Source organism: Diadema antillarum, unplaced genomic scaffold (assembly GCF_040938485.1).
Source record: "Diadema antillarum isolate AM-2024a unplaced genomic scaffold, OU_Dant_1.0 seq00000764_RagTag, whole genome shotgun sequence".
NCBI lineage: Eukaryota > Metazoa > Echinodermata > Echinoidea > Diadematoida > Diadematidae > Diadema > Diadema antillarum.
In genome coordinates, this window is record NW_027271654.1 from 601596 (window position 1) to 745774 (window position 144179).

At 38.4% G+C, this 144179-nt stretch overlaps 6 protein-coding genes across 6 annotated transcripts in view; 4 read left to right on the forward strand and 2 right to left on the reverse strand.

The window, feature by feature from the left end:
- The first annotated feature begins 19857 nt into the window (after positions 1–19857).
- LOC139738661 (long-chain-fatty-acid--CoA ligase 5-like) lies at positions 19858–41124 on the forward strand. The gene is made up of 19 exons (XM_071649276.1): positions 19858–20061; positions 22318–22432; positions 23116–23183; positions 23715–23816; positions 24257–24356; positions 25622–25836; positions 26914–26965; positions 30816–30889; positions 31776–31853; positions 32638–32772; positions 33540–33625; positions 34020–34074; positions 34838–34933; positions 36929–37090; positions 37761–37877; positions 38671–38814; positions 39989–40090; positions 40584–40655; positions 40987–41124. Exons 1-19 carry the CDS (start codon positions 19858–19860, stop codon positions 41122–41124), a joined length of 2115 nt encoding a protein of 704 aa, XP_071505377.1.
- Positions 41125–46114: 4990 nt separating this feature from the next.
- On the reverse strand, positions 46115–56202 carry LOC139738686 (COP9 signalosome complex subunit 4-like). The gene is made up of 10 exons (XM_071649317.1): positions 56129–56202; positions 54561–54640; positions 53849–54000; positions 53120–53223; positions 52022–52175; positions 51251–51401; positions 50158–50328; positions 48960–49075; positions 47484–47568; positions 46115–46701 (listed from the first exon to the last, which is right to left on the reverse strand). The coding sequence occupies exons 1-10, from the start codon at positions 56200–56202 to the stop codon at positions 46571–46573; spliced, it is 1218 nt and encodes a 405-aa protein (XP_071505418.1). The 3' UTR covers positions 46115–46570.
- Positions 56203–56438: 236 nt separating this feature from the next.
- Positions 56439–83642, forward strand: LOC139738688 (protein lin-54 homolog). Its single transcript, XM_071649319.1, has 11 exons — positions 56439–56486; positions 67831–68684; positions 69113–69326; positions 69960–70081; positions 70999–71178; positions 71560–71678; positions 74671–74745; positions 77717–77957; positions 80819–81018; positions 82389–82564; positions 83493–83642. The coding sequence occupies exons 2-11, from the start codon at positions 67929–67931 to the stop codon at positions 83507–83509; spliced, it is 2100 nt and encodes a 699-aa protein (XP_071505420.1). The 5' UTR covers positions 56439–56486; positions 67831–67928; the 3' UTR covers positions 83510–83642.
- A 27234-nt stretch (positions 83643–110876) lies between these two features.
- On the forward strand, positions 110877–119524 carry LOC139738689 (CDGSH iron-sulfur domain-containing protein 1-like). Its single transcript, XM_071649320.1, has 3 exons — positions 110877–110992; positions 114595–114797; positions 118422–119524. The coding sequence occupies exons 1-3, from the start codon at positions 110986–110988 to the stop codon at positions 118518–118520; spliced, it is 309 nt and encodes a 102-aa protein (XP_071505421.1). The 5' UTR covers positions 110877–110985; the 3' UTR covers positions 118521–119524.
- A 4414-nt stretch (positions 119525–123938) lies between these two features.
- Positions 123939–125630, forward strand: LOC139738663 (carbohydrate sulfotransferase 1-like). The gene has a single exon (XM_071649277.1). The coding sequence runs from the start codon at positions 123939–123941 to the stop codon at positions 125628–125630; it is 1692 nt and encodes a 563-aa protein (XP_071505378.1).
- A 17264-nt stretch (positions 125631–142894) lies between these two features.
- Positions 142895–144179, reverse strand: part of LOC139738664 (sodium/hydrogen exchanger 9B2-like) — an 8341-nt gene continuing 7056 nt past the window's right edge. Inside the window, exons 8-9 of the mRNA XM_071649278.1 lie at positions 144090–144167; positions 142895–143170 (exon numbers count right to left, since the gene is read on the reverse strand). Coding sequence (XP_071505379.1) covers positions 142895–143170; positions 144090–144167 — 354 coding nt within the window. The remainder of the gene's footprint in view (positions 143171–144089; positions 144168–144179) is intronic.

Genomic DNA, 144179 nt, shown 5'->3' on the forward strand with positions numbered 1-144179 from the left:
CATTTAAAACAGCAATGACATGCTACCCCGTGACTTATAGATCACACTTGAAAAAATTCCAGTCATTTCATTGCCTTGTTTTGATTGATGTATTTATACAAATTACTTCTGCTCTGTCTGAAAACATTCTGTCAAGCAGAAAATGATAAGAGATGGACTTTCGTGTCCTGATCACTTTTCCGAAGATATAGACCATCGTCCAAGGAACAAAAGAACAAAAAGACGTACCTCGTGCCTTCCATCATTCAATGCAGCAATGGGAGGATGTCACCTGCTTAGTATGGCTTTCAGCACGATACCCTTTTTTGATCCCGACATGAAATGTTTATTACGACAACGCTTAGAAAGATGATCATGATAAAAAGAATATTGTAGCGACAACGATGACAGTGCATGTCATCATGAAAATAATAATTGTAGTAATGATAAGTGAATGATTACAATAATCATATATGATAACCACAGACACACAAGTTTATGGAATCAAACTTCGCTGGTATATCAAATCCTTTTAGTTTGCAACTCAAATTTTCAACTGGTTTTCCATCCGGGTCATTAATTATGAAGAAAACGTGACTGGAGATAAGGTTCTTTCAGACGCTTCAAAATATATCACTAAGCCGTTCATAAGTATGTTGACCCATCCTCTACCTCTCGTCGCGGCTATAACCTCCGGTTGCAAAGTTCAAGCACGAGGTATAAATGTGGCCGTTTGATTTGGGACGACGCGACGGTGAACAAACTTTATAGCTGATTTTGCGCGCCACGAGTAATTTTGATGCAAAAAGACTAAGATAATGCGAAGTGTTTAATGATGCATGGGTGTAGCTTCAAGAAATGGGTGTTTAGACACAGCCTTTATCTCGAACTGACTGTCTGAGATTCATCACGTGTACACAGTGATTGATGCAGACATTGTATGTTTTTGTACACATTTTGGTAGCGTTGGATGATAGTGACCACGAGGATTAAGGTACAGTTTAGCCAGTGACAGGCTTTCAACTTGACCGCGCTAGAAGGTATGAACCATTCCTTGCCTGGTAAGAACAATTTCTTCTCATATCTACATCTATAATGTCTTCGCGATTCAAAGAACCAAATCGACCTCATGCATTTCATTCCATGAATCGAAGATGTTTGATACTTTACTGCCCTATTTTATGATAATACATCAACTTTCGACTTCTATTGTACAAACAACAACATCAAGACTACTGGTATTTTTAAGTGTGTACCTGAGCTTGTGGTATTTGTAGAGAAATTAAGGCATGCAATGCTATTTCTTCCACTTTCTGTTTCATGCAAACACATCGATTTATTACTTTAAAGGATCGTGGGTGTTTTAGGAATGCCTGCGTTTAAGTACTTGCAAATTATCGCAAAAACCAAACATCTATATCAACAATTTTCAAGAGCAGCTTGAAGACATCTAATATTCAAAAGGTAAAATATAATGGTGAAGAAATAACAGATGGTAAAATTATAGCAAATGTGTTTAATAATCATTATGCTGATGCTGTAAGATGTAGAAAAGCATCGATTGATTTCCAGGCAAATCCTGAGCAATTTCTCAAACCAATGTCACGTGATATTTTATTTTACTTCGCTCCCGTTACTGAGAAGGATGTGTCGAAGATAGTAAAGGAAATACCCAGAAATAAAGCAACAGGACTTGGTTATATTCCTTGCAGTGTAATTAAGGACTCAATTGAATGCATTGGTAAATCGTTGACACACATAATAAATCTCTCATTAATGGAAGGACATGTTCCTGATGAATGGAAATTAGCTCGAATAACTCCAGTGTTTAAAAATGGAGATGTTTGCGATCCTCGCAACTACAGGCCGATTTCTGTGTTACCCGTCCTATCGAAGGTAATTGAAAAAGTTGTTTTTAAGCAGACTTACACATATCTCACGGAGAACGATATCTTGTGCCCGAATCAATTTGGTTTTAGGCCAAACCGCTCGACAAGCCTTGCACTCTTACAACTCACTGAAAATATAAGCACCGCCATAGACAATGGTTATGTCGTGGGTTTGGTAACCTTGGACTTAGAAAAAGCATTTGATATGATTTCCCATGATGAGTCTTGCTCAGGAAACTGAAATTGTACGGTTTCAGTGATATGTTATTTTTCTCTTCGTAAGCAAGTAACTATTATAAATGGACATACGTCGACCACATCATTTGTCTCATCTGGGGTGCCCCAAGGCAGTATACTAGGGCCATTGTTATTTATTCTGTACATGAACGATTTACCTCGTGTTGTCCATCATTGTACTGTATCTCTGTACGCAGACGATACTTGTCTATACGTAGCAACTAAAGACCCCTATGAGCTTGAAAGAAAGGTGAATGATGACTTAACCTCAGTAGTGAACTGGCTGAGCCATAACGAGTTACTATTGAATGTAAAAGAGTGCAAAGCTATGCTGATGGGATCACAAAGGAGATTATCCCGTTTTCGTAACGTGTCCTTCTTTATTGAAAATAGCAAGCTGGAGTTCGTCTCGGAATGTAAATACCTTGGCGTTATTCTCGATAGTCATTTGTCTTGGACTCCACAAATAAGTCATGTAAAGTCAAAGGCATTGAGTAGTTTACACGTGTTAAGACGCACACGCGCATTCATTGACCTAGATACCGCGATCTTATTGTACAAAAGCATGATACAACCCCATTTTGACTACTGTAATACAATTTGGATGCATTCAAATTCTACCGCCATACGGAAACTCCAGGTCGTTCAGAATAGGGCACTGAGAATAATCCTACAAGTAAATGGTATGTATAGTCGAAAGCTACTGTATGAAACCTTACATATAGACTGTCTGAATGTGAAGTTAGAAAAAGATCTGGCTATATTGGTTTTCAAACTACTACACAAACTTGTTCCTAGGGAGATTTCTGCTAAATTAACAACAAAATTGTCACATTACCAACTGAGAAATAACGTATCCATGTATTTTTGTCTTGTCAATGTTTCTTGTCGTGTTTGTGAATGCAATTTTTGTTTTGTATTTTACTTTTGTTGTTTTATACCATGTATGTTGATATATACGGACTCACTGAAAAACAGCCCTGAGGCTGATAGTGGGTTTTTTAAACCGTATTGAAATAAATAAAACAAACAAACAAACAAACAAACAATCGCAAGAAACCATGATAGAGTGAAATCGCGATTGAACAATGTTTCCGTTCTTACAATTCTTTTTCGATTTTACGCCATTAATGTCTTCGCGAAATCAAAATATTTCGTACATCAAAAGTATCAACGTGATATTGCGTGAATCTTGTTGTAGTTCTCGAGTATACACTTCCCTCAGGTTTGCGTAGGTCTAATAACGATTCTTTCTTTCTGTCCTGGATGGGGAAAAAATAAAGAAAAACTTTATGCTGGAAGAATATTTCACGTAGAAAATGCAATACCAAATCTAAGTCCTTGTAAATCTGTAATATTGTTTATAGATTCAAGATATTGTAAATATATTGTAAATCGTGTGTTTTTGTTTTGATTTATGTCAGTTAGGGCAACTTTACATTCATGTTCGACTAATCGGGTCCAAAAAATTTTCTCACGTCCTCATTATCATCGATAGACCTTAAACAGAAAAGTACATATATCGGCCCTACTTGGGTCATAATCGTCACTGGTAGCAGATTCGTATACACATCATACTCAAAAAACTGGCCGAATATTGATAACGCAGCTGAGGCAACAGCTACCTTATAATTACATACATTATGCTTTAATGATTGACAGGGCAACATCAGCTATTATACATAGCAACGCATGTGTATTTCAGAATGTAATTAAAATTTGTACTTTGAACGTGGTACATTTTCATACGCCGCTGTGAGTGGAGCTGCACCTCTTGACTTGATAGTGTTATCAAAGAGAACTATGAATTTTGATTCAAGCTCTTCTCTCAGATGGATTTTTCCCCTTCCGGTTATCAACAAGTTGTACACAGACGTGATTCTTTTTCTTTTCAAATAATCTTATAAAAGAACTAATGGTGTGAGGGAGTTAGGAGGAAGAAACAAAGAAGCTCAGTATCCCTGCTGATGGAAAGAACATAGTGTCCCACAGTGTGAAACATATTGTTAACACTGTTTGATATCTCTCCACCCTGTTAAATTCGAGCGTTTTAACATAATTATGAACAAATTGTGAATCATCAATGCACAGTGTGAAACAGAACATTATGATGTGAACACTCTGTGAAAAACCACACCACAGTGTGAAATTATCTTCACACTGTTATTCGAGCTTTTTCACATAGTCGACTATGTGAACACATTGTGAACATACTGTGAGACATTGTGTACTGTGTACACTTTTTAGTGTACATCTCGTAATGTGAAAGATCACTTTCTACAATGTGCAGACAGAATGTATCATGCAAGCAATGTATAATACTACGTTTTATATCCTGTCAAATGACGTGAATGAATATCAAGTAAAGACACCAATGCAACGCACCCATCTGTGGCATAGTGAATACGACTCCCGACTCCCGATCGGAGGACCCGAGTTCGAATACCCTTACGTCCTTGGACAAGATGTTTTTACCCACTATGTCCCTCTCGACCCAGGTGTATGAATGGGTACCTGGCAATGGTAGGGTAATAATGATAACAGGGCCCTCTGGTAGAGCAGTGGCAACACTGAAGAGGCTACCCTGGATAAATAAGCCTTATCATCATTATCATCATCTTTTGCAAATTGTACATTGTGCTGCGTGAGTGATGAAAGTTTTGATGCAAAATGACGGTGCTAGTATGAAAGCAACAATTGATTCTAGAAAGTCTACGAAGTTTCTGGCAAATTAAACAGATACACGTGGTAGTTTACCATACCTGTTCTGCTGGAAGTGATTATGAATTAAGAGGACTATGTGCTATATATATATATATATATATATATATATATATATATATACATTTACATATAATGTATGTACACTTAATTATATACTGTACATAAATATAAACTTCAATACATTATGCATCCATTTATGTGTCCTTTCACAAAGACGTTCTATCATTGACGAAAGGAACGCTTGACCTATTTATCTGAGTAACGCGCAAGTCTATCCTCTTCAAGTATCGAAAACTATAAGACCACATTGATTTATGCCTACAAGGACTTCAGCCAATATTTGCACACCTAAATAATGAATGTCGAACGGAGGCAAAGTTTGTCAATCAGATGGGGTGGGGGTGGGGTGGTGGTCCTAAGTGTACGAGTCAGGTTTGAGGTCCCCGATTTGAATAGGTGGGTTTAGGTTAAGCAGAGTCTGTGGGTCTGGTGCGATCATACGCTGGTTTTCAGAGAGGTTCAGCGATCAGGTGCAAACCAGTGCATGAATCTGATTACGAAGGACTTTATGTATTTTTCGATGCTGAGCAACTAGTTAATGACAATATTGATTTCTCAACACGGGTTCAGAAAGATTGTCCTGAAAACAAATCTAAGCTTTTGGAGGGAATTGAGATGTGTGTCAGTTCTTATTGGTGTTGTTGTTGCACAGCCATTAATAAAGGGTTTCTGATTTTGGCTACATGCTTAGCACTCGGCAAAAATTATGCTGGAGGGGTCGGGGTTCATTAGCGACTTCTCGGTTACTTCATGTCACGCTCTTCTTGTTAGAACTGATGTGATGTAGTGCAAAATCCCAAATGCAATCTGACGAAAGCAAATTTGAGAGAAAAACCTTGTAGTTCAACGAAATTGAAACTGTACGGCATATGCACGCACTTTCCTTCATACCTCTTTTTTTTTTTTTAGTTGATAAAATCTGCTTTCGTCTCATTTTAAACGGCAACCGTGTTTCTAATATCTATTCTGCAAAATTTGTATCGTACAGTCATTACGGCTTGCAAGTTTGTTTTGATGAGGTAGCTCTGTAGTTGGTAGTTGGTTTAAACGAAGGGAACCTTGACAGTTACATCGCCGTGTGTGTAGTGCTTTCGCTCTCAGGGCGAGAGTGAATCTGGAGTGCCTGGTAGATTTTAGGAGCATCTGATAAAGGGCGCCATCTCAGCCCACAGCACAATATGCCACCGAAGGAACAACTACGAACGGTAATGATCTGGCCTTCCTTCCAGTAAGTAGGGACATGCAGCTGCCGTTTAGAGGACTCTTAAGGAGTCTCACCTCTGCCTTTACCGGTGATGGAATGACTGTTTTCAAGAGCAGACAGTGTAGATCTTTTTGTGAGTTTGAATATGAGTCGGAGAATATCCAACGGACACACACTGTGAGTGACCGAATTCCATCTTATAAAAATGATGGAGCATGACTTGTGATGTTGGATCTGTAAAACTGTGCTTGCACGGGCAAACAAAAATCATTCTCAACACAGGCAATTTTTATAACTGGAGAATGTTTGCTTGTATACTGTTATTCTAATGTAAATTTGAGACGGTGGTTTTATGGTTTGATGTGAACTGAGCAACGTTGATCACGAATGGATGTCCATTTCCATGAATATTTCAAATCCATGATAGCGTATAGTCGTGCCTCCTGGGTATTTTTCGTCCCCTCTCTGCCCGGACAGGGGAAGGGGGGGGGGGGGGGGGGGAGGAGGTATCACATTTCCATTTTAATGTACATGTATAGAATAATGTGACACACAGAGTACCAAATAATGACCGATAGGAAGGGAAGATAATCATGATTGTACAGTATAATTACGATGTTTATGCTTATTATTTCCATCTATTCACACAAAGTGTTTTGTAATGGCTCGACCTGATTTATATCTCTTTAAGAGTTTTTGTCGAAGCTCAGTTTTCAACGTTTTTGGACATTGTTTTTGTTACTACCATAATGACTGTATCATTACTGCTTGGGACACTGTCGCTTGTTCTGTTGTATTTGACGGCGCACACATTTAGTCGTAGTGGTATATTACATACATGAAGGATTGGTGACCCTAATGAAACGACTTCGTGATGTGGGGAGCTCTTCTTACATGAAAATCTCCACAATAGAATTCATCCAAGAATTACTCTTCCATACGTATAGTCATTTATACTCTGTTTGCCTAATATGAAGTACTTTGGTAAAAAAAAAAAACACCAACAACAAATAAACAAGTCTATCGAAAGTGATAATTCGACATGAAAAAGAATGCAGAATACACGCAAACAATATTTTGATGGCACAAAAGCACACTGTATATGTAATTCAGGAAAGTATGGGTGTTTATTAAACAAAACTAATAGGAAGCTTAAAACTTGTATACAATGACAATTAAAGCAAGTGTAAAAGAGTCATCAACTACTGACTTGATTACGTTATTCGAAAAGATTATCAATCGTCTTATCATGGCGGTTTTTTGTTTTGTTTTGTTTTGTATTGGTTAGTATTGTACTCAGCACACATCGTTGCCCTCATGAATAACAACATATTGGCCAAAGTGGCCTTGACTGCCATGACTGATGATGCTCAGAATAACCGCGAACAAAATTACGAGTAAAACAAAAGCATGATCACACTGTGTTTGGTGCAGTATAGCGCCTTCATCGTGCGCACTGGTTATACTGCTTTTTTTTTTTTTTTTTTTGGACGCATACTGGTTAATGGCAGCTCAGTACAGCGACAAAAACACTCCAACTCAGTCGTATGCTACAGTATCTAGTATAGTGATATGCATACAATTTGTAAGTGTGTTTTGACAGTTCGTAGTTAATGACAGGCAAATGTAACGAATTTCACGCTCTATCTTGACAGGGTTTTCTTCTTAATTTTACGCACCAGTATAGAACCCCTATCAGAGATTGTCAACACAGTTCTCATTTCGTCATCGTGTTTGGAACTAGTAACCTCATCTTCGATATGAATGAAAGAAAATGTAAAACAACAGACAGACACCAAACGTCTTTACCCCTTGCTCCATCCTCCCTCAAGAATAACAATGAAATACTGTTCTAATTACTGAAGAATCTGGAAGCGGATGCTGTAAAAACGTAACTACGGATTAAAAACTTCTTGGTGTGGTTTTACAAGATGGAAATTGTTATGCTGTATTGGACGTCACTGGAATACCCGTTCGTATTGTGTCTGTTACAAGAGCGCTGGCGTCATCTGCGTTATTTCTAAATTACATTGATATACAATTGTATTAAATACTATTGTATCTTCCACTAAGTAACTTCATAAGCATTCTGGAAACATTTGCTATCTGCTACTACTGTCCAATTATTGCCACTCATCGCATCTGTGAAATGATTATGTCCGTTTGATGTCGTTAAGGACGTCTTTCCGCATTAAAGTCTTCCTGTGACCTGTGACCTCAAAAGCGATGAGTGCAATGCCTGTACTGTAATTGAAATTCCAAATTCGAAAGTTGTATGATCTTAATAAACTGACCTGTACTGTCTAATCACTTGCGTTACACAAACTGAAATCACTTTTCTGTATCACAAATACCATGGCAGCGACAGCATTTAACGACGGCAGTATTTCTGTTTAGACAAACTTTTCTTAGAAGGTGAGCACGTGCTCTCCTTAAATCATCCATACAACCATCGTCTGCCCGGAAAGATACTATATATTCGGGTTCACAAACATGAATTCTTCTTCCGTAACATTCAGTTTGACGAGCATATCCTTTGCCGCAGGAGATAGGTCTTTGTAGTCGTGTTTTCTGAGAGCGGACTTTCCCGACCGGGAACCTGATCTGGATATCATCTCCCCGAGACCCGCATCAGCGAGAGCAGTGAGAAAAGCCCGAGCCACTGGGGTGGGAAACCTGTTCGGTTTCTTTCCCGGAGTCACGACGATGCCAACTGCTAACGGCGGAGCAAGTTTCCTTTGAGCAACGTATGACGCCTCAAGCTGCTTCTTGCCGTTGGTTAGGACTCGCATGGCGTTCCGGGGATACCTCTCGACGAAGTTCTCGAAATCCATGCTGGTTGGGTACTTGTGGATGGAGGTCACTGTTTGATATGCACCTTTTCTCCGTGCGCGCCGTGCTACACTCCTGGCCAAAGCCTGACTTGACCGTGACAATGGTCTGGGAGGCATGGAGAAGTTGCCGACCCGTTGGCGGGGCAAGAGCTTTGGCAGAGGACGAGACATATTTGTTCGCTGGAGAATTATACCTTGTCTATTATCCCTGGAAACCGATTCTGATGTCGCAACAGCCCGGGAATGGACAGAGACCGGTATGCTGGACCCTGGGGGAGTGTATGACACCTGAACTATTTGAGGATCCCCTGGTGCCATGCTCATTTGAACCGGTACGCTGAGTGGTTGGCGGACAAGGGTTTGAGCCGTTGATGGCCTTGTCGGTAGGGTCTCCACTGGTACCTGTTGCTGCAGAGGAAGTCTCTGTTGTCGCACAGACTGAGTGTGAGGTCCAACACCTGCGACCACGCGATTAGTACCATCCCTCCGAGAAACAAGCCTATTTGATATCGCTGGAGAAATTACTGGCGCTGTGGGGCCCTGGTTGGTCGCTGAAACGTACGTTTGAGGTCTAACAACGTCCACAAGCCGGCGATTGTGCTCCATATTATTTCTGGTCTCAGCCGTGGCAGGTGATGGTTTCTGGACAGAGGCTGACTTTGGAACGTATGTGCTCTTACCACTGGCAACACCCTTACAGATGGCAACAGAGGGTGTGAGTAATGCTACCTTGTGGCGAATACACAGCCGAATGAGACTGACAGCATTATTCACGATGCTTGCTGAAATTTTAGTCTGGACAAATTCGGGCGTCTCATTTTTAAGAACCATTTGTCCCTGCTGGGTGAAGATGGTTCCAGCACTCTGGTTCAGGCAGTGCATGACTAGAGCGAGCCTAGCAACTTGACCCTGGCTCTTGGACAGAATGCGTCGTAACGGGCGATCATCACTGGCCATCTGCGTAGAAGAACAGAAAGATGACTGGGAATTTATCTCTGTCTCATTAAACTACAGGGAACAACAAAGGTTATCATAATCACAACGCGTACGGTTAATATCTATCATGTTGGATTCAATCCCTTACGCACAATCTCTTACTAACCCACCTGGTCAAGCTTCTCTTCAACTTCGTTGTAATAGGATGCAAACGCCGCATCAGCACCCGAGTCGAGAGTGTAGACCCGCAAGTTGTCGTGGTCCTGTCGAAGTTTGAGGAAGATTGGAGCGAGAAGAGGGCCATTGGCACCGACGAGTTGGTTGTGGAAGACTCTACGATTCACTGGGCAGGCAATCGCCACGGTGGTCTCTAGAAACCCAGAGAATGCGGCAGACTCGTTGATACGCGGAAGGATATCCTTTTGATTGAGAAATCCTGAATGAATGATGAGACAAAGAAGAGAGATATTCTGATAGAGCAATACGGTAATCGGACATTGTATAGTTGCAACGGCATTGCAACAATACTGGTCATTACATCTACATGTATGAAAGTTACATCGAGTTTGGCACATTCTTCAAACATTTATAGGTGGCGGCATCGAACATGGATCAGAGGGAATTAATAAGACCTATCTTGGTATGACCAATTCATAGATGTCCAGATGGGGGTGTGCAAATCATCCGAATGTCTCCTCCGGATGTTAGCCCGGTGCTCTACCGCCTGAGCTAATGGAAAGCCCTAGTTCTGTGTTCGTCCCAGAAACCCTAAATTCTCAATGCTCGAAAGGTCAGAAGGTAGCAGTGTGTTTGTGTGTGACACACACATACACACTTGAACCTGGCATAAACGAGAAGGATAACTCAACTTGGGGATAAATGCGAGGGATGAACGGGTTCGAATCCCGATGGAATTCATTTTCTTTGCTCAGTTTTCCACTAATACAATGTAAATAATATTCATTTCTGGTCAGTTTTTCTGTTTGCGTTTGTTACATTCTCAAAAAGCTGCATCATTTCGGTGATCCCTAGCATTCATCCCCAAGTTGAATTATCCTTCGGTTTTATGCCAGGTTCAAGTGTGTACGTGTGTGTCTCACACAAACACACTGCTATATCTAGCTTCTGACCTTTCGAGCATTGAGAATTTAGGGTTTCTGGGACGCACACTGAACTAGGGCCTTCTATAGCTCAGTCGGTAGAGCACCAGGCTAGCATCCGAGCACCGGGCTAGCATCCAGAGGTCTCTCTCAATTTTTTTTTCTTAGCTCAATTTTCCACAGTTAATATTTCGTCATAATCGGACATAAAAAGAGGTTCGTGGAATCTTTAACATTGAGATTTCGAATGCCACTGGTCTCGATCAAAATGCAAACTACAAAAGGTGCTGAAATGTGAAATTGATAGATCCCAACTATTGGTTAATACTCCAAATTGTATCTGTGTTGTGATCATGTTTTTAAGTCAATGATTTACCAACTACAACATTTTTTATCAAAGTTATTTCAGTCCACCAATACAATTAGATGTAAATTTGTTTGTTTGTTTGTTTGTTTGTTTTTGTTAAATTTCATGTCAAAAAGTGATGTACCTTGGTCAAATGTATGTGCATTGTAGAGACTTTGGGGGCAATGAAGTCATCACCGCATCTAATTTGCATAAATTGATCGCAATTTACAAAGTGTATATCATTTCTACAAATTTGAAACTTGCAGTGTCAATTTCATTCCCGAGTTTTATGAAACTTCAACAATTATCTTCATTCGATTTTACTCTTGTTGGAGCCAAATTAAACATGGAATGCCTTGTTATGACGTAGTATGTCAAATACGTGACAAAACAAGCAAAATAACAACGATATTTATATGGCATAGCTGACAAAACTCTAATATTGGTCTGTCGTCCGTTGAGGAACAAAAGACTGTGAAATACCAACAATTATGCTAAATAGGACTGCGGGAATCAAAGGAAATTAATTTCTAAAGCAAATACAATTTTGACGTGTGATCCTCGACCATTCACCTCTCAAACTTGCTTTAAGCTGCATGCAGGTAACACTCCTATAGCACTATTGATTCTTAAAGGAGACTTGAGGATGATTTTCAGATTTTTACATTGGAACAAACGTACTATATATAAGTCAGTTATACTGAGGGGACTGAGGACAGACTTAAATAATTGGGATGAAGAATAAGAATATTTTTAAAATCTATAACAAACTGAAATGAACGGATGATGACATGGCGTCACCATAAGAATGCATGAGTTAGGGCTCAAGGAAACAACAAAAGAAGAAGGCATGCATAGATTATACACAGGTGAACTTGCAAGCAAGCGGTACTGTAATGGTATTACACTGCTACATTTCTGAAATATGCGATCCTCCTGTGTCATCTCCTTATTCAGTGTAATTTGTTTAAGGTTTTTCAAAGTATTGTTTCTCTCAAGAACTACAATAAATTCCACAAATCTATACAAGGAGCTGTTGATCTATGTACTATGTGATGCGAAATTATGAAAATCGTCTGGAAAGTCCCTTTAACGCTCGATCTCTTCAGAAGAGCATTCAAAGCTTATATCTCGGTACGTTATATTCAATTTTCATTTTTATTCTTTCATTTTCATTTTACGAAAGAAGCTTTGCGTTATATGCAGGGATTACCTCTTGAAGACTCTTCCTACATTCAAGTTGCTATATCATGCTATCAATAAAGACTGAAATCAGACTCAAGAGCAAAATAAATGAACGTTTCATACCAACCAGTCCAATGAACATACAGAATTTAAGCAATTTGTGAAGCTTAATTTTCATTTATGTATTTTCCTAACACTTTTTAAATAGATATCTGCGAACGATTTGAAGAGGTACCCCAAAAATATTGAAAATTCTTCCAACTCCAATGTTTTAATTTCTACAAATCAATAAGTCCCCTCGTGGGTTGGAAAGGGGTCATACCTCGATCCCACAGTCCCCCCCCCCCCCACCTCCACACAAACTTATTATTATGGTATCCACAATGAAGACACACACGTGGATCAGTAGGTGACAGATATCATTCACACTGTCCTGAACATTTTTTTCTTCTTTATTCTTTGTTGATTGAACAACTTGCAAATATTCCAACAAGTGTTCGCCAGATCAATGCATTTCAGATGAACTATACATGTATAGAAATGCAAAATGTTCGTTTTTCCGAAATGTCACACGTACAGACGTTCGTTAATCCGAAGATAGGGTTCGTTAATCCCAACATTTTCGCCTTTATTTCGAATTCACGTGTTCCGAAGGCTATCCAAGAATAGAAATACATGTACAAACTTGTACATGCAATGTTTGTTTTTCCGAAGGTTCGTTAATCTGAAAAGAAAAGAAAAAACAAATGCGTACTAACGAACCTTCGGAATAAGCAGCTAGAACCCCCCTCCCCCTTTTTTTTCGGATTTGCGAACCTTCGGAATTACTAACCTTATTTCATTTTCGGATTAACAAGCCTTCAGAATAACGAACTGTAACCTTGGCATTCCACTGAGCGGTTCATTCGTTCCCCCACTCGTTACATGAAATTACTGCTACGTTCAGTCTTAAATTAATTTCGGAGCTAAAAGTAAAGACCTACATCGATAAGTAACTGAAATTATTTGAAGTGGCTACATTCATACACAATGTTAATCACTTTCACATGACAACAGCTCTGATTTGCACTTTTGCACAAATTTCTGGACGGGATTGACTTTTGTGTTATATGCTTCATCATTAAGTAAGATTTCATTTCATTTAATAAATAAACAAGCAAAATATAGCCAGCATTATGTTAACGTTCAAAATGAATCTTCAGATTAGTTCAGCAAGACGGCGGCATCGAACATCGATCATCAAAGGCACAAATACACCCTGTGCAATTCTATTGTACATCAATAGAAAACTGACAACTCGGTTGAAGTGTTTGAATAATTACAGTTAGTTGGAACTCCTTGGTTGAAGAAAGGTAGTTTTATGGAGTAACAACAGTCCACTACTCCTTTTGATCCAATGTTAAATGCCGCCACTCAGAAATATTTTGAGTATAACGTATGTGCTAAACTGGAGCTGCCCCACAGATAGATAAACAATTGGTTCATAATGTGTCTTTGCATCATGACTAGCACTCTTGTAGGAAGATATGCGTTTATGATGGTCATTACTTTTTGTCATCCCTTTTTATAAAACATGAGCGATACAAAAAAATTGTGCATGTGCAGGAACAGTGTACAATATGTACAGACACAGCAGGATTGTGCGAATAAAATTTGTGCAAAAAAATTATGAAATAAAAAAAATCCAAATTACTGGACTGTACATGTCTCTTTACAATAATCTGACATAACATTATCATTCTATACAGAACTTGTACTTGAAGATAGTACCATTTTAGTTTCATTTAACTGAAATAATCGGAAAAGTCATAAAATCGGCTTTTCAGGAGGATGAAAGTTCAAACACTTTCACAACATACAGCTCAGATTACACTTTTGCACATGCAATTTTGGTCAGAAATGACTTTTGTTTCATACCCTTTATGCAGAAAGTGAAATCTAATTTCATTTAACATATAAACAAGCCAAATACAGCCGACATTATGCTACAGCTCAAAATGAATCTTCAACTGTAGCTCAGAAAGACGGCGGTAACGAATCCTGATCATCAAAGGCACAACATGCACCTGTGGAATTCTATTGTGCATCAATAGAAAACCGACACCTGTTTGGACAATAGCGTTACAACCAGTTTGAATTCCATCTCTTGAAACTTCTTGGTTGAAGGTTATGCGCCATAAAAGGTACACGTAAGGCTGCGTTCACATAGAAGTATACTATTCGGGTATTCGGGCTCGTTTTTCGAGGGCACGCGAATAGCTTGAATCGAACGATAGGATTTCCTCACACCGGTTCACCATAGGAGGGCACTATTCGAAAGTACCGAATAGCTGCGAAAAGTATAGCAAAGTGGGAACTCGAACTTGTTCGATTTTCTTGCCAGCGTATATAACCGTCTCTCGTTTATGAAATGTGACACTTTTGGTCTGGAATTGCCCTTTAGCAAAAATAAGCATGTAGACTTACATTCTGATGCAGTTTAGATGAAATGTTAACAAGATTTGCTAGGGATGTAGGAGGAAGAAATCCTCTACTGCATGGGATGGTGAGTTGACGGTGCGGGTGATGGTGTACTCGGTGCCCGAATAGCGAATACCGAATTACCCAATACTCTTCTATGTGAACGCAGCCTAAGAGGACAACCATACAACCACAAACCGGTGCAGTCGTGCAGGCTGATCCCAGGCTTGCCTGTTTATCTAACCCACTTTCATCGACAGATCCCATGCATATCGACAGATATCATAGGCAGTTAATGCTGCTCAGTCATCAGCATGACAATTGTCAATTCACACAGATTATACAAAACAATATGTAGGCTGCTAATGGAAATAACTCCGGAATTCTCCTTTAATTCTCACAACCAATAAACTTCCACTCCATAGTTGACAATATTATGACATCTTATCCCTCTGATATCAGATTACTTTTTTTTGGGGGGGGGGGGATCATACACCCGCCCTTGGCTTTGCAAGTTGTGAAGCGTACATTTCGTTTTGTGGTGCTATGCTTTTAATTGTTCGATCTTGTTTTATTCTCGACGTATTTTCAATATGATAGCAAGGATAAACACATCCAATTATTGTCAGACATAGGCGTATGTAAGAAGGAAATTACAAGAATCAAGCACATACCTGTGATGTTGAACCTTGCGTCGCTGTAGTAGTTATCCGAGTCGTCTGTCCAGGGGCTCTGACCCGAGTGGAGATCGAAGAAGGCGTCGCGATCTTTTATCTTCTTCAGAGCGTCCTGCTCCTTGCTGTCACGGCTTACATCAAGCTCGTGATGCACTTTGTGAAGGTCTTTAGAAAAGAGAAAGCACTCCTTGTTTTCCCTTACTCGCTCAGCCAGTCTGGCTAGGCTGAACTCAAGGTCTGATATCAACATTGTTGCAGACGATTGTCGCAGGATGTTGTCTGGCGCGTTGTCAAAAAGTTGCGGTGTTGGGTGATAGCTTGCTAACTGTTCCTCGACTTCTCTAATAGCACCAACTATGTATCTCTGCACAGCCGACTTCTTGCGACAAGTGTCATCGACTATAAGGGCGGTCCAGATGATGGGTGGCTCAGGCCAGAAATCGTTCAGCGCGATACAGGCGTTTTTGCCCAACATGGCCGCAGCTGCACTGATGAGTGGGTAGAAGAACGCTTCCCTCGTTGTCCCGAGACCATTCGAGCACATATCGACAAGTTTTGCGATGGCAGGTGGAACAATTGTGTTCCAGTCGGTTTCTAGACCAATGTCTTGAGCAGCTGTCACCCGTTCAGACATCTCTGCCGTATCCACTGGGTTGTTCGGAAAAGAGGTGCTTTTTAGCGCCATTTGAAACACGCGGGATATAATACGGATTTGCCCTTGCTAATTAGAAAGCTGTGTTTCGATTTCTAATCGATGACGGACTTTATAAACAACATAATCTCAGCCTTTAGCAATTGCTCGAAAATATATAACAAGACATTTATACGGCAGGTGCATGCAAGGATAAAAACTCAGCAGGAACGCTAAGGGTCTTGCTATAACGCGATGATGCATGTGTATACACACTGCCCCCCGTAAACCACACGTACCGATAGAGGATACTCTATAGAAGCTACAGTTCCCGAGCGCTTGAAATGTCCGCATCGCGATCGTGAGGTATCGAGAGGGCATGGCTGTGTGTTTAGCTAGCAGTTCCATTAGAGCGACTCGACTCTTTAGACATTATAGCTGCCGAGCCATGTGTGTATGTGTGTGTGTGTTTGGACGACTTTGTGTGTGTGTGTGTGTGTGTGTGTGTGTGCGTGTGTGTGTGTATGTATACATCTATTCAATGCATTCGCTTCGCAATATGGTGTGTGTCGAGTACCGCCTGTATCTACGTGGTGTGTATATTGCCCCAGCGGATCTGCTCCTTTTCCTTATAATAATCTACTTCCCATTCAGACAGGGCAATTATCAAGCTCTAATTTATGCCGCGCGGTGCGGACTTATTTAGCCACACAGGTCATGGCATAAAAGGTTCTGTCGGCCTATTATAACGTGCACTCTGTAATACAAAGTACTCGTATTATCTCTAATTCAATACACTTTCTGAGCGACTTCGAAGACTCGGTGCGGGTTGCGCGTTAGGGGTTATAGTTTGTATAGCATTATGTTTAGAGGCGTCTGCGGATGGTAAACTTGTGTATGAGCGTGGGCATGCCATTGTCGTTCGATGAAGTGGACACGCCACCAATAAACGTTTATACGACATGCTTCAAATGTTCAGCGGGGCATATGAATCCAAGCAGGAAATTGTAGATGTTTTAAGTGCAACTCGATGTGTGCATGCATGAAAACGAAAGAGTTCAATTGCCCTCCGTCGGATCAGTATTTCATAAACGCAGTCTTTGATTACTAGGGCCTATACATGTATTTCGTGTATTCGCGCTGTTATAACGATAACATATTTCCGTCTTTCTTTTTATGCCTTCTTTGTCTCTCTTTCTCTTTCTCTCTCTCCCTCCTTTCTCTAGCTCTCTCCCTCCATGCACTCTCCTCTATCCTCTCTCCCTCTCTTTCTCTTTCATCTAAAATTCCCTAAAAGAGAGCTTATATTCACGCAGTTCGCGTTATTAGCTATTTAGAATTATCTAAATGTACAATAATACATGCGTAGGCCTTATACGTACAAAATATGAAATTCATACTCATTAATATGGATCTACGTTTGTTTATCAATCAATGGTTACACTGATTAAAGTAATTGACTATGTATAATTGACTATAGCACATGTACATCTATATCCCCATGTCGGGCCTAATATCGTCGGGCCTATAGCTATCGATCTCATTATATTGACTTTTGACGTTCGTATAAATAATCTACGAGTGAATCTTCAAATAATTTCCTGCCGCCTTTTAGTTACGATGGGATGCAGGAAGGTCACAACTGACTTCCAATGAAATCCAGTCCAAACGTAACATAGTACTTTTCTACAGATCATCAATGCCCAGCAAAGAACTATCACACTTGGTTGAACTCGATTTTTCGAGAATATCACTTTTCTGCCATATCGGTTGGGATTGTGGTGACTATACTGTATAGAACCTATTATTTTCTAATGGTGGCTAGCGCATAATGCTTGCCTCACAATCATATCAATTGTGTGGGCGAGGAACTCAGAACATTACTGAGAGAAAAGATGCCATCCTTTCGTCTGTTTCGTGGTAAACACGAGAACATTTGACCGTATTATACTTCACGCTTTGAAAAAAAGAAGTAAAACGATGTGTATAGAATACCAGTTGTATAGGAATAGTTGCTGTGCAGGAATGGTGGTGACACTATAGCATTCATTCACTGTAAAAACATCGGTGTTAGATTTAACACCACGGGTGTTAAATCTAACACCGATCAAACTTCAATAAAGGACCACACCCACAGGTGTTAAAAATGCACTGTGATGGTGTTGAAAAGTGTTCACCTGACACTTCGTGGTGTTAATTTGACACTGTACCTGGTGTTATTTTGACACTGTACTGGTGTTAATTCAAAAATGACACCACATGGTGTTGATTTGATATTTGTTGGTGTTAATATCAATGGTTTAACACCCGTCCAGCTTCAATAAGAGACCACACCAGCTGGTGTTACTTTGGTGTAAATTTATTTTCACATTTTTTCAAAAATCTAGTATTTCAATGTAAAATTCTTGATCGTCTTGTTTAAATTAAAAATCAACAAGAAGTGCAGTTACTAAGAAACTCTTCAAAAAACAGTTTAAAATTTGGAAATGACACCCGGAGGTGTTAATTTAACACCATAAATGAGCACCGAAAATTTGACACCAGCTCGGTGTTCACTATTTAACACCGGACTTACATTCATTTTATTACATTCTTCAGGTTAAAAGCAAAATGACAAGTATTCACAAATATGTATGGATATGACAATGTTGAAAAAAAACCACCAAATACAACAGAACAACAGTGTGCATTACTTGTAATAAAGAAGAATGAAGTAGGATGTCTCAGTAAAAGCTAGCTATGTGGCTTGACAGGTAGATACACCCATATATAGCATAAAAATGATTTACAGCACAAAAATTACTGTGTTTGTGCGTGCGTGTGTGTGTGTGTGTATAAAGGACATCTAACAGAGAGCTGAGTTAAACATGAAGAGACAAAGGATAAAAGTTATAACGGAATATTGCGTGACGAGTAGGGAATTCCACATAATTGGCCCGATACACCGAATCGATTTATGAAGGGTGTGGGAAGTTACTCTAGATTCGTGGAAAAGTTGTCTACTTCTGGTATCATGATTATGTACAGGTTTAAAGAAAACATTTCCATCAAATAAATGAATATCGTAAAGATAACAATGCCAATGGCATGATTACCCACTGTTACTGATAGGTATTGATATTATGTTTGAATTTGTGTTGTTATCAGAACATATTCATGATCATCTTTTTCAGTTTGTTGATAATGCTGCAATGGTTATAGACGATGCTCTTGTGATTAGGTTACAGGGTAGCCAAAAACAAACAAACAAACAAACAAACAAACAAACAAACCGTACAACTGCTGAAATCTGGTTATCCAACAGTGGCCAGTCAATGGATTAAAAATCATAAAGTGGAGTGATTGAGCTTTCGACAGTTCATGTCCCTTCTGACTCAATAATTCTCCTGACACAGGGTATATAGTATGAAGCATTCGTATTGTCATCTATAGTAAAGTTTTGAATCTTGATTTCCCTTCATCCAGGAGGTAAGAAGTCATTGCCTCGTACGGTACATGACACATCGCAGACTTATCAAGGCAAGCTTATCAGAGTTACGCCAGTATATTAACGGTACGTAGCAACTCCTTTCGCCTTCAGAGCTGAGCAGGCATGGCGTACAACGCTAGTCGCTACTTTGCGTGGCGCACATCAGCTGTGCGAGTCTTGTTTCCATCCCACGATGGCATCAGGAGAACAGCGGGACCAATGATGCATCGTCTACGTCAAGCTCACACGTCATCGAAGCACCCCATCGGAAGTGAAGAGTACCTAAAGGAACTCTTTCCACTGGATAGACAGACGTATATACTGCCAGTATGATTTTGTCTTCTTTCTCTCCTAGCCTTTTCCCATCCCCTCCCTCTCTTATTCAAACTTAATTCATTTCATTTGATGGCGCTGAAGGAATGGGAGTGTGTGTGGGGGGGGGGGGGTGGGACAAGGAAAATGTCTTGATGATTGATTAACGAAATAAGATGGAAAAAGAGAGAATTATGCACCCAATTAAAACCTGCGATGTAATAGACAGATATTCATCAATATCCTTTCTCATGCATGTATTCTTTTATCAAACCAAACAAACACGCACTCAGACACACATGCATGTCACAAAGTTATATTCTTTTGAGTACTTTGTACATGAATCTTATCATATCATAATAATCATATCGGAATTCTGCGTAAATCAAACATGGGATAACCATTAGACATTATTCATTTATATTGGTTCCCACAATCATGCGCGCCGGAACACTTTTGGTGTTTTGTTTTGTTTTGTTTTGTTTTTGTTTTTTGTTTTTGTTTTTGTTTTTGTTTTGTTTTTGTTTTGTTTGTTTTTTTTTTGGGGGGGGGGCAAAATCTCGACAGGGGTACATTATGTGACGGTGTGAAATCATCGACGAGGGAGCTAAGCGACTGAGCGGAAGTACCACGGTAGGGACTTTTTGTAAAAATAGAGTATAAAAGTCGCGTTTATAGAACATTTAAAAGCAAATTTCTATTATAGGAAATTACACATAGTGGAAAAAAAAATGTAGTGCGAAGGACTATAATTATAACATACGGGGGTACATTGTGACGGTGTAAGATCCTAGGCGAGGGAGCGAAGCAACCGAGGGAGGGGGGTGGGAGGGTGTAATCCCCCTCCCACGGTAGGGACTTTTTGTAAAAAACAGAGTACAAAAGTCGCTTTTATGGAGCATTTAAAAGCAAATTTCTAGGAAAATTAAACATAGTGAAAAAAAATTAGTGCGAAAGACTATGATTATAACATACGGGGGTACATTAGTGACGGTGTGAGATCCTCGGCGAGGGAGCGAAGCGACCGAGCAGGGGGAGGGTGTGGGAGGGGGATACCCCCTCCCACGGTAGGGACTTTTGTGAAAACAGAGTACAAAAGTCGCGTTTATAGAGCATTTAAAAGCAAATTTCTAGGGAATTAAACATGGTGAAAAAAATAGTGTGAAGGACTACGATTATAACATACGGGGGTTACATTATGTGACGGTGTGGTAAGAGATCCTCGGCGAGGGTGTAGAAGGGGGGTATCACGGTAGGCAGGATTTGTAAAAACAGAGTGTAAAAGTCGCGTTTACAGAACATTTCAATTCAAATTTCTAGGGAATTAAACGTAGTCGAACAAAAAATCACTGCGAAGGACTATCATCATAACTTATAAAAACTGTTCAGTGTACTATGTACGGACAGAGCCATTCTGCCATTCGTCTGAAATGTATTCATTAAAAGCTTAAACGTGATCGCATTGTTCGAGCACTAGCAATTATTCTTATATTGCTAAAAAGCATAGAAGAAAGGGAAAATGTAAGGTTTACTAAAGGTTTGTTTCAGGGGGCACACTAGAGGACGCGAGGCTACCTTCTATACATTAAATTTACTCACAAGTAAATATTAGTGTATAGATATTATAATGTATATTGATAATGAATTATAAGTTTCGCCCCGTTAGGGAGAAAATTTTGCATTTTCAGTTATGAAATTGACAATTTTTAGACAAGAAAAGTGCCTTTATTGTTCATTTTGGTCTTTAAATAATTGAGACTCGAGGACGCAAGGCTACCTTCTATACATTAAATTTACTTACAAGTAAATATTAGTGTATAGATATTATAATGTACATTGATAATGAATTATAAGTTTCGTTTAGACAAGAAAAGTGCCTTTATTGTTCATTTTGGTCTTTAAATAATTGATTAATCATTGTTACAGGGGGCACTTTGGGGGCAAAAACTCGTTTTGCCCTCCCCCATAATCTTTTTTTTTTTTTGGGGGGGGGGGGGGGGACAAGTACCCCCCCCCCCCGCCTCTGCCTCTTTCCCCCCCCCCCCCCCCCCCCCCCGCTTCCGGCGCCCTTGCCCACTATCAGTATCAGGGATTCTTAATCGTCCACGAAAAGCATTATTTCAAACGACATTATTCTGTTTGAAATTGCAGTCGTTAAAATCCCATGATTGCAGTTTTTGTCAAAACGTAATTACGCCTGTCGTTCTAAGGCACGAATTAACAATGGAACCTATTATCGTTTTGTGCCGTCTCTTTCCTGCTGTGCTACAGGGAGAAGAACGGATACGTATGAGTCGCTTTAATGAGTTAGCTCACAGTAAGGACCAGTACTACAGTGATGTCACTACTATGTACGAGGGATTCCTTCGGGGAAAACGAATATCCAGTAAGCAGTGTATTTGTCAAATGCTTAGTTGCTCGTGTCTTAGGTATCTTTACCTTTGTATAAAAATAAAGGAGTCATCAACCCTTATCACAACTTATCGCTATCATCATTACCTTACTACTGCTGATGTTTATGAATGATACTAAATTAATTACTTTAGAAGAAGAACAGTAGACGCTACTAAAGTATCTCTAGGTAAATACAGAAACAGAAGCAGAAGTGCTATTTCTAGAAGTAAGAGTTACTGCATTAGAAGCTCTCGACCCAGCTGTATAAATGGGTACATGGGAGTGCTATAGGGTAATAATAATGGCAGGGTCTTCTGGTAGAGCAGTGGCAACATCCACTGAAGAGGCTACGCTGGATGAATAATACATTGTTATCATAATATCATTATCGTTGTTGTTGTAACTATATTATTATTGTTATTAGTATTCATTGTTTTTATTATTATTATTATCAAAATTATCATCGCTGTTATTGATATTATTATTATCATTATCATTATTATCTTCATTATTGATATTATTATTATTATTATTATCATTGTTGTTGTTGTTATTATTATTATTATCATTATTATCATCATTATCATTATTATTATCATAATCATCATCATCATCATCATTCTCACCATTATCATATCATTGTAAATATTATTCAATGTGATTCCATCCTTGCAGACGATGGCAACTTTTTAGGGTATCGACCCAACGACGACAAACAATATAAATGGCTGACATTTTCACAGGTTTGTTACCAGACTGTCTTCTCGCGGTATAAGTAGACCAAGACAATGCTTATCATGTACATCGCATACCTCATACCTCAGGCAGATGATAATTCTCTTGAGAATGAGAATCTTGGTTCTCATGAAGTTTAAAAAAACTTACATATACTTGAGGCGAATATACAATATGCTGCGTAGCTGATAATACAACATACTAATATGTCGCATATATTATACCATTCATTTCCTTACAATGATGACGACAAAATGCACCCAAATCGAGAGGTTTTGTGATTGTAGTGAAATTACAATTAAATGATGCCACCATACAGTAATGAAGAAGATGATGTGATGTTGAATGTTTTTATCAAAATGGGATCAATAGTGACAACAACAAAGACCAATAACTTTTATTCTATATACTGTCGACCTCTGCTGACTTCAACATTAAAGCTAACGCTGTATTGTTATTTTGATTATGTATATTGGTTTTGGGTATAGAACAAAATGGTTCTAAATTAATATAGAGTACTGCTTATTTTTTCCTTTCAGGTTGAAGAGAAGGCGACTCTTTTTGGTTCGGGACTTGTTGCTCTTGGAAACCAGCCTGGAGGTGATTCTTTCGTGGGCATTTTCGCTCAAAATAGGCCAGAGGTATAAAAAATGTCTCCATTCATTTGTTTCTTTGTGTTACTAGATTTGGCACGAGCGACCTAGAAAACAGCAGCCAAAACAACAACAACAACAACAACAAAAACAAAAACAACAGATGAAACCCTGCTTGAAATCACTGTAGAGCAGAGTTATGTACACACACACACACACACACACACACGCACACGCGCGCGCATACACACCATCACACACAGAGGACACATGCACATAATTATTGTGTAAGTTTATGAGAGCTTTTTTTTGTGCTAAAAATAAGCAGCCATGACGTCGTTTTTATACAATCCTTAATCGTGTCGCACAGTTTACTTCTTATAGATCATAATAATTATGTTCAAGAATGTTGACGTCTTTGTTTACTACAAGAGAAATGCTATTCAAATTCCAACAATCTCCCGCCATTATGGTTCTCTCTCCTCCAGTGGGTCATAGCCGATGTAGCCTGCATGCAGTATTCCCTCGTCTCGGTCCCATTCTTTAACACTATCAGCAGTCAATCTGGAGACGTCATTATTACCCAAAGTAAGTCGTTCTGTTGAAATCGAGTTTCCCTGATACATTATTTCACTCCCGTCTCTTACTGCCTGGCTCTCTGTTACCGACCTTCTCTTCTCGACTTTTTCCATCCATGTTTTTCTTTTTTTCTTTTTGTAAATCTGTAACATTACATTTCATTTTGATTTTACTCACTTCACTAATTTATGGTTGTTTGTTCATCCCATAGAAGGATAGTAAAAATAATGAAGATCTGAATACAGAATATCACTTGTAACATTCATGAAGGAACGAAATAGCTAAAAACTTCGATAGTGAAGGAATAACACAAAAATAGATTATTACTACCCTTATACTCGTTGAAAACCATTCATGTAATTAATAATCATATAAAATTGCTTCTTGTATAAACTTACTTCTGGAGATTCAGGTTATTTACTCTATAGTATACCTCGCACGCATATAGACAGTGTATTTTGAAGCATAATTTTATTCTTCGTATGGCACGATTTTACAATGTCTTGTAAGGAACTACAAAGCTAATGGAGCTTGCATCTTAAGCACATATTATTCACAAAGTGTCTCCATTAGTTTGTAGAAATCCTCACCTATAGATTGCCAGGTGTAACGAGAGTATACGAAGTCTAGCTTTTAAGAATTACATTTCAGAGCTTCAGTTGTCTTTCATGCTGTTGGAATTCCATAAACCCAGGAGCATTAAATTTCGAGGAGTTATAATTCTCTTCGTTCCTATGGTGATCATGAAGTGGGAGTGTCATGCAGGAAAAGTATCTTCTGTTTCATTATTTTCTATAATATGACAATCTAAATTAAAAAGGGATACGGAATAGCCGGTTACAGTTCGTTATAAGGTTTATTTTCCAAAGGTTCGTTCATCCGAAAAAGAAACAAGGTGCGTTATCCCGTGGGTTCGTCAATGAAAAAATTGAATAAGGTTCGTTATTCCGAAGGCTCGTTAATACGAAAACGAAAAAAAAATAAAGGTTTGCATTTTCAAAGGTTCGCTATAGTGAATTGAATTGAATTGAATTGAACTGAACTGAATTGAATTGAATTGAATTGAATTGAAGTGAAATGAATTGAATTGAATTGAATGAAAATAGTACGCACCTTGAACCTTCGGAATAACAGACCTTCCGAATAACGCCACAGATATTGGGATTAACGAAACTTGTTTTTATTTTCTGAATAACGAACCTTCGTAATAACGAACATCACCCGAATAGCATTCTGACTTTTAATTTTTCTTCTCTCTAATACTAACTGCAAAGCTTCTATGTCAACGATTATCTGTGATACGATGGAGAAAGCGGACCGCCTCCGTCGGGACCACGCCTCCCATGAGTGCCTGACGACGGTGGTTGTTATGGACCTGCCACGAGAAGGCATCGAAGAGCACAGAGCGCAGTTTGAGCGTGACGGGCTGAAGCTGGTCTCCTTTGATGAGGTCATTGCCCTCGGTGGGAAGAATGTGGTCGACAAAGTGGTAATGAATGATACTGATTGCTTGTAACAAACATACTTTGTTTTGAAGATATTCTTTGATATGCTTCCTCTACTATGCTTGGGGATAATTTGGATGGTTTCCGTCCTAAGATATTGGGGAGCTTTAGATTTGCGACGCAGACGTCCCTTTAAGACGACGATTGCGTCAGCCGTTCTCCTTTCTGCCTCCGTCGTGTTGCAAAGTAGCTTTAGATTACCCGAGGACGCAGCCTATATTATACAAAGTTTAATGACGCCTCATAGGATCATTGCATCGCTCTCTGCGGTGTGAATTTGAGCGGACGCAAAAAATATAAATCTCTTTGCCAAGAACCGACCGTGCAAACTTAGACGCAAATTTGCGCATCGCAGAACAGTTTTTTCCCCTCTGAACGTCCGCGTCGCGAAAATCTAAAGCTCCCTAATCTCTTCACTAGCCAACTCAAAGACTACTTCATCGATTGGGGGCGCTGTGGCATAGTGGATCAGAAGGGACTCTAGTGGATAATGGAATCCCTTGTAGTTAAGGGACTCTATAGTGGATAAGACTCCCGACTCCTTATTGGAGGACCCGAGTTCGATTCCCGTCCAGTGCTTACGTCCTTGGACAAGATGTTTTTACCCACCATGTCCCTCTCTACCCAGTGTATAAATGGGTACCTGGCAACGCTCAGGTAAAAATAATGGCAGGGCCCTCTGGTAGAGCAGTGGCAACATGAAGATATACTACCCTGAACAAATAAGACCTTATGGTGATGACGATGATAATAATGTTCTTGTTGTTGATGATGATGATGATGATAGTAATTTTGTTGATGATGATGATGATGATGATAATGATGATGTAGGACCGTTATTTTGATGGTGATAATGATTATCATATCACACAAAGCCCTCAAATTTGTGCCCAAAATGCTAAACATATGCTATGCTATGTATGAATGTAAACATGATACATTTTTGTATGTGTGTCATGGTGTGGACACGTGCATGTGTGAACAATAATAATGTCATGTATACTGCAGCAAATTGATAAAGGAGAATGCTCATGGCTCTTGGTACAATTTTACTGTTTCAGCTGCCAAAGCCGGAGACGATCAATACTCTGGTCTATACCAGTGGAACCACAGGTAAGTACAACAAACAAAAAGAATGATGTAAGCGACCATATGCCTATATTTGGATTGACTTCTTTGATAATGCCGGAAAGAATGCATGTTAATAAAAATATACGGATAATTAATGATGAAAATATTTATTCTTTTTGTATGGAATTACAACAGGTAGATTGGAGTGATATTTTGAACTCTGATTCCTGTGATGCAAATGGTTTATATGATACATTTTTTGAAAAATTTGTGAAAATATACAATTTTCATTTTCCTTGTAAAAATATTAAATTTGCAAAGAAAAGGAATGATCGACCATGGTTTAATAATGATTTGAAAAGATTATGTGCAAAAAAGAATTGTCTCTGTAGAAAATTTGTCAAAAACCCTACCCCATATCGTGAAAAAGTATATAAGGAATGTCGTAATAATGTTATTAATGTATTACGGAAGGCAAAAAGAAGTTATTACGAAACCAAATTTTCTTCTGTGAAAGAAAATTTGAAGGGTACTTGGAAAGTGATTAATGATATATTGAAGAGGAATATTAAAGATGATAGAATAAGTTCATTTGAAGTAAATGGAAATATAATTGATGATTCTTGTCAAATAGCTGAAAATTTTAATGAATACTTTGTTTCAATTGGACAAAATTTAGCAGACAATATGCCTCATGTTAATCATAATCCAAGTGAATTTTTACACGGAAACTTTGTAAGTTCCATGTTCTTTAGTGCTGTAACACCTGCCGAAATTATCACTATTGCTTTAAATTTAAAAGATGGTAAAAGTCCTGGATTTGATGAAGTCGATGCTAAAGTTTTGAAACATTGTATTCATTATATTGCACCCCCCTTGTGTCACATTTTTAATATTTCACTTCAGTATGGTGTTTTCCCTGAAAAATTAAAAATCGCTAAAGTACTCCCTAATATATAAAAATGGAGATAAGTCTCAATGTTCAAATTATAGGCCAATATCAGTTCTTCCTGCATTTTCAAAGATATTTGAGAGATTGGTATATAATAGAATGATGTCTTTTATTGAAAGAAATGATATTCTTTATAATAAACAATTTGGTTTTCGTTCTGGACATTCAACTTATATGGCTATATTTGAGTTTATAAATAAAATTAGCAATACTTTTGAAAATGGTGATATCGCACTTGGCATTTTTTTAGATTTATCAAAAGCTTTCGATAGCTTAGATCATACTATTCTCCTTCAAAAACTTCATTTTTATGGATTCAGAGGTTCAGTTTTGAGATGGTTTCATAGTTACTTAAGGAATAGGAAACAATTTGTTTATATCAATAACTCATATTCTTCAATGCTTGATATTTCTATTGGTGTTCCCCAAGGCTCTATCTTGGGACCCCTTTTATTTTTGTTATACATTAATGATGTGCAATATGCTAGTCAACAAATATGTCCTGTAGTATTTGCTGATGACACAAATCTGTTTTTGTCGGGAAAAAATATGAATGATATATCACATACATTGACTTCTGAACTTCCTAAGGTTAGTTTGTGGTTTACTACCAATAGATTATTGATTAATATCAAGAAAACAAATTATATTATTTTCACAAAACAAAAAAGAAGAATTGATCCTAATGTGCTTAGAATATGTATAAATGATATGCAAATACATCAGGTGCAACAGACAAAGTTTTTAGGAGTGGTCATTGATAACACTTTGTCTTGGTCTGCTCATGTAAATTACATTGTTTGTCGAGTTTCTCAAATTATAGGTGTTCTTAGTAAACTGAGACATTTTGTTTCTTTAAGAATTCTGACAAATCTTTATAATACTATGATATTACCATATTTTACATACTGTAACTTGATATGGGGCACCTGCGCCAAATTTTTTTTTCAGATAAATTAGTGGTTTTACAGAAAAGAGTCATTCGCATTATTACTCACTCCCATCCAAGAACTCCAAGTGCACCTTTATTTCAAAAGCTTAATATACTCACGCTTGAACAACTTTATAAATTGCAAACTGGATCTTTTATGTATATGTTCTATCATGATCTTTTACCACCTGTATTTAATCAAATCTTTTTGTATAATGCATCATTTCATAATTATGATACTAGATTCTCTCAAAATATTCATTTACCGTTATTGAAATGTGCTGTCTCTCGTAAAACTATAAAATATACCGGACCCAAATTGTGGAATGAAATGCCTTTAGAAATACGACAATCACCTACCTTAAAGTCTTTTAAACGTAGATATAGGGATTATTTATCAAAAGCCTGATAAATGTATAGAATGAATAATTCAAGTGGTAGGTTTGGCAGTGTGTGTGGGATGCTCGTTCTTTGATGATGATGTTTTATGCAAGATATATATGTAGTTTTACTTTTATATTATTGGAAATAAATGTTTCAATCTCATTCTGATGAGCTCCCCATCACTGCTAGCCATCCACTTGAAATTACTACACTCTACATTGTCTTTTTGAATTTTGTACTTGTTTATTGTTATTTGTATATTGTGATAACTGATAACTTTGTTTGATTGGGAGAGCTACCTCGAAAGGCCAATGGCCTATGTAGCCTCCTCCACACTCATTACTTTGTTATTTTTATGTCTTTTATGTAATAATGTGCATTTTTTATATATTTTATATTTCCTATGTGTCTCATGTTTGTCATTTGTCAACATGTGATTCTTTTATTGAGATGTGGAAATAAAAAAATGAACTGAATAGAGGACATAAAAAATGTCTATAGTAAAATGCCAATTCGATGTATTGGACAGTATGCATTTCAAACATCATAATGAATGTCTTAGTAGTAAGTAGGCTGATGCAGTATAAAGGCATTTTTATTCTAATGGAGACTTAAAAGTTAGGAGGTACACTTACTGCTTAGCAATTTACAAGATTTATAAAATACTTCGTGTTGGTTTACTTTATTTCATGTTGCAACGTACGTTACCTGGCACCATCTTCCCGGTCAGACTTTGCTTGTGGATGTGGTTCCCTGCAGTCCGATTATTTTCTTAAAAACTTTGATTTAGATATTTCCTTTCTTTAGTGTACATGCAATACTAAACTGCTTTGTAGTCGTAAATAGTAAATGTTATATTAGTTGTGCATTATGTCGACAATTTGTCAAAGTTTTCACATTATGTAGAAAATGGAACGCAGAAATAACTGAACTGATCTGAAAAGCGGGGATGTTATAACTACGATCGCAACATCCTATAATAGTAGTTATTTAATACCCAGCTTAAGAACCAGAAAAAAAAAACTTGATACACTAAAATTAAGTTCAATTCAGAGATAGTAAAGAATATTCAGAATGGAGTTGGTTTCATATTGGATGAAAGTTTATCCAGATACATAAACCAAGAACACAATAACACTGCCGCTACATGCATCAGAACGTAGATTGTCATTGCCTTGTTCACGACTTCACAGGCACTAGTGGTAAAACCACATGAAAAATGGTATTTTGGTTGTGTTTAGAAAATAAATTGCGTTTGTGTTTATTATGTTTGTCATAAAATATTCCTAGTTTTTTTTTTCTTTCTGTGGGCCTTCTGCGTATCCGGTGAGGTTTGCGTGTACAATATTGGCTTTGGAATGATAATGTTCATGCAGGAACATCGCAAAACATAATTGTTGATATTTTGTTTCATTCTATTATATTTCTGCATTCATTTTACACAAAAATCCTACTCAAAGTCAATTGAAAAGAGTTATTGAGTGATATTGGAATCTAACAGCTGTCGAAATACTTGGAACGAGGTAAATGATTGATTCACAATTAATGTATATCTTTGTTGTCCTCGATAATACGAAATGCTATATGCAGATGTAAAGATACAACTTTTATTATTCGCGTTTCAGGAATCCCGAAAGGTGTTATCCAGACACACAAAAACCACATAGCTGCTCACGCAAATGCATGGATGCTCTGCTCGGTAAGAATCAATTTAGTGGCCCACTCCACCCCACAGGTATAAGTTCTAAATTATCACTGCAAAGGTCAGATTGTAAGTTGCGCATGACCATTGCGATATATAGTAATCGCGTGGTCTTCACTAATCACAGAATTTGTAGCTTTTCAGCTCGTCCTCGCGATGTTCCCCCCCCCCCCTTTAAAAAAAAGGTCAAATTCAGCTAGTATCTTTTTCTTTTAATACATTAAAAAGCGCTCTCTTGCACCACGTTTTATCTCACATGTATACATTTCGAAAGTGAATTGTCATTTTGACATAGTCCCACCCTTTGTTTGTATCTTCCGACTTGATTTTCAGTGTTTATGCCACTCCTTAGAGGTTTACACGATGAAGACCCTGCCGGTGAATTAGAGCCATGTATTTTTCTCTTGACCGCAAAACATCCTTCTACCTTTATTCTTTTCTCTCGAATTTGTGCACTGTTATGATGCCTATGACACGCGTTAACAGAGCACGGTTTCACAAAAGTTGTCAGCCATGACGAGTTGTCAGTCTCTGACAAGTTTAGTAAAATTCTTGGTTTTTATTGGCTGAGAAGCTCTGGTCACTGACTGTTACTGTAGTAATTGTCAGAGACTGACAACTAGTCAGGGCTGACAACTTTCATGAAACGGTGCCCTGAAGTATGAGGGAAAATTCCTTTGTTTTGTGATACATGTTTGCGGGCATGACTGTAAGAATTGCCTACAAAAATGTCATTACATGTAATGGCTATCCTTCTCCGTAATAACCAATCAAAATCACTAGTATAATTCAAAACGGAATGCAGACCACTGCCCGCCTCAGCCCTGCATGCGCATGCCTTGGCTAACCTTTCACAATTAAATCTCTTCCATTTGTGATGCAGCTAAACGTGCTACCCAGGCTAGATGACGTCCACATATCGTATCTTCCTTTGCCTCACGTCTACGAGCGAGGAAATTTGGTATGTATTGCACTTGGAAGAGGGTATAAAAGGGCTTAATTTCTATGTTAGTTGTTGGTGAATTTACTCGGATACGGCACGTGCAGGTTTTATATAGGCAGGTGTGTGTAGCATAACAATGTCCGGGAATGAACAACTCTAATTGCTACTTACGCATGGTAAGATATGAACGACATTTTGCACTAATCGTCGTTCCTCCAGAAACATAACAATCTGTCTTACTACGTCGTGTCTAGGTGGTTTTAGACTTTAGAAAGTGTTTTCTTGTTTGCGTGATCACCAGAGTGTGCGATATATAAAAAAGAATGAAGGATGGTAGAGTTTACATTAGTTGAAATCATCTGTCTATGAATCACCAGTGGGGTGGTATGACATCAGCAAAATCCTCAACAAGGCACAACACATCACGGCTCGACATTAGCGGTGGCCGTGTGGCCCGGGCCATTAATGATGTTGAGCCATCGAACTTTCAAAAAGCATTAATACAGTACTTTGATGGCCCGATCGGGCAACTGAGATGCAAAATAGATTGCTATTCTGTGATTTGTAACGCCACTACACTCCTTTTTCGGGCCACAAACATTTCAAAATCAATGTTTGTTTTTTTTTTTTTTGTAACACGAACGGGCCACCAGGATAAAAAGTTGATGTTGTGCCCTAGGCATGTACTTAATTGATAAATAATGTCAATGATCAAAAGTGGTTCGAGTGTTACAACCCTAATACTGTAGGTACAGCATGACTAATGCGATAATGTGTACCCCATAATCTTGCCACTGGATAGCACACGCTCATGATCGGAGGAGCTCCCTTGGGCTTTTTCAGGGGGGATCCCCTGAAGCTAGTCGATGATATTCAGACCCTCAGACCGACTCTCATGGGCGGCGTTCCACGTGTCTTCAACAGGATCTATGACAGGGTGAGTTATGTGACAAGATGATTTGAATCATGATTTCGTCCAACAGAGGCATATCATACCAGCGTTCATTTTGTACAAAATTAGACTTCGCTGTCATGTTATCGGACAGAGTGACGAAGTCTTATTTCTCTGCAGGCGCTTTAACATGCATGCATTGATCCTTACACCTGCCTTACCATCGCCCCATTTTCTGAACTTTGAACTGGAGAAAGAAGAGCTAATTTTAAGCCTCATCTGATTTTTCGTTCTCTCCGAAGGCATTTTACTATATGCATGAAATAATGAAGTTCAATTCAATTTTTAGGAGTTTTGTATGCCTCTTTATTTCTGTCACTGTCATGATAGATTGAAATACTTTTTGCTATTAGATAAACGGCGCAACTGTAGGCCTTGTGCGTTGATCATTTGCGTAATCAATAACATCATAATAATATACAGTCTTGCACAGATATGTTTTCCAGTCTGCCATTATAGCAGGATGCTTGCATTTCAAAAATCGTCCAACATGATGTATTTTGCAAGATGAATTATTTGTACACTGTAGTCTTAACTGCAGTTCTTTCCTTATCATGTTTACTCGCCATTTGGATGAATAAACAATTTTTGAAGCGCATTGGAAGAGGACAATTTTTTGCATTGAAAATTGTATTGGCTTGTTGGTACATAATCAGGGTGTCATAAAATGACAGCTGCACACTCTCCCTCATGTGGATATCAAAGATCAACTATAGATGCTGCTGTGTGCATGATTTTTGCCCTCTGCACAGGTCATGTCGACGGTGAATGCGAGCAATGTAGTGAGGAGGAATATATTCAAGCTCGCGTACAGTCAGAAGTTGAAGGCTCTCGACAGGTGAGTAATATGTAGAATAGAATACCTTACTTTTGTATGATTTGAGTGCGTGATTTTATAGAGTTATGTATCTTAACGATGCAGAAGATAAACGTTACCGAATTCTCGGGGGAGGGGGAGGAGGTGGGTGGGGGCAGGGGCTAAAAAGTTCTCACTCATTCTCCGAATGCCCTGAATCATCGAAAAAGCATACTCTTTATCTGTTTGGCCCATGCAGGGAGGGAGGGGGTTGTTCCATGCTTCGCCCTACCTGTGTCACGGCCCTGGCGTTCACCTATATCGAAGTCACTTCACTTCTTCTTCTGGCTATTGTAATGCCGAAGTCGTGCACATTCAAATCAAAATAATGTCACTTGGGTTCTATTTCTTTTCTTCTTCTTTTTTTGCTATCTAGAGGAATTTCTGGCAAAGATACCATTTGGGACAAACTGGTGTTCAGCAGGATGCAGGTAAGTTACAATATTTCATCAGGAGTGTGAATGGTATAGCTTGTAGTGTTACAAGAAGACGAGGCGAATTGCACGGCAGAAAAAAGAACAAATCCATAATTGCGATGGTTACTGTTTTTTCTTCAAAATGTCTTACTCACATTTAGTTTCAATCACACAAGAGCCATGAACATAAATAAATCACAGTACCTATCAGATAGAGTATATAGAGGTTATATACGATACTCTTCAATTCAGTGTCTTGCTCTTTGTTAATGCAAATCGAGATTTTTTTTGTCTTCTATTTTATTTGTCTGACCATTGTTCATGGTGTATAAAATATGCAGTCTGCCTTCATGAACGAAATCGAAATCGAAAGCACAAAATCAGATTTTTTTTTGAAGTGTAATCAAAACTGGCAAACATCGTGAAATAATACGAGCGATTGAATGCACGAATGAAAAACAGTAAGAAACATGTTGCAGCTGCACCTCTATTATAGTTTCAGTTTCCTTTCATTTTTTAATCTCTAAGGTGTTGCTCATCTATAAAGGCAATATTTAGATGGGGACAGGACACCTGGGAATTCTCTCAATGGTGTACTCTAACAAAATCAAAAGAGAACGAAAATAGATCTGAGATTTATGTTCGAGTAAGTATAGTACTATCAGTGGTAAAGGGACTGGACTTCATTTCTCAGTCACATGCATGGAGTTAACCTTTTATCTATATAGATCAGTGAAGTGTCTTCATTTTTCTATTTATTACATTTTTTTTTTGTCAGAACATGCTCGGAGGACGGATGCGTCTAATTGCTTCTGGCGCTGCTCCTCTGGCCCCAGAAATCGCAGCTTTCCTCAGGGTGTCCATGGGGTGTCACGTGAGTTAAAATTTATCAAAGTTAATAAATGAACAGATAACTATATAAGCAAATGGATGAATGATTAAACGAATAGATAAATGTATAAATGTATGAATGTTGATAACCTTGCCAAAAGGAACTCCGCTCTTCATCCTCGGTTTTGATATTCAAAAACATTTTGAAAAAGTTCCTTTATTTTTTTTTTTTGTCATTGGGACGGATTTGAATGTAATGATCAGTTTATTGATCAGTTTATGCGCATAGTGGCATAGTAGATAAGACTCCCGACTTCCGATCGGAGGACGCAAGTTCGAATCCCGCCCAGTGCTTACGCCCTTGGACAAGATGTTTTACCCACCACGTCCCGCTCGACCCAGGTGCATACACTGGCAACGTTAGGGTAATAATAATGGCAGGACCCGGCCTCTGGTAGACCAGTGGCCACACTGAAGAGTAAATTAGACTTTCTTCTTCTTCTTGTTCTTCTTGTTCTTCTACTTCTTCTTCTTCTTCTTCTTCTTCTTCTTCTTCTTCTTATTATTATTATTATTATTATTATTATCATTATTATCATTGCAAATGAGCTATAAAAAGACTATTCATTAATACTATTATTATTAGAATTCTCTACCCCGAGCCACTGACCGTTCTGTGTGTGTGGGTTGTTTTATTTATTTGTTTGTTTGTTTTTAGTTTGCTGTGGAACGGCGGACCGTGGGGGGGGGGGGGGGGTGGAGTCTGGGAGAAACGCCCCCGGTAGGAGAAAATTTCGCTACATGTTTTTGTTGATTTAGATGATAAAAGTAAATTCCAACGATTAGAACAGAAGAAGTTCCATAAATCAAACTAAAAAACCAAGAAAGCTTTGAAATTGTATAGTTTCTCACGTCCCCCCCCCATATATAGGCCCTTATATATGTGTATATATATATATATGCATATATATATATATATATATATATATGTATATATATACATGTATATATATATATATATATGTATATATATAAGACACATACTCTAAACAGAAGGTCAAATAATATGGTAAACATGTTCTTAAGCGTATCATCAAAGTTGTATAATACATTTTAATATTCATATTTATGCGAGAAGAATGTGAACATTTCACTGTGACTGGATTTAGACTGCATCTCAGTTTTATCAAAAATTATAGCAAGCACAAGTCCTAGATACAAATCATAATGGAACGAATTCATATTAGGTGTAGACTTGTAATATATGGATGGTAGTATACGTTGTAGATACAAGGGTGTACTTGAGAGCAGTCATATAAATCGTGTGTTTCTATTTTTAAGGTACTTTTGTTATTAAAGGTAATGATAACATAATTATGAATTGAATAAAGATGGGAGGGAGAAAGGGAGTGAAAAACCAAGCACGTAACAGCCTTTTCATATGCAGCTGTAGACCTGCGACGCTTAAGCCATGAATGTGGTTGTACAACTTGAGTTCTAAGTGGGAACAGCTGTTTCGCACATGCACAGAACTTTTCTTTTTCTTCCAACCTAATCAGCTAATAGGTGCGTCGGAGGATTAGCGTCGCGGATCTGAAGCAGCCTAACAAAGAAAGCACACACAAAAAAGGGAAAAGACCATAAACGATGTGGAGGAAAATGAATGAAATATAATCAAGAAAAGAAGAAAGCACTTTCAACCACTCAACCATTCAACAATCAACCTGATATATTTAGGCACAATATTGTTGATAATATAAATTTTCTGCGGAATTAGGAATTAATGAACGTGCTGGCGTGAAATACACTTTGCTGGAAAAGAAGGAAATCTGAAAGAAAACAAGAAGCCATTTGAGAATTTTCGTTTTCTCTCTCTGGCATCTCCCTCTTCTTCACTTGAACGTTTATTACATGAACATGCATCTCAGATAGTATTTTTGTTACATCTATTTCTATACGCCTCTTCACGTGAAGGGTCATAACTCACATCACTTGTTTAATACCATTATTCCTATAACCTTTTCATCCAAATCAACAGTTTGTCGAGGCCTACGGACAGACAGAAAGCACATTCAGTCTCACTCACAATGTGGAACACGACCTCACCTGCGGTCACGTGGGTATCCCCGGAGGCGACTGTCAGCTGAAACTCATCGACGTTCCCGAATTGAACTACTACGCAAAGAATGATCAGGGAGAGGTGAATGTTTCGCTGGTGAAAGACCAGCGATGATGATGCACAATATGTGGTGATTATGGCGGTGGCGAAGTTGACGGACATGAGTATGTGTGTGTGTGAATGTGTAGTCTTCATACGAAAGCGTGATAACAACGTTGACATAAGTGCATCTGCGTGGACTTGTATCCCAAAGGCTAATTTGTTCAGAAATGGTTATGTTTAGAGGTGGAGCATCTATTCCTTCACGTTCTCTCATGCACCATCCATCATAGTATTTTACCTGGCGGTGAAATAATTGATATTCATGCAATGGCAAATCTTAAAACGCGAACTGGTTTAGAGGTGAGAGATAGTATTGCTTGTCGATCTTGTTGGTTTGTTTGTTTGTTTGTTAATTTGAAGGCATAAGACGTCTTTCTGTTCCTTCTATAATCTGGTTATACTTTGATAAAAATGTGTTATAAACATTGATCTTGACAATGAGACCGATACTCACATTTATCACTGTGAGAGTGGTGGATACTTATTTTCCGGGGAAAGAAAGTGCAAAGAAAGTGAAAGAGTCCTGAATGGTATAAAAATATTGACAGAGGAAGTGGTTCTGGCACAAAGTGACAATTACGACGACAAAGTTTATCCTGGACGTAATACTTCGAAATAATGCAAATGATTTCGTTGGTAATGTATAAAGGTGTGTGCGCGGGGAAGCAGCATATTCAGCGGATACTTCAAAGATCCCGAAAGGACGAAGGAAGTCCTAGACAGTGATGGCTGGTTGCACACTGGAGATATCGGACAATGGAACAAGGTCAGGTTTACATGGCGAACTACGTTAGAGGAGCTGTTTTAATCTTTAGAATTTGTCTAGACCTTGCGAGAATATAGCAGTATAATATCTATGTCAATAATGGTTTTCAGACTTGGTATTGGAAAAAAATATTACGTTGACAGTTGTTAAGAATTAAGATCATTGGGAATGTATCACAAACAGGGAAGTATTTTTCAAGAGTTTCGGGACAGGATACTTGGAAACAAGCGTCTGCGCAAAAGTGTACAGATGCGTCCTTTGGGTATTAGCATATATATATACATATATATATATTATATATATATATATATATATATATATATATATATATATGTATATTCTCCTACAAGCTTATTCATACATGGCACTGTATATATATATAAGGTATAGTCGAACAATGCTTTGGTAATGAAAGTCAGTAAAGGAAGCCACAATGTAGACCCCAGATGCCTTGTCGATTCATTTTCCTCGGGGAATTTTCACTTGTCTTGTTTTACTTCTAGTCTTGTGATCTTGGGCCTGTTTCATAAAGATTGAGTGTAAAAGTTGCGATCAATCGCAAATTGCGTTTCATAAACAACTGTGCGATTGATTGCAAGTAACGCTCAATTTATTGAAAGTTACGCTTGATTTTTTCTTGAAATCAAGCGTATCTTTATGAAACAGGACTTACGCTCAGTAATGAACTTACGTTCGTTTCACATGGAGTTACGCTTAATAGATCGAGCGTAAGATCAATCACAACTCTTTATGAAACATGCCCCTTGTCTCATTTTATTATTTTTTTCCCCAGAATGGCACCCTGTCGGTAATAGACAGAAAGAGGAACATTTTCAAGCTCTCACAGGGAGTGTTCGTCGCTCCGGAGAAAGTGGAGAATGTCTATCTGAGGGAGCCCCTCTTGGCCCAGGTTTTCGTCACCGGAAACGGTCTTTGGGTATTACAATAACGTCATCTTGTTACAGGCAGTGCAGGGTCGGGTATACAGGGAATAGGCGTCACAATTACCATGGTCATATTCGAACATTTCCTCTCTTCTTTGAATTTGCCAGCTTAGATGAATCTGTCTTTAACATAATGCTACTCCGAGTGGAGTGTAGTACCTTCCAAATTATTAATATACTGAGTCCCATACATCGATTCTCGTCGTGTCATTTTGAGCTGAAATTCCCACAACGCATTACGACGACAACAGGTAATTTGGCAGGTACACGTATGGACCGGAAATTAAATCCACATATACATCGATCTCCCCACGATACGAGGGCTTTGAGGAGTTTGCACATTATTGTGCATATCAAAATGAACATGGGTGTAACAAAAGGCATCAACACCCAAGAAAGAGTAAGTTAAGGAGGCTAAGGTGTGTCCTCTACGATGCCTTTGAATCTTTAAGGCCGTTCTATTCATGCATTTCAAAATCAAATATAAACACTTTTTTCTGGAAGATTACAAACATAGTTAATTCAAGGCGTATTTTTGTTGTTGCTGTTTTCTGTGTTGTTATCGTCCATATCTCCGTAGTTTTCTTTTGTAATGATTGCATTGTTTTGACTTGTTATGTTTTGTCAACTTAACCGACATTTTTTTTTTCTTAAATCTGTCAAAGGTATGTATGTTAATGGGTCAGCTGCTCACAAGGGCTTTTCCTTTCTTGCTGCTTCCCCCACCGATGGCATTGTCTTTGTATGTAGTCATACCGCCACATTATTTTTACTTTTTATGTCGTATGTCTTATGAATTTTTCTCTTTTGTATCTCATTTTGTACATTCATGTTTTATTGTTTGCTGTGTATATTTTTAATGCTTGGTGCAAACTAAACTAAACTAAACTAAACTATTTAAAAATATATGCTGTTGTTGATTGTTTTTTGGGCCGACACCCCGTTTAGAGCAACAATTCATTCAAACCTCACATAATTTTGATATTCATTGGTTCCATCCCTGTTTCCTCTAGCTAAAACATTATCACGGGTTGTATAAATATTATTTTAAAAAGTGTTGTCTTCACTGTTACCTGCAGATGATAAAGAAAAGCAGATGACCCACGGATGAAGTTGTTAAAGATATTATGTTGTTATCATTTAAGTCGATTATCATCACCTGTTTAGGATTCCATCGTTGGTATTGCAATACCCGACAAAGAGGAACTGGAGAAGTTTGCCAAGCAGAATAACATTCCTGGAACTTTCGAGGATTTGTGCCAGAATAAGGTAAGACTTTCTATAATTCCACTCTTCACTTATCTTATATCGGTCGTAATTATAATATATCTTGGGGGGATAAAAGGGGTTTTACAAATAAAATACTTCAGGCCAATTGGTCAATATATAAGATTCTCACTCCAATCTATGTCATCCTGTTGTGTAGTATGTCAAAAATGGTGATCATGCTAACTAACAAAATCATATTTATGGCCTTGGAATTGGAGTGAAACGGAAAAAGACTACGTCACTCGAGACAAATAGTCAAAGTAAAGATTTTACTGACCTTTGCCATTCACCTTTAAGCATGCTCTTTTAGTGGTTACAACTTACATGCTTTTCACAATTATCCAATACTTTAGTTGTTGACATTGAACTGACAAGCCGAAATAGGCAACATTATTAGACAGCTAAACTACAAAAGTGAAGGACAATCCCGCTGAATGGGAATCCAACTCTTCATTTCCTTTCTTCCTTATCTTCTATAAAATATTCTGTGCAGATCGTGAAGGAAGCCATCCTAACTCGCATGCAGAAGCAGGCGAAGTCTAGTGGTCTGGCATCCTTTGAACAGGTATGTTGTTAAGATGATCGCATCGGGAATCGTTACAGCAGAAAACATATTATAAGAAATGTTGGCGAATACTAGTAGGTGGTGGTTGTGCATTAATTTCATACGTTTTAACTGTTTAAGCATATGAATGATGTCTCTTTGAGAACGAGTGAAGTGCCTAACTAACTGAGCAAAGAGAAAAGTAATTTGTACCAAGCTAATTACGAACTGGCTTATTCAATACACTGTATTCAACTATTCATGGGTTGAAAGTACCTTATGAAAACAATTAAAGCCCCGAGCAAGAAGGTCGCGATTAATAAGAGATATATGACTTCATATTCCCCTGCAGGTCAAAAACATCCACTTGCACTCGGAACTATTCAGCGAGAGCAACGGACTACAGACACCAACAATGAAGAACAAGCGAAACGTAATCGAGAAAATTTTCGCCGAGGAGATAGCACAAATATATGAAGAGAGTAAGTAATGCGATAAAATGACCTCGAAAGGCTATATAACAATGCATGATGGGAACGGTCACTGCATGGCAACCAGGTCACGGGTTGTGCCATCCGGGTCATTCCGGTGAGAAGATGTATAAGTTCTTGAAGGAAGTCCACAGGTGTTGAGCTTCATTAGCAGTGCAGAGAGACAGAGAGTTGGGTAGAGGGAAGTTATTGTCTGAGCGAATACGGGTTGTAATTTTACCTGCCAAGTTTGGACGAAGTCACGTGAGATGACGGTCTGTTGAGAAGCTGTGACTGAGGTCAGAGGTAATGTGTGATCGATGACAACTTATTCAGGCTTCGATGATGGCAACCTCCCTTACATTACATGGGAATAATCCATGTATATACATCTCTTTAAATACTAGGAGATGACTTGTAAATGTTTTCTTTATATCTAAGTAGCTTTAATGAAATACATGTACGGTAGTTTCTATGCGAGCGATCAGCTGTGATATGTTGATAGAAGTATTGTCAGAATAAAGTCTTTCTTATGAGAGCGCCTGTGTAATGAATCATAACTTTTGTATGAAATTGTTGTTGTTGTTTTATTTCATGCGTTGTGCGAATCAAAGTGCTTTTTTACGTGATGTTTAGACATTTGCAATATAACGGAGGAAGATGTGTGTATTTGTCTGGTACAGGTATTACTGAAATACAATGCAATATCACTTAGATCTGAAATATCTGCAATGCTTTCATGATCACCGGCGATGGTTATGGAATGCCTGTGTTTCTTCTGAGTTAATGTTAATGAATCACCAGGGAAGTGGGCTTTCCACCTCCCTGGAATCACAGAGACAAATATTGTGATATTTTAACCATGCAGCGTGTTTTGAGTACTAAGTAATAAATACTGTATTTTTTTGGACAAATTTTGACATGAGAATATGTTTCCTTCACATCTTTGATATTGTACTGTACAATTATATTCAGGGCGCGTCTTCAGGAAAATGTCTTGTAAAAAAAAAATAGTTGTATTTTCATACTCAGGCCCACTCAAGAATTTCAACTATCAAACAGGTACTATAATAGACCTACTGAGTATACTACATCTACATCGTCAGTAGTCTGGAAGAATGTCAAATTAAAAAAAAAAGGAAAGAAAAATGACTGTTGATTACGTCATGACACCTTGGTAATATGATTAATTACTTTGACATTTAGCCATCATTATTTTGTTTAGAGCTGAAATTATAAAAGTACTGTCTATTTTTCTATGAATTTCATGGCGATCAAACTCTGGAGGTGGGGAAAAAAAACATGTTCATGCACGTGTACCATAAGTATAATGAAGCAAAAATAAAAGACAAAACAAAGTAACAGAGTCTGGTCAAATATTGAAAACAATGTATGCTCTTAGCATGCTGTCATGCAAGGAAAGAATTTTTTGAAAATTGAATTCAGTTTCATATTTTGAAGGCAAAGAGAAGCATGTTAACTATGGTATAGACAAACTAGGTGGAGTTTTTATTTGTACATTTATTTTGTGCTATAACAAGGTTGTGATGACTGCTACAAAGGGAAAACCTAGTTTGTCACTGTCGAGTCTCAGTTAGACAGAGTATTCAGACATTGGAAATTGGCATCATTTCTCAACCCACTGCCATATGTCATGAAGCAAAGTTTGAGGATTACAAAATGTCGGAAACAACATAAATCATACTGTCAATGCAAGACAAGTGAAAGTTCCTAGATACTGTATACATGCTATTTTTATGCCAGTCATATGTATTAAAAGACTGGTAGTCTTTTTTCTTTTCTTTTTTTTTTTTGTTCAAATACAAAATTTTCTAGCCTTCATGTATATACACTGTAGTTAAACATTGTATTTGTGTGTGCAGTACTGTCACACGTTTTCAAAAGTTTGTCTTTTACAAAAGTTGCTTTTGCTGCTAAATGTTTGACTTTATTTCTATATAGTTATGTTGGGTTGGTATGTACACAACATGGTAAACTATGTGTTCATTTTGGTTCTTTTATATCTCCCACATACAGTAGGACCTATCAACCATGACTGTACATAGCAAGTTGTTTGTCTTCTGTCACATTGCGTAAAGTTTCTATAGATCAAAAATACCTAATTAGGATGCTTGTTTATATGCATTAATGTAAATTCACTAATTTCATATGTTTTCCTTTGTTTAGCATAGTGTTGATCTTGTTTCAGTGGGGTTAGGCATGTCAGGTGTCCACTTACCCTACAAGCCAATTGTATCATACCAGTTGTGCCTCATGGAATTGCAAAATTGCTGTTTGAACATGTTCAATAGCATAACGAATTATTAGTCTTAGCATGACCATATCAATTGAACTTGCAATGAAAGCTTTTCCAAACTAATTTGTTTATTAAAAGTTGGATGGACTGGGGTTCCACAATTATCATGTTTTACTTTATTGACATATGCATTTGAATTGTCTACTTCATATTCAAATCTTGCAGTCTTCCCTTTTTCTTCCTTCTCCATGATACACATATTCACATCATTCAAAATGATTGTGTGAGTGCGAGTGTGTCTGAGGGCATGTGTGCCTTTGTTAGTTTGTGTGTCTGGATAGAACCTGATAATACATGTACAATCAACCTTACTTAACCATGCGTGAGTTGACGGTTTCTTTAAAGTCCCCTTCTCTTTGTATTTTATAGATTTTAATCTCTCATAAGTTGAAATTGAAGCTATTTCTTCAGTCCCAATACAGCCAACTTTGCGTAAGTCAAATTCATTTTGACTGAAGAAATAGCTTCGACTTAGAGAAAATTCAACTTATGAGGGATTAAGATTAATAGATTAGAGAGAAGAGGACTTCAAAACGACTATTATTCGACTTAAGTGAGGTCGACTTAAGCAAGGTTGACTGTATTTAAAGATTGACTTAAAAAGGTTGTGAAATGAAGTTTCATTGGAAATTTGTTACCAGTAATGTACAGGTGATGGAATGAATGGCAAGATATATTTTTGTTGGTTTTTGCCTCCTTTTTTTTTGTTGTTAATGGTACTCCTGTGCACCTATGATTGCTTTATGACAATCTGTAGTCCTACCCAGCGAGATTTCACTATCTATATACTGTACCCTTATGTGCTCAAGTAAAGTACTACAGACTGCAAATTGCATTTATCTGAAAGAAACTTTACTCATCAATTTACACATATATAATACATACATCACAAGTAGACAACAATTACTTTTTTCAGCTCGTACACTGTATAAAATGAGACAGCATCTTTAACAAAGCCACAGACTTCATAGCCTAGTGCACGCTAGTTAGTCTAACAACCATTTCCGTAACAAGTGCTGAAGAGTCCAACATCTTTAATCACAGAAACGGTTACAAATTGCATCTTGGTATATCCTCTTGTTCTGACCAAACCATCTGTTTTGCGATGTCAATTTACTGTTTGATTTCCTATTTACCTAGTTCAGCATCTGCTTGAAGACGATGAACTTTTGAAATAAATGGTACAAACAACCATGACAAAAAAGGGAAAATCGTTACACAATGTATTTTGGGTGGGAACTCAAATGCATATAGTAAACTGATTATACAGACAGTCTCTTCTCATCTCATGTCAACAGAAATGATCTGACAGATTGACCACAAATTTCAGTGAACGTACTCCATATCATCCTACAGGACATTTCTGTAAAATCATTTAGAACTTTCTTCATGTCACATGTAGATGGACAATCATAAATGAAATTGTGCTTTGAAAATGCTTTGCTATCTTTATCAAGAAAGAGAAAAGATTTACAACTTTAGTTGAATGTGACACAGATGATTCTAACTTGGACTATGGTTTAGCGTTTCTACTTTATAAATATTGATATCTGATAAAATTTGAAATCTCTTTCAGAAATAACCATTTGAGTGTGTACCATTCACTTCACAATGCAAGTGATATCTGTTTGGACTAAAATTAAGCAAACATGCATAATGTGTCAATGTGAATAGGGACAACTAGACTGCTTGGTAGTCTTCAGCAAGGAAAACAGTTTTTCTTCTCTCTCTCTTTTTTTTGTCAAAGGGTTCATAATTTCCATTGATCAATGCCATGGCACAGAAATTGAAACATGAATCAATGGCAATAACTTTAGAGGGTGAGAAAGCTGTTTCTAGTTTGCATCTGGTTATTGAAAATGCATAAATAACTAGAAGCTTTAAAATGCTTCAGGTCAATAAATGAAATATTCCTCTACATGATAACAATACAAGTGTAATATGTCTACAGCAGCTATGTTTGTGGATGGCCTTTAATCATGAGATCTCATCCATACCTGGTCACCATTGTAGATCAATGTCTAGTTATACCACTTTTGCAAATCCAGCATTGCATCAGGTTGCACTAAAAACAACTTGAATTTGTACACCATCAACAATAGTCAGATTCAGATTACCGTAAAAGTGGACATTTTTGAGGAGTGGTATTTTTCGAGCATTAAAGGACAAGTTCACCTTCATAAACATAAGGATTGAGAAAATGCAACAATATTAGTAGAACACATCAGTGAAAGTTTGAGGAAAATTGGACAGTCGATGCAAAAGTTATGAATTTTTTAAATTTTTGTGTTGGAACCGCTGGATGCGGAGACTACTACAGCTTGTGAGTCATATGCGTACAACAGTATAAAGAAAATATAAAAGAAAATTCAACATACTTTCACTTTTTTCGCATAATGAAAGAGCAATTGACTTGCCTCTTTCTAAAGGCAGGGGGAATAATATTACCCATAACATTTATCGGTAACGAGTCAGGGGAATGTGTACTTTTTTCAAAAGATGGAATTTTGTGAAATTCTCTTTATATTTCCCTTATATTGTTGTACGCATGTGACATCTAAGTTATTCATACACTGCAGTAGTCTTCTCATCCAGCGGGTACTGCACAAAAACTTCAAAAATTCATAACTTTTGAACGGATTGTCTGATTTTCCTCAAACTTTCAATGATGTGTTCTACTAATATTGCTACATTCTCTCAATCCTTATGTTTATGAAGGTGAACTTGTCCTTTAATAACCACAAGCAAAAACTACCATGAAAATAACGGCAGGCAAATATCTTTGCTCACCATATATGTTCTAGTACAGTGGTCTCCCGTTATAATGAAGTACTCAGGACCGGCAGTTTTCTTTCGTTATATCAAAATTTCGTTATAACCGAAGAAAGAAACAATAAACAAAAATTTCGTTATAACCGTGTTCGTTATAGCGGGAGTACACTGTATTTAACATCTTGATTTGAGAGAGTTAAAAACGTGAAATTCATCTTACGTGGCCGAGGGCAAAAAAAAAAAAAATAAATAAATAAAATACAATACTCACACAAAAATATCAACTTTTACAGTACACATCATTTCTGTGCTGACGGATTTCTCACATGAAGATTAAAGGTGGAAATATCTCTCCTGCTCTGTAAGCACCTCGCAGTTCACTGCATCTGGTTCTCAGACATGGATGTGGTCCACTCTGGAGCAGTCTGGACGATCTTCTCAATGATGTTGTTGACCTGAAAACACAGACTCTGGATCTGCTTGTCCCATTGGGGCAAGACATCCGTTGCTGGTAGGAAAAGTACAATATGAGTCTGTTTACTAATACATAACTTACAATATCAATAGAAAAAAAAAAGAATCATCCAGAGCAAAACATTACATGAAAGAGATTGTAATATGCACCCACGGTGTTTTAACTATCATTGGAAAGTCTATTCTGGCAAGTAAGAGAAAAGACGATAAGTTAATGAGCAAGTTTTGACAACATGACATAACGGGCAGTGACTGGTGGAAATCTGGGGGTAAATTCATTAAAAAGCTCATTGTTCCAGCTGACACAAAGAAACACATAAACAGATTCTGACTACTCAAATTCTCCCATATTATCTAAAATGTTCATGAAAGACCTGAGAAAGCTATGGAAAACAGTACAATTGATGTTACATCTATGCCTATTTTTTTTTTCTTTTTTGGTGAGCTGAATACAGGCAAACTTGGCAAATGGACATCTATCACAAAGCAGAAATATATTTGATAAAGATGAGTATAAACTTAATTCAACCAGTGATGCTCAAACAGTGAGATATGTGTCTGAAACAATAGTGCATCGAATAAGGTGTCTGAAGACCTCAGTCAAGTGTAGTTATGACAAACTGTTTGGGATTAAGAAATTTGTTTGCTCTGTTGAAATTTCGTTGCATGAGGATGGAAAAAAAAACACACAACAAAAACATCCTAATGAAATACACACATATTTCAAACTTTGAAACTAATGAAATACTTTGGTATAATGAGATTTTGTTCCATCAGTATTCATTACAATGAGTATACTATAGAAAGCAGACTTACATTCAAAGTGAACAATGCCATCAATCTGATCAATATAGCCATTCATCCTGCCTTCTGAGATCATCTGGGAGGCAATTTTCTCAGCCTGACAAATAAAAGAACAGAAAAAAAAGAACATCCAGCAAATTACTAAGAAATGTCAGCTCTGAATGTACCTCATTAGAAAACCAGGACTGCAGAGATCAAATGTTATTTTCACATTCACCACAGTGTTGATTAACCCTAGCAAAAAAATATTTTACAGCAAGTTATTCCAAAAAGCTTGTTAAAGGTGTCGGCAATCATAGAAATTTTCACAACTAACCCATTGATCCTGGTATTTAAGGCTTGACAAAAAGTAATCAAATACTGTACTTTACTGTCTGAACAATACAATGTAATACACAGAAAATACAGTGCATATTCTGTGTCATCTTCTGAAAGCATCACCAACACTGGATCACTTCAAACAAAATTTGAAGACTTTTCATATTTTGAAATCCCTATGTATGCAATGGACTCATACCGTCACTGCCTAGTAATTTGAATATATGTGACCCTGCATCACAAAACCAACAAAAAGTCGCCAGACAGGGATTTTTAGTTAAGAGCAAATTCTGAAAGAGCAGACCTTATGCTTTAAAATGATTAAAATGGACTCTCCTAACCTATCCTAATACTGGAAAGAAAGCACACACTCTGGAAAGTGTAAACTGAGAATAAAAGGCTCTGAAGTACAGGGTCTATTCAAGTGCTTAATCTTTATCCAGCAGTGCTAGCTGTGCAATGAATGGAATAAAAAACAGGACATTAACCACGGTAGCAACAACAATGAAGGGATTATAAGATTAAGCTGAAATTAAAGATGCTTTATTAATACATTCTGTAGATGATTAACGCCAACTTTCAAAGCAGTAGCGTCATTCCTTCCAAAGTTATTGGAGTTGAAAGTGAAGAGTTTGGACAGGGTTTATAAGAAACGAAAAGAGGATTCAATGAGAAACACCTAATCACACTATTATACCAAAAAGTGTTCGAGAAAAACTGCTAAAAATACAATTTCCTGTTTGTTTTACAATCCCAAACTTTAGTATAATGTAGAAAATGACTCGCACTTTCAAAAAATATGAAAAACTCAAGATTGGCTGAGTTGACCCATTTCACCTATTTACAGTTCTAACACAAAATCAGTGCATGTGACTTTTTGTTGGTTTTGTGATGCACAGTCACATACATTTTATCTCCTATGGTGACCAGGGATGACATCTTATAGCGCTTTATATCCAGTGGAAAAGGCCCTACATAAATATCAACTATTATTATAATCATTATACACTTTGAGGTCATTAAAAGAGTGACAAAACGGGGCTTGTTATCAAGTTTTTTCATTCTCTTGCATTAAAAAAAAACAAACAAACATGAAGTGGGTGTAAAACAATATACATTATCAGAGCATTCTACCTACTTGAAAAAGAAAAGAAAATAAGGAATGTATACCTTTGGAGGAGGAATCTCAAGCAAAGAGCCAAGCTCTGCAAATGTGATGTTGTTGTATAACTTGCTAGCTGAGAGGAGGTTGTGTTCAATCACAGCCCTGTCAAGTATACTTGAGCCTGATGAGAAAAAAAAATATGTCAAAGAGAAATAATTACTGAAAATTGCTGCACATTCATAGTCTCTATGCTTGTTCTGGGCATTAGATAATGGTGGATACACTTGTAAGAATTACATGATATTCCAATCATGGAACTCCGCACCTACATGACTGAGAAAGTAAGGCAATTTGTAAAGAAAACAAAACCCATATGGATTTCATCAGATATACAGCAGAAGGGATTTAGCTCCATGGGTTGGATACAATTCTTACCATTCCACTGATTTTACTGGTCATAGATTGAAGAAATACTCTCTCACAAAACTGACTATCTCCCCATGACATCACTTTCCATCCATTGTTACATAATATTCTATTAACATTACATCACTTCACTAGTGCAATGCAGCCTGAACGTGCGTGAAATCGTCATCAAATCAAATCACATCATCTCATATCATTCCTACATGGCATCACCACATATCATTATAGTAATATAACATGTACTCAGACAATGAATAGAAAACACTTATTATTAAATCTTGCAGCAAGTATCAAATCACATCAATTTCATCTAAAGAATGTTCCACATCATCAAAACATCTCATCCTTCCAGTGTTTACACTAATCATATCACATGAAATGACATTCAAACAACAGACCAGTGAAAAAAAAAATAAGAAAGTTACATAAACAATAAGAAAATTTCGACATCTATATTTTAAAACAACATCTATCAATGCAATGAACATCTCTACTGGACTTGGTCATGAGACCAACCTCATTCAAAATATTTTTTGTGTTTCAGGCTTACTCTCTTCACTTTTCTTTTGCATTATCCTATTTCTGTTAAACACTTTCATTATACACTGTCATCTTGCATATAATCACTACATTTCCTCCTCATAACCATTAGGACCACAAATCCACAGAGTACCAAAGTGTGATGTCATAGCCATTCATCGCCATGGAAATTGGTTCTAAAACAACCTCATCTGGCCTGAGTGTTAATGCCCTCACCTGGTTTCCAACCCACGCTGTAACAAAAGACTGTGACATCATCACTTAGGTACTCTATCATATTTTTTGAATGTAGCATACCGTCAGCTGTAGTAGCCTTCTGGTGCTCCTGCAAGACAGAGGCAAACTCCTGGAGTTGGTTGCCCCTGATGATGCGGTCCAGGTACATCTTCTCCAGAATCCCATAGGATGGGAGCTGCTGGCATCTCTCATCCTTGAACAATGTGGCAAGCATCCTTGACCTCTGCTGACCTGCGTCACAAAGTTTTACACCAAAGTCATTTTGTGTTGCATTTCTTTAATTTTGTTTTTTCTACAGTATGAGTTTCCCATCACCTATATATTACTTCAGAATTTACCCAGGAAAAACATCAGTGCATTTTAATTCTGGTCAAATATTTCATGAAAGATAGTAGTGATTTTCAAATTAGAGATTGCATACATGGACATGTTGGTGATGATGTAATCACAAGAATTTTTCACATAATTTGCAGTATTCTCGATGCAGAGTATGAGCTAATGATTCCAATCCCAAAGGCATAGTTTACCAAGGTCTCAGGGCAGGAACATCTCAATCCGATGACATGTTGAGATACGCGAACCACTGTTTACCTGGTAATCAATCAGGGAATTGATTTTACAAAATTTGACACCATTTGAATTTTTGCATAAATCTCTAGTCTGTGACACAAATTTTATGATGCTATTTGGTAACTTTAATTTCTTTCTCCTTGTCAGGCAGACATCATAGTGCCCCTTGCCAACCCCCCCCCCCCCAAAAAAAAAAGAGAGAAAAGAAATAAGAGGAAAATAGGTTTGCTTGAGTAATAGTTATATGAGAATGGGAGTGTTTGAAATAAATGAATGGAAGAAAGGACTCTTGCTTGCTTGTAAATGTCACCTGTAATTATTAAGATTTCTATGTCATGTTGCTATCTGTCATATATTGTCACAAGAGGAAGGAAATTTGTTCCCTCCCTTTAAAAAAAATGTAAACATACAAAATGGATGAAAACGGGATATATAGCAGGATGTCGTTCAGATGCATTAATGAATCATACCAAGGAAAAAGAGGAGAAAGGAAAGAGGTAAATAATGAATATATGATTATCACTGATGATAAATATAATTATCATTGTAAGAAGGTAAAGGGGCAGCACTGCTGCTGACTTACCAGCTGAAGCCAAGATGGTGCAGTGCAGGGCGTGTCTTAGGGATTCCATCCTCTCCTCCCCAGCTATGATGGTTCGGTAAGAGAGCTCGTTATAACGCTGGGCTGCCTCTATGAACTTTCTTTTGTAGTCCAGCATACGTGCATAGCACACCTTCAGTTCCAAAGGAAAATTAACAGTCAAGATGGCAACATTTAACACACACAAACATACACAATTAAACACTATACAAAATGCACTCATTCCACATGTAAATCAATAACTCAACTTCGGTGCAAAGTCTTATGTGCAAAAAAAAAAATAAAATAAAATAAAATTGCCTTTAGGCAAGGTATTAATCTGAGGAGTCATCATTTCTTCTTGAGTCAAATGGCATTTTATTATTCAATCTGGATTATCATGCTTGCTCATCAGTTATTCTATTCATTTAGATATGTATTAAAAGCTCACAGTAAACTGTGAAGCTATTTGCATCAAATTTGGATATCACATGCATATATTAAATGATTTCTAAGTAAAAAAAACATGAAATTTAACTATCAAAACAAATCTAAGCAAGTGTAAAAACATTATACAAATGGTTAAACTAATGTGAACTCACTGCTCAAAGTCATATAATTATCTAATGAGAATAATACATGCACTTATAAATGTAGCAATATTGGGAAGGCAAGTGTACAAATTCTGTGATCAATAAAGCATTCATTTTACCTCAAGATGACATATAAAGTATCACTAAGATTCAGATTCAATACAGTGATGGTTAGACTGACCTTATAGAGTATGTGAAGCTGCTCATTCTTGGACTCTGCTTGCAGCATGGAGGCTCTCTTGATGTAGACCTCTGCTTCAACTGGGTCATCATCCTCAAGGTACAGTCTTGCTATCTTGAGGTACGTCTCGAGTTTGTAGTCGACAGGGTACTGCCTGGATAAACATGTGAGTAAGCATGGATGTTGCAAAACAGGAATATTGAAATATGTGACTAGTCTTCAGAATGGATATATAAGAAAACACGCAAACATAGTATATACAGTAAACCTCATCTAAGGTGATATGTTTGTCACGATATGTAAGTCATCATCATCACAGATGAACGAGGAAGACTTTTCTTCTTCTTTTAATTTTCCCCCACACTCTAATTTGACAGAAGGTTTCAGAAGAGTCAGAAATGGCTAATCTCAGCGCAAGTCAAGAAGCATTACGCACAGACCATATATATGTATTTGACACTATCACACAAAATTCCTGTGAGTATCTGCATGCAACATGTTCCTGTGCCTTCTATTACTAGTTACAGAAGCTCCCAAGCAACAATACCTCTTAACTTACATGGGGCAATTAACACCTCCACTTGGGACAAAGAAATTATGTTAACACCAGTGATTTGTTGACTTGTCAATATCAATTTTCCTAACACAAAGAATCTCATGAGAAGTCCTTGTAAAAACTAAACACTAACCGATTCTTAATTTACCATGAATTATGATTTCTTAGAGATTGTTGTAGTTACCCCTCTCTCTCCCTCTCATTCTCTGTACAAACCATCTATCAAAATAATACCTAGCTACCTGCTTAATATTTACATATTTTTATATATGTACATTATATCTATTCATTTATCTACCAATTTGCATCTCTTTAATTCTTGATCTATCCATCAATCTATTTTTCTATCTATCTGTCTATCTATCTATCTATCTATCTATCTATCTATCTATTTATCTATCTATTTATCTATGTACTTGTCAATCTATCTACATGTATGTGTGCGTGTGCATGAGTATATAGATATACATGTATCTACAAGAATGCCAAATAACCATTGAATGATTTGAAAACAAAAAAAAACAAAAAAAAAAACAACTTACTTCTGGCCTGTCTCAAGAGGAATTCCCACAAGAATTCTGGCAGCCTCCCTCCAATTCTGTTCCTTTTCATAAATTGAAGATAAGTGTTGTCGTACTGTTCCCATCTGACATGAAGGAAATGGCATAGATCCAAACATATCTTAAAACACATGAGCAAAGAAGGAAACAACACACTGACATGGCATTTCATGAGAATTGGCATACTAAAAGTTCCTGTAATCAGATTTAATCCAAATATCCTGTAAATGGAGAGCCAAAATTATTTGATTCAAGGCTTGAAATATAGGGTGACATATCTATTGATAATCTATTGATACCCCTACAAATACAAGTTAGTTCACTACTGGTGCACTCTTTCACAGCTGACTATCTTGTCTGAGCATGTCTGCATGTAATCCTCTCCCTGTGAAAGGAAGGTACATGTAGTTGAAAGAGACCTCTGCATATGCATATATGCTGAAACTCTATCTCATGGGATGTGTATCTTATAGTAGTCAAGAACTGGTATCCAAACAGAACACAATTCGCCAATTTTTATACAATGCTTTCAATCCCTTAAAGTATCTTCTTCATGTACATGCCTCGTCTGCAAAATGCAAACTAATACACTGACTCCGCCTCTGTAATTAGTAAGAGTGGATGATAGAAAGAGTAATGTCAGAAAAGTGACCTAATTAAACTGTTATGCCCTCTGGAAAAAAAAAAAGAAGTTTAGTAACATAAAGTCACCTGTTCTTCAAAAGACACTGCCCTTGGATGAACCTTCTCCAAGAGGAAGTGTGACACTCTCTGTGACACTGGATCAGGGAGCTCAGGAAGCTGGTTGCATACCTCCAGCAGGAGTTGTCTGGAAATCACCAAACTCACACTCTCCTTCACCACTGGTCAACAGAAAACAAAATGCATACTAATACACTGTGACTCCGTCACTGAAATTAATTAAGAGTGAATGATAGAAGAGGAGTCATGACAGAAAAGTGACTTAAACTGTAATGCCCTCTGACAAAAATATGTTACACAGAGAAGACATGATTTTATCATGCACTAAACATACAAGGAAAATGAAAACTTACAAAAGAAGAGAGATAACAAAATAAGTACCAGTAGCAGTGACTGCACCCCTCCCCTGATAAGAATCAGTAATCTCAATAATTGATGATATAAACATAAAAAAGAATATTCCATAAATGTCATTTCTAAATGGATTTACACATAGACGGCCTGTTTGAATTCCTAAGAGGTAGTTCAGAGAAAAGAAACACCATCAACTTTCGTTTATTAATCCTGTGTTGTTCATTCTAATCTATACTAAGCTTACATGAGCACAGAAAAAACAAATTACATAAATTCAATGCAAATTCATTTTTGTACGAATGATAAACCCTACTGCCTTTATTAGAAAAAAAAAAGAAAAAAAAAGGGGGGGGGGGAGCTGCCTCACTTGTTTCAATGAAAAACTGCAATCCATTAACCAGGTCATCTTCTGCCAGCTGTAGAATATCATGCAAAATTTTTCTGTACCTGCAAAAGTGAACAGTCATACAAAGTCAAAAGTCATCATTATACAAATGATGCACAGGACAGAGTGGATTGGTGAGAATTGGATGCATGAGTTTAACTTTGGAACTGTTTAAACCCACGAGCGCAGCGAGTGGGTTTTAGACTGTTCCAAGTTAAACGGGAGCATCCAATTCTCACTGATCCACGAAATAGGCCTGTGCATCATTTGTGTTATAAAATGGGCCCGTAAATTCATGAAATACAACCGTTTTCCACATCATGCATGCGGTACACCTACAACACTATATAAGACTTGAGCCATGTGTTCGGATTTTACCGGATGCATGGCCATGCGTTCAGATTTTACCTGATGCATGGCTCAGTGTGGATCAGCAAAAATCAATGCATGACAATTGACCAATCAGTTTGCAGGGATTCTAAGCCCATTTTATAAGACTACATTACAGTCAATTACATCCTATAGATCCTAGGTAATAATACTGATTAGCAAGGTTGTTTCTCTTCTATCGAGATATCTACTCTTCTCTTCTGAGGCAGAGTGAATTAATTTATTTACTATAATTTTACTTTGTGTGAAAGTGGGAAACTGTACAATTTAAAGGACAAGTTCACCTTCATAGACATGTGGGTTGAGTGAATGCAGCAATACTAGTAGAATACATCAGTGAGAGTTTGAGCAAAATCGGACAATCCGTTAAAAAGTTATGAATTTTTGAAGTTTCTGTTCAGTCACGGCTGGATGAAAAGGCTACTATAGCTTGTGATGTCACATGAGTACAACGATATAAAGAAAGAATAAAGAAAATTCAACATATTTCCATTTTTCTCGCATAACAAAAGAACACTCGACTTCTCTCTTTCAGAAGGCAGGGTGAATAATATTACCCTTAACATACGTCAGTAGCAAGTCGAAGAAATGTGCACTTTATTCAAAAAGTAAAGTTTTGTGAAATTCTCTTTTTATTTTCCTTATATAGTTGTACGCATGTGACATCATGCACTATAGTAGTCTTCTCTTCCAGCAGTGACTGCGCAGATACTTGAAATATTCGCAACTTTTGAACGGATTATCCAATTTTCCTCAAACTTTCACTGATGTGTTCTACTAATATTGCTGCATTCTCTCAATCCTTATGTATATGAAGGTGGACATGTCCTTTAAGTTCTGGTATAAAAAAGAGACACAGATAGTAACTTTACAGGGAGGAAACCAAGCACATGCAGTCATTCTCTTCCTACTAAAACCGTGAACATCTTGTCATTGATTTATAATGTAAAAAGATGCAATGTGTGTGTGTATCATGCAATATCATATAAGATTACAACAAATATTTACATTGATGGGACTAGCTAAAAGGCCTTCATAGACGTGATATATCAAATACAATCTCGCAGTATCACTAAACAAGAGGACAAAATGTCTGAAAATATTCAAAATCCTTAGCTTTAAACACTCTGGCTTACAAAACATTTTATATCATGACGTACTTATCAGTCAGATCTTTAGGAGCACCACCGGCAGTAAGAAGAGCTGATAATTGTTGCTTCATGGAAGCTGCCATCTTGAACGAGTCTGTAATTCTGCGAAAAATTGGTCAGATACAAAATCATTTTTTCCTAGGTACCGAAAAAAATCAAATAAAATTAATATTTTGAAGTATTTTATATTATATAATGTAAGAATTTTGTTTGAAACTTAATTCTAACGTACAAAAAAATAACTATTTTCCATTTCTTTCGAGGCTACACTTTCTGATCCGTACCCTCAACATTATTACAATGGGATATGTTCAATAGGCGGCGCGTGATTTTGAACAAATGTTGACCGATGATGCCCATAAATTCCGTAAGATTTTCTCCTTGTCTTCATATTATTTATTTTTTACCGTGTTATTTTTTGGTTGATCATAGATATGATTACCACTTTCACCTGCTAAAATACTAATCAGTAATATATGAAAGCAAATATTCATGAAATAATAACTGGCTTGCTCGTTTTTATGGTGCCTTATGCGCCACGTAAAAGGAAGTTGGAGTGCACCGAGTGTATTGTATTGTGTATGCCCAAGGCAAGGGAGCGAACTGACCGCAGTCATGTTGGTGCACTGCACCGGTCGTACCCGGCAGTGACACAGCAGGTCGTGTGTATAGACCGTCGGTAGGTAACGTACTGATCAGTGCAGTGTGGTGTGCAAGAAGACACCGAGGCCGAGGGTAATTCTCCCCACTGCTAATATAATGTGTATCATTTCAAAGTGTTGCTGTGGTCCCTTGTGGTTGTGCCATATAAGTCGGCATTCTTAATTCAATTCAATTTCAATTTATTTTCACAAACCATTTTCACATGTATAGGGCCTACTAGAAATAGTAGGACAGTACGTAGTAGGGTTGGGGGTACCACGTATCGTCACCCCAAGGATCTGTAGCTTGTTTATTCTAAAAATATAACACAAATCCGCCTAATTCTTACCTCAAATATGCCATAAATACTGCAGTTTTGAATGTCGTGACCGTCTCGTTGATTATGAATCTCCGTTTTAAAATAGCGCAATTTTAGTGCGTGCGTTCCGTTTTCTTCGCGCAGCATAGGTAATACACGTGAATTTCACAGGCCATAGGTAATACACGTGAATTTCACAGACATGCGTCGTTACTGAGCGGATGTGTAATTTTTAGCTTGGTTTGTTTGAGTTTGATTTTTGTTTCTTCGTTTTTATTGTCTTTATAGCTAATGACACTTAATCCCGCGCGTACCTTTTCGTTCTATACGCAAACAGCCACGATACGCAGGGTGCCGATGGGAAGGTGCCCTGCCGATAGGTGGTGCCCCAACCATACTATTTGGCAGGAATACAAACCCTGTCTGTGGGGACACGTAACAATACATGTTACATTGTTTTGAATGTATTACTTTAGATGTAATTAGAATTACAAAAATTGAACCAGGTTGATGTTTACATATTAGATTCATTGGAATGTTCTGGCAAGAGGTCTTCCCATGCCCCATCTAGAATTGAATATCCAGGTTCTACTTTCTACACGAGATCTGTACATTATTCGAAGAAAACCCCTACAATACAAGCCTTGCCTAGTGACTGTAGTGTTCTAACGTTGGGACCGTGCTTCTCAACCATCAGGCCAGGGCCCTGTTGCATAAAAGTTATGATCAAACGCAAGTCAAGAAAATCATACGCTACTTGATTTTCAACCAATCAGAATGGAGCATTTGGGACTTGCGTTTGATCTTCTTGACTTGCGTTTGATCGTAACTTTTGTGTAACGGGGCCCAGGGCACGTTCAGGCAGTGGGCCACTGCCACGAAGATCTCGCAGATTGGCTGCGGTGTCTTTCCAAATTCAAATAGAATTTTAAAAAAGGAATCATATTCAATGTAACTGGGCCTATAAAAACTTTGTAAATGTAAGAGCCTAAGCTAACGCGGTAAGTGGATCTCAGACTAAAAAAAAAAAAAAAAAATGGTGATAAGTTAATGTTCTGAATCATTTGGACAACCCAGATATAGATCTATAGATATCTAGGGTTGCCTACGTAGATAATCTAGATAGAGTTAGGGTTGGGGTGATGGAAAGCCTTAAAAAAAAGGGGGGGGTGAATAGTATTAAAGTCCTGAGGAGAGAGGGTACAAATATAACTCTTTCCTATCCATCTTCAGTGGCTCAGATGGCAGAAGTATGCCAGTACCTTTTCCTTCCCCATAAAGTGAAATACTATTAATGTACATGTGTATATACACATACCCACACCCACACACATACACACACACAAAGCTAGGAAGTAACATATCCAATCCTGTATATTGCTTACATTTGTATTAAGCTAAGAAAGTTGAAAGAAGAATGTGGTCTGTGCTGGATTCCAGATCCCTTAGTATTTGGACTTGGGTTTGAGTTGATATCTCTAGTAATGTTTCACCTAAATATATCAAGCCCCATTTTTACTCAACCTCCATCAAAAGCGTTGCCTTTTTTCCCCCATAATTTTGGATTAGAATTTTTAAAAAAGAAAAGAAAAGAAACCACACTATTTCATGGGGTACAAAATAAAATCTTTCGGATTTTAATTGCATTTTTTATTTTGTTTGTCCAACTAACATTTTCTGATGTTTGTAACATACACCAGGTACACTGCTGAAACAAGCAGGGATAAATAAGATGTTAAGACTGCTGTCTGAGTACAGATGTAGGAGCATTCTCATGTACCAATGCCATGAAAAGAGTCCAAGGTGCCCAATCCCCTGTCCAGATTTCTTGTTACATACTGAGGATTTGGACTCATTTTATTCTGCATCTATGCAGCATGCACATGCAGAGAATCCAACACTGATTTTGTATTTGCTGCTTGTAATATAAGATGTCATTGATCTGAAGTTTCTCTGGTGACTATGGTGATGCCTATATGCGGTTATTAACAGGTTTTCCCATTTGTTTGAAAAATATTGATGCTAAATTTTCACCCCTCTGAATGATGTCTTGCTTTCATTTAATATTGAGACCATTAAATGTTGAAAAGAAAATATCCAGTCCAGCTGAACTGCCACATACTTGGTTATTTCAGTGATAGATGACCATTTACTTATACACATAAATCTATCCTTGTAGAACCAGTTCACATAACACAGGTAATATACCCCTTTGTAAAGATCTTGATATTTCGAAGGTTCGAAGAAACAAAAGAAGGATGTTGTTTGTACCATGTTCAATTTAGTATGCAGCAACAAATATTGGTGCAATGCATGCACTCTTCACAACGGTACAAAGGTAAACATCACAACCTCCATGTACGAAAGAGAAACAAAGCAAACCCCCCCCCCCCAAAAAAAAAAAAAAAAAAAAAAAAAAAAATCAAAAATCAAAAATCAAAAATCTTGGCCAATTTGTGACTCATAAAACATAAAACAAAGCAATATCATTCAAAAGTCAGAAATGGCAACCAATACAATTTTATTGCATTTAATATGATAAACAGATTGAAATATGATAATCCAATTGCCTCTTAAAAGTATGACTTTTCATCTTTTAAATGAAAAAAAAATGAAGGCAATGTGAACCAAAGAAAGCTGCAGGAAACTGTATCATCATATATATAGAAAGATGTACTACTAAATTCCTGCAACCCCTCCAAAAATGTTGAACTACAAGCCTACTTTATATGGGCGTGAAATATGCCAGTGCTTTACAATTTTCTCATTGTTGATAAAGTAGCAACATTTCACTTGCCCATTCTTACAAGGGAAACATTTTTTTTCTCTCACTGGCCCAGGGCCAACAGGCTAGTGGTTGTGTCAAGATTTCATGAAAATCTGATTTTCCTCTCTAAATTCTGAGTTTTGATGATATTCCATCTGTTTTTTATGTCAGGAAGTTGGCATCTCTGAAAAGCTGTGATAATTGTATCAGCATAAGTAATGAGTGTTGTACCTGTGAGCATTGTGTCTTCAAGTGCACAATTCTCACTGTTTTAGTGCATGTGATATTCACACTATTGTATGTATGTTTTTAATTCAGGAAATACAGTCCTGTAGTAATTATTTCAATTCTTATAATAATATTTCAGTTTATCTCCCCTAAGATTCTAATGTAGTACATATGGTTACCTCCCCTTTGTCTTTCCAGGTATATTGTAATGCAAGTGGGTTTCTGTTTGTTGGCACTCTCGAATTGCAATGTAAATCTTCCTCAATATTATTCAATATTATTATTATTATTATTAGTATTATTATTATTATTATTATTATTATTATTATTATTATTATTATTATTATTATTATTATTATTATTATTATTATTATTATTATTATTTATTATTATTATCATTACTATTATGATTATGATTATGATTATTATTATCATTATCATTATTACTCAAAATTTCATGTTAATTCTGGGAAGTTCTTAATTCTTGTTGGCATCAGCAGTGTCAATCATCACTCATGAGAGGAAGTCACTGTCCAGATAAACACAAAGAAATCACTTCCTCACAGTACAATATTGTCGCTACATACTCATGTACATGTACAAATGTATTTGCTCGCTTTGAAGCTTCAGTGCAGACTATGAATGCATGAAGTTACATCCTGGGTACATGTTTGTGTCATACGAATATTCTATACTCTGCCTTGCACTCCTGACTTCGTTTAATTTCACCTCCGAGCCTACATTGTAGATCACAACTTTCCTCTTGTCCATTGGGGAACAAATGATGTCAAAGGTCCAAATTTTACTGTATGTGCAATCGCTCAAGAAGTATTTTATACCATGCAATCAGACTCATACTTGGGATATGCACATGGTGTAACAAGCCATTTAACCCCTGGGCATTGCACAAGCTATGGCAAGAGCAAGGGTGATACGATTGTATACTGGTACCTGGTACAGCTATTGAGAGCAAATCCTGTAATTTCCGTTGATGATACAGTGTGTACATCAGTGCAGTGATGAGACAGTCTTTGATGTTATCATAGTTTAATGCATGTGGCTATGAACATGTTAATAGGCCATTGACACTCAGAATTTGGACGATATTTTTGTATTATATAATCAGGCAAGCAAGGATATAAAAAAAAAAAATAGATCACATTCTTCCATGTCATTTGTTGGGTGGCAAAATAGATCAATAGATATCTTGTGTATCATAGAAAGCATTTCACATTACAATTTAACATTTATATAGATGTACAGTACAGACATGTATATTGAAGTCTCACAGTGCGTGCTACAACTGTATGTAGCAACAGTATTACAGAACAAACTAGAGAAGCACTCTTAGAGCGCAGACCTCCGGCAAGCAGCTCATTTCCACCTCTGATCTTGTTCTTCCATTTACACGTGTAGATAGTTATTTCCACCCATATGTGTGCATGCTGAAAATCGGCTGATTTCCCAGTATGGAAGCCTTTTGTTATGTCATCAACTTCTAGCTGCATGGCACGCCTCGCCCTATGGCCCGCCTCGCCCTAGCAGAAACTACACAAAGTAGAGCACGCACTTTAGTGCAAGTTGCAAACCTCAAAAAATGCGCAGCTTGAACTCTCAAGTTCATTAACCCTACCTGCCAAAATATCGAAAATCCTTCATGAAATCCATAACATTTCCAGGATCACTACCCAAATTTAATAATCTGTTCCTTCTTTCTTGTGTAATTCTCAACCTTGCCTGTAAGTTCCATTCAAATCCGTTCACAACTTTTTTGAGTCATTTTGCACACAGACAAGCGAACCAAAGCGAACCAACTAATGCCAATGAAAACATGACCTCCTCTCTTTTTGGAGGAAATTAATGAACCCAATTTTGCAAAGGTTGTGATCTGAGGTCAAGGTGGAATATTTGAATCACCCAGTATACTCAGTAATCCAAATTAGATGCATTATTGCAAGATTTCTGTTTTCTATCATTTTGGAAAAGTGGCATTGCAGTGAGATGCATTGCATGTACATGTACATGTACATACCATAGAGATGGGACACTCTATAATTTTACACATGCAGTGTACTGCATTGTACATACAAATTAAGTTGTACATACAGAAAACTGAGCTACTAGTATTGTTTCCCTATCACTTTAATGGCTGAGACTACATTTTATAGCACAGTACATTATCACATCGTAGTCTGAGATACTTGATAGCATAGTAAAGACACATTTAGAGCTACCAAGTCTCACGCACTCTGCGTGAGACTCAAGCATTTAGGGGCAATCTCACGATCTCACGCATGACACCCATTTTTCTCACGAATCGGGCCAAGTCTGCAACTTGGGCCTGTAATAATGAGTATAGCTCAAAAGATTGAATTGATAGTTGCAAATGAAGATATATTTCCCTTTTGTCTTTCAAAATAAGTAAAAAATAGTCACTTAATTAAGTATGCACCTGATCGCACCATTCAGAGCTAAAAATTGAAAAAGCTCCCTACTGTGGGATGCCACAGGGGGGAAAAACCCCTCCCACACCCTTGCTTGCGCGCACATCCGCATGTCGAGATGCCAAGTCATGAAAATCTCACTCATAAAATTTTTTTGAACTTGGCATCCCTGCACATTATGGTGGCATTCACATACAATATACTGGAAACTATCCAGTGCATTCACAGTTTGGTACATGCCTCTGGTGCAAAGTTTAGAAATGTAATTTGTGCTCTACTGCATGGTACATTTGTACTTTATGGTAATAACTGCATGACATTGTTTGCAGCCTGCTTTACTGATAAATGTATTTTGTGAATATCTTCATGTGATTTGAAAGTGGTAGCTGAGTAGTCATACAGTCCTTGCAGTGAAATATTTGGGTCTTAGTTGTCTGTCCTAAGCCAAGCTGTTGCAATCATTCATAGTCTGGTGTTTGGTATGTGTTGTGCATTGATTGTGCCTCATGCATTGATGACTGTAGTTCCAAGTTTCTTCATGGCAGATCTTTGGGTGCCTCCCTTGGGGGTGGAGGGAGGGGACTAAATTGGGGCCCAGTTTTCACATTTCCAACTTCTTCTTGAAAACTCCTTGGTGTCCCAGAACCCCCAAAGTAGAGAAGATTTAAAAATTGTTTTCTTTAAAACCAGAAATGCTCTGAGGAAATAAAATGTACATTAACAGAGTGTACTTTGGAGCTTGTTTGATGGATCCAGGGGTGACCCCCTTGCAGCTGGCACCAAAGTGGGGACCAGTTTTCACACTTGGTCTTCTTTTTGAATGCATGGTGAAATTTTTACAAACTTATCAGGTATCGCCAGTATGGTACAAGATGTGAATGAACGCCATGTCCCCTGGAGCCCCCCCCCCCCAAAAAAAAACACCAAAAAAACAAACAAACAAACAAACAAACAAACAAACAAACAAAAAAACAGCTTCAAGTTCTTTTTTAGGGTATCAGTCTGCAAGAATGGTTGGAATGTGAACTGGCAATACTCCAAGGTGAGCACTATACTCACTTGATCTCCCCCTTTTTATGCCTCTGCCCAAAGGGTGCCTGAGGCATGTTTTCGGGTTGTTCATCCGTCTGTACATCCGTCCCCATTGGTTATGCGATAACTTGAATAATATTGAGTGGAAATTTACCAAACTTGGTCCAAGTATAAAATATAATTGGGCAATTACTTGATTAGATTTTGGGTGAAATCAGCCAGAGGTCAAAGGTCAAAGTCAACTCATCTGCACCGCAAAGTGGCACTTGAGGCGCTAGATTAGTATGTTTTCAGGTTGTCCGTCCATCCATCTGTCCGTAATTGATTTTGTGGATGATGTACTACTGTACATGTGATTTATGAACTGCTAGAGGAATCCAAATGAAACTTGCGTACATGTTTGTACAGAGTACATGTACATGTATGAGCGGATGAAGTTGTGTCTAATGACTTTTGGGCACACACACTCAAGGTCAATGATCAAGGTCCAATGCTAAATTTTCTTATTTCCCACATCTGCAGTGCCTAAACATATTTTTCATGAAACGTACTGTATCCATGTATTGCCAGATCAAGATTCTTTGGGGAAAGTTTAGGGTAATAGGGTCAAAGGTCAAGGTCAAATGGTAAAATTTCAGCATTTCCTCTTATGCATAGCAATATCTCTACAGTGCTTCAATGCAATTTTATGAAACTTAGTGTGTAAATTATTACCAGATTGGGATTCTCTAGGGAAAGCTCTTGGTCATAAAGTCAAACTTGACAGGTCAAAGGTCAAGTTAAAATGCTAAATTTCACTATATTCCTCAATATCTTCGAAATGGCTAAAGGTACCTTCATAACACTTGGTGCTTATACATGTACATTGCACATGTATTTACCTGACATTCCTGACATTGATTCTCCTTGAACGTTTGGATGAGAGGTCAATGATCAAGGGTCAAAAGTCAGACTGAAATAATAAATTACATTGTTTGATGCTGAAATTGTACTAGTTTCCCCATGCTGTGGAAATGATTGTTTGTATACAATAAGCAGCGTAATTGTATCCCCCGAACAGAGTTCGGAGGATACTGTGGATTTGGCCTCGTCGCGCTGCGTCCGCATCAGCGTCCGCCGCCGCCACCGCCGCAGAGATTTCGTTGTGAGCGCTCTACCAGCTGCATTTCTTTTCCGATCATCTTCAAAGTTGGCATGAAGGTGTATTATGGTTAGACGAAGACACCTATTGTTTTTGGTGATGGCGCCCTCGCTGGTTCCGTCTTTATACATGAAAAGGTAAATCCAATAGGGTCTGCTTGTGAGCGCTCTACTGGCTGCAGTTCTTCTTCGATCATCTTCAAACTTGGCATGAAGGTGTATTATGGTTAGACGAAGACGCCTATTGTTTTTGGTGATGGCGCCCTCGCTTGTTCCGTCTTTATACATGAAAAGGTAAATCCAATAGCGTCTGCTTGTGAGCGCTCTACTGGCTTCAGTTCTCCTTCGATCATCTTCAAACTTGCCATGAAGGTGTATTATGGTTAGACAAAGATGCCTATTGTTTTTGGTGATGGCGCCCTCGCTTGTTCCGTCTTTATACATGAAAAGGTAAATTCAATAGGGTCTGCTTGTGAGCGCTCTACTGGCTGCAGTTCTTCTTCGATCATCTTCAAACTTGGCATGAAGGTGTATTATGATAAGACGAAGAGGCCTATTGTTTTTGGTGATGGCGCCCTCGCTTGTTCCGTCTTTATACATGAAAAGGTAAATTCAATAGGGTCTGCTTGTGAGCGCTCTACTGGCTGCAGATCTTCGATCATCTTCAAAGTTGGCATGAAGGTGTATTATGATAAGGCAAAGATGCCTATGGTTTTTGGTGATGGTGCCCTCGCTTGTTCCGTCTTTATACATGAAAAGGTAAATCCAATAGGGTGTGCTTGTGGACGCTCTACTGGCTGCAGTTCTTCTTCGATCATCTTCAAATTTGGCATGAAGGTGTATTATGATAAGACAAAGATGCCTATGGTTTTTGGTGATGGCGCCCTCGCTTGTTCCGTCTTTATACATGAAAAGGTAAATCCACTAGGGTATGCTTCTTGATGCTGTGGGTTCGGGGGATACATGTGCTCGGCTGCGCGACCCGCCGAGCACGAAATTTCTAGTTAAATTTGGTAACGGTGTATTTAACAATTTTGTGCGTGCATTACCGCACAAACAGTGATGATGTATGGAAAATTTCTTGGCCATTCACGTGGGATCAGAGGTCTTGTGAACATGCTGAAATTTTACCTGTTTTCCAGTGGCTCAAAGTGTTGTAATGAAAATTGGTGTATGATTACCAGACAGTGATTATTTGCCAATCGTGTGAAATTGTTGTCTCACATGATTGGCAATATATTGTACTGTACACCTATTAGGAGAAGATTGCAATATGTTGGAGGCATACAAGTAGCCATAGCAACATACATGCTTCTTGTTCATGTCCAAGATATAAAATGAAATATTCATATGGAATGGAATGTACTTGTAAGAATTGTGCAAGTGACAGTGATCGTTCTTTTCAAAGAAATTCGATCGGCTAATCTAATTGAAATGAATCATGGCTTATTTTATCTCCTTCTGTGGCAAACAGAAAAACGACCAAGAAAACTAGAAAAGCACTCAGACAGCGCAGACCTCCACTGAGCCAGCAATTCATTTCCGCCCATATACACGCATGCAATTTCCCAATATAGAAGCCTTTTGTTTTAATTGTATGCAGCGCCTTGCCTGAGCAGAGCACACGCTTTAGTAAGCATACGTAAACTTCTAGTATACTCAGCTAGAACTTTCAAGTTCACTGACCTTACATATATGCCAAAAGATTAAAAATTTATACAAATTTTTGAATCACTACCAAAGTTTAATCATCTGTTCCTTTTTGTCGAGCCCACCGGAGGTGAGGGGAGACTATGGGATCACCTGCAGCGTGTCCGTCTGCCGTCCGTCCGTCCGTCATCTGTCCATAACGCTACAAAAACTTAAATAACTCTCTACTGAGGTCTTCAATTTCAATCAAACTTGGAGGGAAGAGTGGTTATACAAAGTTACACATTTTACCAAACATGAAGGTCATGTCACGGTCAAAGGTCACAGACAGGGGTCAATGAACTCTTAGGGCCCAATGTTCAGTTTTTACAGCGCGTTTTGATTATGGCTCATAACTTTTGATCCCTATGTCCGTTTGTGACCAAACGTGGTTGGTAGATGTTTCTTGGGGAGCTGAAGTTCATCACAAGGTCAAAGGTCACAGACAGGGGTCAACAATTTTTCAGGGCCCAATGTTAAGTTTTTACGGCGCATTTTGATTATGGCTCAAAACTTTTGATCCCTATGTCCATTTGTGACCACACTTGGATAGAAGATGTCCCTTGGGGAGTTGAAGGTCACCACAAGGTCAGAGGTCATAGGCAGGGTCAATGAATTTCCGGGAGTTAGAAAAACATTAATTTCTTCTACACGAATGGGCGAGACACATTTTGGCACTTGCCTTGTTTCATTATTGACTTTTCCTTCAAATTTCATTCAAATCCGTTCAGAACTTTTTGAGTTATTTTGCAAACAGACCAACCAACGCCGACAATCGCTTAACCTCCTTCCTTGGCGATGGTAAAAATCATAATTTATTAAGCTCCTAATGAGATATTACATGCATACAATATTTCATTATAGACCCCACTTCATGTCACATTACAAGAGTCTGAATATAATGCCATTGAGAATACAGAATCTTGTGCTCTGCATTCATATCTAACCTGTCTTTCACTCCTTGTGGCATTATTTACTTATACCTGTACATGTACAATAGTGTCTTTTTAATCAACAGGACTTACTGTATACGCCATATATTTCGCGAGTCTAAATTTTTGCGAATCGGGACTTCCCGACAATATTGCGAGTGGTTAAATTCGCGATCATGGAGTCATGTACTGAACGGAGAAATGTATACGCATACATCACATTCAAATCGGTATTAGAGTCAATATTTTCGCGTGTTTTTAATTTCGCAAATAGCAGCTGACTCGCGAAATTCACGAAAATTAAAACCTCGCGAAATATTCAGCGTATACAGTATATAAATAGACTTCTTTGTGGTGGCCGTATTAATTTTGCATCTGGATGCATTTCCACTGTACTATATGTACAACTGTGAAAATGGTCAATGCTTAGTAGAATAACAGAAAACTGGGCCAGGGATGAATACAGATGATGATTAATGACATAAAATGTGTTGTCATTTCCATCTTACATTCTACAGGTAACTATATGAGATAGTTGTGGTGAAGAATGACCAGATGACATCTGTCAAGTCCGCACCAGTCCCAGTCTACTTCGTTTTTCCGTAACGCGTTCAGCATGTCATCGGCGGATGAGAACATGACGGGAGAGACGAACGGTGGCACCGAAGCGCCCGAGAATATCATCATAAAGACAGAGGATGAGGGTCCTAACAAGGCAGCGGTGGAGAACAGCTCTACAGTCACAGTGAATGCAACAGCAGCAGTGCCAATATCACAGCCGACACCAGTCCAAGTTTTGACGCCCCAGATGTTAGCAAATCTGTCTGGCCAGCGGATGATCATTCAGAGCGATGGTGACCAGAAGGCCCTTTTGCAGGCAGTTAAGCGAGCTCTTCCTGCTTCTGCCTCCTCAGGATCGGAACAAAATATAACCAAAGTGGTTATCACACGGACACCTGGGACCAAAGCGCCCTCAGCATCTTCTGCGGCTGCGTCGGGACCAAGTACGGGGACAAAGATCCAAATTTTGCAAACTGCAGATGGAAAACAAATAATTCCCAGTGGGTCACCCATCAAGGTCATAACTGTGTCACAAGGGAGCTCCATTCCAAAGAACATTGTTTTGTCTTCGTCACCAGGTAAACAAACTGGCACCCTCGCTAATAAGATCGCACTACCTCCTGCCAAAAGCCCTGGCAAGACAATCACGCTGGCGAGTCCGACGACGCCAAAGAAGATTGCGCCGGCGTCTGCTCCAGTGGGGCAGACCATTCTTGTGAAAGGTACTACCGGTAATCCAGGGACAATCACTTTAAGTTCTGGAGCCGTGGCCAAGGTTGTCAATGTAATAAGTACAGCAGGTGCCTCTTCTGTAAGTACAATAAAGTTCTCATTACTTTCATCACTGATTATTCTTATCCTAAAGGCATCCTTATGCATAAGATTACCAACCAGTGGTTTTCTTGTAATGCTCCTGGCTTTTGTGCACAATGTTTGTAGCATGAAGTTACAAGATGTCATCATTTTTTCTTGTTGTAGTAAATGTTGCATTGGTAGTGCCCCATAGCAGCCGTGGAAAAAAGTGTGAAGTAATACTTTTAAGTATAGGATTTCGTTGTTGTTGTTGTTGTTGTATGTTTGACGAGGATAATTAAAAGATGTCCTGTGTAGAAAAGCATAATATTATGCAACCATATATTCAATATCCTCCTTCCCCCCCCCCCAAAAAAAAAAAAATAATAAAAAAATACCATAAGAAAACTTTTACACATTTTTAAATGGGAATGCTGTCCTTTTCAGGTACCTGGCATTGCCGCAGCATCACCGGTACCAGTTCAAATCCACCCTAGTGGTCAAGCGCAGCAGCAGCTGGCTCCTGGTGTGACAGCAATTAGGCCAGCAGGAAACTTGACCACTCCAGCCAATGTCCAAGCAGTCAACATGTCAGGGACAAAGTTCCCATATGTCAGACTTGTGACGGTTTCTACAAATGCTACCACTACAACTACACAAGGTACAAGTTCATTCCTTGAGTAGATGACATGAAGCAGTTTATGGGTACCAACTTGTACTTTTAATCAAGACAGCAATATGTGTGTACAATTGACTCTAAGTACAAAGTAATCTACATATGTACTCATTATTCTGTTGTTTGTCTTGTCTTAGACATGAACATGGATAGTGCAGTGACATTATCCAGATGAAAAAGGTGCTTCACATTGATGGAAATCTGAATTCAAAGTAAACTTTTTCGTGGCTCTTTTCAGTGAACAGCTGTTTAAATCTAGAAGGAGATTATGAAGTTATAGCTACAGTGAAGTAAATACTTGAAGTAAATACTACAAATTTGAGGATCTTATGTTTAATATGTTATTGCCATCTAAGAATCTGTGATTATATTCGCATGGTTTGGGGTAGGTTGTCAGTACTTGTAGCATTTTGTCCTTCCTGTTCCACTTGTCATGTCTACATTGCTTCATATTCCTTTCATTTAAATTAGTGTGTTATCTAGGAAAGATTTTTTTTTCGATGTCATTTTGGGAATAAAGAATCAAATTTATTACACTGTATGTGTATTGTTGTACTGTCAACAATTTATACGCTAAATCCTCTGTGTTTATTGTTTGCATTTTACTTTAACACAAAGCGAAATCAATGATACAACTGGCCAATGCTAAGCCAATAGCTCCAGCCCCTGCTGTCACAACGGTATCATCAGCCGGCAGCTCTTCACAGAGAACAGTCAACGTCCCTATTGCGCCTGCCCAGGTATGGCTGTCTATTCCTTTCCTATGGCGAAGCTGCTACCGCCATCAAACACTTGTGATTATTGCATTCAAAAAAAGCCAACAACAGACATCAGGAGGGTCACATTAAATCCACTGTCAATATCGTAAAGACAGAATTCCTTTAGTTGAAAACAAGGGAGAATTACAAAGAATATAAGATACCCTATCGCCCAGAGGCTTTATCCCAGTCAAGAGAACTTCTTATCAATTGTGGTCTCCTCCACCTTTATATCTTGAGATAGGATGAAATTAGTATGTTGATATACGTGGTTGTTATACATGTAATCATATCCATGTCATTTCAAGTACTCTTGTTTGCAATATTGATATGATGTGAACATCATTGATTTTGTTAGAATGATTTCATCCGTACAATTGGATAGATAAAGCAGACAAACTGAATTCCGAACTTAAACAGCAGTTTGCATCTATGGGGCTACGCAGACCTTTTATTTAATTAATATGTTATTTGTGTATCAAGTAGTCAGAATTCAATATGTTGTAATACCCCGTCCTTATCTTCATTGCAGTTAGATTAATCTGTCACAGATCAGACATGCATTTGTACTTTGTAATGGCATTTATGATTATTTCAATACCAAATGTGTACTACAAGTGTAGGCTAAGATGCGGCCTCAGGTGGTGGCCTCAGGTGCCATCTTACAGGATGGACAAAGGGTTTGGATAGAGAGGGGTTTTATGTGTGTGTGTGTGTGTGTGTGTGTGTGTGTGTGTGTGTGTGTGTGTGTGTGTGTGTGTATGTTTTCTATGTAATCATCTCTATACTCTCACTCTAGAGTTCATCTAATGTGAACATTATTGATGTTCATATTTTTGTGTGTTTCTTTTTTAAAGTGATTATGACCAATGTTTTTTTTCTTTCTTTCCATACCCCAGAGTTCAGCCAAGAGCACAGCACCAGCTCAGTCTGGTAACCAGCCGAGATTCATCATGCCTGCCAATGCTCAAGTGAAGATCATCAATCCGGGGAAGCTCCTGCAAGGCACCACTCTCATGTCAGCAGGTGGCAATCTACTCCAGGGCTACGCTGTAATACCCACACAATATCTCGCCCAGGTGAGTAGTTAGGAATTGATGTTGCATCTAATCCAGCATCACAGAGAGGCTTCGAGACATGATGTTTATGGGATTTCTATACCTCCTTCTAGTGATGTTGCCATGAGATGTTGTAAAACCTAGTAGAGTTTGGGCGCTTTGTGTGATGTTTTGTTCTGGTGTGTTTTATCTATACTAGTTGTGTTTTATTTTGTTTTATTTTTTCTTTCCAAATACGAACCTGTCTTTCTGTGCATACATGTATATGTATAGTCTGAATGAAGATTTGACTGGACAGCATAGTGAAACCAATGTCTACTCTCAGCCGTTGCTGCCAGCAATGTACATGTGTATGTTGTTTTATTTACGTGATGACTTGTGGTTTTTTTTATCGTAACCCAGCAACAAGTTGGCAATCAATCCTCCCAGGCAGTCATCCCTGCTGCGTCCTCCAAGTCAAGTGGAGCACCCAGCCAGCCCCCAGCCCCACCACCGCCAGCTAAGCACACCACAAGCAATGGGTGAGTTTCCTTATCACAATATATTCCCTCTCTGGGCATCACTGTGTATACATGTACATTGTACATCGTAGCTTTTGCTCATTCGGATCATATTGTTTCTTGTGCATGAATGGGTGTGGTGTTCATTTTTTGCGGGGGAAATTATGTTTCTGTGTTATCTATAGAATTTCGTGTAATGACGGACGTTACAGATGTTGTGTATTACATATCGTTTGGCCATTTGTCTGAATGTGTTTGTTTTGTTCCCATTAAGATGCGTCTGAATTTCAATCAATTCGATAAAAGGATGTAAGGTTATTTCACAAGGAGATAGTTATGCTTGGCCCAAGAACAATTGTATTCTACATGAGTGGATTAGACTTTTGACAAAAATCCCTCAAGGTCAAAGGTCAAGGGTCACTGACTTTGCTCACAAATTTCATAAGTTCAGCAATAACTTAATCCAGGAATATCCAGTGATCATATGATTTAGTAGAACAAGTAGGAGTGAATAGACAAGTGTATTTGTGAAATAATGTTGGTAAAAAGTCAAGGTCAAAATGATGGTACTTTTTAGCTCACCTGAGCCAAAGGCTCAAGTGAGCTATTGCGATCGCCCTTCGTCCGGCGTCCGTCGTGCGTCGTGCGTCGTGCGTCGTGCGTCGTCCGTCGTCCGTCGTCCGTCGTCCGTCGTGCGTCGTGCGTCGTCCGTCGTGCGTCGTGCGTAAACTTTTTACATTTTCATCTTCTTCTTGAAAACCCCAAGACCGATTTTCATCAAACTTGGCAGGTAGCATCCCTAGGGGGTTAGGAACTCAATTTGTTAAAATGGGCACCATGCCCCACCCAGGGGGCCCCCAGGGGGGCCCAAACCCCCCAAAATTAAGGAATCTGTAAAAATCTTCTTCTCTAGAACCAGAAGTGATAGAGCTAAGTTAATACTATGAGTTAGTACATTGATGACTGTAGTTTCAAGTTTGTTCATGGCAGAATCAGGGGTGCCCCCCTTGGGACCCAGGGGAGGGGGGTGGGGAGGGGTTCTAATGGGGCCTAAATTGTACATTTTCATCTTCTTCTTAAGAATCCCATGACCCATTTTCACCAAACTTGGCAGGTAGCATCCCTAGGGGGTTAGGAACTCAATTTGTTAAAATGGGCACCATGCCCCACCCAGGGGGCCCCCAGGGGGGCCCAAACCCCCCAAAATTAAGGAATCTGTAAAAATCTTCTTCTCTAGAACCAGAAGTGATAGAGCTAAGTTAATACTATGAGTTAGTACATTGATGACTGTAGTTTCAAGTTTGTTCATGGCAGAATCAGGGGTGCCCCCCTTGGGACCCAGGGGAGGGGGGTGGGGAGGGGTTCTAATGGGGCCTAAATTGTACATTTTCATCTTCTTCTTAAGAATCCCATGACCCATTTTCACCAAACTTGGCAGGTAGCATCCCTAGGGGGTTAGGAACTCAATTTGTTAAAATGGGCACCATGCCCCACCCAGGGGGTCCCCAGGGGGGCCCAAACCCCCCAAAATTAAGGAATCTGTAAAAATCTTCTTCTCTAGAACCAGAAGTGATAGAGCTAAGTTAATACTATGAGTTAGTACATTGATGACTGTAGTTTCAAGTTTGTTCATGGCAGAATCAGGGGTGCCCCCCTTGGGACCCAGGGGAGGGGGGTGGGGAGGGGTTCTAATGGGGCCTAAATTGTACATTTTCATCTTCTTCTTAAGAATCCCATGACCCATTTTCACCAAACTTGGCAGGTAGCATCCCTAAGGGGTTAGGATCTCAATTTGTTAAAATGGGCACCATGCCCCACCCAGGGGGCCCCCGGGGGGCCCACACCCCCAAAATGAAGGAATCTTTTAAAATCTTCTCTAGTATCAGAAGTTATAGAGCTAAGATAATACTATGAGTGAGTACATTAATGACTGTAGTTTCAAGTTTGTTCATAGGAGATCCAGGGGTGCCCCTCGGGGAGGGGGGGGGGTGGGGTGGTTGGGAAGGTCCAAATGGGGGCCTAAATTGTACATTTTCATCTTCTTCCTGAAAACCTCATGATGGATTTTCGTCAAACTTGGCAAGTAGCATCCCAAGGGGATCAGGATCACAATTTATCAAAATGAGCACCATGCCCCTCCCAGAGGGCCCCAGGGGGCCCCAATCCCCCCAAATTAAGGAATCTTTAAAAAAATGGGACCTTATTGTACATTTTCATCTTCTACTTGAGAGTGCCTGGTCAAATTTTGGTAGAGCTGTGAATAATTTAGATTAGTGACTGCGTGAAAGGTGAACTTGCGATACTCAGGTGAGCGCTAGACCTGCGGGTCTCTTGTTTTTTGTTTTTTTGGGGGGGGTATTCTCAGTTATTACTTCGTAAAAAAATGCTCCGTGATGTGGTAAGAAATGTCCAGCAATGATGTATGGTGGTAGGCAGGGTAGAAATAAACAGACAATCATTTGTGTGAACATGAGAATGGTGATTATAGGTCAGCAGCCAAGGTCAAAGGTCACAGCACTTTCATTATGAATGTAATTATCTTTTTTTTAGCTGTAACTTCACCCAAGAATTTTTAAAAAGGGAGTGTTTGGCTATCATTTGAGCACTTTTAAACACAACAGACATCACAAGGTCAATTTCACAACTATTCCGTCATTAATGTCTCTATGTTACATATACAGGATGTATGTTCAGTGGTTTTCACTGTGTGAGTGAATGTCTTCTAAACCAAAAGACGGATTGTGCCACTTCTTGAACAGTAAATTATATGAGTTCTGATTTCTATCCAACCAAAACATGACTCTTCCACCACAAGCAGCCAAGACTGCATCTTGTATTTTGAGTATTACACGCTTTTACACTCTAGGAGATGCCAATAAATGTAACTATTCTTGTGTGTCAGTAATAATCACTTAGACCTTTACAATACTGCTGTGAAAACTTGACAACAGGCCACTTTTTTTTATCATTGTCTTTTCGTTATTACATTTTGGTTGGTTGTAATTCTCCACAGGCTTCTTGCAACTGATGCATCAGGAAACCGGCCCCGGAAACCATGCAACTGCACAAAGTCAGCTTGTCTCAAATTGTAAGTTTCATGTCTCAACAAATCTCTTTATTATTATACATTTATTGTCATGTTATGACCAAAATCACACTGAGAATAATCCCACAAAAGAACCAATAAACTGATGTTCAGGCGGTTTATTTAATAGTAATATTTTATATACAGACAGCGATCAATAAAACAGTTATATATCAGTACAATGATAATGTAATCACTTTACATGCATTACAGTGAAGCGTTATCTCCACAAATATTGCAGGTCAGCAGGTAACACAGGACTGACTATAACAAGTCACTTCAGACTCAGAAGTGACATAACTCTCAAAGCAGAGGTGTTGGGTACTCTGCCTACTTTAGAATTTCTGTGGCTTGAAATATGTAGGTACCTTCACATTTTCTTGAAGGTTCAGTAATTCTCTCCAACCTGGGGCTACGTACTTGTGATTTCAAGAGCCTTCTAGAAACCCTAGTTGACTCACTGTCTAGTTATGTGCATAATATTGTACCTAAAAATAACTACCAATCACATTGGGCTACAAGGACAGTGTATGTATTGCATCACTTAGCCAAATATGTAGGCACTTCCTAGAACATTCTAGAGTGGGTGAGTTCTCTCCCCTCACACGTGTGTACTGTAGCTATACCAAAATAGAAACTTCTCCACTAATCTGGTCAACCTGTGTACATAGCACTCATTTAAGCAACCATACAATACATTTTATATCTACCAAAACATACATTCATGACAGTCACCTGTGTGATGACTATATGATATTGATGAATTCGATTGATTAATTTCAACGAATCATATTGCAGAACGTATTCCACTCACCTTGATCAAAATTGAATATATTCAGTGTGGGTATAATTCAGTCAACAGAGTTCACATGTGATTTTTTATTTCATCTTTCTCTCATGTGTCTCTGTAGTAATATGCCAAGATGGTGTTTTTCTGTTACTGCAGAAGTGTTTTAAATTGTCATGCTACTCAATATTGTCATATCTTTATACCCCCGCCAAACGAAGTTTGAAGGGGGTATATAGGAATCAGCGGGCGGTCGGTCGGGCGGTCGGTCCGTTGCAAATCTTGCGTCGCGAACTACTTCCTCAGTTTTCAACCGATTCCCATAAAACTTGGCACAGATGTGTGCCTTGGGTTGTAGATGTGCAAGACATATTTTTTGACAGTACCCAAAAGTACGTTGCCATGGTAACGGCATATTATGGGCAAATATGGGTACAAATCTTGCGTCGCGAACTACTTCCTCAGTTTTCAACCGATTCCCATAAAACTTGGCACAGATGTGTGCCTTGGGTTGTAGATGTGCAAGACGTATTTTTTGACAGTACCCAAAAGTACGTTGCCATGGTAACGGCATATTATGGGCAAAAATGGGTACAAATCTTGCGTCGCGAACTACTTCCTCAGTTTTCAACCGATTCCCATAAAACTTGGCACAGATGTGTGCCTTGGGTTGTAGATGTGCAAGACGTATTTTTTGACAGTACCCAAAAGTACGTTGCCATGGTAACGGCATATTATGGGCAAAAATGGGTACAAATCTTGCGTCGCGAACTCCTCCCACAGTTTTTGATCAATTTTTATGAAATTAGGTACAGATGTTCATCTGAATATGTTAATGTGCAAGACACATATTTCCGCAGTGGCAAAAAGTGCGTTGCCATGGTAACGTCATGTTATTGGTAAAATATAGGGCAAAATGCTTCATGGCAAAACTGCTTCATCAGTGTTCTTCCAATTCTCATGGAATTCATATTGAATGTTTGTCTTAGGATATAGGTCAGCATGACACATTTCTTGACAGTGACAAAAAGTATGTTGCCATGGTAACAGCTCACATATTATGAGCCAAAATGATGGAAAATTTTGTGTTGCAAACTACTTCCTCAGTTTTTGCCCAATTTCCATGAAACTTGGTACAGATGTGTGCCTTTGGTTGTAGATGTGCAAGACGCATTTTTCGACAGTACCCGAAAGTACGTTGCCATGGTAACGGCATATTAATGGCAGAAGATCAAGGAAAGATCTTGTGGATTTAACTACTTCCTCAGTTTTTTGACCAAAGCTTATGAAATGTTGTTTGGCGGGGATATAACCAGTCGCTGTAGCGACATTTCTAGTTTAGTTTTATTCCTGCAGACTGTTTTATCAGCTTGTCAGTTGGCATCTGTACAGATATCCAGGTTTTGAATTATGCATGAAAGTAATAGTCTTCCTTCTCTTTTCTTGTGAGACAAGTACAGAAGGAACAAATTTGCTAAGAAACCCCTTCAAAATACTTCAGTCTCCGACCAATTTACCCTAAATGAGAATGTTCTTGACCATACCTTGATGCTGCATAGGTGTAGACCAGATGTTTTGTAGTTTAATTTATGGACTTATTCTTATTTCTAGCTGACTATGATAATGACAAATCAGTAGTAGTGAGAGGAATAACAGAGGTCCCAAACAGCAACAGGTTTGGTGATGCAGAATACTCTCTCACTCTGTGGTTTTAATATAGATCTAGATAGCTTGCAGAATCTATAAACTTTTTGAAAGTGTTGCTCTTGCAGTCCCTGGTGATATTTATGGTGTATCGATGCTACTGGGGCAGCCAAGGCTCTGCATACTGTAACAGTGGAAATTTTTGTGATGTGGAAATTTTTGCGATGTGGAAATTTTTGTGTACTCTCCCTACCAGAAACTAGTGCAAAAATAGAAACTTACAAATATTTTGGTTTGTGAAATTAACACTATCTAATGTTTTGAAGGCACGGAATTTAAAACAAATGGAAATCAATAAACCTGCTGAGGGCGAAAAAATTACTCACGCAAAAATTACCAGTTTTGCAGTATGAGCCTTAATTCAGGCAAACAGCTCCATCTAATGCCACCAGCCGTGCATATACCCAGATGAGCAAATCTGGCTTTATAATGATGTAGAACGTTGTGAGAATGATATCCTCATACTGTGCTACCAAAACACAGGTACTGTGACTGCTTTGCCAATGGCGAGTTCTGCCGCAACTGCAACTGCCACAACTGCCTGAACAATCTGGAACACGAAGAGGAGCGGACCAAGGCTGTCAAGGCCTGCCTGGATCGCAACCCGCTGGCCTTCCATCCCAAGATAGGCAAGGGCCAAAACGGGGAGAGCAACAGGCGGCACAACAAGGGCTGCAACTGCAAGCGCTCGGGCTGCCTCAAGAACTACTGTGAATGCTACGAGGTAAAGGAGTGGAGAGGAGTAAATTGATTTCTCTGATTTTTTTTTTTTTCCTGTATCAGTTTGAAGATCTGTTTCATTTCATCTGACAGTTTAGAATAAGAACAGGTGCGTATTTGGTGAAACCAGTCAGAAAATATTTGATAAACGTAGCATAACATTTTTTGTCATTACAAAAATGAGAGATGATTCATATCTTGCATAATGTATTTGAATGAGGTTAAGACTTGAACACATTGACAACTGGTTTTTGTCAAGCCCACCGGAGGTGAGGGGAGACTAAGGGATCGCCTGCGGCGTCTGTCCGTCGTTGGTCCATCCGTAATGCTACAAAAACTTAAATTACTTCATACTGAGTGCTTCAATGTCAATCAAACTTTGAGTGAAGAGTGTTTACGTGAAGTTACACGTGTTACCAAACAGGAAGTTCACCTCAAGGTCAAAGTCATAAGCAGGGGTCAACGAACTTTAAAGGGCCAATGTTCAGTTTTTACGGCGCGTTTTGATTATGGCTCATAACTTTTGATTGGTATGTCTGTTTGTGACCAAACTTAAATGGTAGGTGTCCCATGGGGAGTTGAAGGTCACCACAAGGTCAAAGGTCACAAACAGGAGTCAATGAACTTTTAGAGGTCAATGTTAAGTTTTTACGGCGCATTTCGATTATGGCTCATAACTTTTGATTGGTATATCCGTTTGTGATCAAACTTAAATGGTAAGTATCCCTTGGGGAGTTGAAGGTCACCACAAGGTCAAAGGTCACAAACATGGGTCAACGAACTTTTAGGGGCCAATGTTAAGTTTTTATGGAGCGTTTCGATTGTGGCTTATAATTTTTGCTCGGTAGGATTGTTTGCGGCCAATCTTTGGTGGTAGATGTCTCTTGGGGAGTTGAAGATCACCACTAGGTCAAAGGTCACAGACAGGAGTCAACAAACTTTCAGGGGCCAATGTATGGCTTATAACTTTTGCTTGGTAAGACTGTTTGTGACCAAACTTTGGTGGTAGATGTCTCTTGGGAAGTTGAAGATCACCACAAGGTCAAAAGTCACAGACAGGGGTCAACAAACTTTCAGGGGCCAATGTTAACTTTGACTTTGTTTATATCTTACAGAGTATTTTTTTCTCTTTTTTTTTTCCGATCATGTTCTTTCTCACAATCAAATTGTATGTTCACCATTTTTTGTCAACCATATGACATTTTCACAATTATTGAAATATACTGTTCCATGTTCTTTTTCAGGCCATTTTCTTTGCAAATAATTCTTGTTTTACAAAGCTCTTGTACTAACACTTTGCCTCGATTCCACTTTATAACAATCAAGTTTAGATTTTTACAAATGTGTTGTGGTACATTTGTGGGCAAGACATATTTCGGCACTTGCCTTGTTTAACAAGCAATGATGATTATAATCCCACTTTTTTTGTGTGTGAATAAATGTGTTGCCATGGCAACAGCAGTTTTCATACCAATCAGACATAGAAATGTGGAATGTCGATTGACCTAACTCCTTGGCCCGAATTCACAAAGGTGGTACAATCTTTGTCTATGGTTTAAACCATGGACAAAGACCGTAATTTGTATGGGGCGCCAAGTGTCCCATGGCCTATTTTGTTACGACATCAGTCATTTCGTTGAAGAAATGATCATTTTGTCAATGAAATGTTAACAGTTTCTAAGGAAATGAACATTTCATTGCCGAAATGACTGATTTTGTAACGAAATAGGCCATGCAACACTTGGTGCTCCATACAAAACTATGGTCTTTGTCCATGATTTAAACCATGGACAAAGAGTGTACCACCTGCGTGAATTCGGGCCCATGAGTTTTTTAGTATTTGACTTGAAGTTTCGCACATGTGACCACTACAGTATGTAGATGTGTAGAACACATCTTCTGTCAATGTTGAACAATGCGTTGCCATGTTAGCAGCATTTTTTCACTAATCATACAAAAATATTATGGATTTAGCAAACTCCCTCAGTCTTTAAGCATTTAGCTTGAAATTCGTCACATGTGACTGCTAGTAAGCAGATGTGCGAACTTAATCTTTCGTCATTGTTTACAATGCGTTGCCACGTGAACAGCATTTTTTCTGTAACAAGCATACAAAAATATTGTGGATTCAGCTTACTCCCTCAGTCTCTAAGCATTTGACTTCAAATTTGGCACATGTTATCACTGCATTACCTAAACATGCAAAATTTATCTTATGACATTGTTTAAAAATGTATTGCCGTGGTAACAGCATATTTCAAATGAAAATCATACAATAATATGAATTCAGCTAACTCCGTCAGCTTCTGAGCATTTAAGTTGAAATTTAGCACATGTGACGGTTGTGATATATAGTTGTGCAAACATAATTTTTTGTTAATGTCTAACATTGTGTTGCCATGGTTACAATATTTTTTAATGAAAATTATAGCAATTGCAAGTTTATTCATCTTACTCAGTTTTTGAGTACTTGACTGGAGATATGGCACGTGTGACTATCAGTGAGCAAAATGCATTTATTCTATGTTGAACAATGCACTGCCATTGAAATAATTTTTTTGTGTGTGGATAAAAAGCATACAAAATAGTTGCTGATTGAGCGAACTCCCTCAGTTTTAGGTGGGGGTATTAATCACATTGAGTGATAATTCTAGTTATTCCAGCTTTGCTAGCCTGTCTTATAAGTGTATGATGTTGTCATATTCAGAACAATAGATGCCTTCATCTTTTTCTTCTGAGTTGGACCTCTGTTACCGATTCTATACTGAGACTTCATAGCTTGCAAAGGGCTGATGTGAGTAGATAAATGTAAATCCAGACGTGAAGCTAACATGAAGGCTTCATGACCAATTCTACTCTGAACAGGCAAAAATCCTGTGCTCGTCGATTTGCAAGTGTGTCGGCTGCAAGAACTTTGAAGAGAGCCCCGAGCGCAAGACCCTCATGCACCTGGCCGATGCAGCAGAGGTGAGGGTCCAGCAACAGACGGCCGCCCGCACAAAGCTCTCCTCACAGCTGCAGGATTACCCAACCAAGACCAAGGAGTTCAGTGATGCAGGGGAGAGGTGAGCACTGGTAGATGTGATAAGTGGTGATACAAATTTTTTTGTACTCTCTGAGGATGTCATCACAGTCTTCTGTCATTAAGTACCAGTCAATGCACAGTTTGACATTGTTACACCTCATACAGTAGATATTATTTTTAAAAAAAGAAACTAATGTAAACGCTGATATTTTTGCCCGATTAATATTTTGCGATGAGCAACTCAAGAACAGAATCTCGAATTTGTGCTGTGCAATTGCGTTATACTCGAATATTTTCATCCATTCACAGAAAAGTTGTGCTGCCTGATCTATTTGAATGTACAGCCTGCATAGAATCTACGAGTACTGCACACACACACGCGCTCAAATGAAGTCTACTAGGGCACATGCATGCACACACACACACACACACACACACACATGTACCATAGAGGCACCACTGACGAAACCCATATTTAAACCAATTCAAAATGTGCAGAGAAAAATGTGAAGATATCTTTTGCGCGTTCTAGAATATTGCACTAGCCAGAAGTAGCACGACATATGGGGCCTTAATTGTACATTTTCATCGTCTTGAGAATGCATGGTCAAATTTTCACCAGACTTTGCAGATATTGTTGCTTGGGTAATAGAATATGTATAGGCACAATTCTCCACCTGGGATAGGTAGGGGGGAACTGGAATAGCCCGAAAGGGGGTTGGGGGGAGAGACAGACAAAACCCTCAAATTAAGGAATCTTTTCAAGTCTTCTTTTCTCAAATTGTAAGCAATATGCTATGGTAGTGCTATGTGTAATTTAGATTAGAGACTGCATGGAAGGTGAATTTCCGATACTCGGGTGTGTGAAAGACCCCCCAGGTATTTTTTTAACTTGTGCAAATTTGCTAAAAATAACCAATTCCATCTGAAATTTCTCAAACATAGGAAAATGGAGAAAAAAATTAAGAGTTACCAATTGAATGAGGACAAGGCGATAATTTCTACAGCAAAAATATCACAGGACTTGATTGGTGATTGGTAGTTGACCTTTGCCCTCATAGGTATACAGCTATGGCCGGTGCCACGTTTTCAAAAGCGTGTGTGTGTGTGGGGGGGGGGGGGGGGGGGGGGGGGGTGGGTGGGAGGGGGCCCACTTCCTGGTTTCGTCAGCTGACAAGCCAAAAAAAATGGTCCTCAGGGCAAACTCGAAGGCCTTACCATGCTCACACTTCAAAGTATAATTTTTTCTAGTTCCACTTCCGGCGTAAAACAAGTGGGGTGGGGGATGGAGCAAAGTTGTGACACCCTATGTATTCCTATGTATGGTGAAAAAAAAAGTGGGGGGGGGGAGGAGGGCCGAAATCATTGGCAGTACTGACAGAGTGAGATTTTCTCCCATCTTCTCCTCAGATTGCCTTTCTCCTTCATCACCAAGGAGGTTGCCGAGGCAACGCTGCAGTGTCTGATGGCCCAGGCCGATGAGAGCGAGAGGAGCAGTCACCCTTCAAATCTGGCCGAGTCCCTCATCCTGGAAGAATTCGGCCGATGTATCCTACAAGTGATCCACTCAGCAAGTAAAACTAAAGGTGGGCTATTATTACATGAAGAAGTTAGTCTCGATGGGTAATATTGCTTGATCAGAATCTGACATGTCCACATCCACTCAGCAAGTAAAACTTAAGGTGGGATATTATTACAGGAAGAAGTTAGTGGGGATGGGTATTATTGCTTGATCAGAGTTTACATGTCCACATCCAACACAGGAATTTAACCTCCGTGGTACATTTGAGAAAGATTCTGAGCATCATTCAAAGTGGATTGATTGTTGAGGTGTCTTTTCTTCAGGTGATCCAGTATGAAGGGATCACACCAGTCCCCAGTAATAGACTGAATGATTGTAGGAACATATATGGAGACTTTGTCACAAAAGTGCCAGTGTGACTCGTAGAATAATTACAGTGGAGGAGAAATAAAAAGACTCAACAAATTATTAACAAATTTAAACAAGTGTAGGGTAATAAGTGCAATGTTTACTTTCTTACCACTTTGTATTGAGAATTAGGTATACACTTGTATATGTGGAGACATCATTTGGCAGTATGCATAGTCTTGTCCTATTTTCACTATGTGTGTTTGGGAACCAATCCAAAAGTTTGGTTTACAAATTAGTTATATTGATCAGACTTGAAAGAAATAGTCATGCCAGTTTCTGCCACACATTGAAAATATCAGACATAAAGATCTTGCTTACCTAACAGAATTCAGGGAACAGTAAGATTGTTTGCTGTACACAGCAAGTAGGCCATGGTACATCTGATTTGTGCTTGCCTTGGTATCAGGCAGTGCAAGTGACTTTCCATATTAAAACAAATCATAAACCAGTATACAAGAAAACATAGGAAAGTATAGTGTTACACAATACCATGCAATGTGTCACATGATTTGCAAAATCTAGTAAAAAACTGTATATTACCAGTTGCACTGATTTCCTCTTATATTTGCTTGTCTTTGCAGGAATGAATCCAGAGTAAATCCATGCATTTTAGCAAATGCAGCATCAAACAATTTTCTCTCAGAGATGGCAGCATGATTGGAAATGGAGGCAAATGATACAGAATTGTTATCTGTAACTACCAGGAACCTCGTCAACATTACGAGGACAGGAGTACATATCACTGGACATGATTTTCTCAGTATCCCTGTGCCTGATTAGGATTAGAGTTCATGCATCCGTGTGCTGTTGACAAGTTTATGTAGGAAAATGTGTAAATGTGGAATATTTCTTGCAGCGGAAATACCGAGAGAAATTTGCACATTTTTTTACAAAGTTAACATCAAGACACTAATATGAAGCTCCTGTGCACTATGATAATTGTCTCTGCAATTTCAAATACAAGTCATGCCATACCCATTGGCTGAGCTCAAAGGAAAAACCAATCGAGGAGCCCTGACTACAAATTGAAGAAACTTAAATGCACTGAAATTTCTTTGTGTACAGTACTCTATGAGGAGGTCGTCTGTTATAGCACTGGTCTCGTACACACTAATGCTGGGTTCCCACTGCCGTGCGATCTGCTATGCACGTCACACTTGGCCATAAGTAGCTGATAGTGGAATTTTTGTTTATGTCTATCACAATTGTGCCACGATTGAAATCATGGTCTGAATTGTGGAGAAATTACGGTGATTGTATCAGATCTTATCAGATCTTGAGGTCAGTCTCAGCAGTTGCCTTGATCGAAGGCAATTTTTGAACTCTCCAATACAGTTGAACCTCTCGTATCCGGACAAGTCGGGACCGGGGCTCATCCGGATAAGGGATTTGGCCGGATACGGGAGACTCAATGCTTTATACACGTACATATACATACACATGTATTGATGTAGCCCATTGTAGTACCACATGTAGTAATGTGTATACTGCAACCTTTTCATTGTTACACTTAGTAACAGACCCCAAAATAGAGGTTCATGTTTGCAAGAATGAAATCATCTTCTTTTATGAATTCTTGGGATGATTTACCTGTATAATTATGAAGAAATGTATCAAGTAGATCTTGAAAATAAACAGTACGAGTCGACGAAACTACACTTCAAAATTTGATCATCACGGCTCGGCAAAGTCGACTGTAGGTCGCCATTGTTAGATTGAGTTGGGGAAAAAAATCATGGCGAGATTGCGTCCGTATAATAGAGAGATCCGGATAAAGGGAGGCCAGATAAGAGAGGTTCAACTGTACAATCATTGCAATTGCTATGACTGATTTCAAGATCTGAAACCACGATTTCAATTGTGACGCAAATTGTGATAGAGACTTAAACAAAACTCCATGATTGGCTACTAATGGTCAATTGTGGCATGCATAGCTTATTGCATGACAGTGGGAAACCAGCATTAGGAATGTTGCTTGATCGCTGGAGATAAACAGGGAAATAGTGAGATTGTACTCCTACTGTATGTACATGATATGAAAATGGAAAGAATCTTTCCACGGGGCTTCGTATGTCATGTTCTCATGATCTTCTAGCATGTGAAACATATGATGAGAATAAGCTTCTCCAGTGAGTATATTTGAGGGCCCACACATGAAGATGGGAATGAATTGTTTATATGGCTTGTTACAAGAACAAATATGTTATTACAGTGTCTTTGTGCAGGTGTAATGCAGAGCTGCCAAGGTCTTCCTGATTGTGCAGGAGGCTCTCAGATAGTCTGAATGTTTATCTTGTCATGTCCTAGCAAGAGCATGTTAAAGGGATGGTGTAGTTTTGGTTGAGATGGGGGATTCAGCTTTCAACTTTTTGCGAGATGATTAGGAAGCACTTATGAAATTTGAAAGAGCATACAATCCCAGGAGGAATCTGAAGTTCATTTGATGAAAAATTTATTTTGAAATAAATTAGATATTCAGAAATAAAGAGATCCTAATAAAAGGTGGGACCCACCTTTTTATTAGGACCATTTTGTTTTACTTTGTGTTTGGATATCTGAGTCATTTCAAAATCAATTTTCATCAAACAAATTTTGAATACCTCTTAGAATTGTATGCTCTTTCATATTTCATAAGTGGCTTCTAATAATCTCACAAGAAGTTAATATCTGATTCCCCCATCTCAACTGAAACTGTACCATCCCTTTAAAGTCTCCCTGAGTTCAGATCATCTTAGCCCATTGATATGCATGTGATACACAAGTATCTCCCTGATTGCTCTTTGAGATCTCCCTTATTGTATTGAGTAAATGTTGGCAGCCCTAGTAATGTTCATAGCTTGGGATTCATAAATCGTATGCAGAAAAACTTCCCTTCTGACAATACCAATCTGACATTGTGACCTTTCAATTACCCACAGTGTGACCAGATAAAATCTTGGCCTTTGTTATTATAATTATCTATGGTGAAGAGAGGATGAGATCATTCACCAGAAGTTTAATTCCTGAAAGACAAGCAATATCATTTCAATAGCAAAGCTTATTGACTCTTTGTGTACCGCTTTTGCACACTTGACTCAGTTGGCGCTTGCCAACTTCGCATATTTTGCTTAAACACACATCAGTGCACAAACCAATCGATAAATCACAACGTACCACACTACATTGAAAGCGTCACACACACTTCCATTTCTCGTGAATATTTACATCACGGCAAAGTGTCAAATTTTTCTCTTTACAACTTTTCTGATAGAAGCATGAATGCTTCTATGAAAATGTACATGGCTTTGTAGGACACAGAGTGTTTTTCAAAAGAACTCATGCATTGTGGCCTCAGAAAAATGCGGCACGCTGTGGGTTTATACCGTAGCATACAAAGAATTTAACCCTATCATAAAAGTGTAGTTGTCTATATTTCTATAAACCCTACTATAAATTGCGTGATTTTGTTAAATTCGGTGTATAAGATTGCATTATTGTATTATCATTGTTTGTTTGTGAAAGTTTAGGAATAAGGCATTCAGAATGCAATTCATGGACAGTGATGTCTAATTGATAAACAAGGTAAAACAGAAGATGTTGAGTGTTTCTTGAATGTAATAAATATACTTGGAAGAAGTGTCTTTTAGTTGTCATCAGGAGACTCAGAGAAGATAGCAAAACTCTTTCTGTTCCTACAACGTGATACACTTTGCACTTGGCAATTTTCCCAATTCCCACCAGATCTGTCTCTCAGGTTGGGTTTGATACCTCAATAAGAAGATGCATGTCAGCTCAATTTTCTTGTGCATTTTGTAGGGATAAAAGAGAATGACTTTCATAGTGAAATCTGTGAATGCTTTAACGAGTGTTTTTAATGACCTTCTGATAGCTGTTGTACTATGGCAGTTAGCTTCTGTGCACCAACACAGTCAATCATGTAACATTATAATGCATTTACTACCATATATGCTTTCATGTTGTAGAGGCCTTTTCTTATCAAAGTCCTTAGCAATTGTTTACACATTAAGGTTACTACCTTAGATATTTTGACTCTACCTACCCCACAAAACAAGACAAAACAAAACAAAATATCTGATTGCACACAATGTCAGTGGCATTAAAAAAAGAATAGTGCACTAGATGACTTTGTCAGACTTTCCAGATGTTTGGTTCATAAATGAGAAATTAAAAGCATTCCTCTCGAGTTCTGATAGCAGTTTCATGTACCTGCATTGTTAAAATGATTGAGATTAACCGTATTATTTAGTCCATGCCGTCAATCCCTCGTTTGAGGCGAGACCCCACTTCCACGAAGCTGATGGGGTGCTATACCTCACTAAAGATTGTTCGTTTGGGAGTTGGGAGTCGAAGTATTTGTCCATTGCAAATTAACTTTCTGCTCAGGCGTGACAAACCTGGAGGCCAAGCCAGGGTTTAATGACTCAAGCAGCTGTCATATTATGTAAGAGCATGATAAGGATATCTGCCTGTGGCAGACCATTCAAAGTGAACTCAATTTTCTCTATCCTTTCTAAAGTTTTCAATTTTATATATTCTATTGAGAAATTCTATGGTCATCCATTTTACATTTCGAACGAAAAAAATTGACCCGTAAATAACGAAAATACAGGAATAAGAAGGAGAGCATTCCCAGTTTGCCGGTGCTGACAATGTGTAATGCACACGTACACACACGTACACACACACACGCACCATGGAGCTACATAGCCCATGCCAAAACGAAAACAATCTCCTCCTCTCGCGGTGCCCCCCCCCCCCCCCCCCCCCCCTGTGGCGCTGTGGTGATGACTGATGCTTAGATTAGGCCAGGGTCAAGAAACAGGTGTTTTATATCTTTGGTATTTAAGTCATTGATTGCCAAGATATACACTGGCATGATTTACGGGGGTGTAGCCTCTTCAAACGAGAGATTTGCGTCATGCCATATTTGAAGCTGCCATTAATTTAATTTTCTTTCTAGTGAAGTGTGTTTAACAACACCATGTGATGGAATGTAGAAAGGCACTGTAACGAAGACAACTACTTTTTTGACCTAATACATGTAGTGCTGATAATGATAATGATAACAAATGATATGGACTAGCCTTGAGGGGGATACTGTTTTTACTGTAAAACCAGAACCATTTATAGCATGAAACATGTGCAAATTGCCACTTGGATTCAGTGCATTGCATTAAAAAAAAAAAAAAAGCAGTGCATTTCACTTTTGCAAATCTTGGCTTCTCACAAAATTATCAGTAGTGTCCTGCACACAAAAATCTGTGGTTTTACAGTATTGCCTGGAGTAGAATCACTTCTATTGGTTGCACTTGTAGCAAAGAGTATGTGTGCTTGTAACCAGAGTTTGTGTAAGAACAAGCATTCACGCAACATACAAGACGAAAAAACTCCAGTTTATTGCCATCTATTTTACATGCTAAATTTCATTGACTTTCGTCAGTAAGAAGAGACTCTTGCTTTTGGCATGACTTCCATTTTCTTTACAGAACTCTTTGCATCAAATCCGATACCCTTGATCTAGAGATGTATGGCTTTGTTAGTCTTTTGTATGATCACACTATGATGTTGTACTCGTGATAAAGACTTTTTCCAGTGGCATTTCACATACTTGGAATATTTACCATCTAGAAGTGTATATTTCTGTGACTTGTCTATGAAGTGTAATGTTGCTTTGGTAACAAAGGGCTTGTACAATAATATGCAAGCCCAGTTTGTACAGCTGAAAAATAATGTAAATAACTACCAGATGTAAATAGTTATGAGAATCTAACTTTATTATGTGAATGGAAATGTACATGTACTCTTATCGGGGCAATTTTTGTAGATCCTATATATATGAGGAAAGGAGAATAGGCAAATCAAGTGTCTGGTAAATTTTTGAGAAGATTTGAGAGCAGGCATACAGATATTTTCAGGCATTGACCATCTTGGTAGAGAATTTTTGTCCTTCGCATTCAGATATGTCCTGTTGTGTTATCAGAATTGTGTGTACCATTCCCCTGTTCACTCGGCTAATATTCAGAGCATCCTAAACCCATCTTCGAGTCCAACAAGTTGTTGAAGTGAGTCTCGTCCACGCCAGTTTTGCTTCGCTACTTGGCTATAATCGGATGTGCAATGTTGCAGGAACTTGTTTTGGAACCATCCATTTACTCTATGCATGTCCTCATATAAATTCTGTAACAGTAGTTATTGGGTAATCTTAAATGAATTTACCCTCACCAGACATGAGACATCAGAGCAGTTCAATGTATGAGACTTTTGATATGTAAATAAACCTGTTGTGTTTACTCTGCCTCACATTTTTAACTTGTACATTTACTCAATGAATAGACGTAAATTACTAGTCCTCATGGTATGTGTGTGCTGTTGCCTGTATCACTCAGTGTATTCTCCATAGACTGTTGTTTGTATGGCTCTAGATATGGCATAGGCTTGGGAGGCAAAGCATATCTATGGCAGGATTCCTTCTCTCAAGTTCATTTGTTTTTTTGTTATTTTGTCATTATGATGCTCAAATATTGGATTGCAGAAAGAAAGTGGGCATGTGGTCAGCTCAGTGAGAGACGACACTGCATGGAATTTAAGTACGTGGCACACTTTCATAGATCCCAAGTTCTGGGAAGCATACCGATTTTCAACAACAGCTGTCAATTACAGCGTAGGTATCAAATATAGAGGAGATAAATGTGCTGCATTGTTGTGCAAATCTCTATGATCACACTCATGCTGCATGTGTACATGGGACTGATGTAGAGATAGTACAGTTTCCGAATGTTTGTTGTGGCCTATCCTCTTTTCAAGACAAGGCGACCAATGTCAACAAAGAGATTCTTATATCGGGCAAGCCATTGACACTTAGCCCAATGCCCACTGTGCGACCTGAGCCTGCAAGCTGGTGCGAGCTGTATGGGGCGCCAAGTGTCGCATGGCCTATTTCGTTACAAAATGACTGATTTCGTAACGAAATAGGCTATGCAACGCTTAGCACCCCATACACATTTCGTTACGAAATGACTGATTTCGTTACAGAATAGGCCATGCGACACTTGGCGCCCCATACAGCTCTCGCCAGCTCGCAGGCTCAGGTCGCACAGTGGGCATTCGGCTTAACAAAATGGTTGTCTAGTTTCCAGCTGCACCTAATATGAATGATGCGATCTGGCTTCTTGGTGTTTTTACAGGCTCCAAATTCAAATTGACTGCAATGCTGAGAGTAAGTTGAGTTCATTAGGTGTCACAAAATTAAGATAACTGTTCCCATAAATTCAATCAATGGGGTTGTTAAACCTGAACAATTTCAAAGAAATTTGTGTGATGAGGTGATAGGAACTAAAGTTTATTTCAGAGTAGCATATGTCAACTTTCATGTCAACACAACCATGTATTTCCTGTTTAAGACTACTTTCCCATGCTTCTCTGTACTACATCAGATTTCAGAGCATCAAGGTGCTCATCTCTTAATGTCAAGTTTGAAATTATGCAAAAGATGAAAGAGTGCGTGAGCCGTTGTTTACACCAACTCAGTTGAGAAAAAAAGGTGCATGTAATAAACAGTGGGGTCATTCACAAGTATTCAGGAATTCACACAATGCCATAGGAATTACTAACTGATGATGATGAACATGGGAAATGTGAAACACAGGCTGGTGTTTCAATTCAAGGCAAAAAAGGCTATGCTATCGGCTAGAACTTACGCACACTTGAAAATGCTTACGGCATTCTTCGGGTTCATTTTGGGGGATACGAAATGAATATGCCACATAATTTAGCATTACCATAATGATATGATTTCAATTTTGATTGCATTTTCAATTTCAGTAATCTATTACCATGCCTTCCTGGCATACAGAGCATGACCTTTCCATTGCGGGTGAAAAAAAAAAAAAAAGAATTGGAGAATTTCATTACAGAAAATCGTTTTCGCCAGTACTCATTCCCATTGTTCATGAGTGCGTTTTAAATGTACACATAGGAAATCATCCAATATATTGGACGCTCTATATATAGCTGGTGGATGAGAACTGTTACAAATTCTTGATGACATCATTGCTTGCAGAGTTGTAGCACAAATGGTGGTATTACTCTTGCTCTACTGAACATATGCAGTGATTCAGGAATATGAGCTTTTTTTTTCTTTCCCTTTCAAAGTTCTTTTTTTTTTCTTTATACGATAATATTGTGTTGCACATAGAGCAACTAGTGTACTTGCAAGACCAAAGCTGAGTAAACAATGTAGCTTCTGTCTGTGCAACCACTAATGATATGACATAAAACTTTCAACCAAAGACTTTTTTTCTGAGGTTGAAATGTCTAAGACGATACAGGTGCTGGTTCACGTTGAAAACTCACAAGTGAGAATAAATGTCGACACACATGCTGTACTTCATATATTAACTCCCAGCCATAAAGGGTAATGGTTGCCAGTGATGGGGGTAGAGATAATGACCCCTGTGCTCAGGAAGGCAATGAAACAGGACATGATTAAATTTGATTTGATGTGTGATGAATTTATGTGATACAAGTCTGATGAGGTTCATGAGCCTGCAGTCTATATGAAAAAAAAAAAAGTGAATATGAAAAAGTATGAAAAATCGATATGAATCCTTTTTTGGACTTGACAATGGTGTAAATTCATGCAATGTCTCATGTACCATCATCACTTCGGAATCCCCAATATAAATGCCCTAGATAAAGATGATGTAGTCAGCAAATGTAATTGAGACTTGGATAACAAGCTCTTTGTAACTTTTTTGATATTGATATATCCTGTGATTTCAAAAGTTTTGCCATTATAGTGACATTTTTTTTTTTTTTTTAGTCATTGGACTTCATTTCTTTGTAACCCCACATTCCTTATAAGTAAAGCTTTCCAATTTGTCTGCACAAGGCAATCCTCATATCAGTCCCACCCATTTTTTTTTTTTTTTTGACAAGCTGTTTTCAGCTGCGTAAGTTTGGAGCATTTTAACACTGCAAGGTCCAAGGACTTACCTGCAGTTCACTTGTGGTTCCTAGCTGACAATTTGTAACCCAGATGAAAAAAAAAAAGAGAATAAAGTTGTCCTTATCTTCTTTTTACATATTTAGCAGTCCTTCAGTTTGATCTTTTCAGAGCTTTTTTCCCCTCCTTTTTGATGAACTTGAGAAAAAAATGTGAATGAGCCTCGTTTAAGATATATGATCTATATAAAGCTCTGTTGTCACAAGGTTGAAAATGCTTGTACTGTATCTCACACGCATCCTGTCATTCAATAGATCCAATTGTGAAGAAATTAATGCTACCAGTAGCATCCTTTGTCTTTGCTATGTGATTACATGTAGTTAGATCATATGATTAAGGAAGTTATAGTTGTAGACTTCATGTATTGGTGAGAAGTGTGGACCACATGGTAAAATAGATTCATGTGTATGAATGTTATACATTGTATACAGACCCAAATGCCTTATGATATCCTGAAATGTTATGTAAAATGCATATATGGTTATGCTATAAACTATTTATCATACATTTACAGAAGATGCTTACAAACTCCCACCCCAAATAAGCCTTAGGTGCTTTCACAAGACCTTGCCAGAGACAAAAAGGTGTAATTTTGGATATTGTTATTTCAGGCAAGGTTCTCTCTGGGGAAGCTTTGCTAATACAGCTGTAACATGCACCAGCTAACCAATACACCCCACTGCTAATGTTAAAGGTTGCCTATGTCAATAAGTTTCTCATCTGTGTGAATTGTGTTCTATCATTATCAGTCTGAATCATTGTCATTGTCATTTTATCCCATCTGTACAGCATGTAACTTCCTGCAGTTCTCATAGTATTTTTTTCTTTTTGTATCATTGAATGAGAAGCTTGTTGGTTCCTTGAAGCAACTAGTGCCACTATACCAAGCTTAGATTTTTGAGCTGTATCATACAGTGCATATTTGGGCACCCTTTCTACTGTGTTGAATTTGATTGAAAATATATTAAAAAAAGACATTTTTCTGACTTGGAATTTGTGTGACGAGTTTGGTGTTGTGATGGTACAGTTGTCAAATTCTGTGTCGGACGGGATATGTATTTGTTCAGGGTAAACATTGCTATAACAATGACTTAAAGGGATGGTACAGTATTGTTGGAGATGAGAATTGGGCTCTTTAACTTTTTTTGTGAGATACCAAGAAAACAGTTGTGAATAATAGTACAGAATATACCATTTTAAGAGGAATTCAAAGTTGATTTGATGAAAATCGTGTTTGAAATGGCTGAAACATCCAAAAACAAAGTAAAACAAAGCGATTGTAATAAAAGGTGGGTCCCACATTTTATTAATATTAGGATTGCACTGTTTTGGATATCTCAGCTATTTCAAAACCAATTTTCATCAAATAAAAGAATTCCTCAGGGAATTACATGCTCTTTCATACTACATTTCATAAGAGGTTTCTCATCTCACCAAAAAAACAAAAACAAAAAAAAAACATGTTAGAAACCTGAAGTTAGGTCTCAATCAAAATTATACGATCCCTTTAAAGACCTTTGTATACAATTAACTTTTAATTAGAATCAGGTATTTCTGTACTCAGTATGTCAGTCCTCCCGCCCCCCAACTGACAATCGGAGGCTTAGGGTGGGATTTCACGGAGCACGCGAACGATTTGCGAAGGACGCGAATGACAAAATCCAACATTCGGAAAAGTTTTTCTCCGAATGTTTTCCGACAATGAAGCCGAAAACTATTCTTGCGCAATTTGTGCGAAGTTCCCACGACGTATGTGCGATTGTCGTGTGTATCATTGCTAAAGTACAGCATGTTACGTACACGAAGAACACGCGACGGAAATGCGAACAACGAAACATTTTCAATAATCATGGGAGAAAATGTAGCAAGGAGAGGTGGAAGCAAGAAAAAAATCAACTCAAAAAGCTTTCTTGAGTTGATTTTTTTTCCCCTGTATTTCTCCTTTCTTTTTCTCTCATTTCTCTATCGTGTGTTTGCCTACATTTTTCCCCCTAGGACGTATCTCCACTAGTAAAGCATTTGTTCCTTTTTTTTTTTGCAGTTCCTCCAACACATAATCTCTATAGTTCAAATGAAATTTACATACTTAAGATTGATTTTAAGTGTATTCTGCAATTTTTTTTTGTATATCAAATATTCTTTCTCTTTGCTAGTCTTTAATTTCTTTTGTTACTATAGTTGTTAATATTTAATTGTTTGATGTTTAGATGTATACTACGATTTTTATTTGTAGAAAACGTACAGGGCATACATCCCTCAAACGTGCGCTAAACGTTCGCGAGAATGTCTCAAAAGGTACGCGAACAGTTCGCGATTACGTCGTAAAATGATCGGAAAAACTTCGCAGATTTCGCGTAACATACGCGAGACATTCTGCGAAGTTTCGGAGTCTGTTTGGGGTTTCACGAACATTTTGCGAACATCGCGCGTGTCTTGCGAAGGTCTTGCGCATATGACGAAGCTTTAAAGACACTTTCGAGAACAATTCACGAGCAAATCCCGACTAAGTGTGCGGAAAAGGTTCGCAAAAAATTTCAAACTTTTTTGAAATTATCGCCGAAGTAAAAACGACATTCGCGAACAATTGACGACGCTTCCGAACCCTCACGTTTGTTTGGCGATCTTTTGCAGACTAAAATGCGAATGCTGGATTTTGCCATTCGCGTCATTCGCAAATCGTTCGCGTGCTCCGTGAAATCCCACCCTTACTAGTATCTGAACGATCCCCAAAATGCAAACATTTCAGCGTTCCACGAGTTGTGATGAGTTTCGAGGAAATCTGAGCAGACAAGCTCCAGAGACTCGCACCAAGACCCACCAAAGGCGATGCCAATGCCAGAAAAGCCCAGAACCCTGTACTCACGCTAACCCCGTCCGATGACTGTTAAAACATCGGACACTCGACAGACTGTCATAAGACGTCGACTGGACACGCCCGACCACACAAATCTGATGTACGTCAGACTGACTCGACTTGCGACCGGAGATGGCAACCGATAACGAACAAAGGAGATTCAAGAGATGGAGTTCCATCTGGCTAACATTATAATCAACCAGCTGTCAGTTTTCTGTTGATGCACCAAAGAATTTCTGAGGTGCATTCGTGCCTTGGATGATCGGGGTTCGATGCCGCCGTCTCTCTCAGCAATCTGAAGATTCTTTTTGGACTCTAACGTAATGTCGTGTATATTTTGCTCGTTCACTCATTAAACGAAGTGAAACTTCACCTAATGATTGTGATTAAAGCATATGAAACAAAATTCAACCCCGTCCTGAAATATGTGCGAAAGTTTAAATCTGAACTGCATGTGGTGAAAGTATTTGAAACTGTACTCTCCTGGAAATCATTTTTCCGATTTATTTCTACGAATGAAACTTATATGGTATAATCTTCCATGATAGTGCTTTCTAAATTGATATGTCCGATTAGTGTCCAGACATGTCCAGTCTAGTGATTCTGATATTGACGCTGTAGTTATTTTGGCAATGTTTGCACAATTTCTTTCGCTCATCCCCGTGCCCAGTATATATATATATATATATATATATATATATATATATATATATATATTTCTTAGTAGCTATGACAAAAAATAATTCCCATCACTAAGATACAGTTTCTTTGATAGAGAGTGGCTTGTCATTAAAGGGCGTATCTCACTGGAGGAGACGTCGTCGCGTCGTGCAACTCAAGAGACAAAACAAAAACAAAAAAAAAGAGAGAGAAGAAGAAAAGAAAATCGGCTTGCACGCGCTCTCATCAAAGAGACCCCACAGCGACTTGCAAGATGTCTCCAAACAAGATGATTATTCGTCCAGAAGTCACGGAGACGTCTCCTCGACGACCGGGCCGGGAAGTCGCCAAAGATTCTTCCGCAAAGTCGGAAACGTCTCGGAGACCTTGTGAATAATTAGTTTCCGCGACTTGGCCGCGACCGAGACGTCGCGCAGATGTCGCGGACGCGTCTCCGCGACGAGCTGGAGACTGGAAAGAGTCTCTGAAGAAATCTAAAATGTTCGATTTTCTCGCGACTCTCTGAGACTCGGCTACATTCCAGGAGACGTTGCGGATACGTCTCGTGACTATCATAGGGAGATTCAATCACCAACAGGTCACCAATTAGTCTCTAGCATAATGAGATAGCCCAAGGAGGTTCGAGAGATGGAGTTACAACTGACTATAATTATTCAATCAGCTGTCAGTTTTCTATGGACGGACAAAAGAATTCCACAGGTGCATTTGTGCCTTTGATGTTCCATGCTTGAAGCCGCCATCTTTCTGAGCAATCTGAACATAATATAAAGTGTTTGAAATTTTACCCTCATGGAAAGCCGGTTTTATCACTTTTCTCCTTATTTCCGCCAAATGAAACTAATATGGTATCAATTTCAAGTATAGTTCTTTATAAATTAATACGTCAGATTAGCGTACAGACACGTACATTCGAGTAATTTTGATATCTATTTTAGTAATATTTGAACAATTTCTACTCGCGCACCCCGGTGCCTTTACCATTGTCTACCGCCCATTGTTTGTAAGTAGGGATAGCGAAAAGTAATTGAACCATCACAAAGACATATCCTCCTTGGAAAGTGGCCGGTGATTACAGTATGTAATGAGACACGAGTCAATTGTCTTCGCATCTGAGCGGCAGATCCAGTTTGACACATACTTCAAATATTTTTGAGTGGCGGCTTCGAGCATGGGATCAACGCGAATAAGACTGTTGTGACTCCATTTCTCGAACCTCCTTGGATAGCCTATACATGTATCATTCATAAAGACATACCCTCCAGGCAGGGTACGGGTATGACTTGACGGCATCCTTGCCTATAAGTTGTGCTTATTCAGTTTCAAAAATCTGCTTTCTAATAACGACCACGTGAGGAGTAGCTCTGCGTTTAAGAGCAGATGCTTGTCTGTACACTTCATTAATCCTTGTACGCATTTCCTGGTAATAGTCAATACATGTAGGCCTTCTATATACCTTCGCGCAACTGAAATTCGATTTCTGAACACGAAATTTTATAACCAGGGCATTAGAAAAACCTACTTATATGCACACTGTCTAAAACATATTCATTATCATGATGTTCATATATAGCCTAATTCGTTATTATTAACTACTTCTGGTACAAACAAACAAAGCAAACAATAATGTACATGCGTGGATCACTAAAATATTAATCCAAACTCATAAGAGTAATCGGTACTGTCTGACGCCGATTGCAGCTTTAGAAAGTGATTCTCAAATAACAAATATCAATATTCAACAATCATAGCATTACCCGAAAACCAAGTGAATCAAAAACAAAACAAAAATAAAAAACAAGGAAAATTAGTATCTCATTTCATGCAGAACTTATTAAGCCGGGCTATTTAGGTATTTAGAGCCGGAGGGGAGCGGGACCTCCCAGTCCCCATTTAGATCTCGACCGTCGACTGCGCGATCACTATTGAAAATTGAAACATACGTTGCCTGTGACATAATCTAAAGAAATTAAAAGTTTATTTTCAAGAAATTATCATTTTTGCTAGATTATGTTATTTATGCATAAACTCAGACTATTTGCTATAAATCCCTAAACTAAGCTCAAACAGGTACATTTGTGTGTGTGTGTGTGTGTATATATATATACATGTAGATGTTCGTTCTATAAGTGTTCTTATAGCAAATGTGAGTACTACACTAAAAACATTGTGCCGTAAAAAGAAAAAAAAAGAATCTTGAGTACTTTATTGGTTTTCAGAATTTTTATGTATTTCTTTATTTTTCGATGAAATTTGTCAGCGGCATTGTTGCAAGCATGAATATAATATAATTATATTAATTGATTTAAATCAATGAAACCAAAATAATCATGCTTTTATGAAATTTTGACCGTATAAGCACAGTATGCATTGAACTATACAAGAATTCACTTTTTGAGCATTTTTTTTTTTTGTGTGTGTGTGTGTAACGTGCATGGTCATATCTATGTATAACCTTAATTCGGAACCGCAAATTTGGTGTCAAAAGATTTGAAAGACTTGAAAGAAAAAATTCATAAAACATCGCGGTGATGGCTTTTTGCAATGGCGACACACCGCGCGGAAGGTCGGGGGACCTAGTTAGGGTCAACATAATATTATCATACACCCATTAAAGATAACCAACCCCTAAGAAAATTGTGGATTGAGTGAAAGCAGCGACATTAGTAGAACACATCAGTGGAAAGTTTGAGGAAAATCGGACAATCGATGTAAAAGTTATGAATTTTTAAAGTTTTGGTGTTGGAACCGCTGGATGAGGAGACTGCTTGAGGTTTTGACTACGTTTTTGAGCTGCTTGCATTGGTAGTTGAGGTCGTCTTAAATTTTCGAATTAAACGTTTAGTGATCTGCCTCATTGACGTATAGACCCTACTAATGAATTGAATTTAAAATGACAGTATATAATGATAACGGCCTGTATAGTATTGTAAATAAAAAGGGAAAAAGAGAACTTGAGCATAAACCTGAAAACTGCACTATACTTGACATCTGCGTGAGCAGAGTTTGGGAAAAAGATGGCAATTTTGAAGGGTGTTAATTCATTCACGCCCGGCGCCACGTTTTTAAAAGTGTATGGGGGAACGGTTTTTCTGTGAACGACATTACTGTATAAAGAAAATACAAATAAAGAAAATTCAAGATTCTTTAGTTTTCTAGCACGATTAGCACTTGACTAACCATTTTCAGAAAGCAGAGGAAATAATTATATCAGTTTCAATTTGATGGAATGCGTAATTTTCATGGTTTTTTTTGTGTGGAATTCCCTTTATATTTTCTTGAAGGCAGAGGTATACTTCTAACTTTGTGGGACTCTACCAGTAGATTGAGCTGCTTGCATTGGTAGTTGAGGTCGTCTTAAATTTTCGAATTAAACGTTTAGTGATCTGCCTCATTGACGTATTGGCCCTTATACTAATGAATTGAATTTAAAATGACAGTATAGGCAGAGCTACCAGGTCTCACGCATTATGAGTGAGACTCAAGCATTTAGGGTCTGTCTCACGCATGACACCCATTTTTCTCACGCATTGTGAGCATAGCTTAACAAAGGATAAAGCTAGTGAGAGTTGCAATTGAATTGGCATACACTGTATTTCCCTTTTGTTTTTCAAAATAAGTAAAAAATAGTCACTTAAGTATGCACCAGCTTGCACCATTTAGAGCTAAAAATTGAAAAAGCTCCCAACCGTGGGAGGGTGGACACCCTCCTCCCACACCCTCCCCTCACTCACTCGCTCACGCACATGCGCCAAGATGCTGATCGAGTCATGAAAATCTCACTCATAAAAATTTTTTGAACTTGGCATCTATGGTATAGGCCCTATAGGGCCTATGACCTATGCCATGAAATAAAATGTTTAATATTCGACACAAAACTTCTTGTGGGTGTTTCTTTTTCTTTTAAAGCGAATGCAGGCCAACATCAAATTTATATTGCTTTGGACTAAAAACACACGTTCACATGACTATAAAGATTCACTTTGAAATCTGCAGTTATTTCAACATTTACAGAGCATAAAGTTAGAGACACTTGACAAAATGTTCGTATGTGTAGTAGAAATCAACAATGAAGATCGCCTTTTTGTATCTCGCCAGGGAGGGGAGAGATTGGGTCTTATTTATTGTAATGTGATTCAAACCACAAAATCACCAGAATATCGAATAGATTGTAAGACAAAAATGAGATGAACGTATAGATGAATAAAACATCGATACTGTATGGTCGTGAGCGAGAATGTCGGGCAGTTGAATTTGAGACATTATTGCGCTGGCAGTGCGAAACCCGATAACAGATAGTAAATACAGTACATTGTAAATTCGGTTTGTTTACGAGCTGTCACCAGCAGCACACAGTTCAACCACCTGACCTAAGCAACGATCCACTATGGAGGCAGTATCATTATTCTTCAAAGTTACTCTTCCTGAATACCTCAAGGCTCTACCCATTCCAGAGACAATTGCCGGACTTTTACAACTCACAGGTAAAGATAACATGTCTGGCCTACAGTCAGATTCGACACCTGCAGTTGGTGGTCGCCAACCAAAGCCAAGGAGGTACTGTAAGCTACTGTACTAGGCGAGCCTATATACCTCCTTGCCAAAGCGCACCGCCACCGGCACCAGGGACGCGAAGCCACCTCCCTGCTTTGTATCACCCAGCGAAGAGGGGTGGGCGGAGAAGGCAGGAGCCCCTCGCTCTGTGCCCCGTACTCCTCCGGTGATCCGTTGAAAAGACTGAAATTGATTATTGTGTTGGCCACTTGTGGGTTCAGTGAGCTAAATATAGTGCACACCTACTATACATTTCTATTTTCTAAGTGCAGTTGCCACCACCACACAAATGTTTTTATAATCAACGATCAGGAAGTACGTACTGAGTACGTACACGTTCGTTGATGTATAATGTCTATTTTGCATAATGCACAAGCGTACATTTTGCCAGCATTGTTTTCACCGTTTTCGCGGGCATGTGTCCATTCAGGTTGAGAGAGAATGTAGTAGGGAATTTACTACCTTCTTTCACATGTTGGTGTTTAAGAACCCCTTTGTCCGTTCCAAAGAGATTATACACTGGTCTGTTTGATTCTTCCCTTGTTGCAGCTCTCATCGTTCGCAATAGGACATCTTGCGTAAGGAATAATTCTGGTTGGCTGAATAACTCGACCTGCGGGTAACCCGACATTTATTACAAGCCGAACCCTGGACAGCTCGAGCCAATCCAGTTAGTCCATGGGCCAAGACCCGAAAAATGGGTTGTCGGTACCATCTGAGGTGGCACAACCTTTTTGGTGTCAGTTTGTTTGTCGGGCATAGATATGCTTATCAAGCTATGATAGCATTTCCAAATGAGTAGCTTAGTCATAATAAATGAATTTTTAACCAATTTGGTCTCGTTTTTATATCCCTGTACTTCTGAATCGAAACTAAACCGCTATACAAAGAAGAGCACTGCCTTCTGTATGTCCACAGGTGTTCTGTTGTAAACGCGGTGCGCTTAGTCTTTATTCAAGGCAGCGAAGGGAATATCAAAAGGGTTATGATGTCCGCAGCTGTCACGCGGTGCGCTTAGTCTTTATCTAGACCAATGTACCGTTATCATATCTGAAGTTCCTCATAAAAGGGAATATCTATACTGTTTTTATGCTACCCTATCAACAAATACATCAGTTTTAAACAAAAATCACTCTGTTCATTTACAATATCATTCATTATAGTATATCGTAGTGTACCGGTACATTGTTTTTGCATTATCTTATATTGTTGGAGGGAAATAAAGCGACATTGGCGTGGTATCAGCGTTTTCACCATAGCGTTTTCGCCGGAAAATGATAAATAATTGAAAGATACGGTAAAATTCACAAGGAATTGCTTTTGTTGTTGTTGTTTTTAGATAAAAGGATATACACTGTATCATACGCTTTGGATATTCCCTTCGCCGTCTAGAATAAAGACTAAGCGCTGTGGACATCATAACCTTTGGATATTCCCTTCGCTGCCTTGAATAAAGACTAAGCGCACCGCGTTTACAACAGAACACCTGTGAACATACCATAGAGCTGCATTTTACAGCTCTATGGAACATACAGAAGACAGTGCTCTTCTTTGTATAGCGGTTAGTTTCGATTCAGAAGTACAGGGATATAACAACGAGACCAAATTGGTTAAAAATTCATTTACTATGACTAAGCTACTCATTTGGAAATGCTATCATAGCTTGATAAGCATATCTATGCCCGACAAACAAAATGACACCAAAAAGGTTTTGCCACCTCAGATGGTACCAATATCTGGCCTGGCCCATGGACTAAGTGGCTTTAGAGGCTACGTAGTTTTGACATCCTACTCTTTGGTGATATGAGGTTATATGTATGGTATTGTAATTTCTCATAACGTTTGGGCTTCTCTGCGACGCCATTACGGTTAAACTTTGGCCATAAATGTTTTAAGTTTATTCGTTCCTTGTTATTTTTTTTTTCACCTCTCTTCCAAGTCCCATGTCACTGCGACTAAGGGGGGGGGGGGGGGTGGGGGTGGGGGGTGGGGGAGGGGGTAGCTAGACAGAAGATCTGTCCGTCCGGCGCCGGAGGAGTCTTTTATTTATTCATTAATTTTTTATTTTTTTTTTACGTTATCGCTCTCCTCCGGAGGGGATCCGTCAAGTCTCCGCGGAACATTTCCCCGACGACCATATTACACAGACCGATCTTTCGGTCAAGAGGGGGGGGGGGGGGGGGGGAACAAACAAAATTAAAGACTATAAATTTCCACTTTTGTCCACAATTTTGTAGATTCGTTTTAGATGCCAGCTTATCCTGACTATGATGATCACAGTGGGTGGTTGATTGGTCCTAAAAGAAATGCTCGGGGAAAAACAAAACAAAACAGAGTTTTATGGCATATAACACCGCACAGTGCCAATCGGGGACTTCAGAGTGATTCCTTGAATACCCCCTTGCATACAGTATGATTGTGTACGGGGGTATGAAAAAATCGCTTCCCCCCCCCCCCCCCCCCCCCTTTTGCTGCCACTTCGTGGTTTCATCAGTCGCCCTCCCCCCACCCCCTCCCCCGTTCCGCCGGCCCTTTTATTGAATGTAGGCATATAATGCTATGTATACGATGGTCCATTCAAAATAACAACAGTTAATCAACTTGCCTTAATTCAGGTATTCTGGTGGCACTTCTCATGTTAAAAATGAATGTCCACATTTCGATTTCCATTTTATTATAATTATAGGGCTACTAATTTTATACGCAACATGTCTCTATAAAATACATAATACTGATAGGCCAATAGGCCTTTACAACATTCCACATTGCTCTGTGACCGCTTAGCCAAATTGAATGGGGTTTTCTTCAAAATAGAGCTAAAATGATATAATTATTATAAGACCCTGAAGTAGCATGCGAAAATAAATTTGATTGTATTTTTTTTTTTTGGGGGGGGGGGGGGGGGGGGGACATGACTGTATACAGTGGTTTTGCCCAGTCGGACATCAAGTGTCATTTTACAATGCTGTATAGAAGACAGTAATTTAGATTGAATTTTGCCTTTAAAAAGCGGAAAATAAACATGTTCAAAAACTTCCCAGCTTGCCCAGGCTCGCTTGCCAATAGACCGGTTCTGTAATGTATCCAGATTTTACACATGCTTCGTTCACATAAGTTGCCCTTATAACAACTTGCCGCAAAGCTGCTATAGGAGACTTGCCCGACCTCAAAGTTGAGCAACACTGGGCCGGATGCATAAACGCTAGCAATTGCTTGTGCTAGCCTTTTACTCGAATCCGTATGCATAAAAACAAGCAATTGCTTGTGAGCAGAAGCTTTTGCTAACAAGCACAAGCAATTGCTTAGAGACCAAGCATTTGCTTAAAAACGTATGCATAAAACATACCTTTTGCTTGTTCGTGCTAGCAATTGCTTACGATTTTCCAAGCTCTGTGAATGAGCTTGAGCTTTTGCTTATCTGAGAGGTTCCCTTTTAAGTATCATTTTCATATTCATGGAAGAAAGACCACACTTGGGAAGGAGTGGTATAAAATCTACAAGAAATTACTCATAAGTAGAGTAAGAAATTTTTCATGTCAACGGGAATGTCCAGTGGTAAGCACGCAAAATGTGGTGAAAAACAGGTAGGATGTCTGACTTCGGTGGAGAGCAAGACGCCTCTCCACGTGCGATCTGGCAGATCTGGGCTACTGTAAGCAGTGATGGGAATCAGCCAGTAATACGTGTGTGTGTGTGTGTGTGTGTGTGTGTGTGTGTGTGTGTGTGTATAGTTGTGTGTGTGCGTCTGTGTGTACATTTATGAGTGTCATTTAATAGCTCTTCTGCTATGTCAGGAAATGTTTCTGCACACACATGCCCTTTCAAATACATGCTGCCACACTCGCCTTTGTTCTTGTGTTCGCACAGGCGTGACGTCCCTTTTGTTGAAAACGCAAGCAATTGCTTGTGCGGGACAAGCAAAAGGTATAAGCACTAGCAAAAGGTTATGCATATGGATTTGAGCAATTGCTTGAGCTAGCCCTTTTGCTAGACGAGCTTGTGCTTTTGCTTGAAGCAATTGCTTTCAAGCAATTGCTTGTTTATGCATTCGGCCCACTGTCTTGTAGGCGAAGTCTACCCGGCATGAATTTTCCTAGGGGTTTAATGGAAGGGAGCATTGAATGAAATGCTTCGTTGCTATATAGGTTTAAAAGAGATAACCATATAGAGTTTGATAAATCACAGAAACTGTATATTGCTATACCAAGGATGTTTAAAAGTTGGAGTTCTAAGGCTGGCTGTAATAAATCAAACATTAACGTGTTGTTAGTTTTCTATTGATGCACGAAGCGCATTTTGGGTCTTGTGCCTTGGAGTGATCGATGTTCGATGACGCCGTCTTGCTGAGCAATCTGAAGATTCATTTTGAACGTTCACGTAATAAAAAATGTTGACTATATTTTGCTTGTATTCATTAAATGAAGTGAAATCTTTTAATGATAAAGCATGTAAAATAATTAAGTCAATTCCGTCTAGAAATTTTTGCAAAAGTGTAATATCAGGGCTGCATCACGATTGTGAAAGTGCGAGGGCCCCATGTCTTCACCATTATGGGTGCGTTTATCAACTCCCTTTGTCGGCAGAAACATGGTTTTCCAAACAGCTTTCAAGGAATTTTTACGAGTTGATAAACGCAAAGCTGTTTTGAAAGCCCTTTCGGAAAGCCTTTTCGAAAGCCGCAAATTTGTGGCTTTCCAAACAGGTTTCCTAAATAGGTTTTCAGAAACCTGTTTGTAAAAGCCTTTTGAAGTTGATAAACGCAAAGCTGTTTTGAAACGGCTTTGTAGTATTGTACTGCAGTTACGAACAATGCACGCCTTATAATTATTATGACCTCTTCTCCTCGGGTCGAATTTCGCAATGCAGCTGTGCAGTGACAGGCCAGTTATCGTATTCGCGAAGAGTGGATAAACGCAACTATTTTGGAAGCCGTTTCTAAAGGGCTTATAGAAACGGCTTTCGAAAGGGCTTTGGAAACGTCTTTTGAAAGCCGTTTAAACAGGGGAAAGTTGATAAACGCAGCCAAAGTCACGTATCATTAAATTTTGGCAAAAAGTAATTACCATCACATACCATCCTTAGAAAGTGGCTGGTGATTATGTAATGTGACACGAATCAAATTACAATATATCTTCCTATCTGAGCGACAGATCCACTTTGGCACATGCTTCATATATTTTCGAGTGGCGGCATCGAGCATGAACTGCGTTCAGACCAAGGAGGTTTTATACATGGAGTTCCAACTGGCTGTAATACCCAAACAGTTGTCAGATTTCTATTGATGTACAAAAGAATTCCACAGGTGCACTTGTGCCTTTGATGATCGATGTTCCAAGCCGCCGTCATGCTGAGCAATCTGAAGAATCATTTTGAACGTTATCATAATGTTGGCCGTATTTTGCTTATTTATTTATCAAATGAAATGAAATTTCACTTAATAATAAAGCATGTAAAACAAAAGTCAATTCCGTTCAGAAATTTGCGCAAAAGTGTAAATCAGAGCTGTATTATGTGAAACTGTTGAAAACTGTACCATTCTGGAAAGCTGGTTTTATCACTTTTCGACTTAACTTCCCCAAATGAAAGTAACATGTAGTAATCTTCAAGTATAATTCTTTATTGATAGACATATCAGATTAGTGCCCGCGTATGCCCAGTCGAATAATTTTCATCTTCATTTCAGCATTTTTTTCCCTCAATTTCTGTTCGCGCATCCTCGTGTCTGTACCACCTATGATATGAAGAAGGGATAGCGAAAAGTAATTACCATCACAAAGACATACCTTCCTTTGAAAGTGGCTGGTGATTATGCAATGAGACACGAGTCAATTATTGTCTTCGTATCGGCGGGGCAGATCCTATTTGGCAGTGACATACTTCAAATATTTTTGAGCGGCGGCTTCGAACATAGATCAAAGGGAATAACTCTGTTGTGACTCCATCTCTTCAACCTCCTTGTAGTCCATGAGCCAGGCCAGATATTGGTACCATCTGAGGTGGCAAAACCTTTTTGGTGTCATTTTGTTTGTCGGGCATAGATATGCTTATCAAGCTATGATAGCATTTCCAAATGAGTAGCTTAGTCATAGTAAATGAATTTTTAACCAATTTGGTCTCGTTGTTATATCCCTGTACTTCTGAATCGAAACTAACCGCTATACAAAGAAGAGCACTGTCTTCTGTATGTTCCATAGAGCTGTAAAATGCAGCTCTGTGGTATGTTCACAGGTGTTCTGTTGTAAACGCGGTGCGCTTAGTCTTTATTCAAGGCAGCGAAGGGAATATCCAAAGGTTATGATGTCCACAGCGCTTAGTCTTTATTCTAGACGGCGAAGGGAATATCCAAAGCGTATGATACAGTGTATATCCTTTTATCTAAAAACAACAACAACAAAAGCAATTCCTTGTGAATTTTACCGTATCTTTCAATTATTTATCATTTTCCGGCGAAAACGCTATGGTGAAAACGCTGATACCACGCCAATGTCGCTTTATTTCCCTCCAACAATATAAGATAATGCAAAAACAATGTACCGGTACACTACGATATACTATAATGAATGATATTGTAAATGAACAGAGTGATTTTTGTTTAAAACTGATGTATTTGTTGATAGGGTAGCATAAAAACAGTATAGATATTCCCTTTTATGAGGAACTTCAGATATGATAACGGTACATTGGTCTAGATAAAGACTAAGCGCACCGCGTGACAGCTGCGGACATCATAACCCTTTTGATATTCCCTTCGCTGCCTTGAATAAAGACTAAGCGCACCGCGTTTACAACAGAACACCTGTGGACATACAGAAGGCAGTGCTCTTCTTTGTATAGCGGTTTAGTTTCGATTCAGAAGTACAGGGATATAAAAACGAGACCAAATTGGTTAAAAATTCATTTATTATGACTAAGCTACTCATTTGGAAATGCTATCATAGCTTGATAAGCATATCTATGCCCGACAAACAAACTGACACCAAAAAGGTTGTGCCACCTCAGATGGTACCGACAACCCATTTTTCGGGTCTTGGCCCATGGACTATTGGTTCAAACCAAGGAGGTTCGAGAAATGGAGTCACAACAGTCTTATTCGCTTTGATCCCATGCTCGAAGCCGCCACTCAAAAATATTTGAGGTATGTGTCAAACTGGATCTGCCGCTCAGATGCGAAGACAATTGACTTGTGTCTCATTGCGTAATCACCAGCCACTTTCCAAGGAAGATAATTATGTCTTTGTGATGGTAATTACTTTTCGCTATCCCTGCTTACTAATGATGGGCGGTAGACAATGGTAAAGGCACGGGGGTGCGCGAAATTGCTCAAATATTGCTGAAATAGATATCAAAATTACTCGACTGTACTTGTCTGTACGCTAATCTGACGTATTAATTTATAAAGAACTATACTTTTTTTATCTTTCATTTTTTTTTATTTCCATCCTTTCACAAAAACAATAATAATCATTGTACATAATTATACATACCAAAAAACCAAAAACAGACAAAAAAGAGGGAAAATTAGCAGATGCACACAAGCTTGTGCTTATTTAAATTTCGCATAGATAACATATTGAATTATGCTATCAATATCTCATACAATCACTGTACCACAGAAAAGTAACGGCCAGAATGTCATATCAAGGAGGCATGCAGATTTATCCACTTCCTTTCAAATTTACTTAGTTGTCTATTTTGAAAACCAATTTGCCTCTCAGTCATATATATAATTTTTAGCTTTGACCAGAACAGTTCAAATGTTGGCAAAATACCCAAATGTCTACATACATATATCATCTGTTTGGCTATAACTATACAGTGATTCAAAAGGGGCCTATGCTGGCTTCCACCAAATACACCGAACAAGATCTCTTCTTCCTTCAATTGTAGATTTATGTCAAACTTTGTATGCCACCATTTCAAAAACTCTTCCCAAAAATCACATGCATGTTGACATTCAGCGAATATATGTTCTGGCGTTTCCTCCACTTGCTTACAAAAGTACACAATTCAGAGTCAACAATTTTTATTTTGTGTAATCTTTTGTTCAAAAGAAGTGCTCTTGTATTAATTTTATACTGAAATTATAATGTTCTGCTCTTAGTATCAACTAAACACACAAAAGGCATTTTGTATATAAGCTTCCAAGTAATATCATCTATCGCATATTTATTACTCCAGTAGATTTCCGATGTTGGAGTCTCAAAATGTTTGCCTTTCAAAATACAATTAATAATCTGCGTTGTTAGCTTCTCAAAGTCTACTTCATTGCCCTTAAAAACACAACTGAGTTTTAAGGCTGGTATTGTTTCCCGATTGGAAAGGCATCTCAACTTCAATTCTTTTGGAATAGCAGAAACAATCGAGCACCATTTCAAATACATTTGCTTTTCAACTCCCCTCCTCACCCATGTGTTGAAATCTATCAATCTGCCTTCTCCATCAAACAGATCTGAAATATACCATAAACCAGCCCTAAAAAAATTCTGCAAAAAACACCGTTCTACCATTTACTCTAACATAGTCATTATTCCATACAATAATCTCAATAATCTTGTCTTCCGATATGGAACAGATGATATTAAATTTTGAGAAATGTTTAGTAGATGTGAAAGTTATACTTAATGTTTGGAGAAAAAGGAATTTGAGTTTGATAGGGAAAATACAAATAGTAAAAACATTTGCTATATCAAAATTTGTTTATTGTGGGTCCGTTTTGCCAATACCAAGTCATATACTGAAACAATTAGAGAGTGTTATTAAAGATTTTGTATGGAATGGGAAAAACAGATATGTTAAAAAATGAACAAGGTGGTTTAAATAATGATGCATATCCCTTCCTTTTTCAATGCGTTGAAGGTAAAATGGATTTCAAGGTTTTTGAATGAAAGTAGCTCTCTGTGGTCAGTTATCTTTAGATATTTCATGAAGAAATTTGGAGGTCATTTTATTTTATTTTGCAACATGTCCAAAAAGAGTTGTAAAACAATGGGCCAGTGCCCAAGTTTTTACAGGGATATACTGAGTGCCTATTTTGATTTTCGACTTTTAGATTCAAAACATACAGAAAAAAGTGAGATTATAAAGAACTATACTTGAAATTGATCCCATATTAGTTTCATTTGGCGAAATAAGGAGAAAAGTGATAAAACCGGCTTTCCATGAGGGTAAAATCTCAATCACTTTCATAAGATACAGCTCAGATTTACACTTTTGCACATATTTTCGAACGGAATTGAGTTTTGTTTTATACGCTTTATCATTAGGTGAAATTTCATTGCATTACAAACGACATACAAACGAGCAGCATATGCCCGATATTATGTTAGCGTTAAAAAGGAATCTTCAGATTGCTCAGAAAGATGGCGGCTTCAAGCATGGAACATCAAAGGCACAAATGCACCTGTGGAATTCTTTTGTCCATCCATAGAAAACTGACAGCTGATTGAATAACTATTCTATAGTCAGTTGTATACCTCCATCTTTCGAACCTCCCTGGTTAAAACGAAGGCAGTAACTTCCTCCGGTCGGGGAACTTACCACGACCTCTTCCTCCGACCAAGATACTCCTGAGTTTTTTCAGGAGTAGCTCGCTACAGTTTGCCCATGCATGTTTTGTTTCAGTGTAAAAAAAAAAAAAGGAAAAAAAAACCCTGATGGCGTACATTCAAATCTCATTTGAATATGCAAAAGTCGCATTGTACTTTACTTTGTTTTTATGCAAATGTCATATTTTATATGCTTTCATCGGAAATGGAAAAAATCTATTAAACTCTCTTGGCCATAGGTCATATTGAATAGGCCTGTAATAGCCATCATAAGAAATCTATGTTCGGAATTTCCAAGCGTCATAACAATGTTTTGTTTTATGATTTTTTTTTTCATGTACTTAGTATTTATCTCAGCTGTGTTATACCAGATAATCGTTTCATTTTCATATTGAATATAAAGATTAATGAAAACGCGAAAATGTTACATGACGTAGGAGAATCAAAAGCGATCTATAGTACAGCGTGTTATGTATCCATCCATGATCAGATCAGTAAGCCTATACACGTAGTAGCTCCTGATCCTGTTAGTTCCTGTTCATAAACTGACAATATTGAACATCCCTTCCATGAAAGCCCATAAAAGCCCGCTCTCTTCTAGACAGAAAAACTTCGACTTTTACGGTTCTCATCAGGGATTCCGTGAAGCTTTTTATTTCTGTTTTTCGCGTAACATATCTTTGATGATAAAACAGACTACGGGTTCTTTCTAACGTTAGCTCTCTTCTCGATAGGCAAGTGCACGAGATCAATACAAATAAGGCATACCGAAATGCAAAGTTTATTGCACATCAATCAGCTCAGGCAGTAAAATGAGTTCAAAGCATAAATAAAAGTGCTCTTAGGGGCATGTACATACCAGTAATATTACTGCTAGTCATACTGTATGTACAAGTATCATAAATTTACGAGTAGTGTATTGATCTCTGCGGTTCAAAGGTATTCGTATACGAATGATGCACAGGATAGAGTGCGTTAGTGGAGGCGTATAGCGCACTCGAGGGTATTTACATTGTGAAACATGCACCAGGCGAAGCCGAGTGCATGTTGCACTACATTGTAAATACCCGAGAGTGAGCTGCATCTCCACTAACGCCACGAAATAATCCTGTGCATCATTTGTATACGAATACCTTTGAACCGCAGTGATAAATACTCGTAAAATTATGATACTTGTACATAGCTACTGGATGATTACACCGCACTTATATTGTCACACCACTGTTTACACCAAAGAGTTTAGAAACGCACGCAGTGCGTTGGCTTAGAACTACAATTACACAAAGCTGTGTCATCATGCATATATTATATGCACGTTAACATCTACACATTCGTGTGTACAAGTGGTGGTGAACGGTTACGCGGCACCGAGAAGGTCCCGAACTGGAAACCTCATTTCAGCTTCATTTCAAATATTACAACAAAACAATTTGTGCATCATGGAAGGTAAGGATTAAAGCTTGCAATGTGAAATTATGATATCGTACTCCTACCAGCAGAATACCCAAACTTCATGCTCCTACGCTAGTCTCTAGTCTAGGGCACGCTGCAGTGGAATAGTGTCAGTGAGCAGCCCGAACCGTTTAACCCTACACAGGCAAAGAACTGTGTAGGGTTGGACCTACTACTCATCGACCGCCTAATGTTTATTTGCTTGATAAGAATATCTAACACGGAAATTCACGTAAAAAACTTGACCTATGTGATTGAGAAAATCCAGCTCTATCGAATGCTGTTGTTCCCTTTTCGATTCGAAGTTTCAGTGCAAAAATATCGCCGACGAACTTGCGTGGCCTCGTTTCAGCTCCCCGCGGTAAATCGCGTTATTAGGATCGACCGCTGTTTTTGCATTGACAATGCACGCAAACCGAGTTGTATTGAACACCGTGTTGTACGAAGCTTTTTAGAAGAAGCCTTTTAGAAACTTCTTCAAGTATACTGTCCAACACCCCTTAGTAGGGGCCAACCGGACAGGGGAAACTTCCATGGACATTACATGGAAACTTCCATAGACATTTCATTGTGCAGTCATTACGATTCGGTGAAAATATTCATTTGAAATGTTGTCCTTGATTAAAAACATTAATGAACAGTCAATTATCGCGTTTTCCCACACCATCCTCATCTTACATTCAAAGCCAGTCCATTTTTATGAGCTTTGCGCGCAGAGAAGTGCATACTAAGTGTGCAGTGCGCGAATTATACGCGGTCGGTTTAAAAGAAGGTGGTTGATATGTAGTAGGGCTACCATACAAGGAGCGCCCCGGGGAGCGTGTTTTTTTTAGACGGCACAGATTGGAGACCCTAACCCTAAACCTAACCCTAACCCTATCTAACCCAACGTGTTTCCCATAGGTTTAATATGCGCCATGCCCCAATCTGTGCCATCTAAAAAAAAACACCCCCGGGGATATTGACCGATTCGGGTTCGTTGAGGGCAGCAGACAATTTGTGGCACTGGGCGCAGCCATGCGGTGTCCCAGCCGATCCCCCCTCCTCTCCCCCACCCCACGGGCAACATGTTTATCGCGCACTTGTAACAAAGGTTCACGCACTAAGCAAGCATTCGCGCGCTCAGTACGACACGCCTATTGGCTAAAACAACCATGCATCAGTTTTTCATTCCGTGCGCGGAAGGGGGTGGGGGGAGAGGGGAGGGGGGGTCGGCTGAGACACCGCATAATGGCGCTGCCCATGCCAAAAATACACATAGCACGTCACAGAATCGGTCAATACGCTGCTGCGCCGTGCTCATGCTCTGTGACGACTGTGCATATACTGTACCTCTGCTCTTCTTCTTCTTTCAATAAAGTACTGGCCACCTTGTGGTGTGTCAGAGTACAGTTCGACCTCGATTAACCGGCCTCCTTTTATCCGGAAATCTCTATTATCCGGGCGCGTTCACGCAGTGAAGGACTTTTTTTTCATCCAAAAATTGAGAAAAAACAGTGACTTTAAGTTTAAACTCCATTAAAATTTCTACAAAACTCACACGATTTACAGATTTACCTGCAAATATATTCCCGACAGAACTAACATAAATTCACACCACATTATCATCGTAAAAGTGGCTATCCTGGGTTTTAGGGGTCTAAATTATTTTGGGCTTTGAAAAACGCCCACAATTGTAGAAATGATGGCCAAATCGTGATATTGGTCCCCTCTCGTTCTGCGTGTGGTGTGCGTCTCCACTAAATATGTGCAAAGTCTATGGAGGTTGAAAGAAGTCCCCGGCTGTGACGAAATGAATGGCGGTGAATGGAGTGGTGGACTATTTCACAATATGCCGAAATGATTTCGAAACGTTGCCCACAAATGTACAAATGACAAATTGGTTGATAGATACTTCTTACCCGTATCTACAGCTGTAGCTGTTGGTTAGCACTATATAGTAGGGCTGTGCTTCTAGTAGGTTAAGTACCGGTAATGTGTACGAGTACAGTACATGTGTGGGTAGGGTGGGAAGATGTGTATGCATTTCTGTCAATGTGTTGCGGTGTGCTGCATGCCACACCTTTCAGAGCAAGCTACAGGATGTATGTGGGCTTGTTGCGAATAGGGATTTTCCAGCAATTTTCTGCGGGCGGACAAGGATGTTGGCGAGTTTCACACTTGCTTCTTACCTGCTGGAAACGTGATACCTGCTACTAAAGATACTTGTGTGTATTCCGTGTGACCTGCGTGAGAGTTTCGAAACCGATCTGTTTTCAGTTGAATATGAGCGACATACGGGGACTGCGAAATACCTGCGTTACAGCTGCGAAGTAAGTGCGTGAGAGTTGCCTGCACGGTGCTGCCACTAAGGGCCTCTTACTGGTGTTCTGCATGTACCTCTGCAGGCAAACCCCTTAGGTAAAAACTAAAAAATAATTTTAAAATGGCTCACCCAGAACAAGTTTTAAACATGCTCAAGGCCTTGTCACATCTTGTCTGGGGAAGCCTTGCGGGTTGACCTGCAGAAAAAATTTTTGCTACCTGGAGCTTCCCCCATTTGGCCCGCACTTGACAGAACCTAGCATGTATCTCGCCTGGAGTTGCCCGTAGTTGCCCGGAGGTGCGCATGCAGAACCATTAGGAGGCCCATGGCTGCCGCAAGTCACAGGCAGTTGACCAGCTTGAAGTACGTAGGTTGTCCATGGATCTATACCTGTCCGCAAGGAAGCGTGTGTCATCGGCGGGAATTCTATTGAGCATACAAAACTTGTAGTACTTACTGGCAAGGAATGGTGTCGATTCTGCTAATATATGTTCAGTTTTTTTTTAAGTTGAGAAAAAAAAAGTCATCAGGAAAAAAAAAAATTGAACTCGCTGGATCTATACACATAGGCTACTTCAGCCAAAATATGGGTCAACATAAACGCCCACTGCTGCCCAGGGCTGCAAATATGTGGAAAGGCAATTTTTAGTAAACGTTTTTTGCACAAATCTACCAAAAAAATAAAGTAAAAAAAAAAACAGTATGAATTCCTTTTTGAATATGGGTCTTGATCTCCCAATGTAGATTGGAAGTATGATTCTGTTTAACATGAAAAATAGAAATCTTCTTTTCAATTAATTTAATTTGATACATTAGTGATATGGGTAAAGAGCACTCCCTTTGCATTTCCTCAAAACCCTGTAACTTGACATGCTTTTTTTTTTTTGTGGGGGGGGGGGGAGGGGGATGGCCATTATTGCAAATGATACATGTACATATGTACATGTATATATTAATAAGTAGGATAAGATCAGAAATTACCCACCACTTCTTGCACAGGTCAAATTCCTTACAGGATCTCTACGGGAAAATATTCCTGAAGAGATGAAGCAAGTTCCAAAGAGTTTGTACTTTACACACCCTGTTCCCATAAACAGAGGGTTCATGAAAACACTGAGAAAGACCGGAACATGCCAAATAAATGCTTGAATTTCATTAGACCACATGTGACATGCTTGTTGGCAGGCACCATTGAATTGCATTTACTCATTAAAACTTAGGAGTTGTGTGAATTATATAATCTGCCTTACTCTTCCCCAATTTCATACTTGTATCTCTCCAAATATTGCAGGAGCTGACTGGCTGCGCATGGTTCCTCTGATCGGAGCTCTTGGGGCTGTCATTGTTCTAACAGTAGTGCAGATCCGCAGAGGAAAGGGATCCGGAAAAGTCAATGCATCCATTGAGAAAGAAAAGCCAAAAGTTGTGCATTCATTCGACATCGAGGACCTTGGCGACAAAGCCGTTTTCTGCCGCTGCTGGAGATCAAAGAAGGTGAGCTGAGTTTGATGGGCGATGTAGAATTGGTTGATAATCGTCAACACCTTCCCTCCCTCTTTTTACCTCACCTGAGCTGAAGTCTCAAGTGAGCTATTCATCATCCCTCGTATGTCAATTTTATGCATTTTTGGCTTTTTCCAGAAAACCTCAAGACAGATTTTCATAAAAGGTGACAGGTAGCATTTTTAGGGTGATAGAATTTTCAAAGTGCTTTTAAATGGGGAGGGGGGGGGGGGGGTTAGATGGGGTGGCCCAAAACCTCCAAATTAAAAGGTCTTTCACAATCTTGTTCACTTGAATCAAAAGGGATGTAGGTTGGTGAGTTAGTGCTATGAGGAAGAACATTTGTACTAGTTTTCAAGTTTTTTTTTGTGGTAGATCTGAGGTGGGGCCCAATTTTAACATTTTCAACCTTTTCTTGAAACAGCAGAGATATTTATCGAACTCATCAGGTAGCATACCTAAGTTGATAGGATCTGAATTTGTTCTAAAGGGCACCCCCCACAATTTGTTTACATTTCATCTTGAAAATGCATGGTCAATTTTTACCAAACTTGGCAGGTATTTTGCTAGGATGATAGATTAACACATGTATATTTTTACAAATGGGCACAATGCCCCACAACTTTGGGGGGGGGGGGGGGGTGGAGGGGCACAGGAACCTCCAAATTACAGAATCTATAAAGAATTGTCCCAACCAGTAAATACAATGTACAGTAGTGAATGTACCAGGGGTAGCCCCCTGGGGTCCAGGACTAAATTGGGCGCTCATTTTCACATTTGCTCTTCTTTTGAAAACGCACTGTCAAATTTTGTACAAACTTGGCAGGTATTATTGCCAGTGTGACAAGAGCTTTGTGTGACAAGAGGCAATGCTTTTTATAATATCTCATTTCTTCTCCTGAATTTTCCTCTGAAGCTGCACAAGTGATTGTTAAGTGAATCTTTTCTCTCTTTTTGCAGCACATTTCTTGTCATGGCTCGGAAACTTTTATGTGACCGTGCGTCACAAAACGAACAAAAAGTTGCACACACTGATTTTGTGAGAGGACTGAAAATAGGTGAAATGGGTCAACCTAGCCGATCTTGACTTTTTCATATTTTCTGAAAGAGCAAGTCTTCTTCTACATTATACTAAAATTTGGGATCATAAAACGGGCAGGAAAGTGTGTTTAGCAGTTTATCTTGAACATTTTTTGGTAGAATAGTGTGATTAGGTGTGTCATAGGAATCCCCTTTTCATTTCTTAAAAACCTTGTACACACTCTTCACTTTCAACTCTAATAACTTTTGAAAGGATAATGTTACTGCTTTGAAAGTTGGCATTAATTATGGACAGAATGTGTTAATAAGGCATGCTCAATTTCACTTTAATCTGATAATCCCTTCATTGTTAATCGTGCGGTTTACATCCTGTTTTTTGTCCCATTCATCGCACAGCCAGCACGGCTTGGTAAAGATTAAAGATAATAAAAAGTTTTGGTACCTCAAAAGTGTCCTTGAATTTCCTTGTCTTAGTTTGTGTTTCAGGTTCAAGTACCTTTCATATAAATAACACTGTGAGACTTACTCGCCCCAAAGTGCTCTCATGTCGTAGTAGTAATCATGCAATTAACTGCGATCAGCAGCCCTATACGCATAGCGACCAGCAGTCCCATAGGCATAGCGTAATCGGGCTTCACATTGTAGCATTCAGGATCATGACAGATTTAGTATCGCAGGGTAAATGTCAACTTAAAATCCCATAAATTCTTCAATTTGAAGACTTACCAATTAACTTGAAGTATTGAAAACAGGCTTCGGGCAACGTTTGGTTCTGCCTATAGTCCCTTTCTGTTCGAATTGATGACTGAATGTGACTCGGTCGACAGGACCTTAGGAGAGCTACATACAGTACACTGAATACTACAGCCAGTGCATGCGAACACATCACATGCACACAAATTTCAAATCCATGAACGGATAAGATGTTTGTGTGCGCATGCGCTTGCCATGGTATCCAGTGTATGTAGCTCTCCCAAGGTCCTCTCGACCGAGTCACATTCAGTCATCAATTCGAACAGAAAGGGACTATTGGCAGAACCAAACGTTGTTCGAAGCCTGTTTTCAATACTTCAACTTAATTGGTAAGTCTTCAAATCGAAGAAATTTTTGGATTTTAAGTTGACATTTACCCGCGATACTAATTCTGTCATGATCCTGAATGCTACAATGCGAAGCCCCATTACGCTATGCGTATGGGGCTGCTGGTCGCAGTTAGCTATGCGTACAATGGGCTGATCGCAGTCAGTGGTTTCGTACAATATTTATCGACGCTGGACAGCGTCGGCTCTGGTACGAAACCATTATTGCATGATTACTAAGACATGAGAGCACTTTGGGGCGAGTAATTCTCACAGACAACATACTTTAACCTGAAACACAAACCAAGACAAGGAAATTCAGGGAAGCTTTTGAGGTACCAAAACTTTTTATTATCTTTAAGCTCTTGAATAGACACTGTACTTCAGAGCCTCTTTTCTCAGTTCACACTTTTCCTGAGTGTGTACTTTCTTTCCAGTATTTAGATAGGTTAGGAGAGTCCATTTGATTTGAGTTATACCCGTACATCATTTTAAAGCTTAAAGTCTGCTCTTTTAGAATATGCTCTTAACTAAAATTTCATGTCTGGCGACTTTCTGTTTGTTATGTGATGCAGGGTCACATATAATGCTGAATGTACTAAAGACGACTAAGTTGGAAAACAAATACTATGAATGGAAAAAAATGTAAATGTGATTTCAATTTAAGGATTGACAGTGGCCTATGACATTTTTCTAAGAAATTTTGCCATCTTGAAAGGATCTTTCAAAGCATCTTCATTATTTCAAGTCAGGTTGTTGTAATGTTTATAACATTAGTTATAGTGTTAGGAAACAGGTAATAATAATAATAATATGAACACTTGTAATGCGCCAGTATCCATCATGAAAAGATGCTCATGGCGCAAGAAAGAGAGGCAGAGAGAAAAAACCAGTGAAAAGGAGGTATGAGAAAAGGAATAAAGGAAATGTTTACAAAAAAGCTTGTCTAAATAGCCAAGTTTTAAGTGAGCTCTTAAATTCACTAAGAGAGGACAGATTGCGAATGTTATGTGGGAGTCTATTCCATAGGAATGTCAATGCAAAATCATATCACAGTCATGTTTGAATGTATACATGGCTCCAGTAAGGATTTCCCATCATGAGGAGAATTGTCAAAGAAACTACATAGTAGTAACTGATTATGATGACAATTTACAGTGCACATGTCATCTCCTTAGGCCACTGAACTACAGAATTACAGTCAAGATTTGAGTTACTCTCAAATTCAATTTTATTATGCTATAGTGTTTCCATGTGAGATGGCTAGATCCAATGTTACCCTCACAGATGATGCACAACCACAAATGGATTATGTTGCATGTTCAGTAGATTGACAATCCACAGTGGAAAGCTGACTGATGAGAAATTGCATGATGTCTTCATACACTCTATGTACATCTTCATACTACACGTACATACTGCATCTACATACATGTGTGTATGTCTTCATACTGCCTGTTGATATGACATTCATCTCCATTGTCATTTTATACAGTTCCCATACTGTGATGGCTCTCATGGTATTCACAACACTCTCACTGGAGACAATGTCGGACCCCTGGTCCTCTCGAAGAAGAGTGCAGCGTCTTCATAAAACCTGACACAGCAAGCTGAAACTTCCCATCCCAGAGTGTACTCATGCCTCTGAAATTTTGATAAAATCTTTAAGGGCTAAAGTAATTAGATGTGTGAGATTTATAAAAACACTTCGTGCACAGACAAATACAGAGTACATTGTACATGTATGTACTGTAAGACAGGTGTTTAATTGTGTGAGATCATTGTCACTTGCATTATTTTCAGGATAAACTGTTAATGACCAGAATCTGAACACACCCCATTTACTTGATGAAGACTGGTCCCAAATACTTTGGCAGGTGTCTTTTGGAATCTTGTATTGTAGCAAAATCATCTCGTCCTGAACGGATGAAATCATATTCATACTGTGTTGGGTTTTTTTTTTTATTACACATGAGGCATCTTTTCTGTTTGAACAGACATCTGAATCTCATTGTAGACCAACTTGCCCTTTCTAGAGGTTTGATGTGACTTTTTTTTTAAGGGGAAAATAGTTATGGTGATTATGAGGTGCAAAACTTTTATTCTAAATGCAATAATCAAGTTTTTATTTCATCTGGTGCAGGGGATATATTAATGTCTTTGATAAGGATGCACAAAGAATTATTATGCATTATATACAACATTGTATTTATATGTGTTTCAGACGTGTGTTGTGTATAACAAAGAAATTTCGTATGATTTTCCTTTTTAAAAGGTTTCTGATAATAAGCCCATAAATGTATGTGTGTATGTCTCTCTTGCTTCAATTTCAGCTTAGACTGTGGTGGAAATTATGTATCATGCATTTGGTTGACTGGCACTGAAATCCATTGCCATAAAATTAGATTTTCTGAAGGAAATCTAAGTTTGCAATTTAATTGCCTACATGTAGCATGCACAAAATTCATTGCTGATATACCGGTATCTTATTGATACTTGGGAAAGAAGCACATGGATTTGCTATAACCATATACATTGTAATCATTGAACAGAGTTGGAACATGAGGTAAATCAAACAAAGTTCATATTGAAATTTAATTTTGTTGTGAGATTGCTCATTTGTATGTAATGTATCAAGCAGGAACAGGGATTCCCATGTGGTGTGTTGGTATGTGTATGAATGAGTGTTTATGTTTGCTTTGAAATGATAAAATGGTTGAAAGGCTTTATTCAGTATCATTTTTATGATACGAATCTATTCCATGAGTAGGATTCCATAAGTATGAAAAGTAGACTAAGAATAACACTGGTAATAAGGATGATAACAATAAAGTGCATTTTTTATCTTTATACCCCAGCTGCTAAATATTATATGTACATGTATACACTATTGCCCTGCAATTGGAGATTCACATTTACTGTAAAACCCGACTACACGTCTATAATGCATTGAATGCTGCAAAAATATCTTGCTATTCAATACTTTATTTCTCTGTAAATCTTATACAGGTGTATATATGCAAAATGATTATGTATTCTAAACAAAATCAAATTATTGGAATTCATCAATTATAGTACACACACACACACACACACACACACACACACATACATGTATTAGTCGACATGAAGATCGTGCCGTGCGGTAATGTCTGTGAAGTCAAGATCTTTCCCAGTGACAAATGCTCCCTAATCCAAATTACCCTGCAGCATGGAAATAATGAATACAGGTACTACAGTGTACTACATGTAGTACCTAGCTTGTTGGGAAACCTTCAGAGAAGATAGAAGAGAGATACCTGTAGACGTACATGGAACAGAGAGGTAACACATAATACAAATCTAATTATCTAGTTTATGACGCTATGGAAAAGCTTGAATAAACAAATGTGACTGCAATACCAATCTATAATAGCAAAAGTGACTGTGACCATGGTGATACAATGTAACAATACACGTATAACACTGTAGTAATCATACAATACGCATGCTTCAATATACCGACTAGGAATAGACGTCTAGCCATCTTTGCCGTTATGGTTATTATAGTAATGGGCATTCAAATGCAGCCAGCTGTAAACCTGTACAAATGTATCATTATTATATACATTGTATATATATATATATATATATATATATATATATATATATATATATATGTATATATATATATGTATATATATATATATATATATATATATATATATATATATATATATATAATGTATATATGTTGAGAATTCACGTACAGTGTATTTGCTCCACAAAGAAATGAAGAAATAAAATGGTAATGCATTTTTGCCAATAAAGGATGAGTTTATTGGACTCAAATTTTCAGCAGCCTCAGAAGGCGGAGGCCGCTGAAAATTTGAGTCGAATAAACTTATTCTTTATTGGCAAAAATGCATTACCAGTTTATTTCTTCATTTCTTTATATATATATATATATATATATATATATATATATATATATATATATACTCATGACTGCCTTGCTTGTGTGTTTGTAGGGTGCGGTATGTGAAATGCGTGTTTGTGATTTGTATGGTCTCATCCGTATAATCCTTGTACAACGTGTCGCCCACAATCTCCATTGCTTCACGAGTTGTCACACGTGCACGGCTTTAACTTGACTAAGTTGGCATTGCAAAAGATGTCTGTATGCGTTGTAAAGGCAAAACTGCATGCGACTTGTGTTCTAAGAGATATGGCTTGGAGGAGCATACTTAGTATTTCAGAATGAGGAAATAGGTGTATACATAACAAGCTGAACGTCGGGTCCTCGTGAAATGAATGCGTCACTTGCACACCCGTGAAAATCTCTCACAGAGACGTGTGTTAGGCGAAAAAAAAAAACACAAACTATTATGGGCAGGGGCGGATCCAGGAATTCTGTAAAGGGGGGGGGGGGCGGAACTAATATTTCTGGAGCCACTTCCGGGTTCCTTTTAATTTTTCTTTTTATTTCTTTGGTTTTTAACGAAAAATAAAGGGGGGCGTGCGCCGGTTGCGCCCCCCCCCCCCCTGGATCCGCCACTGATGTGCGTGAGTGTGTGTCTTTTTTTAGGGTTTATATGATATGATATAAACCCTTAAAAATGGTCCTGCAATTCGAGTTTGATGCATCATATTTTTCTAAGATTTACATCATTCTATTTTATGTGTGTGACATCGCAAGAAAGCCTGATTAGTTATCTCTGCAATGACGACTCACTTATTTACATTATGCATTCCCGGAATGCCACAGTACGACTAATGCAAAGTTATATATTCCGCGCGAACTTTATTTTTGTTTTCCTTTCTCATATGCCTGTTAGCCGTCATGTCTGGTTCCTCCTCCTCATCCCTATACATGTACTCCTATACTCTTACTCCTTCCCTTACTCCTGGGCACTGCTACCTCGGACGAATCGGGCATCAGGGCATCCGTCACTTTCACAGAACCGCCTCCTTGATGGTGTCTACACTGTCGCAGTAGTGACTGTAGGTGTCTAATACAATGACTGATTTTACAAATGTAGCGAATGAACCGATTTGCATAGAGCAAATTATTACAAAAAGAAAAACAAAATATCAAAGTAAAAATAAACTTAGCAGGAGATGAACGGGTCTGCTTCCTCTCCTTTGTGGAAACTGTGAACAAAGTATCTTTACATCTTCGGCTTTGTCTTCATCCTATATAGCCCCGGGGAATGTTGAAATTCACCCATACTAGTACATCATCAGAGGAAGAGATATGGTCGGCTGCGGGATTAGATTCTTGCCTCCCTTCTGTGACTTCTTGTATTTTATTGGCATAAAGATGAATTTGATTTATAGGCTAAAAGTCTACACGTTGCAACCTGTAGACCTTTCCTTACGTGTCTTCACCACAAAATGTCCGCAGCGGCTTCGCGCACTTGCTATAGAGAGATCCGCATCGGGTTAGCGCTACCTGAAATATTCCGGATGACTACAATTCGCGTTCCGATTGTCGGATTTGTTATAATACATAATAATTTGCCACCGCGTCTTGTCAGCGCCATGCAGACGGACTCGTGGAAGAGAAAAAGTTTATAAAATCGTGTAGCGCCATCTTTTGACATAACTTGCTAATTTGGCTCCTATGCGCTATAAATTGAACAATCATAACACCAAAGAAAATTGTTCAAAACTAGTTGTATATAGTGATTTGACGTATTAAATATTCTCAGTGATGATTGGTCGAAAGTTGTGCAAAAGAAACTGATGATTTCCCTTTAGGGATCTATACAGTGTCAAGACTTTACCAAGAGAATGTTGTGTCATAAAAGTGATTCTGACATACTTTTGTTGACCTTTGACGTCTTTCAAATTCCATAATTATATATTCTATATGAAAGCAAAATATGTTAAAGAATAAAAAATATTGAAAAAATGGGCTCGCGGGTTCGGGCGTTTTAGGGAATAATGAGACGGGCGTTGCTAATGGGTTTTTACAAAAAAATATGTACTTGTTCCTTTTCTTTGACTGTTGATTTCATACATTCAGTCAAAAGTTGTCTGTATTTTTTGGCTAGTATCTGCTTGTTTGCGCACTCTTTTTCCCGCGCTATGTGCTCACTGTGTGAATTGGGGGCAATAATTGCGGGTGGGGAAAGAGAATGGCAGACAATAGAGAAACCAGACATTTATCCCTTTAACAAATATGCGAACAACACAATGCAATGGTCAGAAAGTACTACAACCGTGGCGGATAAGTCTTTAACCAGTCTTACCCGTTTTGCTAGTGGAGTTTGTACGAATAGCGTGGACCTGCTTCAACCCGAAATGCGTTAACAGTCTCTTCCGTGTTCAGTTAGTTGTTGCTATGAAATAAGCCTCTAGAAGTGATTGGATGGCTGGCTCTGCAAATCGTTGCCGTGTGGAGAGCGAGCGAGCGAGAGAAAGTGTGTGCGTGTGTGTGTTCAAAGGTGACAAATCACCGTAATTCACTTGTGGCGACTTCAAGTAGGAAGAAGTATAACTGGGACAATTTCCCTTCTGCATTTGTCGGGATGCTCTCCCCTTATTCTTCTAACGAGATGGATGATCATTAATGTTGTTGACAGAATTGTCCGAGGATATAACGGTATAGATATTTTACTTTCTGTCACGGAATACATCGAATTCTACCAGACTGGTATAACCCAATCGTGCAACGCGCAACTCAAGGTGGACATAATTATCTGGGAAGCAATTCGCTTGTTGTTCTTCATATTGCGATGTTTATCAGCAGACAAGGATTTTGATGATACCAGAACGCCATAAAATATGTGACGCTGATCATTAAGTATCAACGACAGCAATATGACGGTTATGCAGATGATGTTATCTTGATATCGCTCAACATCGATTCGCCGCCGAGCATCTTAACGGATATGGCTCTTTATACCTTGAACATATGGAAGTATTGGGGGACTAGAGTACTTTGAAACGTGCATGCGTGTGACAACTACGTTCATTCACATCTGAATTTGGGATGTATTGGTCAGCCTACTAACAGGCAAGCACCATGTTTCGCACTGCCGAGTGGCACCTTCGGAATATGTGGCGTCGCCATCGCCTGAAGATCTTGTACTACACCGCGCTCCTCGTCATTACGTTATCGTTTGCCAACCTGTCTGGTATGGTGAAGGTTCGACAGCAGGAAAAGCGGGACGTGGAACAAAAGCAGTCTGCTCTCGCGGCGGTGGACATCGATGGAGAACAACTCGATAGGGTGAAGGATGACGAGCTGGCCGAATGGGTGTCTCTGCTGCTGAACGAAAAAAATGGCGCGAAGAAGAACGACACGGAAATGTCTGCTCCAGTCAATGCTGCCAGGTCCGGCCAGGAGTCGATCCAGATATTGGGAGAGGGAGGGTCCCGTCACCATTCGATGAGAAGATCGTCAAAGCATGAGAATCACCCGGAGTTGCCAGTCGAAGCCTTACCAATTTCACGGGATTTGCGCCGTCGATTAATCGAAACCAAAGCAAAAGTCCGACAGGCGTCCGTGAATGCGAGGAACAAAATAATCTCTCCTGATAAAGATGAACCCGGAAGAATACATCAAGGAATGCCAACCGTAATAAGAGAGAAACCTGTAGAGATTGAAGGCCAAAATAACGGGTCTGACCGTGTTCGATATGAGCGGTATTCGTCTGAACATCAAAACACGACTAAGAGAATGAACGTGTTAATAGTTGCCGCAATGAGGACAGGTTCGTCTTTTCTAGGGGAGCTCTTTCAACAGCGCAAAGATTTCTTCTATATGTTTGAGCCAGGCATGCTCCTTATGCACAAGCTAGATTCCTCAAACCTCACTCGCCGTGTCATGGTGACAAAACTCATAGACATGTTGGAGAAGTTCTACCATTGCAAATTTCACGGGGTGCCATTTTTTATCGACCTGTTGAATCAAAAAACGCTGCATGCGCGAAAGCAGGCAATTCCAGCGCTCGTGTCAGACCAGTTTTGTCGTCGGGTGCAGAGTCGTCATTCTCGCCCTAAAGACATGTGTGAGCCGGTTTCTATAAAGGCCCTTGAAAGTGCTTGCACGAGTAGACCAAATACCGCAATAAAATCGATCAGAATTCTGGATATCAATCTTATGCAGGCTTTAGTTCAGGAACCAGACGTCAATCTGAAGATCATTCACATTGTGCGTGACCCGAGAAGTATGATCATTTCTCGTCTAAAACTTATTATGCCATCGATCAAGTTATACAATGTAACCGAACTGACAGATACCTATCGAAACATTCTTATCAGATATTGTTCCAACTGGCTCCAAAACTACGAGATCGGGCACTATGTGCCGTTCATACGCAAAAATTACCTTCTGGTTCGTTACGAGGATCTTGCTCTGGAGCCTTTCAAATACGCACAGAAGGTTTACGACTTCGTTGGCGTCGGAGCGGAGATTCCGCCTGAGATGCGACTGTGGATCGCTCAGAACACACAAGTTAATGATCCGAGCGAGAAGAAATCGGCGGCGTTCTCGACCACCCGAGATTCAAAGTCGGTTCTTGTCGGATGGAAGAAACGCATCACACATGAGATGGCTCAGGCTATTGAGGAGGTCGGAGATTGTACGCGTTTGATGGAAGCCACTGGTTACACTCTCATAGGAAGCGACTTGGAAAAGTTAAACAGCCCTGACCATCTCGTCTCTGCTCTACCCCAACCAAAATATGCCGGGTCTGACTTTGATTTCATGTGAAGTGATCATGCCATCTTGGACATATCTTCTTTTTCGGGAAACAGGTTTAAAAAAAAAAACACAAGTATCGAAAACGGTGTCGACAATCATGTCAAACAACATAATTGGTGCTGATTTAATTTGGATGGTACGCGATAGCGTCTGAATTTTTAATAAGTACACAGTACGTAGTTGATCCATGAAGGAAAGTGTGAATAAGCCGATGCACATCAATGTGAGGTTTGTGCAATATCAATCGCACTTTAGCTTGACTGACGCTCAACGCAGTTATCTTGAATTTGCACCCTTCTTTTTTCCTTTTTTCCTTTTGTTACTTTAAGTTTAACCGTCTTTCTGTGGCAAGGAAAGTACGTGTTTTGTAATATCGTTAATACCGTTCTAGTGCGTTTGTTTCAAAACCAAATATCACACGTTACATGATCACGGTATTCACATTTCCGTATACTCTGCCATGCGAATGTCTACTTTGTATCATAATACTGCTGCACTGTCTCAGGGTCTGTGATCTTCTTCCCATCAGCTATACGTACTTTCTATTCTAGCTTCACCAGTGCTATAGCACCAAAGATGCGTAACTGTTGTGACGTAAATAATATATAGTTCACATTTATCAGTATCAGAGTTTGAAGCAATCTCGCCTGCATACGTACCATTTGTAGAGAAACTGGTCTCTAATCTTGATCATTTTTAGTGATATCAATAAAAGGAACACATATGGCAAAGCTTCAAACCCCCCCCCCCCGTCGTTTCATTTGAAAAAAAGAACTATTTTTTTTTAGCTATGAATTCACGGAGTTATCTTCATTAAGCAGCATTTCATTTGCTGAAAATTTATTTCATGTTGGTGTACAAATGATTTTGTATTATACTTATACGATAGTGATCGTGATAATGTTCTATCATATAACTAAGAAAACACGAGTAATCTAAGATTTCCGTCACTGTCTTACTTATAAGAAGGATTTTTATTTTTGTCAGATTTCAAACTTATTAAACTAATTCAAAGACATTAAACATGAATGATATTTCATGAAATTGCAAATAAGAGTTTAAGCCAGTCCCAATTAATTCAATTCTCGACCTTATGGAAAATATTTGTACAACATAAAGCGAGAAGAATGCCATATTCTCCTTTCTATTTCGAAAACGTATATCGAAACTCGCCGGACACGCCTGATATTTGTGACGTCACTGAATGGACTCAGGAAGCAAAAGCAGACTATGTACTATACCAATGCACAGGTTCAAATGTTTAACCGTTTTCCTAGGTGAGCGTTAAATTGATATCCAACAGGGATAAATGCCATACCACTGCAAAGTGAATCTATCATTTTTCCGTGTCATTTGAATGATCTGCTTTGAAAACATCAACAGTAACGACGATCTATCAAATAAGAAATAAAATTACTTGTCTCTCATGCACTTGCCCGGCCCAAACACTTTAGCCAAAGTCATTATCAGCATTCGCTTGGCCTTGCTACTGTTTGAGTTACCGCAGACCTCGTATGGATTTTCTCTTTGCTCTTATTGCATTTTTCGTTGTGGAATCAGCAAAAGTCTTACATTTTGTCATTTCCAACATTCTTGCACTAAATACAGCATAATTGTGTTGTAATTTTCTTTGAATTTCCACTTTAATCAAACTGATGTCACCGTTAAGTTTGTTAAAACGTAGGCTACTCCTCTCAGTGCAGTCAGTTTGAGGTTTACTGTAATGGTAATGTGTACCAGTCACGAATCATTCAGCTCAAGAGTTATACAGCCCATGAGTTATACAGCTCACGAGTCATACAGCCCATTAGTTCCACAATAAACTAAAAAGGCCCAGGAGACCAACACATTTAGACCCGTGTTGTATCTGTCGAACTCGTGGGCTGTTCTTACCTAGTGTCGAACTCATGGGCTTTATTTGCCTAGTGTCGAACTCATAGGCTGTATGACTCGTGAGCTGTATGACTCATGGACCTGTTTTCAATGGCGAACTCGTTGACTGTGTGACTCGTGGGTGTCGGTCTTGTGGGATGTCCCCATTCTACCTTGTTGTGACGTTGATATTATGATTTATGCAGTTTGAGTTGATAAGAGACAAATCGTCGGTCAAAATTGTTCATCACACTAGCACAATCAAGGAGACGTAAGTGTCTCCCATCTCACAACGGGTCTGTAGTAATCATACTGATCAAATACATGTAATATGATTTTGACATTTTTTTGAGAGAAAAAAAAATGAATTAGATTGCAGAGGAAGAATTGGATTGTTCCATGAAAAATTTGATTGCAAGTTGCTTGATAGAATTTAATAATTTTTGTTTTGGTTGCTTTAAGTAATATATTTATAAAGGAGAATGTTATCAGGTTCGGATGTGTATAATCTCCACAGCCCTGTCATGACAATTACGGAGAAAGTTTTTGTGTTTTGCTCGACAAATTTAGGATGTCTTTGCTATGAAAAAAAAAAAATCTTTTTCAGGCAGTAATGCATAGAATGCCAAATGCTTACACCATGTAATTCAAAGAATTCAAACGTCTCGTCATTATCTTTGAGCAGCTGTTAAATTTCTTGTAGTCATCTTTCTTTGGCATAAGTTTCTTTGATTTGAATTCTTTGTGTGTGTGTGTGTGTGTGTGTGTGTGTGTGTGTGTTTTAAAGATTACTTTGTATACAGTAATGCCAGTAATAGTTAGTGTTTTATCAAATGTCGTTTGGTCTGCCGCCTTACCAGGCGTTTTCACATCAGCCCGATGTTTCGAAATAGCGCGCTATTTTCTGACATGGGAAGTTAAAAAATATCTCGAGCTTGGATTTTTATCGGGCTGATGTGAAAACGCCTACTGATACCCAATGTGCTCATGATTGTGTTACCAATGAGGTCACAAGAGATCGGGTTCCAGCTGGATATAATTATTCAAACAGCTGTCAGTTTTCTATGGATGCACAAAATAATTTAATAGGTGCATTTGTGCTTTAGATGATTGAGGTTCAATGCCGTCATCTTCATGAGCAATCTGAAGATCATCTTTAGCACTAACATTATATCGGGTATATTTTGCTTATTTACAGACCTATATCAACAAAGCCCAAATACAAATGTGGGATTGAGTGAAAACGGCAATATGAGTAGAACTCATAAGTGAAAGTTCGAGGGAAATCTAACAATTCGTTTGAAAAGTTATGAATTTTTGAAGTTTCGGTGCCGTCATCGCTATACAAGAAGAATACTTAACTACAAGACGTCATTATGGACAACACTACAGACAAAATACAGGAAGTATTCCAAATTTATTTTTTTTTTCACGAAAAGTACATATTCCATCTACTTGTTACTGACAAAGGGAAGTAAATATTCAACCTGCTTTCAGAAAGAGGTATAAGTCATGTGCTCTTTCATTATGCTAGAAAATGGAAATATTATATTATGTTGAATTTTCTTTATATTTTCACTATATTGGTGTCCATCATGACGTCATGAAGTGTATTAGTCTCCTTATCCAGTGATGACGGCACCGTAACTTTAAAAATTCATAACTTCTGAATCGATTCCTCAAACTCTATTTCACTGGCGTGTACTACTAATATTTGTTTTCACCTCGTCCACATTTATATTTGGATTATGGTTCCCTTTAATTAAGATAAAACTTCATGTAATGAGAAAGCAAATGAAACAAGAGTCAATCCCGTCGAAAAAGTATGTGCAAAAGTGTCAATCTGAGCTGAATGCTGTTTGTTTGTTTGTTTCATTTTTCCATCCGAGAGATTTCTGGATAGCCCATATTCAGCTGCCCTACCTGTCTTCCATGGGGTCTATATAGTTGGACGTGAGGAGGACCTCTTCATCGGGTTAGCGCCCCTTTCTTTGCGTTGAACCAATGAATGAAGAGGGATCTTTCATGTTTCATAGATAGTTTCCATTTTATGTGCTATCCGGGGAACATAATTATAGTCTGCCTCTTACAAGAGGATACGGTATGACTGTAGACAAGATTGCTCAGTTGACTCATAAAGTGTTTAAAATTGTACCCTCCTGGAAAGCCTATATCATTTTATTACTTTGTCGATTATTTTCGATGAAATGACACTGATATTGTGTAATCTTGAAGTATAGTTCTGTATAATTGGATATGTCAGATTAATGTCCAGACATGTCACAGTCGATAGTAGTTTTGACTTTTACTTCAGCAATAATTCTATTCCCATCCCCTTATTGTATTTACCATTATCTACCGCTCATCTTTTATAAGGAATATAAGGATGGCGAAAAGTAACTACCAACATTTTATAAGTAGGCCTATATATCTTCCTTATTAGAAAGTGGCTGGTCATTAGCAATATATGCAATAAGACGTGGATCCTCGGCCCTACTCGTCGGCAACATCCAAGTTACGAGTAATTCTGATAAAGAAAATGTTATAGGAAGAAACGATCTGTGTCAACAGTATGATAATTTCCCCCTTCCTTCGATATCGGACAAATAACATTAATTATTAGACAGGTTAATAATGGAATCACAAATTTCATCCAGCTGAGCTGTTGTATAAATAACTTATGTTAATTAGTCTGTGGTCGAAGGCAAACAAGCCGAAGGCAACAAAACTGTTCTCTTTCTCCCAGTTAATGTATTGACCAGTTTGTCTGGCTGACTCTTAATGATCTATAGAAGCATGAAAAGAGGGAACAACTTTTGGCGAATCGACGTTCCATCTGGAATTATACTATCATAGCTTATTGTTTTATGCGAATGTGGTGCTGACCATCGAGCAACTGAACCAGATAAATCTGGTATACTGTATATAGTTATTGAGTTATTGACCCCGTATGACTGGCAACTACCTTTGAGGAGAATAATGCTAAGCATGCTGATAATACATTATTTACTTTTATGTCAGTTGACATTGACAAGGGGGAAATGAGGTCTCTAAAATCTTTACTTCTTACTCGATAATTCACACCAGAACTAAACTGCTCTCACATCAGACATGTAATCATTTTACATAATGATGGTGATGATGATTATGATGATAATAGAAATAATAATAATAATGATTATAATAATAGCAATAATAACAACAACAATAACGATAATAATAACAACAACAATAATTATAATGATAACAATAACATCAATTTATTAAGCTCAGAACCTATGTACATAACTATGTGCTGCAAGAGTTCCTGACATGTTTTAGCAATAAATGGACAGTAGAATGAAAAAATGTATTGAGTCTTGAATTTCAAAGACTACTACAGTCGAGATTTCAGGATTTCTTATGGAATGTTATTCCACGGTTTGGGAGCTGCTTAAGTAAGTGCTCGTTCTCCTAATGTGATTATTGTTCTACATGTTTGGATTTATAGAAAAAATGTGTTTAACCGGGTGTATGCAATTTGTACATGCACAGTTCCGTCCGTTTTGATAATTGCACATAATGGTGAAAATCATATCTTGTTCAAAGAGTAACGAATTGACGTATAAAAACTTAACATAATATTATCATATAATGTTGATTAGGATACCACACCAGTAAAGTGTTAGTGCTGTCGATAAGACATTCGATGTTAAACTAGAGAAATACATTAAGAGCATGACAAATGCAGCCTTAATTCTATGTAAGGTTTATCTTCTGTTGTCACTATTTCAAATGGCTAGAAGTTTAGTATTAAATGGACTTTACGTGGCGAACCCATCCATCCGTAGGCCAATGAATAAAATCGCATGCGACTCATACAGGTACTCTGCTTGTCTGTGAAGACACAAACTGTGTTACGGCTTCTTCTTTTCTTGTTTTTCTCCAGAACGGGTCACAAATTTATTCCGGACAATTCAGTTCTTTCCTTTTTTCATTTTGCTTTCTGTTTTGACTGTCTGTCATGCTTACTTAAGGCTTGCTGTACAGAATCTTGTCTGTGGTTTGCGGACGAGCTCATGCTACTTGTGAAACTGCAATTGGATGTCACCGCAAGCTCGCGTTTCTCACCAATTTCTCCCCCAGAAAGGTTCAAAGAAAGTGTGAAGTTACAGAAAATGTGAAAACTGGGTGAAATCATATGTGATGTTTTCATCATGATTAATTCACCAGTTTTGATACACACGTCGAATTAAGAAAAAAAAAAACAGGCTTATCGTGAACTGTATATAAGTGTATTACCAGCCTGTTTGTTGAAGATAAAGTTTTCGGATATCTATTGCATCCTTCTTGGGACTAGATATTCACCACAAATGCAACTTATCTCAGTGCCATCATCATCTGTGAAGCCAACCTACCAGCGTTCATTGTGCAGACTTTCCTCTATAGAAAATACCGCCCATAATATAATGTGCTAACACCTTAGCTCCCGAAGCACGTTGTCCTCATATTTATTTTTTTTTCATCATTTTTTTTTTTAGAACAGGCAGAGAATAAGTGACAATAAGCCCACGACCGTGGCGAGCTTTAGTAATTATTTCGTTACGCAATGACTTGCTTCGTTGCTTGGCAACACTGACAGATTGTGAGTGTATGGTGCCAATGGGCAGGATTAACAATCCCGCCATCAAACCGATGGACGCCATGCTAAAATTCTTCGTTAGAAAGTGTGCATTTGGGATTTGGTGAGTAAATATGGTCGTGCAAAGTGTCTCCCAGCTAATTTACATAAGTAAAGACACGGACAACGAAAACTGACGAAAGAAAAATAAACATTTAATTAGGCCTGCAGGAGAAAGGGAAAGTGGGGAGGGGTTACGAGGGGAGGGAATGAATATGTTATGATATTTCTCTTTCTCTCCCTCTCTCTCTCTCTGTGCGTGTGTGTGTTTGTGTGCTTGTGTGTGTGTGCGTGTGTGTGGGACCATAATGCCTTTACGAATACCATTCAACGTGTTGTTTATAAGAGGCAGACAAGTCTGTATTTCATAAAGTTATGCGTGCAATAAATAACGTGATATGAATATCCATCCATTTTTAAGTTGAAGTCAGAAATCTTATATACATATAGATATAATTATATATACATATAAATATATATATAAATGTATATATATATAGATAAATATATATATATATATATATATATATATATATATATATATATATATATGTCGTGAAAACTTTCAGCAAAGAAAATGGGTTTTCATCGGGATTCGAACCCGAGACCTCCGGATTACTAGACCGGTGCTCTACCGACTGAGCTATTAAAAGCCCTAGATCGGTGTTCGTCCCAAACTCTTAATTCTCTTTGCTCGTGTGGTCAGAAGCTATAGTGTGTGTATGTGTGCCACACACACACACATTGAGCTGACATAAACCCAAAGGATGTAAATCAACTTTGGAATAAATGCGAGGGATCGCCGAAGCGATGCAGCTTTTTGCAATATAATATTGAAACAAGGAAGGGAAAACTGAACAGAAACAAATAATAATAAATAGTGAAAACTTTGAGCAAAGAAAATGGGTTTTCATCGGGATTCGAACCCGAGACCTCCGGATTACTAGACCGGTGCTCTACCGACTGAGCTATTGAAAGCCCTAGATCGGTGTTCGTCCCAAACCCTTAATTCTCTTTGCTCGTGTGGTCAGAAGCTATAGTGTGTGTATGTGTGCCACACACACAAACACAAACACACACATTAACCTGACATAAACCCAAAGGATGTAAATCAACCTTGGAATAAATGCGAGGGATCGCCGAAGCGATGCAGCTTTTTGCAATATAATATTGAAACAAGGATTTCAATATCATATTTCAATATTATATATATATATATATATATATATATATATATATATATATATATATATATAATTTATTATAATGCACGTAAACAAACAGAGCAGTGAATACTTCCTTTATGTAATGATCACGCCTACTGATCAGGATACTGGACGATACAGGGATATATTGCATATAAAATTACTCACTATGAAATATCTTTCTGTCACACCGTTACAAGTTTTCATAAGAATAAAAAAGAAAACATCATCAGTATTAAGTCACGAGATGTGGGCGGGCTGGACAACAGCAAACAGAAAGAAATGAGAATGGCAGAAGAGGTAATCCTACCAGCTATACCCTGCCTGTTCCTCATAGTTCCTTAAATCATTATGTACTCGTGTAAGCATTATGACTATTGCTTTGTATATATACTTTATATGGAAATAAAATCATTTGAAATGAATTGACTTGAATTTCGACAAAGTATCAGAGCAAACCATTGTATTGTAACACAGTGCCTCACAAACTAGTACACCATTACAGATCACCAAATTATACAATTATACAATTATATGCTTTCGCTTCGTAAAATGTCAGTCTATATTTATCTGGAATATGTTGTTTTAAGTTTATATCGTCATAATTATTGCATTTGTGTTGGTTGGCTAGCTCCGAAGATTGCACGTGAGACAATGCAGCGCTTGTACTGAATTGAAACGTCATAACGTTCATTGTTCGTGATCCCAAGAAGTAGTACATTTGTCATGTGAGATGGAACTAATTTCTCTAGTCGCATGTCTTTTGTGCAAAAAAGCAGGTTTGTCCAAGTGATTCTTACCAGTGCCGTATATATATATACGGCACTGATTCCTACTGTTCTACAACCCCCCCCCCCCCTACAAATTGGGGCACTCGTGGAGGAAAATCACGGTGTGCATCAGTCGTATATCTTCGTTGTCCATACATAATCAATGAAGCCGAAGGCGCCACATTCCAAGCGTGCACTTGCACGGCTGCTCACGCCACAGAGCATGGTGTTCATACCTTTTCACGCATGCTCACTCTATACAAGTTTCTTCGTCTAATTGCTCTATTTTCATACTGGGCCTTCGGTTTAGTAATACAAATTGCCCCAGTGTAATAAGTGAAGCTATACAAATCCAATCCATTGCCGTTATCATAACGTCTACACTGACATACAGACAGTGGTGGTGGGGGGGGGGGGGGGGGAGCGGTACGCAAGGAATCATAAATCTATTCATGGCCGTAGGCAGGATACTTCCCTTTACATGGAGGCGAGGGGGAGGGCATTTTCAGAAGTTAAATTCATAATTTGGTGCACTTTTTTGGTGTAATATTTGGAAAAATTTCAGTCCAAAATAGTAAGAAGAATCAATATTCAGGGCAATGTGAATGGCTATAAATCGTGGCTTCTCGATGTCACCTGTTGATCCGCATGTACGTTTTTACTGTGTCATTCGCGTACACTAAGTTAGAGTTTACGGAGGTAGACCGAAGGCCGGGGGGGGGGGGGGGGGGTCGAAAATACAAAATCCCCAAAAAAGCAAACAAAATCGAATAATGCTATAATGCTATTACAATCGAAGACGCACAAATCTTTCGAGATTTTAATTACTTTTTTTAGTACGTTATCATTAATGTATAATGAAACATCCTTGACTTAAAGGTTTTGAAAAAAAAATAAATGCATGTAAATTTATGTAGTATTCTTCCATTCATTCAGATCGTCACTTCTTTTTTCAGCCCAATTGCAAGCTAATAAAACGAAGTAGGGCCTACTTGTATCATATACAGAAATGTGTTGCAAGTTGGCTTTGAAACGTATTGATGTCATAATGTCCTTCCTGTTGTAGTCATCTGTTGGACTTGGACCCCTATTTCACCAAGTCAACATAGACCTACCTGAAAACGGGTATATTTTCTAAGTGGATGCATAATCACTACCTTAATAGCTTGCAGTAATCCTTAGTGACAAAAACTCATAACTGAATATATTTTGACTCCGCCAAGAGGGCTGTGTAGAGTTTGGGCCAAAGGATCTATACCTGATCTGATGATGGTAAATACATGTCGTATTTCAGTTTAGTCCATGATGTTTATGCCTCGATACAAATGTACTGCATATAAACAAGTCCTTGCCAACCGTTTGATGACAGAAACGAGCAATTTTCAGTCTAAGTTGTTTTTTATTAGATCAACATTAATCGCGTTATTATTATTTCCATGTTTGTTAGTTCGTTTGATAGAATGTTTAACATAACATATGTTGTGTACTAATATTCGATTAGAGTGAAGACACCTTACTGTCCATGCGTAAACAACTTGTGCATCCCAGCAGGGAGGTGCATCTCCCTGATCCCAGATAAAGAAATAGATTTAAGGGAGGGGGGGGGGGTCTCGGTCTAGATGATTGTAGTATGCTGCCGTTTGTACAGTAGGTACAAACTGAACCAAAGGATTTACAGTGTGTAATTGAATAACATGTTTGTTTGAAAATGGACCGTTGTCTTCGAGACACGACCGAATCGTCTACAAACCCCGTTCGAAAGCAGCTTTAGTAAAGCGTGGATATGCTGATCGGATGAAGAAAATAAAGTCGCCCGCCTGATTCGGTAGAGCACTGGTTTCCCCCGAGGGGTCGGGTAAAATGCTTCCCGTACAGGACCGGACAGGCGATATGGCTGCAGCGGGTCTTTGCCATGATGGGGCTTCTGTTATGTAATCAAAGGTCACCAAAAAGGGTCATTATTCTTATTGAAAACGATTTTACCTCTAGGAGATGTATTCGGGAAGAAGATTCTGTAAGGTTTCATTTAGAAAACGGTTCCAAATGTACAGAGAAGTACCCGGAAAGAACACATCCATTGATGAATTAACATGAATTATTCATCGTGGCTTATGACTAAGAAACACTGATGCGAATTCCCCGTATCATTGTGAGAGCATCTCAACTGGCGCAAAATGGACGCGTTATACACTCGGGGTTTTTAGATAGCGAGATTCTGTAAGAAACACTGACCTACAACATTCTGTTTCAGACAAGGAGCTCTGTAAAATACAATACAGGCCCGTAGCCAGAGGGGGGGGGGGGGGGGGGGGTGCGTCGGGTGCGTACGCACCCCCCCCCCCCCAAATTCTGAAAGGTCCACTTTTTCATAATAACGGTTTTTAGCAATTCTCAAGATAACAATCCAAATAAATATAAAGACACATTATATGCTACGTAAATGTGGAAGAGTACGTTTAACAATGTTAAAAATAATTGTACGAAACCCTTTTGTTGTATGAACCATCGGATCGTCCCCATGCACACAAACACAAATGTTATGTATCAATTTGTGCGAGCTATTATTATATTGGCACTGCATGCCATGGCCCTTGGCGCGTGTGACCGGTGTTTTTTTTCCACTGGCCGCCCGAGTACGTGCGATTCGTGGATGACATTGAGGTTGACACTTGCATTTTTTCACAGGAACAGAGGTAAGTGGATGAAAATCTAATAGCCTCAAGTTTACATATATGATAAAAATTAAAGAAATTTCCTCGAAATTACTATTATTTAATTTACATTCTTTATTGATATATTTTCATAAATATCTCAGGTAATGAGTCGGATTGGATTACAATTCTCACTTACAGCTTTGTAGAAGTCTGAGTCAACAGTATCACACAGTACTTCAAGACGTATTATACTAGTAGTACAAACGATTTCTTGAGCCTGCACCGTTTCAGGCTCTGTTCTGGATACGGCGGTAGAAACTCAATCTTTTTTGTTGTTTATTTTATCATTATTTACTAATCTCTTTTCTAACTTACAGGTAGCGGATTTCTTTGCAGGCCAAATTCGGAAATGTAGTGTTGATTATTACTTATACATTTTCTCATGTTGTGACAGTTCTATTGGTTCTCATTTTAAAGTGAGCCAAAACCTAAGAACATTTTCACTTATAATTTCCAAAGAGTATTATGCAGGCACGCAGACTCATTTTAGTTGTATTTCATTTAAATGTAATGGGTAAGAGGGTATGAGAGAGAATGGAAAGTGCTGAGCTATGAAGTAAAATGGTAAAGTAAAAAGTTTGTCAGATAGTATCACAAAAGAAACTCATTCTTTTTTGTTTGTTTATTTTATCATTATTTACTTATCTCTCTTCTAACTTACAGGTAGTGGATCTCTTTGCAGCCCAAATTCGAAAATGCCTAGAGACAGCTAGTAACCAAATATGCTACTATAATTTAATAAATAAGAAATAACCATTCCAGTATGTATCTTAGTGTGCACAGTAAGACAGATCAAATCAAATAGGAAAACATCTGAGCACTAAGCCCGAGGTCTGAATTTGCACTCAACTTCTTTCAATGGCTAACGGATGTTTAATTTTTGAATTTCACTGACCTCCAAATTTCACAAAGAAAACCTTCTTAGCATGATGGTTAATATGACATTTGACTGATATTGGAGATGTTTGCGAATCGGATCTACTACCTTTAATATTATTAAATCTAAAATGATTATTTGAAAGTTCGGAAATGCTGGAAATATCCCACCACAAGGAGGCAAAATATAAATGGCTCACATTTACAATTCATTTTGTTTTAAAAATTTTCTTATTTGTTTTCGTTTTTGACAAACTCGCATACCTACGGCTGATATACTGTATAGTAAAGTAAATGTTTCATCTTCCAAACAGCATCCAATGGGATGGAAAACTCCAACTGAAAGGTGGACACCGTGACCATACTCGCTAAAGAAAACGCGTAATAGGGGTCGTTTTTTTCTCACGGATTAGATGGAAAGTGTGATGTACGAGCGTATATAATCAAAGGGTATCAAAAAGGCCGAAATTTGGGAAAATGGTATAATGTTCAATCATGATGAAGTACTTCTTTAGGGTGCAGGAAACATTTAAGGAATACTTGTTTTTAAGGCCCGAAAAAATCATATGATCATTACTCGTTTAGGGGCCATTTTGAAAGTCCATGTATGAGCATGGTGTCCACCTTTTAATTGTCGCTACCCCTCCCGGGACAGTATCAAAGGACCGTTTTGTTAATTAACGCAATCCCCCCTTCCTTTAAAAATCCTGGCTTCAGGCCTGCTAACGCGGGTATATAATAGAAAAAATAAAAGTTAAAACAACACCAGGAAAATCACTATTCTCAATTTTGCGGCGCGCTACGCGCGCAGAGTCTCGAACACAATTAAACTTTGCAACTTCCTGGCAAAATGAGTTTTTACTATTTCCTAGATGAAATACCGTAACGCGATTGCATGCAACAGACAAAAATACAAATTTCCTCGAGACTTTAAAACGTCATTAAAACAGTCAAAATTCACAATTTGCGGCGCGCTTCGCGCGCAAATTCTTATACAACTTTTGTAGTTCGGTCGTCCAAAGAATATATATATATATATATATATATATATATATATATATATATGTATAATTGTGTGTGTGTGTGTGTGTGTGATCATTGGTATTGGTACCGAAGGTCCGTTTTTGTAGTGACCGCACCCCCCCCCCCCTTGAAAAATCCTGGCTACGGGCCTGCAATAGCACATATCTTGGGATCATTGGGACCACAATTCAAACAAAGTTTCTTGGATGGAAGGTGTGCATAATATTCAGGGTCGTTGTTCATGTATATGGTTTGCCTTCACGGCGTAATACAATCAAAGATCCTACACTATACTCGCGCAAACGAAAACAACTTTAATTCGAAGGTGATTACATTCCACAGGAATCTGCATCGTATTTTTCAGGAGGAATCGCTGTTTTAAGTGATAATGGTTTCGGCCTTGTTGTCTATCTCTTAATGTGTTTGGTATTGCCAACTCATGAATGCTCAGAATAATGTTCCTAAATAGTTGGGGTTTTTTTTTTTGTTTGTTTGTTTTTAATGAGGAATGTCGTTTTACGACAAAAAAAAAATACAATGATTTATACTAGTACATGTACTTGGTTCATACTGTGAATGTGACTTTGTTTGCTTTTTGATAAATAAAACTGACCAGATGCATGGATATACATGATATCACAATACACGACATCACAACGATCATAGATTGTTATACTGTAATTATTACCATCTTATAACTACCACTACAACAGTTACAATACAGTGTAGTTAAGAATGGCAATAATAGTAGAAGTAGTAATAGAAGTAGTAGTAGTAATAATAATAATGATAGTAATAATAATAACACTATAACTACTACGACTACTACTAATAATAGGCATGCTAACAATGACGATTAAAAAGGATGAATGGAAGATTCAGTACAGCAGTAGCAGGCCTAATAATTATCAAACACATGTGTTGCCTTTGTTTGCGGAAGAGTACATTTCACACGTACAGAATGCCCCCTATGCACAGACTGTTCAGGATTAACTTCAAGATCACGACTCGGTAAACGTAATAATAGCTGAACCCAGTGGCTGGTCCAGGGGAAGCGCACCGGGCGCGCCCCTCCCCCTTTTGTTTATTTATTTTTGTTAAAACAAAAGAAATACAAAGAAAAAAGGGGAGGGTGCTAGCGTCCCCCTTTAATTTTGCAAATTAAGACGCCCCCTCTTTACGGAATTCCTGGATTCGCCCCTGGAACCGTCTGTTTTCATGCAAGGTCAATAATACAGTATTATCACTTGTAATGAATTGTCCCACAAAATAGAATTTGTTCTAAATTGTAATTCCTGGGGCCCATGCATGTCTTCGTAAGGGTTTATAGGTGACATTCGTTTATTCTGAAACATGTAAATCCCCTATACCTAGAGGTTCCTTAATCTAAACATGAAAAGGGGTTTGTTATTCCAAACATTTGCGGCGCTATTCTGAAGGTTCATTCATTCAAAAAATGAAATAAGGTTCGTTATTCTGAAGGTTCCTTAATTCGAAAATGAAATAAGGTTTGTTATTCCAAAATTTCATGTATCCGAGAATAAAATGAGGTTCGTTATTCTGAAGGTTCGTTACACTATACATGTAATGTAACCGGGGGCGCCTAAACAAGCTTCCCCTCCCCCGACATTTATTGCAATATTGAAATACATTTTTTTTTTTTCTGAAATGTCATGACTTTTTCCTTTCATATCTTGCGCACATCTCTCGAGAGACCCTTTTCTCGAAAATCGGGGTACGCTTGCTGACATGCAGCACATTTTTGTGACCAATGTCACGGAAAATGCCAATTTCCAGTGACTTTTGTGTGTAGAATATACAGGTTTTACAAGAAGTGTCAGATAAATTTTTTCCTGGTTTTTCTCAGATAACATCCTTATTGGTTATCATCAACTATTCCAGATAAACAGAAATTATGAAAAACACAAATAAAAAACCAACAAAGACATGATGAATTTAAAAGAAACCAAGAAATAAGGTTAACCCAAAAATGAAACGTTGCTATTCTATAATTTTGTCTATCCGAAAATTAAACTGTTGATGAGGTTTGTTATTCCAAAGGTTCGTTTATTCAAAAATGAAATAAGGTTGTTATTCCGAAGGTTCATTCATCTTAAAATGAAATGAGGTTCATTAATTGGAAAATGAAAAGAAGGCACGTCCTAACAAACCTTCAGAATTACAAACCTTACTTCATTTCTGGATTAAAAAACTTTCGGAATAACACAACTTATTTTATTTTTAGATTGTCAAACTTTCGAAATAAAGAAAGTTCTAAATAATGAAATTTCGGAACAAGGAACCTTCAGAATAATGAACCTTCGGAATATCAAAATGTTTTAACTGGTTTTATACCTTCACGCTGAGAGATGACAAACATTATGTTTTCCAGTTGTCCATTCGTCTGTTTCACATTTTGTTATCGCGATTTCAGTAACAAAAAAGAAAAAAAGAAAGAATGCTTGAGCTTTGTTTATTTGTTTGTTCTCTTCCTTTTTTTTTTTTTGGTACCACGATTAGGTGTAGATGCACTGATCAGACATCTAGGTGAATATTCCCCCAAGGTCACAAATTAAAGGCAATTTTTCTGCAGTAACTTCATCTTGAAATATGTCTGTAATTAGGCATGAAGAATTCACACTGCTTGTATTTCATAGAATAAACAAAAACGTACTTGTATAAAATGACAGTGGTATAAGTTCAATGTACTTTTGCCCCCCCCCCCCCCCCAATAAAAAAAGGAAATTATTTCCAGTAACCACTACAGTCAAGATGGTGGACAGCCTTGAAATACTATACATGTAAACTGACAATTATTTGCCCAAGTATGGTTGTGGGAAAAGGTCCAAGATCGAAGGTAAAGGGCAAAGATCATCATTTTGATTAAGAATGTCATTCTCTAGGCACAACTTTGGCTAGGAATACCCAGTGGTAACAATATCTGATATGAAGGATAAGAATGACAAGAGATATTATAGACTATAAGTTGTCTGAAATGACAGGGTTCACCAAAAATTAACTCAATTGACCAATTATAACATTATTTAGTGTAATGGAAACAAATAAAGTAGAGAAAATATTTCCCATGCGCAGAGAATAGATTCAGTTTCTGGTGAGTGGTCAAACTCAAGGAGCTCCATCAAAATGTAGGTACGTTTATATGGGGCAATGTATGTACAGCATATGTAGTGGTTGTATGAGGAGTGTGGACACATCAGTCTGAGTCAGCTGTGCACAACATTTGAGTTGAACTAGTTCTAGTATAGTCCATTCACAAACTCCACTGGCATTGTGTAAAGAATTTGTGTTCTGTTCAAACAATCAGTCTGCCAAACAAAGACATTCTTTTTTTTCTTGAAAAAACAAAGCAAAACAAGAACATCTATGCACATTATGAATACAGGTCTCAGTAGAGATTTTTATTGCCATATACATATGTTAGGTGACAAATATCTTTTTATTTACCCTGCAAACATAAATCTTCCGCAATATTAATTCACCGTGTCACCGGTGAACATGCAGTTGAACTTTTAGAACAGATATTCAAATCTCCATTCACACCTTCAATAAGATGTTGGAATGGTAAAACTGAACAAGTTTAGGGAGGGACATGATAATACTTAACATCTATCTGACTCACATGATAATGATGTCTTTAGTAAGTATCTGATATTATACACATAAAATAATACAGCATCTTATACCTCTTCACACAACATCCCATGGCAAGTTGTTACATTGTCAGCAATTCTGAACACATAAGAAAAATATCTGAATACTTGTACGGCAATGATTGAGCAAAAAATAAATCAGCCATAGAATACGAAGGCTATGTCCATTGACTTTACCTGTAAATGATAATGATTACTGTGTTTACATTTTTGTATGTGCATGTAACTGTCACATGTCATACAATTGAGGTCAGGGGTAATGGGAAGTCAAAGAGCACATAGTTATGGCATATTCAATGGTACATGCATGCTCTCAATATACTTTTCAGTGTTCTTTTTAGTATCATAGTGATAGTCGCATCTAACCCATATGAAATGGGTTTACTCTTGTGGTACACACATATGAAAGAGTGTGACACATTTACATCATCAAATTGAACATGGCGAGGTATTTGTTTCACAAGGTTCAACATTCGCCAATTTCAGATGGCATTTTCATCTCTACGCTCCTCCTCCAGTAACACATTCTGCTCCTCCTGTGGAGGAGCGCTGGCATCTTCTCGTCTCGTTTCTTCGTAGCGTGGATGAGATGCTTCCTCATCCCTGCAAACAGCAGACTGTACGTCATCACGGAGGCGGTTACCATCCCCACCGGCTGTCATCGGATCTCGCCGAAGGAGAAGCGGTCCCGTTAGAGAGATGGCGATGGCCCCAAGAGGTGCGGTGATTAGGATCGAGAGAACTGCCACGGTGAGGAGCTTCAAGTATTAACAGGAGGAAAACAAGAGAACTCTTAACATACACCAGTTTTCAATTCGATGGATGGAACTGGACTCATATAAAGAAGAGCTATTGTTTTCAATATGCTCTCTATGTTGTTGCCAGTAAAAACAAAAACAAAAACACAAAACACAAAAACAATTGAAAAAAACAACACCGACCTTGATGAGCTTAAAATCTCAACCTGTTAACAGGAAGACATACTATAGTTCTTGCATTTATTGATGAATCAACTGGAATTAAACGTATTCTGAACTCTCACATTTAACAACTGAACGAATGATCGAAGATAAAAGGACATAATGTAAAGCACAAACTGAACAGTTTTCACACATAAAACTCATCTGAGGTGGATCAAGTGAAAAATATGAGAATTAGCTCACAATCTAAGCTTGCCATTGATACTGATTCCTAAAGTCAGTGTGAACTAGATGTGCCAGCTAGAAATCATTTAACTTCACATAACAAATACATTGTACATATAAAAGAGATTTTTAGATTGCTGAAATAAAGCTAGCACAGTACATCAAAAGTAGTCCTGATAACACAAACTCAACAGCAATGATAAGAGAGAGAGAAAAAAAGAAAACCATTATCTACAGAAACAATTTCTATTTCAGAGAAAAGCAATTTGATGTTATCTTGATCTGTCTAAATGCTGTATAGCTGAGAAAACAATTACGTTGAAAGCCTGAAAGTGGATATAAAGGCTTCACAATAGTCTGGGATTATTGTAATATTCACTATGACTTCACTGTATATATACTTCAGGATATACATCAGGATTGTTGTTATTTCTATTTCACATAGCCCCTTTACTAAGCAGGGTCAGATGGGCTTCCAGGCTTCCACAAAATTATAGTTAAACGATGAAATATATGAATGAATTCCACATACCTGTATGCCATATGTCTCAAACTCCTCACCGGCCCCACGTTCCCTGGCAGTGTCTAGAGCAACAGACCCAATAGCTGCCTGCGGGAGAGA

Excerpts from the sequence above, each read along its gene's own strand:
- LOC139738661 (XM_071649276.1), top strand. The coding sequence starts at position 19,858 with ATGGCGTACAACGCTAGTCGCTACTTTGCGTGGCGCACATCAGCTGTG. Across the intron at positions 20,062-22,317 it reads GACAGACGTATATACTGCCA|GGAGAAGAACGGATACGTAT; the intron begins GTATGATTTTGT and ends GCTGTGCTACAG. Across the intron at positions 37,091-37,760 it reads CAAAGAATGATCAGGGAGAG|GTGTGTGCGCGGGGAAGCAG; the intron begins GTGAATGTTTCG and ends TAATGTATAAAG.
- LOC139738686 (XM_071649317.1), bottom strand. The coding sequence starts at position 56,202 with ATGGCAGCTTCCATGAAGCAACAATTATCAGCTCTTCTTACTGCCGGT. Across the intron at positions 53,224-53,848 it reads CAGTGTCTTTTGAAGAACAG|ATGGGAACAGTACGACAACA; the intron begins GTGACTTTATGT and ends CCTTCATGTCAG. Across the intron at positions 49,076-50,157 it reads GAAGGCTACTACAGCTGACG|GCTCAAGTATACTTGACAGG; the intron begins GTATGCTACATT and ends TTTTCTCATCAG.
- LOC139738688 (XM_071649319.1), top strand. The coding sequence starts at position 67,929 with ATGTCATCGGCGGATGAGAACATGACGGGAGAGACGAACGGTGGCACC. Across the intron at positions 68,685-69,112 it reads GTACAGCAGGTGCCTCTTCT|GTACCTGGCATTGCCGCAGC; the intron begins GTAAGTACAATA and ends TGTCCTTTTCAG. Across the intron at positions 71,679-74,670 it reads AAGCACACCACAAGCAATGG|GCTTCTTGCAACTGATGCAT; the intron begins GTGAGTTTCCTT and ends AATTCTCCACAG.
- LOC139738689 (XM_071649320.1), top strand. Across the intron at positions 114,798-118,421 it reads GCTGCTGGAGATCAAAGAAG|TTCCCATACTGTGATGGCTC; the intron begins GTGAGCTGAGTT and ends CATTTTATACAG.
- LOC139738663 (XM_071649277.1), top strand. The coding sequence starts at position 123,939 with ATGTTTCGCACTGCCGAGTGGCACCTTCGGAATATGTGGCGTCGCCAT.